The sequence below is a fragment of the Elephas maximus genome, chromosome 1, assembly GCF_024166365.1.
Source record: "Elephas maximus indicus isolate mEleMax1 chromosome 1, mEleMax1 primary haplotype, whole genome shotgun sequence".
Classification (NCBI taxonomy): Eukaryota; Metazoa; Chordata; class Mammalia; order Proboscidea; family Elephantidae; genus Elephas; species Elephas maximus.
The window spans coordinates 101,465,769-101,576,604 of record NC_064819.1 but is presented as its reverse complement, the minus strand read 5'-3'; the positions used below and the strand labels follow the sequence as shown (position 1 = coordinate 101,576,604).

The window sequence follows — 110,836 nt, the reverse complement described above, 5'->3', positions numbered from 1 at the left end:
GCTCTCATTGGACTCATGTTGCCCTTGAGTCTTCCCTTAAACTGACATAAAATTGTCACATTCATTAGAGACTTATAGCACTTAACGAGGTGAGATTCTGTATTGACATCTTAATGGTTTCCTTTTATATATGGAAAAAAAGGAAACCCTAAAACCAAAAGAAATCTTAATATAAAAAGTCACTGTCATTCCTACAACCTGCTTGCCTGCCTGTTTGCCAGTTATATTCATCAAGTATTTGAGTTCCCAGTATGTATAAGACATTTCCTAAACCCTTTCTGGAGGCTAAGGAGATTAATAAAACATAGCATTTAGCAGCTGGTGCAAACTCCCTACATATAAGAAGTTAGATAATCTGGTTCCAATCTTCCTCTCAGACTTCGTTTCCTACTCTTCTGTTCCGTGTACCCTGCACTTCAGCCACTAGTTGCCATTCCTTGCTTTCTTACGTCTCTGTGCCTTCGTCCTCTGCCCCAACTGCCCGTCCTCTCATTAACCCAGCACGCTCCCACTGCCCCTCCAGGAGCATGTGACTTCTTCAATAATGATCCCTCCCAAACTCTGCCAAGGCAAAAATGGTCCGTCCTTCCTCTGCCTGTATCACCTCCATTACGTTGTTGTTGCGTCGTTAGCTGCTGTCGAGACAGCCCGTGACTCATGACAACCCCATGGTCCATATCACCTCCGTTACATTGTTGCTGCATCGTTAGCTGCTGTCAAGACAGCCCGTGACTCATGACAACCCCATGGTCCATATCACCTCCATTACATTGTTGTTGTGTCGTTAGCAGCTGTCAAGACAGCCCGTGACTCATGACAACCCCATGGTCCAGAGGATCATGCCTTATGATTCATGGGGTTTCAGTGGCTGATTTTTCACAAGTAGACTACCAGAACTTTCTCCCTGGTCTACATTAGTGTAAGCTCCACTGGAATCTGTTCATCATGGCAACCCGCAAGCCTCCACTAACAGACGGATGACGGCTCTGCTGCAGTGCATTGGCTAGGAATCAAACCCTAGTCTCCCGCATAGAAGGTGAGAATTTTACCACTGAACCACCAATACACTCAATCTTGTCTCTTCTTTTGAAACCCAGCTCCAAAAGGGCCAGGATTAGAGTAGAGCTAATCTGATAAAAACCTACTATTTTAGTCAGGGCTCTTCTGTCAGCAAGTAACAGAAACCTACTTAAATTTCCTCAAGATTAAAAAAAAAAACAAAAATTTTGAAGGAAATAGAATCCAAGATGCACAGAAAGCAACAAGATCTCATGAAGGACTGGAAATACCTAAAATACCATCAAGAAGCCAAGTGGCTATTCTCTCAATATCTTTTTCGGTCTGGTTACGTGTTCTTCTATTTCTGCTTCTCGTTACAGAGCTGCTTCATCCTTCTCTGCGGACCCGCTTTCACTGGTTCTCTGGGAACACAATAGAACATGACTGTGCAAACTTACTCATCCTCACTTCAGGAAACCAACATAGATTAACTAGCATCTATGAATCCCAGTTGCCAGTAGAAAGAACCTGACGGATCCAGGTTAAGTCAGGTGCCTACTCTTGGTACAGTCGGCTTTGGCCAATAGAACAGTGTGTAGTCAAGGCTCTTTAATACAAACATGGTTACCAGAGGCCCATCCTTGTGGCCTGAGGGTCTCAAGGAAGGCCAGTTATGTTCATGGCAATGATTCCAAAAGCTGTCTACCACAGACCAAAAAGGAATAAATTGCAGCCTGAAACTCAAAAGCATAAAGAACAATAGACATGTTCAAGAATTTGGGTTCATTGTCCAACTGACTAACTTCTATTCAAACTATTTCAGGCTTAAAGTTAAATGGTACTCCCTCAGAGAACACTGATCCCTGGCCCCATTCAAAATTATGTGGCCCCATTTTTATTCTCTTACATGACTCCTTTTTCTTTTATAGCACCTACCACTATTTATAATTAAATATTTGTGTATCTCCAAAGATCATGTCCGTTTTGTTCACTGCTACATACACAATGCCCAGGGCACATTTGGTAGCTGTTCGGTAAATATTTGTTGAATGAGTAAAAAAGTACAATAATTTGTTAATCAATGTGAGACTCATATTAATTGGCATTCCTACAAAGACTACCCTGGGGGAGTGTCTGGGTTAGCAACCCACCTTCCTTAGAAGACACTGAAAGTCCCTGTGAGTTGTGAAATGAGACCCTGTGCACATCTGCTTCCTCTTGTGATGCTCCCAAACCAGCTAGCTCTTTTAGTTCCCAAGGTCTTTTTCTGAAGAGCCCTTGAACCGATTTCTATAACATGCCCACTTAATTGGCTGAAAGCTCAGAAGACATAAACTTTCAGGGCAACATCAAATTAGGGGACCAAAGTATGGGGGTAATTGGAAGAAGTGCTTTGGACATAATTGTCTCGACCATTTTCCGGTGTGGATTACATTCCAGGTGAACCTGTGATGTGACTCTTGGGGGTAGTTTGCAATCATCATTGGCCAAAAAGGAGCCATCTATGTACTCAGTAGGGCCTACTAAAGGATAATATTAATGCTTCAGCAGCAACAGCTCTTAAGGTGGCAACTGAGGTTGAAAGGGAAAGAACCTGGTGTGACTCAAGAGCAGGGGCTTACAAGGAGTGCTTTCTCAGTAAGAGTCCGAAAGGAACCTTAGCACTGGAAAACATGTGAAAAAGAAGCTTGTGGAGGTTTGAGACAGAGGTGATCCTCCAGCTCTGATCCCACAACTCTACCTAACCCCAGTTCAAACCCTTCCATCATTATGATTCATTCTAACCTGATAGTAACCCCAGTGTTCAATCCAAATTCTCAGTGTTAATCCTAATCCTAATATTATCTGTAAAACTTAATCCCAGAGCTCAAACCTAATCCCAGCCCACCTCTGTGCTTAAGAAATGCTCCTTGCCTTGCCACTGAGTTATTTCCCCCAGCTCTTCTTTCTTGTGATCCTTGACCCTGATCCACAAGTGGGGACAAAGAACCCTGGGCCTCTGGGGAGAATGGGAACCAGTTTTAATAATTTAAGTGCCTTGGGTTTACGAAAAAGAGAAAGTAGGGGCACCTCTCACCCGGGCAGTAGGCAGAATCTCTGCCCAGTCACACCACGTCCTATTACCTAATTCAGGAGCTGTTCAGCCTCTGAAAGTCCAGAAAACACCCACCCAAGTGACCTGCGTGGACTCAGGCACGTGTGGAACGGTGGACTAGAACAAAAGACGTGAGTATCATCTTCACCCGTCTCTCCAAGCCTCAATTTCCCCTTGTGTGAAATGATAGCATTAGATTAGATGAGAGTAGTTTTCAAGCCAAAAAGTCTAGTTTCTGTTCTCCTTCCTCACTTGGGTGGTTTGGTTTTCCAGGCAGTGGGGGGTAGTTTGAAAGCTACTGAACCAGGCCCTCTCTAAGGTTCCTTCCGGCCCTTGAGTTTTCTGATGTGCACTTGATTCCTTTAGTCACTTATGGTCCAGTTGGCATAGATAAACTCAAAGCCAAGGGAAAAGAAGGGTAACCAAGCATACCATCTTCAGCCCTTCTCAGGAAACTAAAAATAAATTAAATAAAACGAAGAGTGCAAGGGGGAAGAGAGGGGAGGAGAGGAAAAAATGCTGCCATTTCACGTCCCATGGTCCTCATATTCATGAAGCAATTGCTGATTTCCCTGCTGCTTGTACCCATCTTGGTGTGAAATTTGATTTTACTGACTTTTAAATTTCCTTTCAAGAATGGAAATATTGTTTTTCTTAGAAATACTTGACCTTTGTGGGGAAAAAATTCAAATTACGATAAAGCAAAAAGTTCTCCCTAATTCCCCTTCCCAGAGATACCTTTGTTAACAGTTCGGTGTATAGCCTTCCAGCCGTTTCATTTATTTATGGCTATATTAGTGGGGTCATACAACACTCAGTGGACTCTGGTTTTTTTTGTTTTTTTTTTTTTTCAGTTTGAAATATATCATGAACCTCTTCCATATCTGTGCACACAGTTTTGCAGTATAGTCTTGTAGCTGGAATTATGGACTCTATAAAGTCAGGCTTCCTGAGTTCAAATCTACCACCTAATAGCTCTGAGACTTTGGAGAAGTTACTTAGCCTATCTATGCATCGGTTTCCTCATTTGTAATAGAAGACATTTATAGTGGGCTATGCTTTTTATTGGAGTCCCTGGGTGGTACAGTTAACATGCTTGGCTGCTATCCAAAAGATCGGAGGTTCTCATCCACCCAGAAGTGCCTCAGAAGAAAAGCCTGGAAGTCAGCCATTAAAAAACCCTGTGGAGCACAGTTCTACTCTGACACACATGGGGTCGCCATGAATCGGAATCATGTCCACAGCAACTGATGCTTTAGGGAGAAAGGCCTGGTGATCTACTTCCAAAAACAGCCAATGAATACCCTGTGGATTGTAGTGGTCTGATCCACAACCCATCATGGGAATGGTGCAAACTGGGCAGCATTTCATTTTGTTTTGCATGGGGTCACCATGAGTCAGGAGCCAACTCACCAACAACGAAAAGAAAAAGAGAAGAGGGTGTATTAGGCACCATTTTAGGCTTTGAGGATGCAGTGGGGAAAGAGACAGATAAGGTTTCCTGCCTCAGTGGTGCTAATCCTCAGGGGTGGAGGCAGACAATTAACAAGTTCTAGAAAAGGTCTTGAAGGACACTTAAGGTCTACAATGAACATCTTTGTCCATTTGTCCTATTAATGTCTTAGATAAATTTTTTAGAAAAAGAATTGCAGCACCATGGGTTTTTTTTATTGTTATATGACCAACCTGCCCTCCAGAAAGGTTGTACCAATTTACACTGTCTAAGTGAAGGAGAAGGCAGATTTCCCTACACTACAGCAGACTTGGGGTATCATTATTCTTTTTAATTGTTGCCAATTTAATCAGTAAAAATTGGCATCCCACAGATGTTTTAATTTGCATTTTTGGTTATTAATAAGGTTCAGATTTTTTTTATATCATGTATATGATTCTATGTAATATGCGTAGACCGTTTGAATCTCAATTTGAATTTATTTTTCTGTGCATTATCAGTTTATGTCCTTGGTTTTTCTACAGGGTGTTTTTTTTTATTATTATTTTGTTCAAGATATTAATTAATGTTGCTATTGAGAGTATTAACCCTTTATCAAATTAGTTTTTCTTTGTCATTTATCTTTTAACTTTATTTAGCCTTTTGATTATAAATCTAACTGCAGGGAAAATAGATGAATTAAACTTCTGTAGGGTCGCTATGAGTTGGAATAGACTCGATGGCAGTGGGTTTTTTTTTCTTTTGGTTAATGTTTGAATGAGGAGCCCTGGTGGCACAGTGGTTAAGTGCTCAGGTGCTAACCGAAAGGTTGGCAGTTCAAACACCATAGTGGCTCCAAGGGAGAAAGATGTGGCAGTTTGCTTCCGTAAAGATTTACAGCCTTGGAAATGCTTTAGGGCAGTTCTGCTCTGTACTATAGGGTCACTGTGAGCTGGAATTGACTCCACGACAATGGGTTGATTTTCTGGAATGTTTGGATTGTGCAAATGGACACTTTTTTCTTGAGACTTCTAGTTGCTGCCTAGAAATAAAAAAGAACAGGAGAGAGGAGCATAAAGATAGGAGATTGCAGGGGGTGGGGGTCAGGCAGCTGCGAGGAATACCATCCCCTCAGCCTACCTCATCCCACCCCATCTCTGGCAAGCTCAGCTCTGAGATAAATGGCCTGGCCCCCACAGGCCAGCCCAGCCCTTGTGGCTGGGTGCCAGCCCTCAGTTCCCTGGGGTGAATCCTCCAGGACCTTGTGTCCTAGCCTTCATGATTTCCTGTCTGGAGGTGAAAAAGCAGCTAGAGCAGTGGCCCTAGAGCTCTGCCAGCCCCAGGTATTGGCCTGGAATTTCCCATTAGATCCCGTGCTCAATTTCACAGAGGTAATTTCTAGGGATGAGTTGGACTCATGTGGCCATACTGGGTTCCAAGAACTAACCCAATGAGAAGAGCCAAGGATATCTGAGGAAGGGGGAATGGTTAGGAAATAAAGGGTTAGAATTCATTATTAGGATGAAATTGGGAGCCAGAGTTGGGGAGATTGGGCTAGGGAGTCAGGAGTAGGCATTTAGAATGCCAAGCAGAATTGGTGGCTTAGGGACCAGTTATGATTGCGGAAAAGGCTTAGATGCCTGTGATGGGGTTGAGAGATTAAGGCTGGTGTCTTAGTTTGGGTTTCCCCAAAGGCTGACCCTAAGACAAGAATTGGGAGGTGCAGAGAACATTGCAGGGCGGCAAGGTGGCCAATGAAGGGTGTGTCATCAAACCACATATCACTGGGAGCCATTGGTGCTCAGTCCTGTGGGGAACTCTGAGAAAAGTATAAAATCACACCTTAAAGTTATGTTACCTGAGGGGGTAGGAGCCTGGGCATTGATACACCCAGCTCTGTCAATAGTTGTGGGCAACTATTAACAATAGTTGTGGGCAACTATTAACAATAGTTGTTAATTCTCCAGCACTCTGAGCCTGCCTTCTGCAGGCAGAACAGCCTTTTCTAGCTTCAGAGAAGGCCCTCCCGCAAAGGGACGCAGGTATTGGCAATCCGAAATTGATGGGATCACTCCGAAGTGGTAAAGCCCAAGGGATACAAGATGGATAGAGACAGGATACAGTGTCTTCTAGACAATGTATGTGTGCAGGTTTGGGAGGTGTGGTATTTGCTAAAATTCCCCAAGGGGTTCTTCCTAAGCTGTGATTAATAAAGTAAGGCTAGCTGCCTTCTAATTAGGAGTTGGGAGCAGAGTTAAGGTTACATGCAATTGGAATTATGAAGTTAGGGTTCTAGTAAGGGCACTAAAGAGGGTGACTCAGAGAAGCTATTCATCCCGGCCCAAGTTACACAACTAGTAGGCGGGGAGTCAGGGCAGGATGCGGGCCTGGTCTGTGTTGCTCCAAAGCCCATCAAAAGGACAAAGTGCAGTATGGCCTGGTGTAGGGAGGGAGGAGCCCACCAGATCCTTGCCGCCTGCGGCTTCTTCCCTGGCAGCCAGGGAGCAGGGCTAGGAGGAGGCTGTGCAGCTACCATCTGTTCTCTTGGCTCCACTGCCTGGCAACTGCCCACCCATGTCTGCTCTCTGCTCCAGAGGAGGACACGTTCCTCCTCGGCCCATCAGGCAGGACGAGGAGCCATGCCCTCGCCAGGGCTTCACCACATGATGGATTCAATGATTATGACTTTCTGATGTGGGGGCTGCTCAGTCATGTAGCAGACTTGATTCCATCTGGTGTACATTTCTTGAAAGAGCTACTGGAAGGAAAATCTGCCTACTGCTCAGGTTGGTGGGACCGTGTGCGTATGTGCTTGTGTGGACATGTGTACACCCTTGGTATGGTGTGTACCCAGGTATGAACCTGGGCGTGTATATGCACACATTCAGGTATGGACATGAACGTTGGAAGTTCGAAACCATTGTGGTTCCATTTCCTTCTCAGATAACATTTCCTTCTCAGCGATCATTTTGCAAATACGTCATTAGTGAATAATAATGCTACTGGTTTTTGAGTACATGCCACTTACCAGTAACTGTAGTGGGTGCTTTATGCACATTACCTGGTTATTGTATTTAACATAAATCTTACATTGACCATGCAAGAGAACTTTTATCTTCTCTGTCTTACCAAAGAGGAAACAGGTTCCCAGAAGCTACATTTGTAAATGGCAGATCAGGATTTGAGACCCTTTCTCTATGATTCCGCGTTGCATGATATTTAATTTTCATCCCTCCCCTCCCCCAAATCTTCTCAGAATAAGAATGAACAAACTACTGCTACAGACAACGACATGGATAAATCACACAAAATAATGTTGAGCAAGAAGCCAGACACAAAAGAATATCTGCTGCATTATTCCGTTTATATAAAGTTTAAAAACAGGCAGAATTAATCTATTGTGTTAAGGGTCAGGAGAATGGTTACCCTTGCAGGAGGCAGAAATGCCTGGGGAGGGGCACTAGGGGGGCCTCTGGGAGGCTGTTAATATTTTATTTCTTGATCTGGGTGCTTATTACACAGATGGCTTTCATTTGTGTGAATTCATCAGGCTCTGTATGTATGTATTAGGTGTTCATTTTTCTTTATGAATGTTATACCTCAATAAAAAATTCAAAATGAAAAAAAAAAATCTTGCCAGAGGCTGTAAAAGATTCAGAGAAAGGAAGTACCACAAAGCCTGCTATTGGGGAGATCCTGGTTTAATTAGGGTGACACAGTCTCAGCCTCAAGAAGCTTCCACGCTACAAAGTAGGGGAAGAGTGTTGAGGGTAGTGGACTCCAAGCCAAGTGCTTCAGAGGAGCTGAAGAAGTGGAGTGGAAGAGACCAAAGGGAGTTAAGATGGTACAGAGTCTAAACACCAAGTCACAAGAGAAGCCACCAGAAGTGGTTGACATATAATGGCCAAGAGAAGTTCGCAGCCTTTGGAACCCAGCAGGCCTGGGTTGACAGCCCAGCTCCATCCTCTACTAGCTGTTGGACCTAGAGAGGGCTATATAACCTCTCGGAGCCTTGGTTACCTCCTCTGTGCAATGGGGTCATTAACACCAAAGACTGCTATGAGGATTAAATGAGATGACATAGTTCAAACACCTGGCACATAGCATGGTACAAGGCTGGCATTTAGTTAAAGGTATGTTTTTGAAGGAGGAAAAAAAAAGATGCTCTGGAATCTGAGCCCTCCCTCAAATATCAGAGGGGCTGGCGAAGGGAAGATGCCTCATTTATTTTGAGGAGCTTGTGTCCAGAACAAAGTAATTTATTGCCTATGGGGTAGGGCCTGGTTTATGATAGGCAGGAAGGTGCAAGAATGGTGGTGGCAGCTGGAACTGACTGATCTACTCTGCAATGGAAGTGCCCTGGGAGACATCCAAGGAAAGGGATCCAGGAAAAGGATCCAGGCTGGAGGAGGTGTGGGGAGAGGCTTCCAAGTTGGCACCACAGCCGTAGAGGGACTTTTGAGGAGAATAGTCTAATTAATGGGGGTTTATGAAGCTGTAAACAAAATGTTTACTTGGGAATTTACAGGCGGAGCCCTGGTGGGCCAGTGGTCAAGGACTCAGCTGTTAACCAAAAGGTCAGCAATTCAAACCCACCAGCTATTCCACGGAAGAAAGACGTGGCAGTCTGCTTCCATAAAGATTATAGCCTCGGAAAACCTATGGGGCAGTTCTACTCTGTCCTACAGGGTCATTATGAGTCGGAATTGCCCTGATGGCAATCAGTGGGTTATGGGTGCTATGAGCTAGGAGTTTTTCCCTACAAAATCATTTGGAGTCTACCCCTCAAATTTTTCCCCATAAAATACAGACACTGATAGAATTTGTTTTGAAAACTGGTGAAGGGACCAAGCTTGGCCAGACTGAGAGAGCATCAGCCCTCTAAAGGCACAGCTGACAGATGAGTTCCTAAGGAAGAATTTTATGACTCATCTCCTAACTCAAATGCCAACTACCCCAAGCAGCTTCCTTCCCTAATTCTCCACTTAAAACTCTGCACTTTCTCTTTCATGCTCCCTTAGCAGACTGTACGTGCTGTGGGGCCCATGGGACATTCTGCCAGGGGTAGGAGAGAGCCTTGCACCAGTTACTTTTCTGCTTATATCAGAAAACCCAAACAAACAGTGACAAACACGACAGAAGCTTATTTCAGTTTCATATAAAAGAAATCCATAAAAACTCTGTGCTTCAAAAGATAGCATCAAAAAGAAAGAAAGAAAAGACAGCTGCAAGCTGGGAGAAAAGATCTGCAAATCATACAGCTGATAAAGGAGTTGTATACAAAACATATAAAGAACTCTTGGAACACCATAATAAAAATATAAACAATCCAATTTAAAAATGGACAAAAGACTTGAATAGGCATTTCATCAAAGAAGATATATGAATAGCTAATAAGCACACAAAAAGATGCTCAACATCATTAGTTATTAGTCAAATCAAAACCACAATGAGATACCAGTTCACACCCATAAAATGACTAATTAAAAAGACAGGCAACAACAAGTGTTGGCAAGGACGTGGAAAAACTGGAAAGCTCATATATTGCCAGTAGAAATGTGAAATGGTGCAGCCACTTTGGAAAACAATTTGGCAGCTTCTCAATAGTTTAAACATAAATTTACTGTAACCAAAAAAAGAAAAAATGCCCATTGCCAACAAGTCGATTCCAACTCAAAGGGACCCTTTGAGACAGAGTAGAACTGCCTATAGGGTTTTCTAGGCTGTAAATCTTTACAGAAGCAGACTGCCACATTTTTCTCCCGCAGAGCACCTCGTAGATTCGAACTACCGGCCTTTTGGTTAGCAGCCAAGCGCTTTAACCACTGTGCCACCAACGTAGCAATTCCACTCCTACGTATCTACCCAAGAGAAACAAAAATGTATGTCCACACAAAAACTTGCGTGTAAAAGTTCATAGCAATATTATTCATAATAGCCCAAAAGTGGAAACAACCCAGATATTCATTAACTGGTATACTGGGTTGGCTAGTGTCTCCCAGAAATTCATGTCCTTCCCAGAACCTCAGAATGTGACCTTATTTGGAAATAGGGTTGTTGCAGATGTAAATTAGTGAAGATGAGGTCATACTGGGGTAGGGCGTGTTCTTCATATGGCTGGTGTCCTTATAAGAGGAGGAGAAGGGTCACAGACACAGGGAAGACAGCCATGTGAAGAGGGAGGCAGAGACTGGAGTCAAGCTGCCACAAGTTAGGCAACACCAAAGATTGCTGGCAGCCACCAGAAGCTATGAAGAAGCAAAGAAAATCCTCTCCTAGAGCATTGAGAGAGCACACGGTCCTGCTGACGCATTACTTTCAAACTACTATCCTCTGCACACATAGGGTCGCCATGAGTCAGAACCAAATCGACAGTAGCTAAGAACAGCAACCTTCAGAACTGTGAGAGAATACATTTCTGTGGTCTTAAGCTACCCAGTTTGTGGTACTTTTTTACAGCAGCCCTAGGAAATTAATAGAACTGATGTACTGATCAAATAATAACCAAAAACCAAACCCACTTCTGTCGAGTCAACTCTGACTCATACTTACCCAATAGAACAGAGTAGAAATGCCCCATAGGGTTTCCTAGGCTGTAAATCTTTACAGAAGCAGACTGCCGCATTTGTCTCCCGTGAAGCAGCTGCTGGGTTTGAACCGCCAACCTTTCAGTTAGCGGCCTAGCATTTTAACCACTGTGTCACCAGGGCTCCTTTACATGAGAGTACTTTTTCAGCAAAAAAAGAAAAAAGCAGTGATATATGCTATGACATAGGTGAATCTCAAAAACACTATGTTCAGTGAAAGACGCAAATGACCACATATTGTATGATTCCATTTGTCCAGAAAGGGCAAATCCGTAGAGGCAGAAAGTAGATTAGTAGTTGCCAGGGCTGAAGGGTGGTAGGATGGGAGTGACTGCACGTGGGCATGAGGATGGCGGTGATGGTTGCACAACTCTGTAAATTTACTGATTTACTCCTATTCGTCTGGCTTATTTTTTGTTTTATTGAAGGATAGCGACATACAAAAAAAGTATACAAAGCTTAAGTGTACAGCTTGATTTATACACATACACACACACACACACCCCTCTGTAACCACCACCCAGATAGAGAGAGTGAACATTTCCAACACCTCAGAAGGCCCTTTCCTATCATCATCCCCAGGCACCCCTCAAAGGTAACCACTACTCTGATCTCTATCACCATGGGTGAGTGTTGCCCATTCTTAGGACAGTCCTACCAGATAGCAGACATTCAGTGGGTGTTAATCACTCCTCTCCCATGACTCTTAATGTTTGCCCTAAGCTCCTTGGCTACTGTTTTCTTATTGCAATGCTCTGCCCACACTAGCCGCTACCTCTCTTTCTTCATCCCCTCAAAATGCTACTACCACATGACAGTGTTGATTTTTACTGAAGATTTGGGGTCACTTGAGGGTAATTACAACACAGGGCAGGAAACAACTTAAAATTCCTTGTTAGGCATCACAATTCCTAGAACTCTACTGGCCTCTTTCCCACCATGTGGTTGTCCACCCTGTCCCCAGTGAGGATCACAAACTTTAAATCCTACCCAAACCAAACCTGTTGCCATTGAGCTGGTGCTGACTCCTGGCGGGTGACCCCACGTGTGTCAGAATAGAACTGTGCTCCATAAGGTTTTCAGTGGTTGTAATATTATGGAAGTAGATCACCAGGCCTTTCTTCTGAGGCACCTTCAGGTAGATTTGAACCACCAACCCTCTGATTGGTTAAAAAACAAAACAAATCCATCGCCATTGAGTCGATTCTGACTCATAACAACCCTACAGGACAAGGTAGAGCTGCCCTATAGGGTTTCTAAGGGGTGGCTGGTGGTTAGCAGCCAATCTCTTAAGCTGTGCACCACCAGGGTTAGTAGTCAAGTGCAAACCATTTGCATCGTTCAGGGATCTACCACTCCTACAAGGGACTGGAAAGTAGCATGCATGGGTGAAGTGGACTGAGTATAAGTAGGCACTGTGGTGAACTGCAGGGTAGAGGCCCCATGAAGACAGTGCAGTCATATCCAGCTCCAACCCAATGTTTCTAATGCAGGAAGAGGAACGTGTTTTCGAAGAAGTGGCCGACATTCAGCCAGTTTGCACTATCATCTCCCCTTGCCGGGCTTTCTACTCCTCCTACTTTTTTATGCAAAGCAATTTAGTCCTTCCTTAGCCTGTTGTTGTTGTTGGATTCTGACTTATGGCGATCCCATGTGTTGCAGAGTAGAACTGCTCCACCTTTTGGAAGCGGATCACCAGGCCTGTCTTCTGAGGCGCCTCTGGATGGGTTTGAACTGCCAACCTTTCAGCTAGTAGTTGAGCACTTAATCATTTGTGTCACCCTACTTTATTACACATAGCAATTCAGTTCCTCCTTAGCCTAGGCCTCCCCATCTAACCTGGGTCTACAACATCTCTTTCCCACTAAAAATGCCTATCAAGACTCGTCAAGGTGTTCTTCTAAATGAAAGAACCATCTGCTCAGGAGGTAGAAGGCACTACATCAAACTTTTATAAAATTACCACCTTTGTTTTGCCTGCTATAGTCCCATTTTGGAGATGAAGAAACTGAGACCCAGAGAGGTTAAATAACTTGCCCTGATCACAAAGCTCTTAACTGGTGAAACTGGAAGTTGAACCCTGACACCAGAATCCATGAAGGTGGCTTGTCCATTCCTGTAGCCCCACAACTTCGCAAAGTGCCAGAGCATATATTCAGAGCTCAATTAATTCATGTTGTATTTGAATAGAATTAAAGGATGGTTTTGGGTTTTTTGGGGGGGGCGGTTACAGATGGTGATGTGTTTTGAAAAGTGTTCAGTCAGCTCTGTTGCACATAAGAAAACAACAGACATACAAGACAACATACATACAAAAACCCCTATCTAACAAAATTTTTGAAATTCCCAAAGAGATTGTTATAAATTTCCCAGATTGTTAAACATACAGTGTTACAGATATAACTTTGTGAAGCTCGATGTTCAAAGAAAGGGCTCTTAAAAACACTAATCCTAACCTTAACACTCAAGCTAAACCTAAGGATAAACTTCACTCTAAAACTAACTCTAACAATAAACCTAAATAAACAAACAAAAGGATGGTTTCAGGGAGGAAGGCATCCTAGGCCTGTGAGGAAAACTGAAGAGGAGAAAGGACAAATTGTTTAGGGAGTTGGTGGAAGGCAGTGAAGTGAGAGGGGCTGGGCCGGTACCCCCTGGCTTCCTGGAGTGGGTGGTCCCTCGATGGTTCCTCCCGCCTCCTGTCCAGCCTGTGAGGGAGGCTGGTGCTCTGGGCAGAAGCTGCTGCCATCATTCATTAAAGCCTGGCAGCCTGAGGAAGCTCAAGGCCTATCCTGTAGGACACTTTCAATCAACTTCAGTTCAATTTATTCCCTCTAAATGACTCTGAAATGTAAATAAAATTAAATTAATGCTACTGTATTTGTCTCTGGTTAGGGCTATAATGGGCTGCAGTGATGCTGCCCCTGAGATCAGCTGTGGGGAGAGATATGCCGACAATGGCAGTATGGCCAGCTTTGTGCCCTCCACCCCCCAGATAACTGCCCCCTCTTTCTTCCCTGCTCTGGAAAGACAGGCTACACAGTCCAGGTTCATTAATATGGGATGGGGTGGGGTGTTTTCATGTCACTCCTCCCCTGCTTCTTTCACCCCAGGTAAAGTCAGCCCAGTTAACCCAGCCTAACTCCTCTCCACAGGCACTCCCACCCCCACTGACCCTCATCCTCCTCAGCTCACACATTTTTGGAGCTTTAGAACAAGGCAGAATGGATGTTTCCTTTGCCCCCCAAGTCAAGAGCATATACCTCAGGAGGCCACTCTGTGGATTGGACAGCTCAGAGGCAAATGGCTCCCTCACCAGGGCTTGCTCCCCGGATCCACTGACTCCAAACCTCCGCTCCCCAAAATGAGCTCTGTACAGGGTTTCTCAGCCTCGGCATTCTTGACATTCTGGGCTAGATACTTCTTTGTTGTAAGGAAGGGCTGCCCTATGTACTGTAGGTCATTTAACAACATCCCTGACATCTATCCACTAGATAACAGTAGCACCTCCCCAGCAATTGTGACAACCAAAAATGTCTCTAGACATTGCCAAATCCAAATGTCCCCTGTTGTTGTTGTTAGTTGCTGTTCAGTTGATTCCAACTCATGGCAACCCCATGTGTACAGAGTAGAACTGCCCCATAGGGTTTTCAAGGCTGTGACTTTTCAGAAGCAGATTGCCAGGCTTGTTTTCCCAGGAGCCTGTGGGTGGGTTCAAACAGCTAACCTTTCGGCCAGTAGTTGAGGGCTTAACCATTTGCTCTACCCCCTACCTCCGCCCCCGAAAAAAAAAACAAGAAACACCAAACCCCTTGCCATCGAGTTGATTCCGACTCATAGCGACCCTATAGGACAAAGCAAAACTGTCCTGTAGAGTTTCCAAGGAGCACCTGGTGGATTCAAACTGTCAACCTTTTGGTTAGCAGCCATAGTACTTAACCACTACACCACCAGGGTTTTCTTGCTCTACCCAAGCTACCTAAATGTCCCCTTGGAGGCAAAATCACCTCTTGTTGAGAACCACTGCCCTGGGGGTGGGGGGGCTGGAGTGACCAGAGAAGGAAGTGAGCATGAGGGAGAAGTGGTAGACTACAGAATCCTACAACCCACACGTGTCTTAGCACTCTCTACCAGTCTCATCTATCCAACCACCAATATAATTTCTTAAAATGCATTATCATTGTTCTAACAAAAGTATTAAATGACTATTCAACCTTTGGACTAAATACCAGGAACCCTTAAAGGAGGATTTGATAGACTGAGATTCTCCAAGGAAGAAGAAATGAAGGAAATTCCAAATAGGAACCAATTTCCAATAGAAATAGTCTTCCAACATTGCTTACCGACTGGGCTACTAGATTTCCTCAATATCTTCCTAGTATTCGACTGCCTAGGAGTCCTGGGTGGCGCAAACACTTAAAGCGCTCAGCTGCTCACCTAAGGATTGGTAGTTCGAGTCCACCCAGAGGCATCCCAGAGGAAAGCCTGGCAATCTACTTCCCCCAAATCAGCCATTGAGAACCCCATGGAGCACAGTTTTACTCTGACACACATGGGGTCACCATAAATTAGAGTCAACTGGACCACAGTAGGCTTTGGAATTCAACTGCCGAAGTCCCCCGGCAGGGCAGGTTGGGGCTTAGCAGAAAGCTTTCTCATGGTGCTGCCCGTCATTTCCAGGTCAAGAGAAAGCCAGGAAGGGAGAGGACCATTATCTTCCAGGCTTCAGAAGTCCTGGTAGCATAGACAATCAATAAATAAATTTGCTGGGAGGGGGAACAAGGGGAAGTGGCCAGGAACAAGTCCCCACCCCACCTTTGCCCTCACATCTCTCACTGCAGCCATCTCAATTTACAGAACCAAACAGTGGAAAAACAATCTTGTGATTTTAACTCTATTTATAAATCTCTTAAAGCTTTTATGTGGTCCAGAAAAAGACCTGGCCAGAGCATTCCAGCTTACACAGAGGAAATCAAAGAAAATAGATTATAATCACAAGACAAAGCCCAAGCCCAGAAGTACACTCAGAGCCTGGGAGGTGTCCCCACCTCCTACTGGATTCATTATCACAAAAGAATTAAAATCTCAACTTCCATCCTTGCATTTCATCAGAATCTGATTTGTGTGTACGTGTTTGCTCTTGCCAAAGTCTGCTCCTGACTTTGAATTTCTGATTTTTGAAAGTCAGTAAAAACCGTAGTCCAAAAGTGCATTCAATAACATGGAAAATGCCCATCAACCAGTTAGTAGGGTGTTTATTTGACTCATGGCTGCTGGGTTCATTAACTTATCAAAATGTGCTGAGCTGGACTCATTTGCACTCAGGCTACCTTGGGATAATTTGCAAACTTTTCTGCTAATTTTGCTGTGCTAAGATACCCTAGGAAACCCTGTTGGCATAGTGGTTAAGTGTTACAGCTGCTAACCAAGAGATCAGCAGTTCGAATCATCAGACTCTCCTCGGAAACTCTATGGGGCAGCTCTACTCTGTCCTATAGGGTCTCTATGAGTTGGAATCGACTCGATAGCAGTGGGTTTTGTTTTGTTTTTTTGGTTTAAGATACCCTAATGTACATGATAAAGTTGAGACTCCACTGAAAATAACAGATGGATGACCACCTCACACATCTTCGCATCGCCCCATTAGCATGGCAGTGGCACCTGGAATCCCCTTCCGAGTACAGCCTCCACCCCTGCCAGGTGCACTTTGATCACTCCATCCTGGTAAACACTGTTCATCACCTCCTTGAGGACAGATGGAAAGGACTGGGTTTAAAGTACAGCAGGAATGAGAGAAGTTAGACTCTCTGTGACTCCTGCCCTCTGTGGAATCTCTGTTTGTATCAGATTCAAAGTTTCCCTAGGCCTTTGCTTGCTGCTTCCTCCTGCTGCCTGCCCGCCCCTGGGGTATCCCAGCCTCCTAGCTCTGGATGGAGCCTCGTCCTTAGATGGAGCCTGGAATGCAAAGGGAACATCGTGAACTCTGTCACTCTACCATGCTCCAGGATGCAGCCAGGAATGAGAACTGGAGTGTGATGAGAAGTGGAGTGTAAGGAATCCAGATCATTTGCCAGAACCTTCCTAGAGAGATGAAATTCAAATCCATGTCTATTTTACTCCAAAGCCCATTCAGGACAAACAGAATTAAGCAGACTGTCTCTGCCCACCAGTGCAGCACCCTCCTGCCCTGTCCCCTTACCTCCAGGCTGACGTTGCCCCCAGCCCTTTTCTCCCACAGCCTCCTCCGAGACAGGCGTTAGCACTTTATTGATGGTGCAGTGCTTGGTCACAGTGCCAGTTCTCCCTGTTTGACTTTGATGGATGATGAGTGATTGGATTGGGAAGTGTGTGTGTGTGTGTGTGTGTGTGGTACTAACCAGACAGGGGAGGTGAGGCAGAAAGAAACAGAGAGCTAGGACAGATCAGGAGGCCGAAAGTGAGGCCCGGATACAGACAAAGGGTGACTGAGGAAGAAAGAAACACAGGAGTTGGCAGGAGAGGAAAATCAATACGGGACTCTTGAACAGAGACCTGAATAGACCCAGAGGAGCCAGAGGAGTCGAATTTATCACAGCCCTGTGCCTCAGTCTCCTCATCCATAAAAGGGAACAATAATAATAGCTACTTTACAGGGTTGCTGTGAGGATCAAATGAGCTAATAAATGTAAAGCACTTATAACACAGGACATGGTAGAATGAAAGACAAGCTTCCTTTGGCCCCTGCGTCTCACCCCTCTCACTGCTTGTGTCTTTCTTGGCAATCACACAATGTCAATACTTCTCGGCACCACTATCCCTGGGGACACTTTTTTTCCTGAAAATTCCCAAAGTTCTCTCTCCCCTGCACTTTCCTCACTATACTGGAGAAGAAGTTCTCTTTATCGGAACTGTATGTCTGAACAAATGTGCACGTTGGTTGTTTGAAGTAGGAGATAAGCCTAGCAGATGGTTTAGATCCGGCGCCAGAGGGCCTTAAGGCTAGGCTAGAGTTTGAGTTTTGTTCTGAAATAAACGGAGAATCATGGATGGCGTTATAGAAAGGGGGTGATGTGGCCTGGGCTTAGCAGCCAAGCTCTTAACCACTGTACCACCAGGGCGCCAAGTATCCATAGGATTGGCTTTTAAAGAGTATTAAGTTCAGAGTGAGAGCCCTGGTGGTACAATGGTTAAGCACTCAGCTGCTAACCAAAAGGTCGATGGTTGGACCTACCGATCTCCTCGCCTATGGGGCAGTTCTACTCTGTCATATGGGGTCACTGTGGGTCAGAGTTTTCTGAGGCCACTTTTTTTTTTTTAAGTGCAAAGTAATATTGTAAACTCTTCTCAGTCATCTACATGTTTGTGAGAATGAGTTTCAGGTTTGATAACAGACAAGAGGACAGAAGGCATGAGGATTTGGGATAATTTGGCCTGGAGGGGGCTGGTCCTAATGTGCACGCTGACATAGATCCCAAGCAGCCAGGGCCAAGCATTTCATCCTGGGCACTTTTCTGTGGTTGAGCCTGGGCTGTGAGCCAAATGGAGAATGGTACACATCTGAGCCATGCTGTGTGAGCATGTGTGAGCATGTGTGAGCATGTGCGTGCATGTGTGTGCATGTGGGCTAGAGGCCAAGGCTGAAGCACAACCATTTTGAGCACACAGCAGAGTCCATAGCATTGTGGAGGTGAGGAGGTAGAATGCAGGTTACAAAGGCCTAATTTGACACCATACTGCCTGGGTTCAAATCCTATTTTCAAAATGTACAACTTTGACTAAATTACTTTAACCACTCTGAACTTTAGCATCATTATCTGTGAAATGGGTATGATGGTAGTACCCACCTCATGGGGCTTTTTTGAGACTAAATGAGTTAACACGCTTAAAATGCTTAGAACTGAAGCCAGCGTAGAGTAAGTTCTCAATATGGCACAGTTCCTATTATTACCGTTATTATTACTATTTTTAGGTATAAGATGCTGGATTGAGAATAAGAACACCTTGATCTCATCTTGGTTTCCGAAGTTCCTCCTTCTTATCTCCCACATTTCTGTGGGACTTTTTACCCAATCCCCCATAGTCTTTCCCAAGCTGTCTTATCCACCTTCCTTACACAGGGATGGTATCCCTAGTGCCAAGTTTACTATGGCCCTGTTCACTGTGATCATTCCCTTGAATTCCATGAGACACTGTGCTGTATAATAAAGTCTCCCTTTCTTTCTTATGCTAGTTCCTGATGCTTACAACCACAGTACTAACAAATACAGTCTTATATATATATGTGTATAATTCTCTTTGTTCTGTGTGTGTATATTTTTGTATATAATACACACATGTATATTCTGACCCCCAAACACACACACATACACACACACACAGAGACTTCCCACTTCCTTAATCTAGGTCAGGCAGGTGCTCTGGCCCTGTGGCCGAGAAATAGGCAGCTCACAGCAGGGAAGATTTTCATCTCTTGCAGTTACTTCCTCCCACTCTGGCTCCAGCCCTAAGGCTTCTGAAGTTCCATAAACATGCCTCATGCACACCTACATCCTTTTTACATTTTATGTCTTCTACCAGAATGCCTTCCCTTTGGGCTAACTCATCCTCAAGTTTCAAAATTCAGCTCCAGCATTACCTCCTCCAGGAAGCCTTCCTCCACCCAGCCTAGATGAGCCATCCCTTCTTGGTGCTTTGGTGACAGTCTTGTCTACCAACTGAACACTGGCCATACTGTGTTGTATTGTTTGTTTACCCATCTGACTCTCTGACTTCCCATGGATTGGGGGCCCCCTGAAGGTAGTCACTGCACTTTCTGTTTCTGTACCCCAGTGCCCAGGACAGTGCTAGATACACAGTGGATGCTCAGTGCTGTACTGAATGAGTACAGATGTTGGAGTGATGAGGGGAAGATAGATATTTATTAGTATTTATTACTGGATGTGCTAACCTTGATCCTCCTCAGAGCAGCCTTTGTGGTAGACATTGTTATCTCCATTTTACAGATCAGGACACTGAGGCTTAGAGGATATATTAGTCAGGATTAGATTCTGTTGCAAGTAACAAAGATCCACAAAACGGTGCTTTAACAAGAAAGAAGTTTATCTCTTGCTCATGTAAAGGTTGAAAGCTGAGCTGTCCAGGGTTGGTATGGCAGCCCTCCTGCATAATGTCCTCAGGGCTCACTGTTCCATCATCCCTAGGGAGTGGTCTTTGATATCATGGCCTAAGGTGGTGTCTAGAGCTCCTGCCACCCTGTCTTTGTTCCAGGCAGAAGACAGATGAGGGAGAATAAAAAGGAGGCCAAAGGTTACATGACAGGTGGCTTTTAAGGAAGAGTTCCAATAACTGCCACATGACATTTTCCACTGACTAGAACTTAACCACTTAGGAACAAGGGAGATTGAGGAATATAGTCTTTAATCTGGGTGGCCACATGCCAAGCTAGTTTAGAGATTCTATTACTTAGGAAGAGAGGCAACACTACCAGTCTTTGCTTCAGAAAGTTGAAGTAGCCTACCCAAGATCACACAGCAGAGAAGTTGCCAAAGCTGAGACTCAAATCCCTCTTTGGTGAGATACCAGAGCCAGTGTTCCTTCTGGTAAACCATGCTTCCTCCCGCAACCAGAAGGGCAGGGCAAGGTATTTACAGTTTTTTAAAGAGTGGGTAGGGCATGTTAAGGAGCCCTGGTGGTGCTACAGTTAAGCTCTTGGCTGCTAAGCGAAATGTTGGTAGCTTGAACCCACCTAGCTGCTCTACAGGAGAAAGACCTGGTGATCTGCTTCCGTAAAGATTACAGCCAAGACAATACTATGGAGCAGTTCTACTCTGTCACATGGGGTCACTATGAGTCAGAATCAACTCAACAGCATTCAACAACAACAGGGTATGTTGGGACTTGGAGATAAGGAGAGTTTTGAGGTCAATATCACACAAGTATGCATGTGCATGTTCTGAGTCAGGCCCCGCAGGAATGGACGACCTTCACTTGAGGGACTGGGAAATACCCATGATGATACTGTCTGGAGAATCTCCTCAGGAAAGGAGGTTGAGCCAAGGTTCCCAGAAGGCTTCTGGCAATTGGGATCACTTCCTGGATAGTAGCCTCTCAGGGCAAGACCCCAGGGAGGACCAGAGGGAGCGAGATTCTCTCATAAGGGTTTACAGCACTCCAGGGTAGGCCAGTGCTGGGCTGTGGAGGGAGATTACCAGCTACTAATAGGAAATTTCTGAATTTTGCTCCTAGGATTAAGCCTCAATCAACTCTCAAGTAAAGGCTTGTGGACTTAAGCTTTTTGGAACCGGACACGGTTCTGTTCTCCCAGGGGAAGCCTCCAGTCAAGGTGGGGAACTCTGACACCAGTGGGGGCAAGGAAGAGGGGCCAAGGGAGGGTATACCCTCAACAAAAGAAGGCAAAAGTGTTCCTTGCCAGAAACTGGCTGCTGTGGGGAGGGTGAGAGCCATGGAGCCCAGGGTGGGACAGCACACTGGACAGTCAGCAAATTGTGAGGTTAGGTTCCAGCACATCTGCATCTTCTTTCAAGGTTTCCTACCACCCTCTCCCTCTAGAAGTATAAAGAGTACCATTTCCAGCTGTGTGACTTTGGGCAGGTTGCTTCACGTCTCTGAGCTTCCATATCTTATTCTGAGGTCAGAATTCCAGTTCTAGTTGCTGTCAAGTCGATTCCAACTCATGGTGGTGACTCCATGTGTGTCAGAGTAGAACTGGGCTCCATAAGGTTATCAATGACTGATTTTTCAGAAGTAGATCACCAGGCCTGTCTTCCGAGGCACCTCTGGGTGGACTCGAACTACCAACCTTTTGGTTTAGCAGCCAAGTGCATTAACTCTTTGTACCACCCAGGGACTCTGAGGTCAGAACAGAGGTTACCTGTGGAGTCCTACGAATCTACTTCTGAAAAATCAGCCATTGAAAACCCTATGATCACAGTTCTACTCTGACAGACTTGGGGTGGCCGAAGTCAGAGTTGGCTCAATGGCAACTGGTTTTATGGAGGGTATTGACTGGGATGAAGCACCAGGGAGCCTTCTCGAGCATTGGAAATGCTCTGTATCTTGATCTGAGTGGTGGTTATATGGACGTACGTACGTGTAAAGATTCATTGAGCTGTATGTGCACTTAAGATTAGGGCATTTTACTGCATGTAAAGTTCAATACAAAAGTAAATAAACAGAAAAAAACGCCCCTTGTTCTCAAGTCTATCCTAAATGGTAATTTGGAGGATTAACCGAGCAAAGCATTTCGCACAGGGCCTGGTACGTGCTCTCTCATCTCCTATTTGAGCCCCGGATGGATTTGTAAGACATAATTTTGAGGAAAGTAGTTGTCTTAAGTCCTTCTGGGATACAAAACCGGGAGTATGATTAACTACATATGTCAACCAGGAAGACTTCCCTGATTTATCAGCACTTAGACACAAACCCAAATGATGGATGAGACGTCCTGATTTTAGGCAGGAGAGATATCATCCACCCCTTTTCGGAGTTATCCTTGCCCAGTGTGGCCCAGCAAGGATAGCACCCAGCCCTCCTGACTCCCAGCCCAGTGCTCTTCCCAATGCAGGAATCGCCCAGATGGCCTGAACGCCAGGCCCTGGCTCCCCCTCGCCCTCCTGTGGCCAGCCTGGCAACATTCCTCCTGTTTCTGAGTTTCCAGGGCTGTGCACAGATGGGCGAGGTGACGGCTGCCCCTCCTCTCTGGAACCCTCTGTACTTGATGACAGCTCAGCAATGAGTCATCCCAAAGGATGAATGAGCAGGAGAAGAAACTCCACCTCCTGGAGGTGGGGACAGAAATCCCAGAGTGGCTTCCCTGCCTTGCTGCACATTCTTTGCAAACTTGCTTTACAAACTTGCTTTACTGTGTGTACAGAGGACGGAGATGGCAGTGTTACCTCCAAGGCACCCTGGCTGACCTCCTGACCCAGCCAGATGCATGCTGAGCCCCCAGAATTCCCATATTTGATGTGTCTTGGTGAGAATTCCATTCATTTCCCAAACAACTCTCCCTCCCTTTCTCAGGCACCTGCTTCTGAGACCCCTTTCTCTCCCCTTCAGCCCTGTTCTCCCTGCTCTCTCTGACTCAACCTCATTATCTATCAGGCCGAGAAAACCCTCCCTGGCTGAGGTGAGAGCCTGCCAGTGGATCACATATTACTGACACCATCAACCCAGTTGTCCCACCCAGCTGGTCTCTCCACCCAACACATCCCATTTGGTGAAGTGCATTTGGTAGCTGGTCTAAAACAAGAAATTTTGGTGTGAATCCCCACGTCTCCTTGTTCATTCCTCCACTCAGTCATTCAATAAGCATTTATTCCTTCTCTGTGACTTTCCTTTCCTCCCCCCTCCCCTTCAAGAGCTCTGGTTCCAAGTTTTGCTGCTTCTTAGCTGTGTGACCTTGAGCAGAAAACAAACAAGAAAAGAAACCGGATTATTATAGATGCCAAGTACTATGCTAGGTGATTTACACCTGTTCTTTAATTCTCCTGACAACCCTATGAGGTAGATATTATTATTCCCATTTTTCTAGACAAGGAAATGGAGGCTCAGGGACCTTAAATAAACTTGTCCAAGATCATACAGCTGGTAGCTAGCAGAGCGAGGATTTGAACCCAGCTTGCTCAGCCTCCCCGAACCCCTGTTTTTTCATCTGTGAAATATTGTCTGTGCCATGAAATCCATGCTAGATACATGCAAGCAGATTTTAAGAAACTTTTCTGCTGCTCCCTGTCCCTAGGTTCTGGGGACTGACCTTGGCCAGGGCCCCAGCTGTGCCAGGAGTGGCAAGAAGGCCCAAGAATGTAGTTGGAGGTTTATAGGGTCTGTCTGGGGGTACTGAGGCTGCCCTCTTCTCCCACAGCCACATCCACAGTTCTGAGTTGTAGTAATCTCATCCCAGCATGACACAGCCTAGATGGAGAAGGTAGAAAGTGGTGTGTCGTTTTTGTTTATTTAAAAAGTCAAGTATGTATCTGAAAATGTTAATGGGCTCATCGAAAGACAGGTATAAGAATTTTCATAGCAGCTTCATTGATAATAGCCAACAACTGGAAACAACATAAATATCCACCAACAGAAGATTGTGAGGATGGCACAGGACCGGGCAGCGTTCCGTTCTGTTGTACGTAGGGTTGCTATGAGTTGGAACCGACTTGACGGTACCTAACAACAGAAGACTGGATAAATAAACTGTGATATTTACATTTACACAACAAAATACTACTCAGTCATGAAAAAGAATTACCTATAGCCACACGTGACAACATGGATAAATCCCACAGATATAATACTGGGTCAAAGAAGCCAAGCACAAAAAAATCATATACTGTGTATTCTAGTTACATGCAGTTCAAGAAGAGGCAAAATGAATTTATGGCCGTATAGTTCAGAATAGGGTTACCTTTGGGAGCCCTGATGGCGAAGTGGTTAACAGCTTGGTTGCTAACCAAAAGGTTGGCAATTCGAATCCACCAACTGCTCCCTGGAAACCCTACGAGGCAGTTCTGCTCTGCCCTATAGGGTTACTATAAGTAGGAATGGACTAGACAGCAATGGATTTTGTTTTGGTTTGGTTTGGGGGTATTGATTGGGAGGCAGCATAAAAGAGCTGTTTGAGGTGCTGGAAATGTGGACGTATTCTATATCTCGATTTGGTGGTGGTTACATGAGTGTATACGTATGTAAAAATTAATTGAGCTGTACTCTTAAGACTTGTGCACTTTACTGCATATATGTTATATCTCAATTTTTAAAACTATATTTATGTCTCTCAGGGTGTTAGCCACACCCTGCCACTCCCCCAGATCTCCTAAGAACATCCTCAGGAATGGTTACTTGAAGCAGGACGATGAAAGGATGAAACGGCATCTTTGCCTAAGGGAAGGGAGATGGGAGAATCAGGGGCTATTTCAGGGGAGGGAGGTGAGAGGGCAGGCTGGGCACCCACTATTCCCAGACTCCTGCCCATTGCTCCAGGAGCAAGTGGGTGCCCCCCTAGCCTTAAACTTCCTCTAAATCACTTTGAAGGGGTGTTGGCCTTGGGGTGTGGGGTTGTGCCCTGGGGTTCCCTCCCCACCCTGCCACCCGACACACTGAGCAAATGGCACCGACAATCTCCAGATCCGATAATGATCCGCCATATTTCTTTCAAGGCAAGACAGTGTTTAAAGCCCTTCCAGGTGCGTTACCTCATTTAAACCACCCGGTTTTTATTCAACTTCACTGCTGAGGAAACTGAAGCCTTGACAATTGAGGAGCTTGTCCAAAGTCTCCTGGTGAGTGCTTGGGGAGCTGGGGCTAGCCCCAGCCCTAGCCCTTCTCTCTCCCAACTGAGGGCTCCATCCTCTGGACCACGACTGGAGTAAGATGCTGAGGTTGGAGCTGGGGAGGGGCAGGCTTGCTCTGGAGGGTTTTTCAGGGCAGAAGGGGCTTCTCCATTAACCTGGCAAACAAAGGAACTCTGGCCCTGAGTGTTGGAGCCTGCTTATGGAAGGAGGATGTGTGTAGCAACCGGGCTGGTAATGGGGGTATGTGGGGTCCTTTGAAAGCTCCAACTTTCCCTGCACCCCCACTTCAAGGAAAAGAAAGGGTAGCTGAAAGTTTCCTTCTTTTCTAGGTCCATGACACCCCCAACTCCACCCTACTCCTACTCCCACCTTTGCCTCTGCCTGCCACCCTGGTCTGTGCTAAACCCTTTCAGTACAATTTGGGCTGTGGTTTTTGCTTTAAGGATGTTTCCCAATTTGGGCAGAGGTTTTTGCTTTAAGAGCATTTCCTGTGTTTATTGGCTGGTTGGGAATGCAGAGTGGAAGCTAAGGCAGGAGGGAACTGGGGGCCTGGGGTGAGCGGCAGGCATGAGCAAGGAGGCCGGGAACGCAGAGGGTTGCACTGCTCACATTCAGATGTGGGACCCTCTAGAGCCACTCTCATTGCTTCCAGCTCAGGGAAAAGAACACAAGTAGTTCATCTGCTTGGGAAAGAGATAAACAGACACAACCCCTGCCTTCCTGCCAGCCCTGTGGTACTATGAAGATAGATGACAGAGAAATAGCTCAGCCCTTTCCTTCTGGGAAGTTCTCTCTGCTGTCTAATGTCTATCCCTCCTATTAGAGTTTCTGCCTTGCCCTTTTGTTCTGTGCTCAGTGTAAGTGGAGGGGTGAATCTCACAGATATAATGCTGAGTGAAAGAAGCCAGGCCCAAAAAAACATACTGTATGGTTCCATTTATACGGAGTTCGAGAAGAGGAAAAATGAACTTATACCCATAGAATTCGGAACAGTGGTTACCTTTGGGGGTACTGACCAGGAGGCCACCCATTTAATCATCAAATATGTAAATTCACATGGTCCAAAATCTAAAAACCACAAGCTCCCTCCACTTTTATCCCCCAACCCTCTGGTTCTTCTCCTCAGAGATAACCAACTGTATCAGTTTCTTGAGTTTCCTTCTGAAGATATTACGTGTAGACCCATGAATACATGTATATTCCGTTTTCCTCCATTTTATACTTACACTGTCCTGAACTTTTCACAGCGTATCTTGGAGATAGTTCCACATCAGCACCTATCAAGCTTTTCTTATATTTTACGCAGCTGCATAGTATTTCGTTGTATGGATTATAACAGATATGGACAGATATATACAAAAAAAAAAACTGCACTAGGCTGGTTGAACCAGTTACCGTCCAGTGGATTCCGACTCATGGTGACCCCATGCGTGACATTGTGTTCCATAGGATTTTCAATGGCTGATTTTTTGGAGGTAAAGCACCAGGTCTTTCTTCTGAGGTCCCTCTGACTGGACTTGAACTTCCAACCTTTCAGTTAGCAACCAAGCAAGTTAACAGTTTGCACGACCCAGGGACTCCACTGGATTAGGCATTGGGGTCTTAACAGTGATCAAGTCAGTTAAGGTTCCTGCCCTCATAGGGTTCACACTCAGGAGGAGAGAAAGATAAGAACCTTTGTTGTGTAATAAGTTGTGTAATAGGAGAAGTATGTTTTGAAACAGAAAGCCAGGGGAGTGCCAGGGAGAGGATTCTGGAGGAAGTGACATATCCAGTGAGACCTAGTGGGAGTTAGTCAGTAGGGAGGAGGATAAGGAGCGAAGAGAGTTTTAAGCTAAGGAAACAACTTGTGCAAGGGGAAGGGGCAGTTTGTGATTCAATGAGAGGGACTTTGTGGGGTGGGGGACGAGGCTGGTGAGGTCAGAGGGTCCTCATCAGGCTTGCCTCATCACCCATGGAAGGAGCGGAGAACTTTAGACTTGATCCGTACAGTGGGGAGCATTGAAGGGATTCAAGCGAGACTGACATGATCTGGCTTGTGTTTCAGAAAGATCCCTGTGGCTGCCGTGTGGAAGGAAGATGGATTGGTTGTGGGACCACACTAGCAGCAGGGAGGCCAGCTGTGTACTCCACCCACGGGGCCTGAGGCTCATCGTGCTCAATGGCTCAGCAGCCACCCCCACCCCTGCCACATCCCGAGCTTGGGGAAATCAAATCACAGTCAGTTCTGGTCCATTCCCACACCTCCAGAATGAGGGGGTGGGCTAGGCGAGACCCTAGCTCCTCCCCTAACTCCTGCTTCAGCCTCCTGCTGTAAACGGACTTCTGGCCACCGACCACCCCCCACCCCTTGCTTTTCCTACCTCTACAGACAGAGTGCCCTCCCTGTCACTGAACTCTGCCTCCCTATCTCTTTTTAAGTACGTGAAGACTCGGCACCTGGTAATTACTCAGTTGGCACCTTCTTCCTCTACCTCCTCCAAACTTGCAGGAAACCACTCACTCTTTCCTGGTTGGTTATTCGGCCATTCCCAGGGTCTATCTAGGCTTCTCTGGCTCCCTGATTGGGCCCAAGGACGCCCACCTGGATACCTCCCCATTAGACAGGCATTGAGTTTCAAGACTGAGGGCTGTCCCTTCCCTCTCCCTTCCAATCTCCCTTGTCCACATGGGACCAAGTTGTCCCTTGCTCAGAAAGCCCCTGGGAGAAACTCCCGCCCCATGTTGGTTATTCCCTTCCCCCCATCAGACCCACTTTCTGCCCTTCTTTACCTTGCTTTGTGCCCAGAAGGCTGGCCTCTACAACTGTATCACTGGATTCTCTTGTTCTCTGGCTTCTATTGGGTTCAGCCACTGGGAGGCACTGGCAGGAGAGCAGAGGTCAGGAGGAAAGAAAAGGCCAGGGTGTTTATCCCACCCTTCCCACTCTGCCAGGCTGCAGCTTGGGCAGTGGCTGTATTTCCCTACCAAGGCTGAAGGCTGTAGCTCCTGTAGGGCTGTTGGTCAGTTTCCACAGCTATGGCTCTTGCCAAGCTCTGGTAACAGCTCCCTCCCTTTCCCCTTCAGGCCTGGGATAGTAACTAGACCTGGGTGCTTCACCATCTCTCGTTTTTTAAAAATTTTATAATGGTAAATACATATTATTAAAACAAAAAAAAAATTAAGTTTTTATTTTATAATGGCAAAATACATTTAAAACATGAAAAATGCCATTTTATCCATTTTTTAAGTGTACAGTTCAATAACAACGGTTATTCACAATGTCTGCAACCATCACCACCATCTATTTACAAAGCTTTTTTATTGCCCCAAACCAAAACTCAGTACTCAGTAAGCAATATCTTACCCTTCTACCCTCCAGCTCCTGGTAGCTCTATTATCTCTTACTAGTTGCCTTAATCCTGTCCATACCTCTGTAAATTGTCCCTTCATTTACACCCCTTCAATTAAACCTTGAGAGTGCCCATGTTTCCTGTCAGGATTGACTGGGCACCCTCCTTAACTTCCCCACCCCATCAGTCTCCTTCTCTCCTCTTCCCAGGGTCAGGAAGTTTGCATATCTCCCCCTTGATCACTGGTGATTTTTCCCTTTGACCTTGGACAAGCTGCTTTCACTCTGTGAAGCCCAGTCTTCTAGTGGGTGAGATGGGAGTAATTGTCAGACTATTCCTAGGGTGGTAGAAAAGTTCGGTGATTCCACATACGTTGTGTGCCTTGCACAGTGCTTGGAAGTGCTTCCCCTCCACACCTGCCATCATCTGACCTGGAGGATAGCATTCCCTCAGAGAGGGGGCCTGGGCCCACAAGAGGCAGGGACTTAGGGACTGGAGAGGTACGGATGGTGGCAAATCCTCTCCCACAAACCTAATGTGTGGTTCCATTAACCTACAGAGTGCCTTTCAATGCTTCGTTTGCCTTTTAAGTAAAGAATGGGATGGGATGTGGGGGTGGGGTTCTGCTCATTACAGCAAGACCAGAGGAAGCTGCTCCACCTCCCCATGCCCACGCTGGCCGCCATTAGCGTTTCCTGGCCGGGAGCTACTCTCCATTAGCCTTCAGGAATAAAAAGAGCGATTTCTTAAAAGTCAAGAATAATAATTTCAACCAGCTTTCCTCCTCAGCTCGCTGCTGCGCCGGCTGGGCCGCGGGTGCTGGCTGACAAATTAATTTCTATTATTTATATTGGGCTAGAGCGGAACCATGCACACTCCCGGGTGGGCGAGTGGGGAAGAGGGGAGCTGGGAAAAGAGGTGGAAGATGGAGATGGAGAGATAGGAACAGGGAAGTGGAGAGAGGAAGGGAAGAGGGGCAGAGAAACAGTGAGTATCAGAAATAGAGAAACAGGAGAAATGACAGTTCAGGTGGTCCAATGGAAAGAGGCAGAGGAGGATGAAGGAGCAGAGGGAGGGCAGGCTGGGTGGGGTTAGCTCCAGGCTTGGGAGGGCTGGGCCTGGGGCCTGGCGTGTGGGCAGCTGGTCTGGGCACACAGCTGGAGGGGGTTGGAGGGGGGGAATAGGCCGCCCCACCCGGAAGATCTGGCATTGAGCTGGCCTCCCTCCGGTCTGGGTCTGCCCCATCTGAGACATGGCCTGGCATATCATTGAGCACTCAGCAGGATTCTCTTCATGACCCATCAAAATGCACAGAAATGTCTCCATCTCCGCCTCCTCTCCTGCTCAGGAGGCTTAAAGTCTCATTGAACTTCCCCCCCAACCAAATCAAGACGCTGGAGGCTTGGAGGAAATCTGCCTCTGCACACTCCTTGTCTACCCCGCTCTGCTCGGTGCTCACCCTCCTCCTTTTTCCTCTCTTCCCTCCTCCCATTCTCCCATCCCCTCCTAGGGTGGAGGAGAGCGCTGGCCTGGCAAGCACCTATCCCTGGGGAAGGCGAGAGGAGGCAGAGGATGCAAGCCTATCAGCAAGGTGTGAGGCTGGGGATGGGAAGCAGCCCCACCCCCCATCAAAGGCTAGGACCTCTCCCTCCAAAGGAAGGGGGTGGGGCTCAGGGGCTGCCTCCCCTCCCCCACTTCCTGCCAGGACACAAAGCCAGAGTTTACTTGGCTACTTCAATCTTGGCCCTGCATCTTTAAAAAAGGTGTATATCACACATTTGTTCATTTACTTATTTATTCATTTTCTTTCTTTTTTATTGAGGAAAATCTTAAGGGTTCAGGTCTATAAGATTTTACATATGTTTACTCACACATGTAACCATCACTTAGATCAAGATAGAAAACATTTCTGGCATCCGAGAAGCCCCCTTCATGCCGCATTTCCAGCCTATGCCCACCCCCCACCCCTTGTCACTTAGACATGACTTTGTTTTGACCTCTGCTACCACTAACCAGTTACCATGGAGTTGAGTCTGACTCGTGGCGACCCCATGTGTGTAGAGTAGAACTGTGCTGAACAGGGTTTTCAGTGGTTGTGCTCTTTTGGAAACAGATCACCAGGCCTTTCTTCTGAGGTGCCTCTGGGTGTACTCAAACCACCAACTTTTCGGTTAACTGAGAGATTTAACTGTTTGTACCACCCAAGGACTCTTCTGTTATCACAGATTAGTTTCGTATGAGCTTCGCATGAATAGAATCATACAATACGTGCCCTGTCGAGTCTCACTTTTGCTCAAATAATGTTTGTGAGATTCATTCACGTTGTTATAAAATAATGCAGTGGCTCATTTTTTGTTGCTATAGAGTACTCTGTCATATGAATACACCATGATTTATCCAATTATTGTTCTGTTGATAGACACTTGGATTGTTTTCAGTTTTGGGCGATTATGAATGAAGTTCTATGAGCATTCTTTTAACCGTGTACATTCAGAGCAGTGTGACCTTGGACAACGTATTAAACTTTCTGAGCTCCAGTTTGCTCATCTGTGAAATAGAAGGGAGGGAAGATACTATCATATTAGATAATCATGAGGATTAATTGAGATAACATATGCAAAGTAGCTAACACAGTGCCTGCCGCACAATAGCTGCTTAATAAATGCCATTTGCTCCAGCCATAATAGACTTCTCTTTCTCTTGAGAGCTGGGACAGGAAGTTTCATTATATAATTTCCCACCTAGGACCTGAGGTTAGGAAGCTGATGAAAACCTTATGGATCACAACAGCCTGATTTGCAACCCATCATGGGGATGGTACAGGACCAGGTATCGTTTTGTTCTGTTGTGCTTGGGGTCTCCATGAGTCAGAAGCTTACTCCATGGCGGCTAACGACAACAAGCATGCGGGAGAACCCTAGAGTCCTGGGTCTGATAGGAAGCTCCCAGGGATCGTTCCATTTGACCTCTGGCCTGGGGACAGTTCTAACCATATCAGCAGGCTCCAAGACCTTCCATGCCCTCGTAGAAGGGCTGCGTTTCTTAATGCCAGTGGAGGAAGCAGAGATAACCTCGAACTGGGGAGACAGTGCTGGGAGGCTGGGTCTGACTCCAGTCTATCTCTCCTCACTTCCTGGATGGCCTTAGGTAATGGTGTCACTAGAGGGATATGGGGGATGTGGACCACAGCAGGCGATACTGTCAGAGGGGGTGACTCCAAAATGACTGTCTATAAGATTTTTGTGCAGCGCTTCAGCAGAAAGTATTATTTTTTATAAAAATATCCCTATAGAAAGAGGCCCTGGATAAGTAAAGCATTACTGAAAAAGAAGAACAAAGTGGGAGGCCTCACGCTACCTGATTTTAGAAACTTTTATACTGCCACAGTAGTCAAAACAGCCTGGTACTGGTACAACAACAGATACATAGACCAATGGAACAGAATTGAGAATCCAGACATAAATCCATCCACATATGAGCAGCTGATATTTGACAAAGGCCCAAAGTCAGTTAGTTGGAGAAAAGACAGTCTCTTTAACAAATGGTACTGGCATAATTGGATATCCATCTGTGAAAAAATGAAACAAGACTCATACCTCACACCCTGCACAAAAACTAACTCAAAATGGATCAAAGACCTAAATATAAAATCTAAAACGATAAAGATCATGGAAGAAAAAAATAGGGACAATGCTAGGAGCCCTAATACATGGCATAAACAGTATACAAAACATTACTGACGATGCAGAAGAGAAACTAGATAACTGGGTGCTCCTAAAAATCAGACACTGATGCACATCCAAAGACTTCACCAAAAGAATAAAAAGATTACCTACAGACTGGGAAAAAGTTTTTAGCTATGATATTTTCTATCAGCGCCTGATCTTTAAAATCTACATGATATTGCAAAGACTCAACTACAAAACGACAAATAACCCAGTTAAAAAATGGGCAAAGGATATGAACAGGCACTTCACTAAAGAAGATATTCAGGTCGCTAACAGATACATGAGGAAATGCTCACGATTATTAGCCATTAGAGAAATGCAAATCAAAACTACGATGAGATTCCATCTTACTCCAACAAGGCTAGCATTAATCCAAAAAACACAAAATAAATGTTGGAGAGGTTGTGGAGAGACTGGAACACTTATACACTGCTGGTGGGAATGTAAAATGGTACAACCACTTTGGAAATCGATTTGGCACTTCCTTAAACAACTAGAAATAGAACTACCATACGATCCAGCAATCCGACTCCTTGAAATATATCCTAGAGAAATAAGAGCCTTCATACGAACAAATATATTCACACCCATGTTCACTGCAGCACTGTTTACAATAGCTAAAAGATGGAAGCAACCAAGGTGCCCATCAATGGATGAATAGATAAATAAATTACGGTTTATTCACACAATGGAATACTACGCATCGATAAAGAACAGTGATGAATCTGTGAAACATTTCATAACATGGAGGAATCTGGAGGCATTATGCTGAGTGAAATTAGTCAGTTGGAAAAAGACAAATATTGTATAAAACCACTATTGTAAGAACTCGAGAAATAGTTTAAACAGAGAAGAAAATATTCTTTGATAATTACTCGACAGCAGTGGGGTTTTTTTTTTTTGGGGGGTTAATTACAAGAGTAGGGAGGGAGGGACGGAGAGGGGTTTTCACGAATTAGATAGTAGATAAGAACTATCTTAGGTGAAGGGAAAGACAACACACAATACAGGGGAGGTCAGCACAACTGGACTAAACCAAAAGCAAAGAAGTTTCCTGAATAAACTGAATGCTTTGAAGGCCAGCGTAGCAGGGGCAGGGGTTTGGGTACCATGGTTTCAGGGGTCATCTAAGTCAATTGGCATAATAAAATCTATTAAGAAAACATTCTGCATCCCACCTCGGAGAGAGGCGTCTGAGGTCTTAAATGCTAGCAAGCGGCCACCTAAGATGCGTCAATTGGTCTCAACCCACCTGGACCAAAGGAGAATGAAGAACACAGAGGACACAAGGTAATTATGAGCCCAAGAGACAGAAAGGGCCACATAAACCAGAGACTACATTAGCCTGAGACCAGAAGAACCAGATGGTGCCCGGCTACAACCGATAACTGTCCTGACAGGGGACACAACAGAGAACCCCTGAGGGAGCAGGAGAGCAGTGGGATGCAGACCCCAAATTCTCCTAAAAAGACCAGACTTAATGGTCTGACTGAGACTAGAAGGACCCTGGGGGTCATGGTCCCCAGACCTTCTGTTAGCCCCAGACAGGAACCGTTTCCAAAGCCAACTCCTGAGACAGGGATTGGACTGGACTAAAAAAAACAAAAACAAAACCCAGTGCTGTTGAGTCAATTCCGACGCGATGCTATAGGACACAGTAGAACTGCCGCATAGTTTCCAAGGAGCGCCTGGCAGATTCAAACTGCCGACCCCTTGGTTAGCAGCCGTATCACTTAACCATTATGCCACCAGGGCTTCCTGGACTGGACTATGGGATAGAAAATGATACTGGTGAAGAGTGAACTTCTTGGATCAAATAGACCCATGAGAGACCACGTGAGCAGTTCCTGTCCAGAGAGGAGATGAGGGCAGAAAGGGTCAGAAGCTGGCCCAATGGACATGAAAATAGAGAGCAGAGAGAAGGAGTGTGCTGTCTCATTAGGGGGAGAACAACTAGGAGTATATAGCAAGGCGTATATAAATTTTTCTATGAGAGACTGACTTGATTTGTAAACTTTCAATTAAGACATAATAGAAAAAAAAAATCCCTGTAGTTAGTTGTAACAACAAAATTTTTTTTCCTAAGCCCAGCTTACATGTATCAACGTACCTGCAAGGCTAAAACGCTATGCTAATTTCCTTTTTGAACATTCTAAAGCGCTCAGGTCAGAGCTGTAATTATTACCCAATTACAAAGATGCTTCAGATCACATGATTCCGTCTGCACATGCTGTAAGCACACGCTACAAGAACAGGCTGTTGTTTTTGTTGCTGCCAGTGTTTTCATAGTTGCTGATTTTCTCAAATTTTCTGGTGTTTTAGCTACAATATTGTGGTAATTAGTGTGGGGGGGTGACACCATGAGTTACCGCACTGGGTGACACCAACCCTAGTCACATCCCCTCTGGGTTTTGCTTTCCTTGACTAGGACAGGTCTGGATGAATACAAGTCATTTCCGGTGGAAATGTGTACTTTGGAAGGGAGGCAGGGGCAGTTTCACTCCATATCAGGGAATTTGGGGAATCAGCAGGGGTGGCAGGTGAGTGGAAGCAGCAATAGTTCAGCTCTGGGGGTTGGGCCACAGAGGGCCCCACACAGCTTTCTGTCACCTCAGCTGCCTCCTGAGGAGAGGCTGCTAATTGTGAGGTGGAGGGCCACTAATGAGCCCGCTGAGACAGCTCTGATGGCGCAAAAAGGGCTTTCCTGGGTTTCCTTAAAAGCCCCGGTGGCAGTGAAGCCTCCATTAGCAGAAGGATTAATCACCAGACAGCTCTTTGTCATGCCTTCCAAGGTGCCCCCAGCTGCCCCTGTTGCCCTGCTGGGCCCTCAAGTCAGGGAGGATGGGATTTGAGGTTTAGACACGCTCCCACCCGTGACCTCCCTCTGTGTGATTCCAGATGAGGGAGCTGGGATTCTGTGGGGCTGGACCTGGGGGCATCGGGAGACAGAGGGGGGAGGGATGGAGGCCTGAGAGCTGGGGCAGGGGTCTCTAGAGAGTGATACAGAGGTTTTGATGGACCCCCAGGAGAATGCAAATGATATGCAAAATATGCAAACCATTAGTAATTAGTTGTGGGTCAACAGCTCAGGTCATTTGAGTAGTACATTGGCAGCTTTTACCTTTAAGCCCCTTATTGGGCCCAGGGGAGGGTCAGGCTGTGCAGTGCCTGGGTGGGCCCTAGACCAGGATCTCTGACCTCTCAGGTTTCCAACTCTCCTGGGCGCCCTCCTAGCCCACCCCACAGGGCAGTGAAGGATTTAGGGAGCTGGAGGCTCAGAGAAACACCTGTTCACATTGCAAACTGCCCCACTCTCTCCAGAGCCCCAGCAGCCCTCATGCCCTGAGGTGGCCATGCCTGGCTCACTCTCAGCTTTGCTAAATCAGCATCCGGCCTCCTTCTGGGCTCTAGGGTGCTGGGGACTCATCTTTCATCCTCTCCTTCCCTTTCATGGTATGTGAATTTCCCTTCTTTCCCACCTCTTTTCTCCCCTCTTCCCCCCTGCCCCCCATCTCTCAGTCTCTGTCTCTGCTCCTCTCTGGATCTCTCCGCCCCCTTCTTCCCTCTCTCCACCTGGTAGTTGTTCCCGGTGACCTTTCCTCTGTGTTCTTGATGGATAATTTACCTGGTTCTCATCTGTTAAAACAAAACAAAACAAAACCCTGTGGCACAGTGGTTAAGTGCTCGGCTGCTAACTGAAAGATTGGCAGTTCGAACCCACCAGGCGCTCCTCAGAATAAAGATGTGGTAGGGCAGTCTGCTTCTGTAAAGATTACAGCCTTGGAAGCCCTATGGGGCAGTTCTACTCTGTCTTATGGGGTCTCTATGAGTCGGAATTGACAGGATGGCTATGGGTTTGTTTTTTATTTGGTTTTCTCATCTGATGTGTCCTAAGTGCCCAGCCAGCCTGGGGAAGGATAGGAGACTGGGGCTGGGGCTGTTCCATCATCTCATATCATGGAGAAAACTCACAGCTGCTGACAGGAGCTGCCAGTCATGCCTGCCTCTGAAGGCAGGGAAGAGGGCGGCCTGTGAGGGCATCTTGCCCCGCCCCCCACCCCTGGCCTCTCACTAGGCCATGCTGGATATGGGGAGAGGGCTTTCCATGCTGGCAGGACGCAAGAGTGTCCCTCAGCCTTCTGAACACCACTCAAGGGGGAAAATTATTCCATCTGCCACTGTAAAGTACACAGGATGCCATTCTGTGCTCAAGGGAAAAAAAGTGAATTAGTCAATATTTGTGGAGTCCCTGCTGCATGCACGGCTGTGTTCTAGATACTGTAAAATGAAGTGTGTGCGGGAGGGGAGGGAACGGAGTGGACAAGGTGTTTCAGAAAAGCCACCATCTAACATTCCCTTCTTCAATGCACCCAGTCAGCAGTGAGAGGTCTGTAGGCCTGGTGGGGCTTGAGCAGAGAGCTCCATTTCTGGGTTGTTCTCTGGGAAGAAGGCAAGAGGCCCCTGAAGGAGGGCATTGAGGGAGAGGAGGCACATGGCCCAACCTTTACCCCAGGAAAGGGGTCTTCAGGGGCTTGAGACCAGTGACACAGGACCCTACAGTGTGACCTATAGCGATGGAGATAGATATCAAGGTGGGGGGCTCAGCCAGTTCTCAGCAGGCTTACCCAGGGCCTGGTCATGTAGCCATGCATTTAATAAGCCATGTTAGAGTCACGATTAGTGCCAGGTCCTGGGGGTATGAGTGGAGTACGATACAGCCCTCATTTCCAGGGAGCTACCTGAGCTGTGGAGGAGACAGGCTGGGCAGGCAGAGGAAGCGCTGGTCACTGCTGGTCAGTGCTGAACCCTGAGAGGTGCCAGGAGGCTCCCCAGAAGTGGGTGGGAAGGGGGGACGGGCATTTTGGGTAGAGGCCAGGAGAGGCACATTGGAGGGACAAGCTGCTGGCAAGTCCTTTTCTCTCTTTCTGAGAAAGAAATTGGGAAGGAGGTGACGAGGAAGGAAGCAACTTTAAATATAACCGTCATTTATTGAGGCCTCTCTGAGTGGTGCAAACGGTTAATGCCCTCAGCTGTTAACAGGAAAGTTGGACATTCAAGTCTACCTAGAAATGCCTCAGAAGAAAGGCCTGGTGTTCTACTTTCAAAAAATCAGCCCTTGAAAACCCTATGGAGCGCAGTTATATTCTGACATACGTGGGGTTGCCATGAGTTGGAATCGACTTGACTTGACAGCGACTGGTTATTAAGGCTTTGATATATTCCAAGGACTGTTCTAAATACTTTCTGTGTATTACTCACTAGAGTGTACTGGTTAACAGTGCACTCTGCCTGGGTTTGAATTCCAGCTCTGACACTTATCAGCTGTGTGACTTTGTGCAGGGTACTTAACCTCTCTGTGTTTCAGTTTCCTTGTATGTAAAATTGGAGACAAGAAAGAACCCACCTCAGAGGGCTCTTGAGAGGAAGCAATGAGTTAACCCTTTTTACAGTGCTTAGGACAGCACCTGGCATATGGGAAAATGTTGACTAATATTAGTTCTTTCAATCCTGAGAAATCACCCTGTCACTCCATTTTGCAGACAAGGAAACTGAGGCTCAGAAAGGTTAAGTAAATTCCAGATGAGAATCCATGAACTTGTTACCAGGGGGCTCCCTGTCAGTGACAACTTATTCTCTGATGATTTTTTAGCTACTGCCCTGTGGTTGGAAGAGTTGAGAGCTTGGCGGGGGGTTGGGCATCAGGGGGCCCAGCCTCTCTCTGGGACTATGTCCAAGCCTTAATTTGACCTAAATATTCTTTCCTATAGGGGCCCAGGTAGTCCAGAGCTGGATCTGGGGCTGAAGTGAGCCCTGCAAAGTGAGCTGGAGGCCTCTATGTGCTGGTAATCAGAATATTGGGGTCTAGTCCTGAATGTTTGGCCAGAACCTGCTCTGGGCCTCACCTCTCCTATCTGTATAATGGGGACTGCACTAGCCCAGGCCCTGGGCCTCATAGCAGGCAAAAAAGAGAATCGGAAAAGAAGACCCAAAGCACATTTTCTCCCTAGCTCTCCTGAGATTGTATCAAAACCATTTGTTTTCTATCAAATGGATCCCCAATACTTCCTCAGTAAAAACCAAAAACCAGGTGCCGTGGAGTCAACTCTGACTCACAGTGACCCTGTGAGTGTCAGAGTAGGATTGTGTTCCACAGGATTTTCAATGGCTGTTTTTTTTGGAAGTAGGTTCCAGGTCTTTCTTCTGAGGTGCCTCTGGATGGACTCAAACTGTGGCCGGGGGTCTATCTTCCCCCTACCCTCTCAGACTGGGAGCTCCCTATGGGGCTCCCCCCACAGACTGGGGTGCCCTGCAGGTAGGCCGTGGGTAGATTCCAAAAGACCTAGAGCTCCCTGGAGACAAGGCCCAGCTCCCCACTCCTGTTTCTCCCACACCACCCTGTAAAATCCTCACACGTGGCTTCTCCTCGGGACAATTACACCAACTCCACCAAGTGACTCTAGGAGGATGAGCTGAAGTTGGCATTTTCCTGCAGAGTAACAATTGGAGTCAGATGCGTTGTTGTTGGTAGGGGTGGTGGCGGTGGTGGTGTTTGTTCCTTGTCTGGTCCAGGGGCCCTTACCTGCTCCCCAGTTTTCACCTTCACTCTCCCTTCCCTTCCTGGAAGAGAGGCCAGGAGGTGAAGAGGAGGATAGCTGGGAGATCTGCATGGAGTCCCCACACCTGTAGAACAGGAATTATCATGGCTGCCTCATGGGGTTGTGGTGAGAACCAGATGAGGATGTCTAAGTGCTGTGGGACTTTAACATTCTGTGCAAGCAAAAGGTCTGGAGTGTAGAACCTCCCAAGGGGATTGCTTTGCGGGCTCCTGTGGATGTATAAGCTCTGGTATGTTTGTTAAGCCTACCCTTCTCCTTCTACCCACCTGGTTCCCCGTTCTGAGAACTCTGTTACACACTGCCTCCATTGCAGACTGTTAGCTACTCTCCTTCCCCCAGAACCTCTGGGCTGGGACCCCCTTTCCCAGTCTCTTTATCCCCACCCAGCCCATTCCCACCCTCTGAAGCAGCCTCTTTTGTGACATTGCTGGAATGGCTGGGAATCAGACCTACCCCGCACCAGGCCCTCGGGGCGGGGGCGGGGGGGGGCTCTTCAGTTAGTGAGCAGCATCAGCTTTCAAGCATCCCCCTGCAGTGGCCTAGACACCCACTGGCCGCCTGTGACCTTCAGGCAGTACCAGGATCCTCTTTCATCTGTCCACTCCCCGCATTCCCCAGCCTTAGCCCTCTGCTCTGCTGCAGCCTGTAAGTGGCTATCTCTGCAACCTCAAGGGGGAATCGGGTGTGTAGGGGCTGGGGCCTGGCTCTTCCCAGAGGCCCAGGAGAAATCGAACAACTTCTCTTCCTTTCTCTGACTCTGCAACCTGAGCCTTCGCCTCTTAAACTGGAGTGGAAAAGTGCACGGTTGAGAAAGGGCCTGCAGAACTTGGCTGGATTCTGGGCAGCCAGAGGACTAGATGCTTTGCTGGGCTGGGTCTGAGGCTGGAAGAGATGGGCAAGAAGGAAAAAGAAACAGGGCCTGGATTGGGGTGCTTCACTTGCCTCAGGCACAAAACTTAAAGGGTACCAAAAAACTGGGTAATCAAGATAAATGATATTTTAATGCAATATTTTGAAAAGTCAAAGTTAACACACACACACACAAAAAATCTCTGACTGTGGTAGGCATTATAATGGCCTCCCAAAGATGTCTATGTCCTAATCCCCAAGCCTGTGAATATATTAGGTTAAGTTGCAGGTGCAATTAAGGTTGTTAATTGTTGTTGTTGTTAGTTGCTGTTGAGTTGATTCTGACTCATGGCAACTCCGTGTGTGCAGACTAGAACTGTGCTCCATATGGTTTGCAAGGATGTGAACTTTTCCTGCGAATTGCCAGGCTTGCCTTCTGAGAAACCTCTGGGTGGGTTCGAACTATCAACCTTTTGGTTAGTAGTCAAATAGGGAGAGTATCCTAGATTATCTAGGTGGGCCTAATATAATTACATGGTCCCTTAAAAGAACAGGGAATCGGAAGAAACACATTGAGAACACAGTGTGAGATAGACTCAGCCCAGTGTTGCTGGCTTTGAAGATGAAGTAAGTCTCAAGAGGGCGATGAGCCAAGGAAAGCAGGCCGCCTTTAGAAGCTGGAAAAGGCAAGGAAATGGATTCTTCTTTAGAGCCTCCAAAAAGAAATGTACCCTACTGGTACCTTGATCTTAGCCCGGTGAGATCTGCTGCACTTCTGCACCACAGAACTGTAAAATAATAAATTTGTGCTGCATTAAGGCACTATATTTTTATTTGTTACAAAACTAATACAACCATGAAGCAAATACAAAACATTGAAATAAAGACAGGATCAGGAGATGCAAGGATCCCAGCAGAGGGACTACAGTGCCTAGTTCCCATGCCCACTCAGCCCTGAGCTGCAGGCCAGATCAAGGAGCGATAGTCAAGGTGGAACTAACATAGGGCAAGGCAGGGGACTTATGGAAGCTCCTGGCATTCACCGATTGGCAAGTACATGGTCTTGGGGTGGGAGAGGAGGAGAGACTTGAGGAGAGGAAAGAAGAGGTGAAAGAATGAAATATAAGAGCACTGAGGTGCACCTGGGAACCAGAACAGAAAAGAGAACCAGAGTTAGGACTGGAAACAGAGGTCAAAGATTAGAAGTTTCACCAACTCTCTGTGTTTGGTCAGCATATTAGTATTACATTGTAATTTTTAATTAATTAATGTTTTTTTTTTAATCCAAATAATACATGCACATAGTTTAAAAAAAAAAAGTCAAATACTACTAAAAGGCTTATAAGGGAACAGCCATTTCTGCCCTGGCCTTTCCCACCCTCTAGTCCTGTTCCTCAGTTGCAGCCACTTTTAAGTTTTAGCTGTTTTCATCTTTTCTAGTATTTACTTTTATATTTCTAAGCAAAATATGCTTATTTTTCTATTTTTCAGTTTTAGGTATTAACTATTGTTATGGATTGAATTGTGTCTCCCAAAAATGTGTGTCAACTTGGCCAGGCCATGATTGTGTGATTGTCCACCATTTTGTCACCTGATATGATTTTCCTGCATTGTAAATCCTACCTCTATTATGTTAATGAGGCAAGATTAAAGGCAGTTATGTGAATAAAGCAGGACTCAATCTACAAGATTAGGTTGTATCTTAAATCAATCTCTTTTGAGATACAAAAAAAAAGAATGGAGCAGAGAGACAGGGGGACCTCATAACACCAAGAAAGTAGTGCCAGGAACAGAGTGCATCCTTTGGACCCAGGATTCCTGTGCAGAGAAGCTCCTAGACCAGGGGAAGATGGATGATAAGGACCTTCTTTCAGAGCCAACAGAGAGAGAAAGCCTTCCCCTGGAGCTGACACCCTGAATTTTGGACTTCTAGCCTTCCAGACTGTGAGAGAATAAATTTCTCTTTGTCAAAGCCATCCACTTGTGGTATTTATGTCCTAACAGCACTAGATTACTAAGACAACTATTGACTTTGTACTATGGAAGATGAAAAAAAGTTTACTAAGCCCCACTCTCCCTAGCCCTCCCCCAATATAGTTTTATTACTTTCTAATAAGTTTTTTTAATATTCAATGTTTATCTTATTTTTTTATGCAAATATTATTTATGGTTAAGCCAAATAGTGGACTCTGATTACATTTTCTTTATTGTACTATTCCCCTTCAATAATTACAGAGTTAGAAAGAGCCACATAAACCAGAGACTCCATCAGCCTGAGACCACAAGAACTAGATGGTGCCAGCCTACCACCAATGACCACCCTGACAGGGAATACCAACAGAGGGTCCCTGATGGAGCAGGAGAAGAGTGGGGTGCAGAACTCAAATTCATGTAAAAAGACCAGACTTAATGGTCTGACTGCAACTGTGGGACTCCAGAAGACACTGTTACCCCCAAGCTAAAATCATTCCTGAAGCCAACTGTTCAGACAAAGGTTAGACTGGACTAAACCAAAACCAAAAACCCACTGCCGTCGAGTCAATTTCGACTCATAGCAACCCTATAGGGCAGAGTAGAACTGCCCCACAGAGTTTCCAAGGAGCGCCTGGCCGATTCGAACTGCTGACCTTTTGGTTAGCAGCCATAGCACTTAACCACTACGTTACCAGGGTTTCCTAGACTGGACTATAAGACATAAAATGATACTTGTGAAGAGTGCGCGTCTTAGCTCAAGTAGATACATGAGACTAAACGGGCAGCTCCTGCCTGGAGGTGAGATGAGAAGGCAGAGGGGATCAGGACCAGGTTGAATGGACAGGGGGAATACAGGGTGGAAATGAGTGTGTGTGCTGTCACATTATAGTGAGAGTAACTAGGGTCATCTAACAATGTGTGTATTAACTTTTGTATGAGAAACTAACTTGAACTCTATACTTTCACTTAAAGCACGATAAAAAAATAATTTAAAAAATTTATAGAGCTAATTATTGCCTCTGTCTATTTTTTTATTTGCTAGGTTTTCCCTGTATCTATCACTAATTCAACTCCAAAAAAATTCTTTGATATTTTCAATCAGGCAATATCAGGCTAGATATCAGGTAATCTAGCCATTTCATTTTTTTCTTTGGTAACATCTTTCTTGGAGCCCTCTGTCCGCCACTGTAATCGGCATGCGGGTCTCTCTAGGATTGTTGCCCAGCTCTCATCCTGGATCTTCACTTTACCCTTAACCTACAAATGCCCTCTGCCTTTCTCCTGTGTTGCATCTCTTCTTTCCTGGATCATAAGTTTTTTTCTTTCTTGATTGAATTCCTCCTTTTAGTAAAGCACATCTTCCAAGAGTTGCCTGAGAAACAGTCTATCAGAGGTATATATTTTGGGACCTTGCCTATCTGAAAATGTCTTTATTCTACTTGCCCTTTGATTGATAGTTTTCCTGGGTATAAATTCTAGGCAGAAAACCATGTCTTTCAGAACTAATCTACAGCAATAATTGTCTACATGAACCACAACTTCCCCTACCCTGAAACCAGAAGAGCTAGATGGTGCCCGGCTACCACTACCGTATGTTCTGATCAGGACCACAATAGATAGATCCTGACAGAAAGGGAGAAAAATGTGGGACAGAACTTCAAATTCTCAAAAACTCTAGACTTACTGGACTCATTGAGACAGGAAGAATTCCTGAGACTATTGCTTTGATATAATCTTTAAGTCTTGAGCCGAATCAACTCAAGTTACCTTTTAGCTAAAAAGCAGGTTGTTCATAATGTAATGACTATCACTGTCTTAGTTATCTAGTGCTGCTATAACAGAAATAGCACAAGTGGATGCCTTCAAAAAACAGAAGTTTATTCTCTCATGGTCTAGTAGGCTAGAAGTCCGAATTCAGGGCATCAGCTGCAGGAGAAGTCTTTCTCTCTCTGCCGGCCCTAGAGGAAGGTCTTTGTCAACAACCTTCCTCTGGACTAGAGACTTCTCAGCACAGGGACCCCAGGTCCAAAGGATGCGCTCTTCTGGTACAATTTTCTTGATGGTATGAGGTCCCCTTGTCTCTCTGCTCACTTCTCTCTTTTATATCTCAAAAGATATTGGCTTAAGACACAATCTAATTTTGTAGATTGAGTCCTGCCTCATTAACATAACTGCCACTAATCCCATCTCATTAACATCACAGAGATAGCATTTACAGCAGATAGACAACTCACATCAGATGACAAAACGGTAGACAATCACACAATACTGGGAATCATAAACTAGCCAAACTGCTACGCATATTTTTGGGGGACACAATATTTTTGGGGGACACAATTCAATCCATGACAATCACCCTTGAGTACTGCAGTTTTTAAAAAAATCATCTATATGAGAACAAATGGTCAGCAAGTACTCTAAAGCGTAGATGAGAATGTTGGGGGGCTTGGGGGCTAATGGGAACAGAAGAACTAGAATGGGAACAATAAGAATGTTGATACAATATGAAGAATGTAAACAATGTCACTGAACAATATGTATAGAAATTGTTGAATGGAAACCTGATTTGCCATGTACACTTCTATTGAAAATACAATAAAATGTTATTTAAAAAAAAAGAAAAAGAAAACCTGTCCTTACAGATGAAAAATCTGATTAATTCTGATGCCCCCTTCTTTGCACGTGGCCTATTTTTTCTTTCTGAAAGCTTTCAGGATTTCTTTTTTATCACTAGTGTTTTGAAATTTCACAATGATGTGGCTTTGTAGGGGTCTTTTTGTATTCATTTTTCTGGGCCATCTCAAGCATGTCTTTTAGTGCTGGGAAATTTTCTTGTATTGCTTATTTTTTCCTTTCCATATTCTCTACTTTTCCTTTTCTGAAACTCCTATTAATCATATGTTGGACCTTCTGGATTGATCCTTGGATTTTCTTATTTTTCTCCTCCATTTTCTCCTTCTTTGTCTTTCTGTTTTACTTTATGGGAGATTTCCACAACCTTATTTTTAAACTCTTAGATTGAATTTAAACAATTATCCTTTAAAATTATTTTCAGCTTTGGGAGTATTTGTTTCTGAATACTTACTTTTTATAGCATTTTACTTTTATTTCATGAATACAACATATCTTATCTCTCTGGAAATATTTTTTTACATTTCTCTTTACTTTGAAAAATTTCATCCACTTCCTGTATGGTTTCTGTTTCCTCTGATTTCCTTTTTTCCTGTTTGTTTGGTTTGGTCTATGTCTTTTAGATTGAAGACTTTATGGGCACGTATGGTGATCTCTGCTGTCAATATTTAAAAGTGGATTACCAGGAATTAATTGACAACTCCATGGGAAAGCGGCCAACTGGTGGGTCTCATGGAAGTTTGGTCAAGTGGGGACCTAGCTGCTTCGTTGGGAGATGCCCAGTGTCAGTACCTATGTAGACTTTTCTTTTGAGTCAATCAGTTTCTCTAGGGAGAGATTCTCTAATCTACTACCTGAGAGTATAAACCTGACTGCCAGCATGTTAAGAATTAAGTAGATGAAGAAACCTGGGATCCCACTATTCAGAGTACAGACTTTATCTTTTATTATTTACTTATATTTTTTAGACTTTATATCTTTTATATTAAAGTTCCTGTGTTAGATGAATGGTGGCCCTCCCAAAAATATCTCCATGTCACCATTCCTGGAACTTGTAAATGTGATCTTATTTAGAAAAGGGGTCTTTGCAGATATAATTATGTTAAGGATCTCAGGATGAGATCATCCTAGATTATTCAGGTGGGCCTTAAATCCAATGGCAAGTGTCTTTATAAGAGACACACGGAGGAGAGGAGAAAGCCATGTGAAGACAGAGGCAGAGATTGGAGTGATACAGCCGCAAGCCAAGGAACACCTGGAAGAATCAAGGAACTGAACGTCCCCTAGAGCCTCTGAAGGGAGCATGGCCCTGCCAACACCTTGATTTCAACTTCTGGCCTCCAGAACTGTGAGAGAATAAAGTGTTGTTGTTTTAAGCCATCTGGTTTTGGTAATTTGTTACAGCAGCCCTAGAAATCTAATACAGTACCTTGCTTCCAGCTGGCTTGACATCCCTGAAACCAGAGGGCTTTTGGTTCAACTTCTCTTTGGAATAAACCACCAGTTTTCTGCTGGGGTGAGGGCTAGGTAATTGACTGGCTAAAGCCTGAAAGGAGATCTGAGGGTCTAATTGCTCCTACTAGAGACTTAACCAATCTTCCAGCTGTCAGCCTCACCCCTCACTCCCACCTTAGGAGGTAACCGATCTCTTCAGTGCTCCAGCCTTGCTGAGGTTCTATGGTATGAATGGTCTGGATTCTTGTTGGCAATCCTTCCCCCATTTATAAGTTTAAGAGCCTAATTTTTTATAGTAAAAATCCATTACCTACTACCCATCCATCTGCCTTCCAGCTTTCAAAAAAAAATTTTTTTATTGTGCTTTAGATGAAGGTTTACAGAGCAAATTAGCTTCTCATTAAACAATACACACATTGTTTTGTGACATTGGTTGCCGACCCTGCAACTTGTCAGCTCTCTCCCCTTCTCAACCTCGGGTTCTCCATTTCCATTCGTCAAGATTTCCTGTCCTCTCCTACCTTCTCATCCTTGCCCCTGGGCTGATGTGCCCATTTAGTCTCATATACATGGTTGAGCTACCTGTATTGTTGTTGGTTTTATGGGCCTGTCTAATCTTTGGCTGAAGGATGACCCTCAGGAGAGGCTTTAGTACTGGGTTAAAAGGGTGTCCAGGGGCCATACTCTTGGGGTTTCTCCAGTCTCTGTCAGACCAGTAAGTCTTGTCTTTTCTTGTGAGTTTGAGTTTCATTGTGATTCCTGTCAGAGCAGTCGGTGGTGGTAGCCAGGTACCATCTAGTTGTGCTGGACTCAGTCTGGTGGAGGTTGTGGCCAGCTTTCAAAATTTTGATAATATCTCTCATCTGTTGTCAATTCCTCTTCCATCCTCTTCCTTTTTCTGTGTTTACGCCTTTAAAAACTATCGTTTAGTGGTGTTTCAAGAAGGAGTGGAGATGAATGAGTGTATTCAATTGCTTTGTTTAATCAGAAAATTCATATTCTTAATTTTAATTATTTGAGTTTAATTGGTGTAAACGTAAGTCATGCACTGTCCAGTTTGCCACAGGCCTCACCACCCCCTGCAGTGTTACACTTGATCAAATTTGCGCATTTATGTTTCCCACCTGGCTTCCTCCCATAGGCTGCTATATTTGTGGTCCTTGCTCCAGGTTCCCCACAGAGACCAGAACTCCAGAGAGCCATGGTGAAGTGGGTATTGGGCAAAACAACATCTGTTTAATCCTCCCCACTTAAAAATCCTGGAACTGGACTGGAGAGCTAGAGAAAATCAGTGAGAGAACCGGGGCAGGAGAAGAGGGAATTAACAGTGGCTCACCTTGGCTTGGTTGAATTTCTGATTCCTTGGCTCCTATTTTTTCCTGTCTCAGTTTTTCCATTTGGATAATGGGCACAATCATCTGTGCCCAGTGGAGTGAGGTTGGCGTGGTAAGAGAAGGCATAAGAAGTCGCAATAGAAGGAAAACCGGGGGCTTTGCTATTTTCACTTTAATCTGTAATGTTGGAAATTATCTTGATTGACACTGAATTGTATTGCTCAGGTACATCTGCTCCTTCCCACTGGAACTAACGGATCGAGCCCTGTCTTGATCATCTAGTGCTGCTATAACAGAAATACCACAAGTGCATGGCTTTAACAAAGAGAAATTTATTTTTTCATTGCCTAGTAGGTTAGAAGTCCACATTCAGGGTGTCAGCTCCAGTGGAAGGCTTTCTCTCTCTGTTGGCTCTGGGGGAAGGTCCTTGTCATCAATCTTCCCTTGGTCTAGTAGCTTCTCAGTGCGGGAACTTCAGGTCCAAAGGACGTGATCTGCTCCTGGCACTGTTTTCTTGGTAGTATGAGGTCTCCCCCTCTGCTAGTTTCTCTCTTCTATATTTCAAAAGGGATTGAGTTAAGACACTATCTAATCTTATAGATCTCAATATAGCTGCCACTAATCCATCTCATTACATGATAGTGATAGGATTTACAACACATAGGGAAATCACATCAAATGACAAAATGGTAGGCAATCATACAATATTTGGAATCATGTCCTAGCCAAGCTGACAGATATTTGCGAGGGGACACAATTCAATCCATGACAAGCCCCATTGGCCAGGAATACTGTTTATTGGAGCAGAGACCTCTCCATATTAGGAGACAAGGATTTGGGAGTCCTGATTTTAGAATTGGTGCTCCCTGGCTGGGAGACCTGAACACCACATTCTGGGTTCCTCAGCAGTTCACACAAGTGTATGCCTCCAGTATCGGGGATTGCAAGGATCTTTCAGCTATGGAAGAGACAAAATGCTGTAAGAGGGATTCTGGGAGGAGCTAGAGATGCAGAGAGGACTGAGGCCAAGGTCTTAGCTCATTTCGCCTTGGGCAGGCTTTGAGGGGATGCTGAGCTGTGCTGTGTGTGGGGAAGAGGACAGGGAGGTGGAACTGGTATAGTTCTCTACTGAGGGCCAATTAAACATTTGTCTAAAGATCCAACCCCTCCTCCCCCTCGTCTCCTTTCACTTCTCCCTCAAGCCCCAGGGGCCACAGCCCACCCCTCACACAGTATAGGAGTTCTGGTCAGTGGGGGTTGTTGGTTGGATTGGGTTGAATAGCTGCATCTCAACATCCTCTGCCCTCCTGGGAGGCTGGGACCAAGCAGAACAGGGTCCAGTAATTCAGGAATGTGAAGGTCTGAATTCCAAAAGGTCAGCCAGAAGCCGCCCCACCTCCTCACTGTCTACCAGTGCTAGTGCCTTATGGTGCTGTCCTGGGAAAGGAGACCTGAGGGCCGAGGGCAACAGCAGAATCTGACAGCCCCAAAGCCCTGCCACCTCTTCACTTCACCTTTCCCTCCCCCTCTCTGCTGCCCTTCCTTCAGCTATCCCCCAAGAAGTAGTAGACACAATCAGCATCTTTTTTTTTTTTAATAAGGCACTTTAGGGCTTTTATGGAGGACACAAAAATTAAATCTTGTAGAAACAGCCAGAGTGTGATCCCCTGTGAGAGGAAAGCCCCTCACTGCCACTGCTGCCCCAGCCCAGGCTGCCACCAGCCCTGGGCCCCGCCTTCTTTCCTCCTTTCCCCTCAGATTAAAGTGCATTTTATGGGCTAGATGGAAAATTAATCAGTCTTTGCATCAAGCAGGTTATAGGACAGAGACAGAGTGGGGTAGGAAGAGAGAAAGAAGCAGGTGAGGGAGCAGAGGCATTAAGGGGAGGGGTGGAAATGGGGATGGGGACACTGCCAGGCAGTCCACATATTACTTTTAATATTTTATTGTGTTTTAGGTGAAAGTTTACACAGCAAATTAGATTTCCATTCCACAGTTTATACAGTGACATCACTAAGGGGTACAGGAAGTATGGACTGCATTAGGAGATACCGTTGGGGGGGGACACCAAAACGTCCATAAAATTTTTGTGCAATGTTCCTGCAGAAATTTATTATTTTTAATAAAAATATGTCCATAGCTATAACAAAAACATTTTTCGTAAGCTCATGTCCATAGCTATAACAAAAACATTTTTCGTAAGCTCAGCTTAAATGTATTGATATACTTACGAGCCTAAAACCCTGTGCTAATTTACTTTTTGAACCTTCTAACGCACTCAGATCAGAGCTGTCCTTACTATCCAATTACACCAATGCTTCAAGTCATGTGGTTTCACGTGGTTTTGAAGGCACGCACTACAAACATGTGTTGTTGTTTTCATTGCTGCTGATGTTTTTACAGTCACCGATCCTGTAAATTTTCTGGTGTTTTAGCTATAATATTGTGGTAATTAGTATTTGCTTTTTTTATCAATAACTTTTTTGAGTACGAAGCAGTGATTAAAGAAAAAGGAGAAAAATAAAAAAAGGCTTACCTTCAGTTACTAATAATGTTGTAATTCAATGTAGAAAGGTTTTACAAAACAGTTTTGTTGTTGGTAGTCCTGTAATCTAAGAAATGTTACATTTAAGCAATTTACAACTAGATTTATCATGTATTATTCTATGATTAAAATTAATAAACATTACTAAGGATTCCATATGGTCTGGTACAGAAGGAGGTCTATGAGGGGGGTGACACCGACCCTAGTGATGCCACTGAATTCATACAAATTGTTCCATGACATTGATTGCAATCCCTCCAATATGGCAGCACTCTCACCTTTTCCACCCTACCTGCCATGTTTCCATCCATCCAGTTTCCCTGCCCCTCCTCGCCATCTCATTTTTGCTTTGGGGCAAATGTTGCCCTTTTGGTCTCATTTAGTTGATTGTTCTAGGAAGCACATTCCTCATAGATGTTGTTGTTTATTTTATAGGCCAATCTATTATTTGCGTGAAAGGTGACCTCCAGGAGTGGCTTCAGTTCCAGGTTAAAAGGGTATATTAGGGTGATAGGGGTTCTTCTAGTCTCTATCAGTCTAGTAAGTCTGATCTTTTTTATGATTTTGAGTTTTGTTCTACATTTTTCTCCCTTTCTAACCAGACCTTTTATTGTGTCCCTGGTCAGAATAGTTGGTGGTGGTAGCCAGGCATCACCTAGTTCTTCTGGTCTCAGGCTAAAAGAAGCTGTGGTTTGCATGGACCATTAAACCTGTAGGCTAATTTCTTCCTTGAGTCTTTGGTTTTCTTCACTCTCCTTTGCTCCAGACAGGAAGAGACCAATAGTTGTATCTTAGGTTGCCTCTTGCAATCTTTTTTTTTTTTCAAAGTTATTTACCTCATTTTAATATTCATTCCATATTTTGTATACAGGTTCACACTGAGATGCATGTTTTGTTAATGCATTCTTTTTTTTTTAAAATAACTTTTATTGTGCTTTAAGTGAAAGTTTACAAATTAAGTCAGCCTCTCACATATAAACTTATATACACCTTACTACATACTCCCATTTACTCTCCCCCTAATGAGTCAGCCCGCTCCCTCCTTCCAGTCTCTCCTTTTGTGACCGTTTTGCCAGTTTCTAACCCTCTCTACCCTCCCATCTCCTCTCCAGACAGGAGATGCCAATACAGTCTCAAGTGTCCACCTGATACAAGTAGCTCATTCTTCACTAGCATCTCTCTCCAACCCATTGTCCAGTCCCTTCCATGTCTGATGAGTTGTCTTCGGGAATGGTTCCTGTCCTGGGCCAACAGAATGTTTGGGGACCATGACCACTGGAATTCTTCTAGTCTCAATCAGACCATTAAGTCTGGTCTTTTTATGAGAATTTGGGGTCTGCATCCCACTGTTCTCCTACTCCTTTAGGGGTTCTCTGTTGTGCTCCCTGTCAGAGCAGTCATCAGTTGTGGCCAGGCACCATCTAGTTCTTCTGGCCTCAGGATGATGTAAGTCTCTAGTTCATGTGGCCTTTTCTGTCTCTTGGGCTCATAGTTATCGTGTGACCTTGGTGTTCTTCATTCTCCTTTGATCCAGTTGGGTTGAGAACAATTGATGCATCTTAGATGGCTGCTTGTTAGCATTTAAGACCCCAGACACCACACTTCAAAGTGGGATGCAGAATGTTTTCTTAATAGAATTTATTTTGTCAATTGACTTAGAAGTCCCCTTAAGCCATAGTTCCCAAACCCCCGCCCTTGCTCCGCTCAACTTCGAAGCATTCAGTTTATCCTGGAAACTTCTTTGGCAACCTTTTAAGATCCTAGATGCTACTCACCAAACTAGGATGTTGAACGTTATCTTTATGTACTAAGTTATGCTAATGGACCTAGTTGTCCCATGAAGACTACGGTCCTGAGCCTTCAAATCCACATATTATTTTATTTAACCCTTTTACCAGGCACAGGAGGAATTCCATAATCCATTGCCATCGAGTGGATTCCAACTCATAGCAACCTTAAAGGACAGAGTAGAACTTTCCCATAAGGTTTCCAGGGAGCAGCTGGTCCATTCATACTGCCGACCTTTTGTTTAGCAACCCAGTTCTTAACAACCGCGCCCCCAGGGCTCCACAGGAGGAATTACTATTGCTATTTTACAGGTAGGGAAAACTGGAACTCAGAGAAGTTAAGGGACAAGGCCAAGGTTAAACTGCTAATGTCAGCTGGGATTTGAATTGGAAAGCCTGGTAGTGTAGTGGTTAAGAGCTACGGTTGCTAACCAAAAGGTCGGCAGTTTGAATCCACCAGGCGCTTCTTGAAGCTCTATGGGGCAGTTCTACTCTGTCCTGTAGGGTTGCTATGAGTCCGAATCTACTTGAAAGCAATGGGTTTGCCTGGTTTACAGAGGAGAGGGGTGGAGAAAAGGAAGAGAGAGAGAGAAACACACATTGCTCCCCTTCCCTTCCCTTCATGCCCTTCCTCTGAGTGTCCCCAGAACATTTCTCTGCAGCCCATTCAGGCCAAGAAATCTGTCTAACTGCACTTCCCCAGAGCAGTAACTCCAGAAGATCCCTCAGAGAAGGTGTGCTGGGGCGCAGGGTACACGGTGGGGGGGTGGGGTGGGGGGAAGACCATTAGCCGGTCTATCCAATCTACAAAATTAGCTCAGGGGAGCAGGGTCACCCACAGGAGTGCCAGCCCTTCCTCCCCAGGGGGGAAGAGCTGGGATTTGGACCAAGGGGGAGGGCTGGGGCCTGAAAAGGCCTTGAGCCTGGCAGAATCCACAGTGAGGGAGTGGGGGGGGCGGGCCAGGGGGTGAGGAGATGGGGAAGGGTAGGGAGAGCGAGAGAAGGCTGCCAGAGAGGAGCTGGGCTCGCTTTGCCTTCTTCATACTTGTTTGGGTACTGATCTGCCACTCATTCATTCATTCAGCAAATGTTTATTCAGCACCTGCCGTGCAGCTGGTGGGGGGCTAAGTGCTGCAGTTACCAAGCGATAAGAAGAAGGATAATGCCATATCTCATCTTTCTAAGAAGTGCATTTCCCCTACAATTTTAACATTTCTGAAATCAGGATGCATCTTACAAACAGGGCATTTCACAGTGATTTCTCAGCAATGCTTTATTCTTCCTAGAGGCACAAAAAGTCACAGCCTGTCCAAATTCTAACAGCTTAGACTGGATGAAATTTGGTAATAGCTGCACTTACAGTGCTGTATACTATGTGCCGGGCACTGTTCTAACTGCTTTACATGTATTAGCACATTATGTTCTCATAGCCTCCCCTGAGGTGGATTACCATTCCCATTTTAGAGATGGGGAGACTGAGACACAGAGAGGTGAGTTTGCATCTCTGCCCGTGGGCTGCCTTGCAAACATCAATGCCAGGCTTGTGACTGTAACCACAGTAGAGCTGTGTACAGGGCAAAAAAGTGGATGCCGGAGGCTGGAGGGGCCCACCCTGGGAACCTCCAGCTCAGAGCCAGCTATGGGAGACCCCAGGCCCTCTCGCCCTCTCCTCCGGCTGAAGAGACCTCTTTCCCCACCCCACCCCTGCACTCCTCTCCTTGGTGTGTGGTGTACCGTGATTAATCATGGGAACAGCTGTCACTCCTATTACTCAGCCCGACAGCTGTCAGCTCAGTCCAGGCCACAGGGAAGGGGAGGATGGGATGAAGAACTGGGGAGCATGAAGAAAATTGGAGAGATGGAAGTGGAGCACCTCGAAGTCAGGCAGTCAACAGCACGCTGTTCCAGCTCCTCCCTGGAGGAGACACACGGACATTTCTCAGGATTTGCATCTCTCTCTCTCCTGGTCTGTCTCAGGTGGGAGAGCACCTGCTGATGAGACAGTTTTACAGTGGGGAGGAGAAAAGGGGAGAGAGGTACTCACACACACACACATAAGGCAAAGGAGGCCAAAAGCCAACTTGGGAGGCAGGGGTTCTGGGGTTTCACCCCTCTCCCCACCAAACCTGTGACCCTGGGCAAATCTCTGTGCCTCTCTAGGCCTGTTTCTCAGTCTGGACAATGGGATTAATTCTCTACAAATAGACCCTGCATGGCGGATGCCTAAGAAATTCCACCTTCAGACCTCAGCAAGCCCCTGTGTTCTCTGTGTACCCGTTCTCCCCCATCTGCTGCCTTGTGCTCATTCAGTCCTGCCTCTTCCCAGCCCGACTCTGCCAAGCATTGGGAAATGAAGACCTCACCTGCCAAGAGGAGCTGGGAGGGGCGCTGCAGGCCCTGCCAGCAGTCTGGAGCTGTCAGGCTGACTTTCTTCTCCTTGCCGGCACTGGCAGTAATTAATTAATCAATCCATCCGAGGAGGCCCATGGCAGCCGTCGTCGGCATCTCCTGGACACAGCAGTGGCAGAGACAGAAGTGACTCCAGCTGATTAGACCCAAGAGATCCTGCCAACCATGGTATGTGGACCTGGGGTCTTACAGTCTGAGAAGGGGCTAGGGAGGATTAGAAAAGGAGGGTTCATCTTCTCAAGCCTGGGAGTAGCTCCTACTCATTCATTCACTCAGTAAGCACTATTGAGTACCTGCTGTGTGTTGTAGGTCAGGTTCTCTGGAAGCAGAGCCTGAGGCAGGGATTCAGGCACACACTATTCATTGAGGCAGGGCTTGCTCTTTGGGAACCCCCCATAGAGGATGCAGGGAAGCAGGCAGGGGAGAGGAAGGAGCAGAGCAAGGATGGGGTCTCAGCTGAAGTCTGGCCCTGTCCTGATCTGCAGGAGGCTCTGGAGCACACTGCAAACTTGTCTGCCCTTTTGAGGGGGGCCAGCCCTTTTTACCCTCCTTATCAGTCAGTCATTGGCTGTGGGCTGTAGGGGCAGGAAACCTCAAGGGCAAGGTGCTTGCCATTAGCTGAGGGCGATACTCCAGCAAAGGGGCAACTGGGAGCCATTAGCAGCTGATACCCACACAGCTGAGGGGCAGGTCCACCTGCCGGGTAAAAGGGATCTGGAGGCTCTACTACACCTGCAGGTTCTACTATCCCAGTGGTTCTCAAAGTGTGGCCTCTGGACCAGCAATATCAGCATCATCTGGGAAATTAAAGTTTCTGAATCAAAAACTCTGAGGTTTGGGCCAACAGCTGTTTTAACAAACCCTCTGGGTAATTCTGATGTCTGTTCATGTTTGAGAACATCATACTACAGGAAAAAAGGGTGAGAAATACAACATGGTCCCAGTGTTCATGGGACTTAGAGTCAAGTGTGGTCACACCGGTGGGTACATGTGGTTTGTTCATAGGTCATGGACCCAGGTCTGTGGCTGGTAGCGCCCCCTTTCCTCATCTCCCCACCGTGGCACCATAATAAGGGGAGGGCATTCATAGTCAATTGACTTGCACTGAGTCCCCCCTGGGCTCTCTCTCATAGGCTATTTAATTTAATCCCTCCATATAGCTTCCATTTTACAGGTGAGGGAGCTGTGGCTCAGAGTAACTTGCCTAAAGTGACACTATTAGTAAGGGGAAGAGAACTCAGGTCTTTTGATTTCAAGCTCAGGGAATATTCTGCTGTAAACAACTTTGGTAGAATCAGAATAGTGACTGTCTTGGGGTGGGGGGTAGTGAGTGGATAGGGACAAATGGGAGCCTCCTGGGGCACTGGAAGGTTCTACATGTTGATCTGGGTGGTGGTTACATATGTGTATACATACATGTATACACATATGATGAAAGTCAGTGAGCTTTACACTTAAGATGTATGCATTTTATTGTATGTAAATTGTACCTCAGTTAAACAATGCAAAAACAAAAGCCCTAAAAAATCTAGTTTGAGGATACTGCGTGGAGTCATAAGACACTAGAGGGCGAATGGTTGCCCTTGCATTGTACTGACCAGGGATTGGCCTCCTGAATGATCCGGCTAGAATTTTAGAATCTTGAGGTCAGAGACGGCAAGTCTTCCCATCTGATGCTTGAACCCTTTCCTACAGTATCCCTGCTAGCTGGTTTCCAGCCTGTGCTAAATCCCTGGGTGATGCAAATAGTTAATGTTCTTGGCTACTGACCAAAAGGTTGGAGGTTTGAGTCCACCCAGGGGCACCTCAGAAGAAAGTCCTGGCAATTTACATAGAAAAACCAGTCATTGAAAACTTAATGGAGCACAGTTCTACTCCAACACACATGGGGTTTCCAGGAGTCAGAATCGACTTGACAGTAACTATTTTTTGTTTTGTTTTGTTTTTAGTGACAGGGAGCTTACCCCACACACACTTAAGACAAAAGCAATGCACAATAATGTTGGATATTTAGAAGATACAGATGAGCACAAAGAATATCTGTCCTTTGCAAAGCTCTGTTAGAAAGTCTATGCTTGTATCGAATCCAACCCCCTGGCTTTGGTCCCTGTTCCAGATCTCAGAGCCATGGAGAATGAGTAACACCTTGCAGAGAACAGCCTTGAAGTTTTTTTGTTTTTAGCTCCATACATTTCAAACTTTATTCCACCTGCACTACTCACATACTTTCAGTGCCAGGCATGTAGGACATATTCATGTTGAGATATGACCTCTTACTCTGCACCTTTGTGTCATGCTGCTAAGTGAGGCAGCCAGTGGTTAGTAGGAGTGTTACCGGATGTCATTTCTACACCAAGATGGCTAGCAATAACCTATCACATGGAGGTAACTGTAACCACAGAAACATATCCACTAAACCCAAAGGAAACAGATGCCTTACTCAATTTCCTCTGAGCTGAAACCCATAAATACCCATGTCCACTCCAATACCACCCAACCTAAGGGTGGTGACCCCGTTGCACAATGGAATAAAGTGTAATGAAGGGAAGGTCAGGATGGAAAGAGACAGGAATCTTCATGGATTATGATTTAAATACCTGCATTTTTCAAATTTTACAAAACCACACATGACCTCGAGAACATATTTGCTAGAGTCCCTCCAAGCATCTTAAAAGGAGACTATGCAAGTGAGGGGCCCTGAAGCTGAAGCTTCATCAGCTACATGGTGAATCCGTCACTGTCGATGAACTGGGATCCACAAAGGGCAGGGCAGCCCTGGAGGTTTTGAGGATATTGACCATCCTTACCTCTGCCCCACCCTCAGTCTTCACTTTTGCTGGTTAAACATGGTCACTGTTTTCCACAGTTCTTCAGACAGGTCTCTGCCTCCTCTTAGAACTAGTGGCATTTTGTCTACATCCCTTTAGAAGGACCAAGAACTGAGTGGGATGGCAAAAAAGTTGCGTAACAGATATATTTCTAACAATGAGTATCTGCTGAGACTGTTTATGTACAACCAAAAGCCTTACAGGATTTGGTTCCTTCGTTTGAAGGTTTAGGGTCGTGGCTTCATGGGACATTCCAGTCAATCGGCCTAATAATGTGTTTAGTGCTTCTGTTCTATCTCCTACTTTGTTGAGTAGTGCCTGGGGTCTGAAAGGCTTGCAAGTGGCCATGCAAGGCACAGCATTTCGTCTCTACTTGCCTGGAGCAACAGAGGAAGGAGGAGAATCAGGAATAGGAGGATATGGAATGTGCAGCTCGTGGCCTCTATGAACAACTGCCAAATTTGTCATGAGACCAGAAGAACAGGATGGTGGCCAGCTACCATTACTGAACATTTTCATCAAAGATTCTATAGAAGAATTCTGATCAAAAAGGGGGAAATGCAGAACATAATTTCAAATTCTCCTGGACTCCAGACTTTCTGGAGCCATGGGGACTGGATGAACTCCTAAAATTATTGTCCTGAGATAATCTTTAAAACTTAAACCAAAAATATCCCCTGAAGTCTTCTTAAAACCAAACACTACTTTAACTTACCAAGTAAAAAAAGTCTGCCTTGAGCATTATGCTCTTTTAAGATCTACATGAGATCAAAGTGACAACAGCAACTTGAAAGATTAGATAGGAACCTTTGGGGGCAGTGAGTTTATGTTAATGGGGGAGGAACAAACCAGAAAAGGAGTGTAAGAATAGTCGTACAACCCAAAGAAGGTAATCAATGCCACTGAGTTGTACATGTAGAAATGATTGAATTGTATGTTTTGCCGTGTATATTCTCAACAACAACAAAATTTTAAAAAAAAGTAATGATGGAGAAAAAAAGAGCTGAGTAAGAGTCCTGAGGTGGTACAAATGGTTAATGTACTCAGCTGCTAACCAAAACGTTGGAGGTTCAAATCCACCCAGATGCACCTTGAAATAAAGGACTGGTCTATTTCCCAAAAATCAGCCATCGAAAACCCTATGGAGTACAGTTCTACTCTGACATACATGGGGTTCCCATGAATCAGAGTTGACTAGATGGCAACTTGTTTCTTTTAGAACTGAGTTCCAGATTGCCAATCCCACCCGCCAGAGCAGGGAACCCAGTCGATGCATCCATTCATTTCCTTTCACACTTTGGGGCCAAGGCATCACAACCACGCATTGCCCCGTCCTTCACTCATGAATTAATCTGACAACATTTTCTGCATCGTCCATCCATATCAGGCCCTGGGCCAGCCCTGGGGATCCAGAGGCAAACAGAAGGGTCCTTTCCCTCAGGGAGCTTACACAGCTCTAAGCAGACACCTTCCACCCTACCCTGTTCCCATAAAGTTAGCTTTTTGCCCCACTTGCTAGGCCTTCCACAGATCCTCCACTCAGTTTCATTGTATGAGATCTGCTCAACCTGACCGTTCTGCCAAAATCATTTTGGATCTTGTTTTTGTCATGCCCTGTCTCCCATCACCCTCAGGCTTCATGTCATCTGTGAATGTGATAAGCCTGCTTGTTACATCTTCATTGCAGTCCCAGATAACAGCATTCAACTGCCCAGGCCGAGGACAGAACCTGGAGGTACTAGAAATTTCCCTCTAGGTAGACACAGTTTCCTTAATCAGCACCCTTTGGGGACAGTTGTTCGATCTACCTAATTATATGGTCACCCAGCTGTATTTGCCCATCTTGCTCACAAGGGCATCACAAAAGGCCTTGTCACATCCTGCCATGAAGTCCAGACATAGCACATCTGACACATTTTCCTCTCTGCCAGTCTAGTAGCCCTGTCCAGAGAAGAAGAGGGGATCCTGCTCTCTAGTCACTAGTAAAAAAACTTTTCACTGAAGCATAATATGCATTCAGAAAGGGGCCCCGACTGTAAGTGTATAGCTTGATGACGATTTTTCACAGGGTGACACACCATTTAATTGGCACCCAGATCAAGGAACAGAACAATACCAGCCCCAGAAGCCCTCTTATTTTTCTATCCAGTCACGACCCCCCACTTAAAGTAACTCTCTTATGACTTCTAATACCATAGGATGTTATTGTTGTTAGCTGCCATCGAGTTGGCCCCCTACTCATGGAAACCCCAGGCAGAACAGAACGAAACACTGCCTGATCCTGGGCCATTCCCACCACTGGTTGTGGATCAGGCTGTTTTGATCCATAGGGTTGTCATTGGCTGACTTTCAGAAGTAGACCACCAGTCCTTTCTTCATAATCCACCTTAGTCTAGAAGCTCTACTGAAGCCTGTTCAGCATCATAGCAACACGAAAGCCTTCACCAACAGATGGTGGTAGGTGCACATGAGGTGTGTTGGCTGGGAATCAAACCTAGGTCTCCAGCATGAAAGGCAAGAATTCTACCACTGCCCCACCACTGCCCCAATACCATAGATTAAAAAATAGCTTCACCTAAATTTGAACTTTGTATAAATGGAACCATACAGGATGTATTCTTTTATATCTAGCTTGTTTTGTTCAACATTACATGGGAGATTTGTCCATGTTGTATGTAATTGTAGATGTTCATTCTCATGGCTGTATAATACTCCATTATGTAAATAGAAACCAAAACCCAAAACTAAACCTGTTGCCGTCAAGTCGATTCTGATTCATAGTGACCCTATAGGACAGAGTAGAACTGCTCTATCGGGTTTCCAAGCAGTGGCTGGTAGATTTGAACTGCCAACCTTTTGGTTAGCAGCCAAATGCTTAACCACTGTGCCACCAGGGCCCCATATGAATATAGCACAATTTATTTATCTATTCTACTGTTGATGATTTGAGTTGCTCCCAGCGTGGGGCTATTATGAATAGTGAAGTTACGAACATTCTGTTATTTATAATTTGGTGCACATATGTACTCATTTCAGTTGAGTTTATACCTAGGAGTGGAACTGGCGAAGAATATTGAATATACCATGGACTGCCAAAAGAACGAACAAATCTGTCTTGGAAGAAGTGCAGCCAGAATGCTCCTCAGAGGCAAGGATGGCGAGACTGCATCTTACATACTTTGGACATGTTGTCAGGAGGGATCAGTCCCTGGAGAAGGACATCATGCTTAGCAGAGTACAGGGTCAGTGGAAAAGAGGAAGACCCTCAACGAGGTGGATTGACACAGTGGCTGCAACAATGAGCTCAAGCATAACAACGATTGTAACGATGGCACAGGACCGGGCAGTGTTTCGTTCTGTTGTGCATAGGGTCGCTATGAGTCGGAACTGACTCGACAGCACCTAACAACAACAACAGTGTGTGCATATGCTCAGCTTTAGTGGATTTTGCCAAATAGTTTTGGAAAGTAGTTGTACCGCTTTATACTCCTACCAGCAGTGTACATGAACATCCTCACCAACATTTGGTATTGTCGGTCTTTATAATTTTATCCCTTCTGTGGGTGTAAAGTGGAATCTCATGGAGTTTACGTTTCCCCGATGACTAATGATGTGGTGCACCTTTCCATGTGCTTATTGGCTGTCTGGATAGCCTCCTTTCAGAAGTGTCTGTTTAAATCTTTTGCTCATTTTTCTGTTGGGTCGTCTGCCTCTTTCTTATCGATTTGCAGTAGTTTCTTTTTACATTCTGGATGTGTACTGACTCTGCTCTTAACCTCAGCCAATTATTTTTGCAAATGAGTGTATCTGATCCCAGGAGGCAGCCAGGAGGGGATGAGCGTCCCTTTAATGGAAAAGTGGTGTCACAGAGCAGCTGGTAGTTCCAGTTGTCATTGTTTGTAATCAGGCCATCATGTTGCTCTTAAAAAGGGGTAGGGATATGTGTGCGTGGCTATGAGCCTGTGTGCAAGATGAAGAGATCTAGAAAAGATGCTAATGGGAATGAGGCATAAAGGACAATTCCAATAGCCTTGATGGGGCAGGATGACAGGGGAGGACATCATGGTGTCTCAAAGAACTTCGAGGCTAGTTGTCAGAAACCCTGAGCTCAGTCACTGGCCTCGCCATTTCTGATGTGTAATCTTGCGCAAGTTGCTTAGTCTCTTTAAACATCTACTCCCTCCTCTGGGATATAACACCCATTTCACAGGGTTTTCTGAAGTTAAATATGAAAGCAGTTTATAAAATTTAATATTCTATACAAATGCCATGTGTCTGTGGGTTGGGGGGACCCCATGAGGCTGGCTAAATATAGTAGCTGCTCAATAAATATGCACTGTTGAGTGCCTAATGTACACCAGGAAGCAGTTTAGTGGTGAAGAGACTTTGATGTTGTATTACATAGGTTCAGATTCCAGTTCTACCACTTATTCTCCAACCAGTTGCTGTTGAGTTGACTTTACTAGTTATGTGTTATTAGGCAAGTTAACTAGCATGTTTGTGCTCCAATTTCCTTATCTGTGAAATAGGGATAGGATAGTACCTAACCACACAAGGATGATGTGTGAATTAAATAAGATCATTCACATAAAACCCATACCAGGCTTATAGAAAAATAGAAAAAATAAAACCAAACCTGATGCTCTGGCTTATAGAAAAAAATAAAACCAAACTTATTGCTGTGGAGTCGATTCTGACTCAAAGTAACCTGATAGGACAGGGTAGAACTGCCCCATAGAGTTTACAAGGAGCTCCTGGTGGATTTGAACTGCCGACCTCTTGGTTAACAGCTGTAGCACTTAACCACTATACCACCAGGGTTTCCTGGCTTATAGAAGGCACACAAATATTAACTATTACTAGTCTCATCTCACATTTCACCCTAATGAAGCAGTTTGTGTTATCATCTTCATTTTGCAAGCAGGGAGAAGTTAAGTTATATGAATTTCTAATCACATAACCTGTAAGTACCAGAGCTAGGATTTGAACCCAGGCCTTTCTGGGGATGTTGCTGTCCAATGCATCTGACTGTACTGCCATCAACTCATATCTGTCCATCTTATTTCCGAGGACATCAGGAAAGCCTTTTTCAAACGTCTCTTTGGATTTCTTGGGGGAGAGGGGAACAAGAATGATCTGAGCCCCGGATGAAACTGCAGGTGGGTTGGGCAGCCCTGGCCTGGCATGCAGGGAAGGGCTGAGAGGGCAAGGCTGGCAAGTCCACGAATGCTGAGTGGCGGATCTATCAGTGCTGAGAGCCTAGGACCGGCAGCCCTGGATGGCCCCGGAGCTTTCTGTAATGAGCCTGCCACATGGCTGGACAGAGACTTATGACTTCTGGTGGCTGGGCCGCCTCCTCCCACTTGTCCTCTCTGGTTATTTATCACATTTGTCCCTCTGGAGAGGCAAGACAATCACTTACACTGTCCAGAACAGGGAACACAATAAATAGAGAACACAATAAAGCCAGTTCTACAGGCGGCCTCTTTGCTAAGGGGAGGAGAGGGCAGTGGGCTTCCTGGTGGGGGTGTGGGGCGAGGTACCAGCAGCAATGCCAGCCGTAGTCCAGCTCCCCAGGAAGCTGCATCACCAGCACCACAATAACGGACATCACTCACCCTGCCAAAGCTAACACGGCCCTGACAGGATTCCTAATAGCATCCCTACACACTACCCCTCACACCACCCCAGGCACTACTACCACCAGTAACACGGTCACCGTCACTGACAACATCACCCTCCCTGAGACACAGCAGCCTCACTACCACCAGGATCACCACCTTATCACCAACAGGAAGGTAATTAGCAGCTTGGCTTCATTACCTGCTTTAGCTTGGCTCCGACAAACAAGGTAATCAGAATTTAGACAGTTGTTTCTGCCCCCACTCCCTACTTGCCACCATGTGGAGCTGCCATGGGTCCTGGAGGAAGCAGCGTCTTTTTTGTCTGGCTCCTCTGAATCCATGGAGGCAGACTGGGGTCATGAGAAGAGCTGGGCTCTAAACAGACTTGACCCTGGACCTGTCTGTGGACTGTGGACTGACTAGATGAGTGGCCCAGAGTAAGTCATGTGATTCCCCAGACCTCAGTAATCCTATCTGTAAAGAGGGTATAATAACCTCACTTGGTGACTGTTGTTGTTAATTGCCCTTGAGTTGGCTCCAACTGACATACAATGTAACAAATGTTGCCCAGTCTTGCACTATCTTCACAAACATTGGCCTAAAGTTGCAGTCAATGGATATTTTGAGTGCCTTCCAACCTAGGGGGCTCATCTTCCAGCACTGTATCGGACAATATTCTGTTGTGATCCTTAGGGTTTTCATTGACTAATTTTCAGAAGTAGATCACCAGGCTTTCCTTCTTAGTCTGCTTAGTCTGGAAGCTGCCCTGAAACCTGTCCACCATAGGTGACCCTGCTGATATTTGAAATACTGGCAGCATAGCTTCCAGCGTCATAGCCACCACAATATGACAAACTGAGACCGGGTGGTGGGAGTTCCATTAAGTGTCTGGCACATAGTAGATGCTTGATAAGTGGCAAATACAATTATTTTTATTTGTATTTGTGTCTAGAAGGTGTCTCCTTCTAGACACCTAGGTCCCAGAGTTACAGCCTGCTTGCTGCTGCCCAGAGAATTTCCCGGGCCTCCCCCTCTCACGGTCACCTAGCTCGGGACTGTGGCTCCTCTACCTATCTTCTGCTGCCTGACCCAGTTTCTGTGAAAACCCAAGTTTCTCACCAAGCAGAGGCAGCAGAGTCACATCTTCAGGTCTCATTGTTCTATTAGGACAACATCAGTGTAAACATTAGTTATTCACAAACCCAATTACATTTTGATTGCTCTGACCCAAGTGAGATTGGGGTTACTCTCAATCCACATTTATTTTTTGACACAAGCTTCCCGAGCTGTGGGGAGAGGAAAACAACCTCCCTTTCCCTCCACTGTACCCAGGCAGGAATCTTCTCCTGGGGTCTCTGATTTTTTCTCCTTCCCTACTCCGGAAGGTCACTGTACCTAGGCACTCTGCCACTAAAATGGGGCATCAGACTGCCTTAGTGTAGGAAGCCGTTGCCCCTTCTGGAGTGCTCTCCACTGTCTTTCCTGACATTCCGGAGTCTATCCACCCTGGAAGCTTTCCCTGACCCCTCCAGTTTGGGCAATCTCTTTCCTCCCAACTCCCATAAGAACTTCTTGCCTGTACCTGTCATTTAAAAACAACATCAGATCCATTTATTGTGCACTTATGTATCAGGCACTGTACTAAACCCTTTTCATATATATTCACAGCAGCCTTAAGTAGTTAACAGTTGCCATCAGGTCAACTCTGACTCATGGCGACCCCACGTGTGTCAGAATAGAACTGTACTCCATAGGATTTTCGATGGCTGCTTTTTCAGAAGTAGATTGCCAGGTCTTTCCTCCGAGATGCCTCTGGGTGGACTCAAACCTTTTGGTTAGTGGCCAAGCGCATTAACTTTATACCAGCCAGGGACTCTATGAGGTAGTTACTGCCCCCTTTTTATAGATGAGAAAACTGAGGCTTAGAAACAGAAGTGATTTATCCAAAGTCTTATAACTAGTAAAGCGGTGTGTTAGGATTGGAACCCCGGTCTTGGACTCCAAAAACCATGCTCTTAGTCACTCTGCAGAGTGTCACATGGTATGTTTTCTTGTGTTGCTAGTTGTATTTGGCATGTATGTGTCACGTGTCCTGTGACCCCAGCTGGACTGAGTTCTCTCTCTGGCTATACCATATTTTCATTTGCATCCTTCTCTAAAGCAGAGGCCAGCAAACTGCAGCCCATGGGCCAAATCCAGCCTGCTGTCTGTTTTGATGAATAAAGTTTTATTGGAACACAGCCACACATTCAATTATGTATTGTCTATGGCTGCTTTAGCACTACAATGACGGAGTTGAGCAGTCTTGACAGAGACCGTTAGGCTGGCCAAGCCAAAAATATTTATTTTCTGGCCCTTTACAGAAGTTTTCCAATCCCAGCTCTAGAACAGGGCTGAGGCTGAAAAGACTGAATCTCTACTGAGAGATGCCTCTGAGAAAGAATTGGTGCAGTGTGATGGAGAAATTGTCCAGGGAGAGAGGGAAGTCCAGACACCTTTGGAATTTCAGTTAAAGTGAAAGGAGAACTTCCAACAGGGAAGGGGGTAAGAGAGGATGCAAGGGGAAGCTGGAGTGTCTTTGCCCAGCTCAGCAGACTTGGAGAGGAAAGCTGCCTGCATTTGGGGTAGGGGTGACAATGCACCCACATTCTAGGCTGTGCCCTGATTTAACATGCCCCAACTTGAACTCCAGATCTTCCCTCCCAAACCTGCTTCCCCTGAAGTCTTCCTCATCTCAGTAAATCCTTCCAGTTGCTCAGGCTGACAATCTTGGAGTCAGCTACCACTTCTTTCTTTCACTCTATTAGCAAACCCTCCTGGCTCTACTTCAAAATGCATCTAGAATCTGACTGTTTCTCACTGCCTCTACTGCTACCAGTCTGGTCCAAGTTGCCATCATCTCTTGCCTGGATGACTGCAGTAGTCCCCTAGGTGGTCTCCTTGTTTCATTAGAGTCTATTCTCAACACAACCGCCAAAGTGATTCTTTTAAATGTACATCCGACCAAGTCACTTCACCACTCAAAACTACAAGGGGTTCCCGTTTTGCTCAGTGTTAAAGCCAAAGTCCTTAAAATGGTGCCAGGCCCTATGTGACATGACCTCCTGCCTTCTCTCTGCCTTTGTCTCCATGGCTCTCTCCCTCACTCACTCTGCTGCACCACAAAGATGCCAACTGCAGTCCTGTCTCTGGCTTTTGAAATTGCTGAACCCTGTGCCTAAAAAATGTCCCTCCTGGGGAGGGTGGGAGAGGGTTAAGGACAACACTCAATACAGGGAAGGTCAGCTCAACTGGACTGGACCAAAAGCAAAGAAGTTTCCTGAATAAACTGAATACTTCAAAGGCCAGTAGAGCAAGGGTGGGGGTTTGGGGACTATGGCTTCAGGGGACATCTCAGTCAATTGGCAAAATAAATTCTATTAAGAAAACATTCTGCATCCCACTTTGAAGTGTGGCGTCTGGGGTCTTAAATGCTAACAAGCAGCCATCTAAGATGCATCAATTGGTCTCAACCCACCTGGATCAAAGGAGAATGAAGATCACCAAGGTCACAAGATAATTATGAGCCCAAGAGACAGAAAGGGCCACATGAACTAGAGACTTACATCATCCTGAGACCAGAAGAACTAGATGGTGCCCGGCTACAACCGATGACTGCCCTGACAGGGAACACAACAGAGAACCCCTGAGGGAGCAGGAGAACAGTGGGATGCAGGCCCCAAATTCTCATAAAAAGACCAGATTTAATGGTCTCACTGAGACTAGAAGAATCCCAGCGGTCATGGTCCCCAAACCTTCTGTTGGCCCAGGACAGGAACCATTCCCAAAGACAACTCATCAGACATGGATTGGACTGGACAATGGATTGGAGAGAGATGCTGATGAGGAGTGAGCTACTTGTATAAGGTGGACGCTTGAGACTGCATTGGCATCTCCTGTCTAGAGGGGAGATGGGAGGGTAGAGGAGGTTAGAAACTGGCAAAACAGACACGAAAGGAGAGACTGGAAGGAGGGAGGGGGTGACTCATTAGGGGGAGAGTAAATGGGAGTATGTAGTAAGGTGTATTTTTTTTTTTTTGGTAGTAAGGTGTATATAAGTTTATATGTGAGAGACTGACGATTTGTAAACTTTCACTTAAAGCACAATAAAAATTAATTAAAAAAAAAAAAAGTCCCTCCCAGATATCCATGTGGCTTGTTCCCTCACCTCCTTCAGGCCTCTGCTCAAATGTCACTTTATCGATGAAGTCATCTCTAGTTGTCAGGTCCCAGCAGAAAACAGATGGCACACTTGATTTCAGATCGTCTGAGGATGGCTTGCAATGGTGTGGGCAGGATGCCTGGGAACCACAAGGAATAGTGCAGCACCCCCAGGCTACTAACTGTGGGGGGCTGTTACCAGTCATTGGTGGAGAAGTAGAGGACTGGGAGTGGGGGGAGACATCTGTTACAGAATTCTAGAGACCAAGAGAACTGTGAGGAAAGGGCAACCTGATAGGGGCTGAGCTCTTAGGTCCAGGGATGCAGCCAGCCTAGGGATTTCCCCCTCCCCTCTGATCTCCTCTGGGACTCCCCACTGGCCAAACTTAATAGAGGTCAGAGGGCAGGGAGAGGTCAAACTTAACAGAGGTCACCACCAGGTGATGCAATCCCTGTGGGTCAGCCTCCCAGGGCACAGAACAAGGTGGAGAAAGGTAGAGAGTGGATGTGGAGGGGCAAAAGGATGATGTTCAGGTTGCCATCCTTGACCACATGATTTAATTGTACCCCTAGCACTCTATCCTTCTTCCCCGCTTATTCTTCTGTATACCACTTGTTGTTGGTTGGTTCTGACCTATGACAACCCTGTGTATTAGAGTAGAACTGCTCCATAGGGTTTTCTTGGCTGTAATCTTAATGGAGGCAGATTGCCAGGCCTTTTCTTCCTTGCTGGTGGGTTCGCTGGTGGGTTCAAACCAACAATGTCTGGGTTAGTAGTTGAGAGCAAACTGTTCACTCCACCTGGAGACCTTGTATACGTTCTAGAATACTGCATATTTTTGTTTATTTATCTACATTCACTGGATTGTAAACTCTATGAGGACAGGGATTTGTCTGTTTTGTCCACTGATGTATCCCCAGTGCCTGGAACAGAGCCTGGCATATCATAGGTGCTCAGTAAACATGTGATGAAGGGGTAAACGAATGAATTAAAGGGGAAGCAATGGGGGAAGGGCCAGGTGAGATCATATGTGGCCTGAGGCCTCTTCATGCAGCCCAAGATCCCCGGGTTTCACTCTGAAAATTGCCATCCGTAACGGAAAAAGAATGTATTTGTTGTTCAAGTAATTGGTAGTAACTGATGGTAATTTCAAGTAATTAAACACTAATTAATTCAATGAGTCAGTAATGTATTTATTTATGGTATCTGTGTTTGTTCCCTTATAAATATTGGTATTTACTTTTGTCAGGCAATTAAAATCCATTGAGGGTAGCTGCGGAAGTCCCAGGAGGTTATGGAAGCTTGGCCTAGCTTGGGCCAAGAATAAGTGGGACCAGGGCCGGGTGAGGGCTGGGGTAGAAACTCAGATGGGGTGGGTGAAAGTGGGCACTGGTGAGTAGTTTGTGTTTGGCTGGTGTTGGTTTGGGGCTGGGAATTGAAGGCGTTCAATCACAAAATCCTTTTCAACTTCTTGAATTCCTCTTTCATTTCCCTCCCCAATTCCAAAGTATTCTTTTTATGTTGGAATATATGAGGTCCGTGGAGGACACTGGATATAGGAGGCCTTCCTCTCCCCCTGACTTCCGTTCCTAAGAGAACAGCCATGTCTTGAGCTTCTGGACCTCTGCCTTGAGGCCTGATCTCCTTAGCACAAGAACAACAATTCTGGGCTGGGTAGAAGGTGGAGGAGAGGGAGTGGGAAGGTTATCACAGCCAGTGGACCATGAAGGGCCCAGAGTAGCACCTAAAGGGCTGAGGAGAGTGGCATTGGGAGAGGAGGATGGCAAGGGGGAAGCCTGGGCTCAGAAAAGGTAAGCCCAAGGCTCTGGGGGCCTGTATGACTTTGGGCCAGTGTCACGGGCTGGATTCTCTAGAGAAGCAAAACCAATAAAGCGTGTAAAAATCTATATATATTTATATAAAGGAAATAGCTCACGTGGTTGTAGAGGCTGGAACGTCCCAAATCTGTGGGTCAGGCTGGAGGCTTCTCCCGACTCACATAGCCACAGGGGCTGACGAACCCAATATCGGCAGATCAGACAGCAGGCTCTTGATCACAAGCTTCTAAGATAGATGAATCCCAAGATCAGCAGGGAAGCTGCTAGTTCAAGTCCCAAGAACCAGAGGTCAGATGAACAGAAGCCAGCTGCAGGATCCAGAGAGAGCAAAAGTCTGTGAGCCTTGCTAGAGAGTTCACCTATATTGGATGCAGGCCACATCCCCAAGGAAACTCTCTTTCAACTGTTTGGATACTCACAGCAGATCCCATCATGGAGGTGATCACATTATATTAAATCTCATCATGGAAGTTATCACTTCATTATATGACTGCCAAACTACATCATAACTGCCAAACCACTGAGAATCCTGGTCCAGCCAAGTATATGCACAACCTTAATGATCACAGCCAGGCAGGTGTAGGTACCCTGGTCCCACACATGGGCTGTCCTAGAAGGACAGGAAGCAACGGCTACCATAGACGGCATTGCCCTCATCTTTCTAGATTTCCAACCCATACTCTTCAAACACCCTCAGGCCAAAATGTAAGCCTCCTCTCACCCACTGGACTTTGCTTTTAAGATGCTCCATGGCCAGTTGGCCAATTATACTTACTACAGGTTAGAACAGATGCCAAATGGGCATAGAAAAAGCAGAGAAAGAAGTGAAGTCAGGGCTGAATTTCTCAGAGGCTGTATTTAAGAGACCTCCTCTTTATTCATGAGCCCTACATGACTGCCATCCCCCTTCCCTGTGTGTCCTTTGCCCCTTCAAAGTGGCAGAGGGGAGGTGTTAAGGACACTGGAGTCAGATGACATGGGATCAGATTCTGGCTCTATCACTTCTTTGCATTGTGATGTGTTGGGCAAATTACTTAACATCTTTGAGTCTCAGTTTTCTCATCTGTGAAATGGGGGGTGATAACAATACCTGCTCCATAAGGTTCTTATAACATTTAAATACACTTATGCTCATCAAGCACTTAGCCCACGTAGCCTGGCAAGTAGGAAGTGCTCGATCCACATTAGCTACTAGTATGGATAACTAACAGGTGATCCAACAGAATGCGGAAATTATTGAACAATATCATTAATATCACACACGAAAAATCATTCAAAAGTGGCTGCAGCAGTATATCGACAGGGAATTGCCAGAAATTCCAGCCGGATTCAAGAGGATGTGGGACCAAGGATATCATTGCTGATGTCAGATGGATCTTGGCTGAAAGCAGAGAATACCAGAAAAATGTTTGCCTCTGTTTTATTGACTGTGCAAAGCCATCCGACTGTGTGGATCATAACAAATTATGGATAACATTACGAAGAATGAGAATTCCAGAACACTTAATTGTGCTCCTGAGGAACCTGTACATGGATCAAGAGGCAGTCGTTTGAACAGGACAAGGGGATACTGCGTGGTTTAAATTCAAGAAAGGCGTGTGTCAGGGTTGTATCCTTTCACCATATTTATTCAATCCGTATAAAAAAGAAGAACAGGGCATCAGGATTGGAGGAAGACTTGTTAACAACCTGCATTATGCATATGACACAACCTTCCTTGCTGAAAATGAAGAGGACTTGAAGCACTTGCTGATGAAGATCAAAAACTACAGACTTCAGTATAGATTACACCTCAACATAAAGAAAACAAAAATCCTCACAACTGGACCAATAAGCAACAGTATGATAAACAGAGAAAAGATTGAAGTTGTCAAGGATTTCATTTTTCTTGGATCTACAACTAACACTCATGGAAGCAGCAGTCAGTAAATCAAATGACACATTGCATTGGGCAAATCTACTGCAAAAGACCTCCTTAAAGTGTTAAAAAGCAAAGATGTTGCTTTGGGGACTAAGGTGCACCTGACCCAAGCCATGCTGTTTTCAATCACCTCATGTGTATGTGAAAGCTGGATGATGAATAAGGAAGACCAAAGAAGAATTGAAGCCTTTGAATTGTGGTGTTGGCAAAGAATGTTGGCTATACCACGGACTGCCAAAAGAACGAACAAACCTGTCTTGGAAGAAGTACAACCAGAATGCTCCTTGGAAGCAAGGATGGCGAGACTGCTCCTCACATACTTTGGACATGTTGTCAGAAGGTTTCAGTCCCTGGAGAAGGATATCATGCTTGGTAAAGTAGAGGGTCATCAAAAAAGAGGAAAACCCTCAATGAGATGGATTGACACAGTGGCTGCAACAATGGGCTCAAGCATAACAACGATTATGAGGATGGCACAGGACCAGACAGTGTCTCGTTCTGTTGTACACAGGGTCACTACGGGTCAAAACCAATTCGACGGCATCTAACAACAACAACAAACTAATAGTCATCTATCCCACCTGCAATGCACTTTCTGTGTTCCAGTTTGGCCTCATTTCTAACCTCAAAGAATCTCATATCCCCATTGGTCCTGCCTAGACATAAAAATTCTCTTTCCAAGGGCTCAAAGATTCCCCTACTTCTTTCCTTTCAGGTCTGAAGTGGGTATCTTCTTTGCAACAGAACTTTACACCTGGCCCCCAAGTGCCAGGAAATAATTCTCTTTCCTCTACCCCTATATCGACCCTGCTTCTGGAGTGGCCCCAGCTGTACCATGACCTCCAGCTTCTGGTTTCTTACTGCATCTTTATGATAATCACCACTAGGCAGCCTTGCTCTGTCTCTTTGTCTTTCGTTCTGTCTCTCTGTCTCTGCCCCTGCCTCTGTGTCCCTTCCCTGCCTCTCATTTCCTTCCCACCCCCCGCCCCCTTTGTCCTCTCTGTCTCCCTTTATTAGCCATACTCTGGGACTGAAGTGTGTTTTTATTATGTTTTATTTATTGAATGGCTTTACGTTTTCTGTTCTTAATTTAAAAGGCAGATCAATAAAATGCTTTATATTCCTCACTTAAAACAAAACAAAGCTAAGTTAAGTAATTCTTTGTTCATGCTGCTCTGCCTTGCTTATTTCTTTCTCTGCAGTAAGAAAAGGTTCCTCACCCCCCCCCCCGCTCTCTTAATTGGCAAGGACAGTTAATTCACTCACTGGCTCATTCATTCAGTTAATTATTCAGTAAACAGAGATGAGCTCCAGCTGTGTACCAGGCCCTGTGCTAGACTCAGGAGACACATAGATAATACAAGGCAATGTTGCTGCCCTCAGAGAGGCTCCTATCTAGCTGAGAAACTCATCTGGGCACCCAGATGTGCCACAAAATGTTAGAGATGTCGTGTCAATGTATAGTGGATTGGATATGAACAAGGGAGGAAATAGAAAAGGCTTCCTGGGTGGAGAGCAGCTCAGGCTGAGAATTCAAAGATAAATAGATGTCCTGATTTGGGCTCACCCAGAAGCAGACCCTAAGACAAGGATCTGGGTGGAAGTAGTTAATTTGGGAGGATCCCAGGAAGCACTAGTAGGAAAGTGGGGAGAGAAATAAGGAAGGAAAAAAGTCAATACAGGGTATATCAACGAGCAGGTTAAGACTGTGGGCCAGTGGGACTTAATCCCTTTGGGGACCTCTGGGGGGCTGTGTAGAGCATGTCTCAGAGTTGTCCCCACTGAGGGTGAGGGAGCTGGGGTATTTATACACCAACTCCCATCGATCATTGGTGGGGGCTGCTCCAGGGAAGCATTAATTCTCCAGCCCTTCTAGCCTGCTGCACAGATGACAAAGTGAGATCTGGTGGCCAGAGAGAACCTTCTAGCAAAGAAATGCAGGTTCTGACATTTAGGAGTCAGGCTGATGTGCACTGAACTGATATGGATGAAGGGCTGTGGACAGGGCACCAACATCGTCTGCTAGGGTGGGTGTTGGGGGAAGAGAAAAACATTCCAGACACATGGAAAATTGTGAGCAAGAATGCGGTGACCCCAGGAGCTCACACATACTTCTTTTTTCTCCCCACATACTTTTGGCTGGCTCCAAAATGGAAGTCCAAGAAGTCTGGCTCTGCAATGCCTGGGCTTCAGCTTCCTTGTTTATAGAAAGGTGATAATAAACACCTTCCCTATCCATCCAAGGTGATTTGCACAGACCTCCCCTCCTCCGCCAACTTGTACCTTGCAGAGCAGAGTCCAACTCAGCTCTTTCCTCAAACTTCCCCACCATGCCTCCTGCTAGCCTCAGAGGCCCTGGATATGCAAGGCTATTTATGATGCCCTGTCGATATCTGTCTTAGTGGAGGAGTGTAGTGGGGAGGAAGGATGGAGCCTGGGGTCCTATTCATCAGTCACTTGGCTGCAATTTCTAAAGAGATTTTAATTGTGAGCTCAGATTTACTCCAGCCATCAGCAGGACCTGCCCGCCCCTTTGCCAGCAGAAAGCAGGGCCTGCAGGCCCGCTGTGGTTTGCCAAATGGACGTCTTGTAGCAACGTTGAGGAAATATTTGCTGCAGTGAAACAATGTGCCTGGCGGAAAGCAATCGCCCTAAATCGACCCCTGACAGTCCACCAGAGCTCTACTGGGGGCTCCTTCCACAAGACTCCAACTTTCTTTCCAGAGATGTACCCTTGCTACCTGCCCAGGGGGCAAGGATAACTGCCTCCAACCCATATTGGAGGGAAACTGAGGCAGGGAGCACCAATTCCCCTTTTCTGGGACATGTGGCAGAAGAAACAAAAGAAGACAAGGTGGGGATGGCATGGGGGAGCCCTAGGTTAGGAAGACCTGTGCCAGGTCCACTCTGAGGAGAATGTACAGTGGATTTTAGCCTCATTTACAGCTGAGGACAGAGAGGCTAAGGAAGTGGGGAGAATAGCCTCAGATTGCTTGGTGAGTTAGGGTGGAAATCTCAAGTTCTGGTCTTCTGGGTTTTATATTAGGTTTTGTCTTTGGACTCCTCAGTATCTTTTTGAACTCCTTTCTCTATGCCTCAGGGCTCTCTCTCCCCCTTCAGGGACCAGGCCCCTTCTCTTCTCTGTTAGGATTTGCTTTGGGGAAATGATCTGCTTCTCAGGGCTTATACCTCTGAGTGAGCTTAAATGTCTTCTTCTCCTAGAGGTGACCAAAGTCTTCTTTCCATCTGTGGGGTGAAAATGCTTGTATTCTGACAAAAGAAGACCCTCTAGGGGAGGAGAGAGAGAAGGAGGGCAGAAGGGAGAGGAAAGAAGAGAAGAGGAGCAAGAGAGAGAGGGCTTTTTCCTAGACTGTGAAATAATCCAAATAAGGAGACTACCACTCTGCCTTTGGGAGCCCCTGGGTTAAGCACTTGTCTGGTAACTGAAAGACTGGCTGTTTGAGCCCATCCAGAGCTACCCAGGAAGAAAAGCTTGGTGATCCGCTTCCAAAAGGTCACAGCCTTGAGAATCCTATAGAGTGCAGTCCTGGTCTGCAGATGTGCGATCGCCATGAGTCAGAATTGATTTAACGGTAGCTACTACTCTGCCTTCGTGGTTCAGGATCCAGGAGCAGGTCTGACCTAAGTACACATTCTCTTTGACTCAGCCAACCACTTTGTGGGAAATTTATCCAACAGAAAAAAAGCACTAGCCCTCCAGAATCTATGTACAGTACTCACATACTCAGATATCTATTGTCATGTTGCCAGTGAGAGCAAAAAAACTGGAAATCTGAATGTCCATTAACAGGGGAATGGTTGAATAAATTATAATCCAATTGTGGAATACTATGCAGCTGTTAAAAAGAGGTACATCTAATTGTTTATTTGGAAAATACATGAAAAAATCAAGTTGCAGAGTAATACGTGTGCTTGGATTCCATTTAAAAAAATCTTGTATGTATATTTTTTTTGGAGGGGGGTAGGCAAGGGAAAGTATATGGAGGGGTCATATTAGGGTTAGGTTCAGTACTGAATAACAGGGAAAAAAAAGACTCAAAACAACAGTGTTTTAAACAAGGTAAAGTTTACTTCTCTATCACTTAAAGGGCTGGAGGTTAGTGGTTCAGGGCTTCTATGGGAGTTCTACTCCATGAAGTTCTTCTGGTTCCTTTTATCCATCATGAGTGGCCTCTATTCTCAAGATTACCTCATGACCTAAGATGGCAGCTTCAGCTTCAGCCCTCGCTTCCACATTCCGATCAACAGGAAGGAGGAGGGCACCAATACCTGCATGCCTGCTCCCTTTTAAGGTCACTTACTCAAAGTCTTCTAAATTAATTTGGGTTATATTCCATTCACCAAAATCTAATTCCATAGCCACACCTAGCTTCAATGGAGGTTGGAAAGGTCTTTATTGTAGGTGGCCATGTGCCCAGCTAAAAATGCTTTTACTTAAGAAAAAGAAGGTGGATACTGGGGGACAACTAATCGTCTTTGCCCAGTGGAAGGAAGCGAACTGTATATTGATGACTTTAGGGGACATATTTGGGAGGAGGTATGAGTAGTTGAGCATTACATTTTTTTTTCCTCATCCTACGCCTCTGTATTACTTGACCTGTTTGAATTATAACAGAAAGTATGTATTACTTTTATTGGAAACCCTGATGGTGTAGTGGTTTAGAGCTATGGCTGCTAACCAAAAGATCAGCAACTCAAATCCACCAGATGCTCCTTGGAAACTCTACAGGACGGTTCTACTCTGTCAGCAGGGTCACTATGAGTTGGAATTAACTCGATGGCAATGGGGTTTTTACTTTTATTATTTTTGTAACAAAAAAAACCCCCAATAACATAGTTCTTAAAAACCTTTCTGATGGTTCCTGTTATTCTAGTATAAATTCTAAATCTTGTAGCATGACATTCAAGGCTTATCCAAGACTCCATTTGTGCAGCCTCCTCCTTCTTCCCTATACCCTTGCTGGGGTCACACTGAAACTCCCCCTGAACTTCCTACCTCTGTGACTTTGTATATTCTGAGTCCTCTTTCTAAAATGCCTTTCCCACTCATTTTGCCTTTACAGATGCCACTTAAAAGTCATTTCCTAGAAGGAATCTTCCCTCTGCCCTAGGTGGTCACCACCTCTTCCTGTGCTTCTGCTGTCTTCAGCCCTCTATTAGAGCATCCACCGTGCTGTCTGGTGATTTGTCTCTTCTTTGGTCACTTTTCTCCTTAGAGCAAGCTTCTCAAAGGCAGGGGCTATCACTCATTTGTTCATAGTCTCTGGCAGTTACGGTAACACCTGGGTGGATTATGCAGTAAGCAAGGTAAGCATGGGTTTACCTTGCTTCCTGGGTAATCTGTCTCTATCAGGGATTGTAAATTTGAAAAGAGGCTTTGATTCTGTAAGGAAGGTGCTGCAGGGTTGGGAGAGAGACAGATGCCAGCCACAGAAGCATCATAGAAAAGTCACAGAAGCAGAATCTTTGATGTGGTGAAAAAATTGTTCACTACAGATAATCTGGTAAGCAAGATAAACACTGTGCTTACCTTGCCTATTGGATAATCTGCCCCAATATTAGCACCTGTTACATAAAAAACAAACAAAAAGACAGTTGCTGTGGCGCCCATTCCAATTTCAGAGTAGAACTGTGTTCTTTAACAGGTGTTCAATAAATGTGCCAGGTGCTCCCTACAAGCATTAGTTCATTTCATCACACCAATCAGCCACACTTCACCCTCTTTAGCAACTTGTACCCCCACTTCTGAGACCGTGCCCTAATGGCCAAGTTCTAACTGCTCTCCAGTCTCCCCTCTCGGGGGGGGGGGGGGGGGGCGGTGGTGGGTTACCTGTAGAAACCTCAGCCTCCTCTACCAGAGAGGATCCTACTGAGGCCTCCTGCAGATATGGGACTTGTCAAAGGCTAGGAGAAGACAACTCCTCCTGTTACATCCGGTGTTAGTTCCCAGAGGAAGGCCCTGCCTCCCCCATCAGATTGGGCACCCAGCTCTGGCTTCAGGGGCTACTCAGCCGGGTGAGGTGGTTTGGACAAAAGGCGATAGGAAGAGGCCCCTGTCTCTACCCTCTGCCCCATTCGAAATTGCCTCCTTCACCTTTCCCAGGTTGTGTTTACCTTGGCCTCCTCCCCCTGCACTGTGCTCCCAGCCGAACTGATTGCTGTAATTAGTTAATCAGTAACTGGCATAATTTCCCTCTGATTAATGCAGGAATAATCACCCGCCAGGGCTGCCAGCAATTTGCTTATCAGAGTCACTTTGAAACAGCTTTGAAAACGAACGATTGGCACCTTCCTCAGGGTTAAAATTAGAGCCCGAGAGGCCGTGCTCTGCTGGGGGCGTCTGGGAATGGTGGGAGGGGCCGGCGGGGGCGCCCCCACCCCACTCCCTGTGCCCGAGCTCCTGGCAGCCTGGGTGGGGGACAGAGAGTGGGCACCCCCTTGGGACATGCGATCCCGCAGGTCTGGACCCTGAGCAGTCAAGGGCCTCGGGGCTGCTCTTACGATGGGCCCAGTGCACCCCCGGCAGCCTTCAGACTCCTGACCTGGGGCCACGATCCCCACGGCGCCAGGCTCCGTAAGTGCTTGCTGAGCTGATGGAGAATTGATACTGTGGTCCTGCCCACTGTGTGCCCGCTGCTAGGGGCTCCCAGGCACCTGAGGGAGGCAGGGCATGCGCACTTACACCGTTTATGACCACGCCGTCATTTCAAGGGAGGACAGGAAGCTGGCGTGTGAAACAGGGCTGCTGCTTGCGGGAGAAGGGGTGGTCTGTTGGCAACAGGGCCGGCTGATGAGGGAGGGTTATGGATTGTATCCCGCCGAAATACGTGTTTTAAATTCTAACTCCTATACCTGTGGTTATAATTCCACTTGGGAATGAGTTTTCTTTGTTATGTTAATGAGGCAGTATTAGTGTAAAAAAAAATTATTTTTTTTTGTGTCTTGAAATCAATTTGAGATATAAAAGAGCGGATTGAGCAAGGAAGCCAGCAGAGATGGGGGAAGATTGATGCCCCGCTGAGGAGCAGAAGCTGCAAGGGAACAAGGATCTTCCCCTAGAGCCAACAGATAGAGAAAGCCTTCCCCTAGAGTGGTGCCCTCAATTCGAACTTCTAGCCTCCTGACCGTGAGAAGAGAAATTTCTGTTTGTTAAAGACATCCACTTGTATTTCTGTTATAGCAACACTAGATAACTAAGACTTGCAGAAAGGAGGGGCCTGCTCTAGGTAATAATGCTGTCCTTGGATGCCATCTCACGTGACAGAGTAGAACTGCCTCCTAGGGTTTTCTAGCCTGTAAACCTTTAGAGAAGCAGATCATCAGATCTCTCTCGCTCAAAACCAAAAACCCAAACCCAGTGCCGTCAAGTTGATTCTGACTCATAGCTACCCTGTAGGACAGAGTAGAACTGCCCCGCAGAGTTTCCAAGGAGCACCTGGCAGATTCAAACTGCCAACCCTTTGGTTAGCAGCAGTAGCACTCAACCACTAGGCCACCGGGGTTTCCCTCTCGCCCTCGCTTGAGTTCAAACCGCCAACCTTTTGGTTAGCAGCTGAGCCCTTAGCCTTGCTCCATCGCGGTCCTTTAGGTAATAATACCCACTGCTGTCGAGTCGATTCTTACTCATAGGGACCCTTTAGGACAGAGTAGCACTGCCCCATAGAGTTTCCAAGGAGCATTTGGTGGATTCAAACTGCCGACCTTTTGGTTAGCAGCTGTTGCACTTAACCACTATGCCACCAGGGTTTCCTTAGGTAACAATAGTAGCAGCAAGACAACCACCATTCTTACCTTACATCCAGTAGAGGAATTGTGCTAAGTTCTTCACATACAATATCTCATTTAGTTCTTACGAGATAGAGATAGATTGTTGAGGCTGGCTGCTAGGGAGTTGCCCCCAAATCATGGCAATTCCATGCACAACAGATTAAACACTGCCCAATCCTGTGCCATGCCCACGTTCAGTAGGGAATCTGTTGGGAATTGGACCATTGTGATCCACAGGGTTTTCACTGGCTGATTTTTGGAAGCAGATCCCCAGGTCTTTTTTCCTAGTACATTTTAGCCTGGAATCTCCTGTTGGAACCTGTTTAGCATCACAGCAATATGGGAGCCTTCACGCAGGGATGGTTGGTGGCTGCACATGAGGTGTGTTTGGCTGGGAATTGAAACCTGGTCCCCTGCCTGGAAGGCCGTAATTCTACCACTGAACCACCAGTGCCTCATATAATACACACCTGATGAGCACCTACTGCCTCCATACTGCTTCTTTGTTTTTCTTTTTAGAAAAATTTTATCATGGGCATTTTCGAATATACACAAAGACAGAATAGTAATAACGAATTTCCAGGTACTCATCATCCAATTTCTATAAATTATCAATATTTTTCTAATCCTGTTTGATTTATTCCACCCTCCATTCTTCTGGTTGTTTGAGCATTTTTTTAAAGTATAGTTTTTCTTTTATTGATTCTCCCACCGTACTTCTGTGTCACACACAACCAAAATCACATTTCTCATCAGTTTTACATCACTTTGTTGTTGTTGCTGCTGCCATCGAGTTGCTTCCGACTCATGGTGACTCCATGTATGACACAACGAAAAGTTGCCCAGTCCTGCACCATCTTCACTATCGTTGGTATGCTTGAGTCCATTGTTGTGGCCACTGTATATTTTGAGTGCTTTCCAATGCAAGGGCTCATTTTCCAGCACTACTGTCAGACAGTATTTTGATGCCACCCATAGGGTTTTCATTGGCTAATTTTCAGACGTAGATCACCAGGCCTTGCTTCCTAGTCTTAGTCTGGAAGCTTGTTTGAGCATTTTAAAACAAGTCTCAGACATCATATCCTTTTACTTGTAAAATGAGATGCAGATAATAAGAGTACCTCCCTAAAAGTGTTGTTGGAAGGATTTAGTGAGATCTTGCATGCAAATGTTTGAGGACACGTAACCAAAAAAAGACCAAACCTGTTGCCATCTAGTCAATTCTGACTCATAGCGACCCTATAGGATAGAGTAGAACTGCCCCATAGAGAGTTTCCAAGGAGCGCCTGGTGGATTCAAACTGCTGACCTTTTGGTTAGCAGTGATAGCTCTTAACCACTATGCCACCAGGGTTTCCGAGGACACATAAGCACTTCATAAATGTTGGTTATATTGCTGTGTAAATTGAGGAGAGTTTGAATCTGTAGGGCCCAGAGCCAAGGGTGTGTTAGAGTTTCCAGGTATTGGTGCAGAGGCTGCCCAGGCATGAAGGTCTTGCGGGTATGAAGCAGGCGAGGCTGGCATGAGTGTTATTAACATTTCCTGTGTGTGGGGGTCACCTAGGGAGCTGCAGCTGAGGACCCAGAGAATGATCCCAGAGGATGCTGCAGCCTCTCAGCTGAGCTGTGTCCCCCAGGGTGTTCCATTTGGGCTTATTAGAGTGCACAGCTTTCCCTCCAGCTCTCCTCTAGAGGCTTAAAGAGCTAAGGGATAAGGGGCAGGGGGTAATCAGGGGCGTGGGAGGACTAGTTGTAATTCAGAAAGAGGCATCACAGCGTCATGTCAGGGGATATATGGGAAGTCCCTTGAGTACCTCTATGAGCTAGGGTGCCTGGGGGCTGCTGCGTTGTTGGGTTTGCTGCCAGGTGCACTGCTGGGTAATGAGGGAGATGGGAAAGAGAGGTCATGGAAGGTGATGCCCCTGATCACGGGGAGCCCAAAACATCAGAACACAATGACTTCAGCAATGATCTATAACAAGACAAGCGTATCACATGGTAGTATGTGATTGTCCAAAACAGTTCCCAGGCCTGGCCTGCTGGGGCTCTGGTCCCTGACTCTGAGCGTGCACCCATCCACATGCACACATGTGCATGTGCACACGTGGACTCACACTCCTGACTTGCAAATGAGCTGTCCTGTGTGCACATTGTCAAGGAACACCTGTCACAGAGAAGCTTTTTGTCAGGGTGAGAAATAATAAGAAGTTAATTTAGAAACATTTCTCTGTCAAATAGGTGAGATTATACAATGGGCTGCATTAAAAAAAAATTTTAACCCCACAAAAGAACTTAAAAATGGACTTTATTTTAAAAAAATCAAGTTTTGTTCTTGCTGAGGCAGCTTCCATCAGCAAATTTGCAGAGTGCAGACTTTTGAACAGGCAAGGCAGCAGCGGGGCGGGGGGGGGGGGGGGTCTGTATTTCTGAAAGTGAGGCTGCTGCTCCCTCCCCGACCTTAGTGAGTAGGTCCCACTTTCTGGGTTGACCCCTGGGCAGGAAGCTGGGCTTGTCCATTCTCTCTATACAGCATTGGTGCTTTGTATCCCCCACCTTCCTTCTTAAAATTTGCTCCACCCTCAGCTTCGCTGAACTTGTTCACTTCTCTGACTTCTCTGGTGGCTCCTCTTCACTGGCTCCTCACTGTATCCTCCCCTTAAATGCAGGCAGCCCCTCAAGACCCTATCCTTCCAGCAGAGTTCACTTCTGGCGCCATATGTGCCCGCAACCCCCCACCCTGCGTGATCGCCTTAATCTTCTTGCCTTCAAATCTTTTATTACCACCAAGCAGACAACTCTCAGTTGAATCCCTACCCCTTGTCCTGATCTTTCTCTGAGAACTCCAGCTGGCAGTTCCCCTTGAGTACTGGACACTTCCAACTAGGCTCCTCTGCTGGGACCTCAAATTCAATTTGTCTGTATCAATTTGTCAGAATCTTTCTCTGCAAATTAGATTATCCTTCTGCAATCCCTAAGCCCTCAGCCAGCACCACCACTCTTTCAGTCCCTCAATCCAGAAACTCAGGAATCACACCCCATCCCCAACATGACCACATGGAGATGGAGTTGGGGGGGAGGTTTCTTCCTTCCACCTCTACCCCTTGCCATCTCCATTGACTGCCCTTCCAGATGGAGCCTCAGCCCTTTCACAGGGACCCTTTGCCTCTCGTCTTGTCCTACTCTCATCCTCTCTCCAAACCTTAACCACGCTATAAAGTCCAGACAACTCAAGAAGGCATGTGTGAGCCCTCCAAGGTTGGTCCCAGCCAACTCCTTCTATCTCATCTCCCTGTATTCACTTCCCTCTCCCTGAACCCTCTGCTCAAGCATCACCCAGAACCCACCAGACCCCCAGCCACCAGGGATCAGTCCCCATTAGAGAGCAGAGCAGAGAAGGGTAAGGAATGGATCTGAAAACATACAGTTCAAGAGGGGTTGAGTGAATTGGTTATGGGACAGAGAGACTGGGCTGAGAGAAAAGAGTCACCTCATCCAGACCCTTAGCTTGGCTCAGGACTAAGCAGGCATCATTCTGAGAAGGGACAGCATGTTGAGAGCTGGGCTAAAGAGGACACCTTGTGTTCTCCCCGACACCAAGGAGGCCCCTCCTCCCAAACGTGGTATTTGAGACCAAGCCCAGATTATAGCTTTGGAGATGGACCTGATGCCAACTGTCTGTGAGACCCCCGTCAGATTACTCAACCACTCTGAGTTCTGGTCTACTCACTGTAAAACAAGGGCTTGGACAGACAAGATCACCTCTTGGATTCCTTCTATCTTACTTTCATACATGACTAAGTCAGACTTTGAAGGTAGAAGTACCAGAAGGGCACTTGCAGATGGGGGAATGGGTGGACAAGAGGGTGGGACTAGATTTTATGTATCTGAGCCTCAGGGTTTTATTGGCAAGATTCAGTAGAGTTGTCTTCTTCCAGGAGATCCAGGATATACTGCTCAGGGCTAGGAGCTTTCTCTGGAGGGAAAAGTGTCCCAGGACAGCCTATCCCATGCCCCCACCTCTTGGAGGGATTGAGAGAGCTTGGCATCTGAAAGGAGGGGATCATCGAACCTGGAGGCCCCTGCAGTGATCCCAGGGAGGGGAATAGAAATTGGGAGATAGATTCAAGGGGCCCGGACAGGTTGGAGCAGGGATGGGGAAGAGTGAGTTGTACTAGAAGTTATCGAGTGCTTTATGGACCTGGAGAATGTCAGACATGGAATATATCGAACATACTTGCTAGTCCAGTTCCATCATGTTGCCAGTGAGGAAACTCAGGCCCAGAGAGGGAAAGTGACTTGTCCAAGGTTCCTCATCCCAAGATTCTTGACTCCCAGCGGGCTTCTTTTCAACTGAACTACAGCTATTTCCTACTTCAAACCCAGATCAAAACTGACCTATTCTAAAGGCAAAAATAAGTTAAAAAACAAAACAAAACAAAACTGATTTGTTATCACAATGAAATACCACTTCGTACCGACTAGAGTGGCTATGATTTAAAAAGTCCACAACAACAAAAAAGCAGAAAATAAATGTTGGTGAGGATGTGGAGAAATTAGAACGCTCATGCATTACTGGGGTAAATGTACAATGGTACAACTGCTTTGGAAAATAGTCTGGCAGTTTCTCAAAAAGTTAAACACAAAATTACCATAGGACTCAGCAGTTCCACTCCTAGGTGTATACCCAAACGAATCAAACACATGGACTCAAGCAGGTACTTGTACGTGAATGTTTATAGCAGCACTATTCACAATAGCTAAAAGGTGGAAACAACCCAAATGTCCATCAGTGGATAAATGGATAAACAAAATGTGGTATATACACAAGATGAAATATTATTGAGCCATATAAAAGATGAACCTGCTACGTGCTACAATGTGGATGAAGCTTGACAACATAATGCTAAGTGAAAGAAGACACAAAAGGCTACATATTGTACGACACCATTTATATGGATATCTAGAATAGGTAAGTTCATAGAGACAGAAAGAAATTGCTGCTTGCTGGGCAGTGTGGGGACAGGAACGGGCTGCTAACCAGTGCAAGGTTTCCTTTTGGGGTGATGAAAAAGTTTTGGACCTAGGTAGATGTGGTGGTTGCACAGCATTGTGAATGTGCTAAAGGCCACTGACCTGTTCACTAAAAAATGGTTAATTTTATGTTATGTGCATTTCATCTTTTTTAGTTTTATTGTGCTTTAAGTGAAAGTTTACAAATCAAGTCCGTGTATCTTCTTATATACTCCTAGTTGCTCTCCCCCTAATGAAAAAGCACATTCCTTCTCTCCACCAAGTATTTCCGTGTCCGTTCAGCCAGCTTCTGTCCCCCTCGACCTTCACATCTCCCCTCCAGACAGGAGCTGCCCACATAGTCCCATGTGTCTACTTGAACCCAGAAGCTCACTCCTCATCAGTATCATTTTCTATCTTATAGTCTAGTCCAACCCCTGTCTGATGAGTTGGCTTTGGGAATGGTTCCTGTCTGGGGCTAACAGAAGGTCTGGGGACCATGACCTCCAGGGTCCTTCTAGTCTCAATCAGACCATTAAGTCTGGTCTTTTTAGGAGAATTTGAGGTCTGCATTCCAATGGTCTCCTGCTTCTTCAGGGATTCTCTGTTGTGTTCCCCATCAGGGCAGTCATCAGTTGTAGCCAGGCACCATCTAGTTCTTCTGGTCTCAGGCTGATGTAGTCTCTGATTTATGTGGCCCATTCTGACTCTTGGGCTCATACTTACCTTGTGTCTTTGGTGTTCTTCATTCTCCTTTGCTCCAGGTGGGTTGAGACCAATTGATGCATCTTAGATGGCCGCTTGCTAGTGTTTAAGACCCCAGACGCCACTCTCCAAAATGGGATGCAGAATCAATAGATTTTGTTATGCCAACTAACTTAGATGTCCCCTGAAACCATGGTCCCCAAGCCCCCGCTCCTGCTATGCTGGCCTTCAAAGCGTTCAGTTTATTCAGGAAACTGCTTTTGGTTTAGTCCAGGTGTGCTGACTTCGCCTGTATTGTGTGTTGTCCTTCCCTTCACCTAAATTAGTTCTTGTCTCCTATCTAATCACTGAAACTTCCTCTCCCTTCCTCCCTCCCTCCCCCCTCAGAACCATCAAAGAATATTTTCTTCTCTGTTTAAACTATTTCTTGAGTTCTTATAATAGTGGTCTCACATAATATTTGTCCTTTTGAACTGAATAAATTCTCCCAGCATAATGTCTTCCACATTCCTCCATGTTATGAAATGTTTCACAGATTCATTGTTGTTCTTTATCAATGCATACTATTCCATTGTGTGAATATACCATAATTTATTTATCCATTCATCCGTTGATGGGCACCTTGGTTGCTTCCATCTTTTTGCTATTGTAAACAGTGCTTCAGTGAACATGGGTGTGCATATATCTGTTTGTACGATGGCTCTTACTTCTCTAGGATATGTTCCAAGGAGTGGGATTGCTGGATCGTATGGTAGTTCTATTTCTAGCTTTTTAAGGAAGCGCCAAATTGATTTCCAAAGTGGTTATACCATTTTACATTCCCACCAGCCGTGTATAAGTGTTCCAGTCTCTCCACAACCTCTCCAACATTTATTATTTCATGTTTTTTGGATTAATGCCAGCCTCGTTGGAGTGAGATGGAAGCTCATTGTAGTTTTGATTTGCATTTCTCTAATGCCTAAAGATCGTGAGCATTTCCTCATGTATCTGTTAGCTGCCTGAATGTCTTCTTTAGTGAACTGCCTGTTCATATTCTTTGTCCATTTTTTAATTGGGTTATTTGTCTCTTTGTAGGTGAGTTTTTGCAGTGTCATGTAGATTTTAGAGATCAGTTGTTGATTGGAAATATAGCTAAAAACTTTTTCCCAGTCTGTAGGTAATCTTTTTACTCTTATGGTAAAGTCTTTGGGTGAGCATAGGTGTTTGACTTTTAGGAGCTCCCAGTTATCTAATTTCTCTTTTGCTGTTTGTAAAGTTCCAGTAATGTTTTGTATACTGTTTATGCCATGTATTAGGACTCCTGACGTTGTCCCTATTTTTTTCTTCCATGACCTTTATCGCAGTTCTACTCTGTCCTATAGAGTCGCTATGAGTTGGAATCGACTCGATGGCACTGGTTTGGGACCTTTATCATTTTAGATTTTATATTTAGGTCTTTGATCCATTTTGAGTTGGTTTTTGTGCATGGTGTGAAGTATGGGTCTTGTTTCATTTTTTTTTGCAAATGGATATCCAGTTATGTGCATTTCATTTTGATTAAAAAAAAAAAAAGGTGGGGGCAAGACCAGAGACCAAAAAAACCACCAGAACAAAAACCTGACCTGTTCTGTGTCCCATCCTCTAAGGGCTCTGCTCTGGATTGTTTGTTGCTCTAGAAAGTAATGTGAGAAGTGAATTTCCATTAAAACAGAGTGTCTTAGACTTGATGACAACCACTATCACCGCACCATCTTAGTTTCATAATGTTACTGTAACAGAAATTCCACAAGCTGGTGGCTTTAAAGAACAGAAACTTGTTTTCTCATAATCCTAGAGGCTAAAAGGCCAAATCAAGGTCTAGGACGTGTTGATTCCTTCCTTGTCAGTAGCCCCAGGCATTCCTTTGTTCCTTGAAGTTACTTGGCTTGTAAAGGATCCTCAGATAGTATCTGTTTTCCCTTGTGTATGTCTGTGTGTCTGTGTTCATTCACTCTTTTTATAGCTCGGAAGTGATTAAATTTAGGACTCATCCTACTAGGGTAAAAAAAAAAAAAGGGTATGATCTAATTAATATAACAAAGAAAACCCTATTTCCAAACAGGGTTCATCCACAGGTATAGGAGTTAGGATTCCAATTGTGGTGCAGTGATTTACTTAATATGGCACCACAGCACCTAGAACAGGCCTGGCATGTTATAGGAGTTCTGTAAATGATCCCAAGGAGCCCCAATGGTGCAATTGTTAAGTGCTTGGCTGATAACTGAAAGGCTGGTGGTTTGAACCCACCAGGCCACCTCAGGAGAAAAGATGTGGCGATCTGCTCCTGTAAAGATTTCAGCCTAACAAACCATATGGGGCAGTTTTACTCTGTCCTATAGGGTCACTATGAGTCAGAATCGACTCAAAGGCACAGAACAACGTAAGTGATCCTAGGAGTCCCTGGGTAGTAGAAACGGTTAAGCGCTCAACTACTAGCAAAAGAGTTGGTGGTTTGAACCCACCCAGAGATGCCTCAGAAGACAAGCCTGGTGATCTGCTTCTAAAAGGTCACAGCCTTGAAAATCCTATGGAGCAGTTCTATTCTGCACACATGGGGTTGCCATGAGTCGGATTCAGCTCGATGCCAACTAACAACACAATAAATGATCCCATTCCAAATCAGAGGTCTGTTGAGGATGATGCATTAGACACAAAGTGCATCAGATGGTGGACGTTTCAGGTGTTGGGTGAGGGAGCTGTCTGATGTTTTCCCCTAAGTCGGGAGGGCTATCTACTCCCACGCTCATTCTGATCACCCACCCAGTGACTCCTGGGGAGATTGTTTTATCCCCTCTCTGTCCCCTTCCCTCAATATTCTTATCTTAGAATTTCTCTAGCTGTATCTACTACAGGTAGTCTCCAACTTACGACAGGGTTCCATTCCAATAACTGTCGTAAGTCGATTCTGACGTAAGTCGAATACCTCATTTTTTTTAAGTTTTCATTATTACTGCCTTTTGTTATCATTATCTTTATAAATATGGCAGTGTGTTTTGAAGAGTAAATCATAAAATTGAACATCTGCAATTGAACATCTGAGAATGAGAACATCAGCAAATTAGGTGCTTGAACATTGTATGTAGTACGTATTACTAATGATGAGGACTTTTATAAGTGTGGTTCGTCATAACTTGAATACATTGCAAGTTGGGGACTACCCATACATCTCGAGTCTATCCCCTCTCTTTTGACCCCTGTTATGGATTGAATTGTGTCCCCCAAGTATATCTGTCAACTTAGCTAGGCCATGAGTCCCAGTATTATGTGATTGAATATCTATCATTTTGTCATCTGATGTGATTTTCCTATGTGTTGTAAATCCTACCTCTATGATGTTAATGAGGCAGGATTAGAGGCAGTTATGTTAATTAGGTAGGACTCATCTACAAGATTAGGTTGTATCTTGAGTCAATCTCTTTTGAGATATAAAAGAGAGAAACTAGCAGCAGAGACACAGGGGAACCTCACACCACCAAGAAAGTAGTGCCAAGAGCAGAGCATAGCCTTTGGGCCTAGGGTCCTTGTGCTGAGAAGCTCCTAGACCAGCAGAAGATTGATGACAAGGACCTTCCTCCATAGCCGACAGAGACAGAAAAACTTCCCCTGGAGCTGGTGCCCTGAATTCAGACTTCTAGCCTCCCAAAACTGGAATGTATGAAGTATGAATCTAGAAAAATTGGAAATCATGAAAAATGAAATGGAATGCATGAAAATCAATATCCTAGGCATTAGTGAGCTGAAATAGAATGGCATTGGCCATTTTGAATTGGAGACTCATATGGTCTACTATGCCGGGAACTACAACTTGAAAAGGAATGGCATTGCATTCATCATCAAAAAGAACATTTCAAGACCTGTCCTGAAGTACAACACTGTCAGTGATAGAATAATATCCATATGCCTACAAGGAAGACTATTATTCAAATTTATACATCAACCACTAAGGCCAGAGATGAAGAAATTGAAGATTTTTAACAGCTTCCACGGTCTGAAATTGATCAAACATGCAGTCAGGATGCACTGATGATTACTGGTGATTGGAATTTGAAAGTTGGAAACAAATAAGAAGGACTGTTAGTTGGAAAATACGACCTTGGTGATAGAAACTATGCTGGAGATCACATGATTGAATTTTGCAAGACCAATGACTTCTTCATTGCAAATACCTTTTTTCAGCAACATAAATGCTGACTATACACATGGACCTCACCAGACTGAATACACAGGTATCAAATCAATAACATCTGTGAAAAGAGATGGTGGAAAAGCTTAATATTATCAGTCAGAACAAGGCCAGGGGCCAACTACATATCAGACCATCAATTACTCATATGCAAGTTCAAGATGAAACTGAAGAAAATTAGAACGAGTTGACAAGAGCCAAAGTATGATCTTGAGTATATCCCACCTGAATTTAGAGACTGTCTCAAGAATAGATTTGACATGTTGAACACTAATGACCAAAGACCAAAAGAGTTGTGGAATGACATCAAGTACATCATACATGAAGAAAGCAAGAGGTCATTAAAAAGACAGGCGAGAAAGGAAAGATCTAAATGGATGTCAGAAGAGACTCTGAAGATTGCTCTTGAACATTGAGCAGCTAAAGCAAAAGGAAAAAATGATGAAGTAAAAGAGCTGAACAGAAGGTTTCAAAGGGTGACTCAAGAAGACAAAGTATTATGATAACACATGCAAAGACCTGGAGCTAGAAAACCAAAAGGGAAGAACATGCTCAATATTTCTCAAGCTGAAAGAACTGAAGAAAAAATTCAAGCCTCTAGTTGCAATACTGAAGGATTCTATGGGGAAAATATTAAATGACGCAGGAAGCATCAAAAGAAGGTGGAAGGAATACACAGTCACTATACCAGAAAGAATTGACCGACGTTCAACCATTTCAGGAGGCAACATATAATCAGGAACTGATGGTACTGAAGGAAGAAGTCCAAGCTGCACTGAAGGCATTGGAGAAAAACAAAGCTCAAGAATGACAGAATACCAATTGAGATGTTTCAACAAACAGATGCAGCACTGGAAGTACTCACTCATCTCTGCCAAGAAATTTGGAAGACAGCTATGTGGCCAGCCAACTGAAGTCCTAACCTGTGGTACCTGTGAATGTGACTTTATTTGAAGATAGGGTCATTGCAGACATACTCAAGAGATCCAGATTTATGCCTATTCCCAAGAAAGGTGAGCCAACCAAACATGGAAATTATCATACAATATCATTAATATCACGGGCAAGAAAAATTTTGCTGAAAGTCCTTCAAAAGCGGCTGCAGCAGTATGTTGACAAGGAACTGCCAGAAGTTCAAGCTGGATTTAGACGTGGAACCAGGGATATCATTGCTGATGTCAGATGGATCATGCCTGAAAGCAGAGAATACCAGAAAGATGTTTACCTGTGTTTTTTTGACTATGCTAAGGCATTCAACTGTGTCGATCGTAGCAAATTATGGATAACATTGCAAAGAATGGGAACTCCAGAACACTTAATTGTGCTCATGAGGAACCTGTACATGGATCAAAAGGCAGCCATTCAAACAGAACAAGGGGATACTGCGTGTTTTAAAGTCAGGGAAGGTGTGCATCAGGGTTGTGTTCTTTCACCATATCTATTCAATCTGTATGCTGAACAAATAATCTGAGAAGCTGGACTATATGAAGAAGAACGAGGCATCAGGATTGGAGGAAGGCTCATTAACAACCTGCAATATGCAGATGACACAACCTTGCTTGCTGAAAGTGAAGAGGACTTGAAGCACTGACTGATGAAAATCAGTATGGATTGCACCTCAACATAAAGAAAACAAAAATCCTCACAACTGGGCCAATAAGCAACACCATGATAAACAGAGAAAATATTGAGGTTGTCAAGGATTTCATTTTACTTGGATCCACAATCAACCCCATGGAAGCAGCAGTCAAAAATCAAAAGACGCGTTGCATTGGGCAAATCGACAGTAAGAGATTTCTTTAAAGTGTTAAAAAGCAAAGATGTCACCTAGAGGACTAAGGTGCACCTGACCCAAGCCATGGTGTTTTCAATCACCTCATATGCATGCGAAAGCTGGATGATGAATAACAAAGAACAAAGAAGAACTGATGCCTTTGAATTGTGGTGTTGGCGAAGAATATTGAATATACCATGGACTGCCAAAAGAATGAACAAATCTGCCTTGGAAGAAATACGACCAGAATGCTCCTTGGAAGCAAGGATGGCAAGACTGCATTTCAAATACTTTGGACATGTTGTCAGGAGGGATCAGTCCCTGCAGAAGAATATCTTGCTTGGTAAAGGAGAGGGCCAGCAAAAAAGAGGAAGACCCTTAATGAGATAGATTGACACAGTGGCTGCAACAATGGACTCAAGCATAGCAACAATTGCAGGGATGGGGCAGGACCAGCAGTGTTTTGTTCTATTGTGCATGGGGTCACTGTTAGTCAACAACGACAAACTGCGAGAGAATAAACTTCTGTTTGTTAAAGCCATCTGCTTGTGGTATTTCTGTTATAGCAGCACTAGGTAACTAAGACGCCCCCTTTTAAAAGCCCTGTGGGACCTCATGCAAGAGATTAGGAGGACAGGACGTACACCCCTCCTTCACTCTTGGTTCCAACCTGACACCACCCTCTGAGCTGATTTTCCAAAGGTGTTATTTCCAAGCTCCGAGCCCATATTCTCAAACGCCCATTAAGCATCTCCTCCTGGATGGTTGTGGTAGGTTGAATTCCATCCCCCCCAAAGATATGCTGAAGTCCTAACCTGTGGTACCTGTGAATGTGACTTTATTTGAAGATAGGGTCATTGCAGACATACTCAAGTTAAGATGAGGTCATAGGAGGTTAGAATGGGCCTTGTAAGAGAGGGAAATTTGGATAAAGACACAGGCAGAATGCCATGTGACAACACAGGCAGAGACTGGAGTGATGCATCTTACAAGCCAAGCATTGCTGGCACCACCAGAAGCTAAGAAGAGGCAGGGCAAGATCCTCCCCCAGAACCTTGAGAGAGAGCATGGCCCTGCTGACATCTTGATTTCAGACTTCTGTCTTGCAGAACTATGAGAGAATAAATTTCTGTAGTTTTAACCCATCCAAGCTTGTGCTAATTTGTTATGGCAGACCTAGGAAATGGTCTAACGGTACTGTAAACTGACCGAGTCCCAGAGGTAATCACCTTCCCTCCCAAGCCCATGCTTCTTGCAAGTGCCCTAATTCTGTTCATGGCATCCCCACCTGGCCTTCTCCCCAGGCTGAAAAGCCTGAACTCCATCCTCATTCACTCCTTGGCAAATCATTGCCAAGTCTTCTTTTGCTCTAGTCCTCTGTATCTGTTCTCCCTCTTTCTGCCACTTTCTTAGCTTAGGTCCTCACTCTGGACTCTTATAATCTCTGCTTCTATCATGGCACGTAAGATGGAATAATTAATTTTCTGTAATATTGCTTTCATGTAATAACCCGTGGCCTCTGGCTAAAAACAGAAAACAAAACAAACAAGCAAATGACCTTGGTAGTAGATTTGGCTGATGCTTCATTCTGACCACATTTACGTGGCAGGTGCAGTTACCTACTAGTTGTGGTGAGTGTTGACTGATAATACTTCCTAACTGCTCCTTCTTTGGGAGCCCTGATGGCCAGTGGTTAAGAGCTTGGCTGCTAACCAAAAGGTCAGCAGTTCAAATCCACCAGTTGCTCCTTTGAAACCCGATAGGGTAGTTCTACTCTTTCTTGTAGGGTCGCTGTGAGTCAGAATCGACTCAACGGCAATGGGCTTGGTTTTTTTGTTAATACCCCATGACCGCTGGCTAAAAACAGAACACAAAACAAACAAGCAAATGACCTTGGTTGTGGACCTGGCTGATGCCCCATCCTGACCCCATTTACCTGGCAGATGCACTTAACCCCAGCTGTGGTGAATGTTGACTGATAATACCTCTTAACTGCTCCTTCTTTGGAGAATTGCCCTGAGCCAAAAGGAACTACCTTGTCTAGGAGGTTATGCCCTCCTCCCAGGGGCAGCCTGCAGCCCACGACTGATCTACACACATACACAAAAGGCCCTGTCCTTGTGCTCTAGAGCATCCAGTAGGGTCAGACTGAATTCAGACTCTATCGGAGACCACATCCTTGCTTAGCTCTGTTCCTACCCTGCCCTTCTTCCCTCCCTCCCTTTCTTCTGACAGCTGTCCCTTAATAATCACATAAACTTGAATACCTGCCTCAGGCTGTGCCATTAGAGAGCTCACCTGAGACAGCCTCATTAGAGCAATACAGTCCCCTGAATTAAGTCCACACTCTTTTAACTGGCATTCAAGACCCTTTATGGCCAGACGTAGAGCACCCACTTTCCCAATCTTGTCGCCCATATCTCCTTTCCTTTGAAGATGAAATGACAGCTGGAAAGTGCTATACGCATATCAGGGAATGACAGGAGAGAAAGCCCAGCAATGGGTGGGTGGTCTTCAGAGAACCTCTGAAGGTCCCCCATGAGAGGAAGTGGCAACTTTACACACTTGGCCAGCCCAGAGAGCCCATCACCAGAGTACATGACAGCACCTGGCCAGGAAGACTTTTCCTCCTCCATACCTCCCTCACCTTGGAGGAGTAGAAGCAGCCTGGTGAGTGGGGGAGGGGAGAAGAGGCTCTCTTGGGGAAGGAGAAGTGAAGCAAGAGAAACATGTCCCTTGTTTGTTATGGATTGAATTGTGTCCCTCCAAATTTTGTATTGTAAATCCTAACCTCTATGCCTGTGGTTATAATCACATTTGGGAATGGGTTGTCTTTGTTGTGTTAATGAGACGTGATTAGTAGTCAATCTCTTTTGAGATATAAAAGAGATTAAAGAAGCAAGCTAGCAAGCAGAGACGGGGGAATAGACATGCCAAGGCACATGAAGATCAACCAGGAGCAGAAGCTCAAAAAGAGACAAGGACCTTCCTCCAGAGTTGATAGAGAGAAAAAGCCCTCCCCTAGAGATGACACCCTGAATCTGGACCCTAACCTCCTAAACTGTGAGAAAATAAATTTCTGTTTGTTAAAGCCACCCATCTGTGGTATTTCTGTCATAGCAGCACTGCATAACTAAGACACCCCCTTCCCAAAGCAGGGGGCTGGCCAGAGTCAGGCCTGAGGTGGGCAGCCAGAGAGAATCTTCATATTTATATGAAGATGCCATTCCAGCAACATGTTGACTGGACTTAAAAAAACAATAAAAATTGTATTACAGAAAATTTCAAACTTACAGAAAAGTCGAGAGAATACTAGAATGGACTCCCAAGTACCATCACTCAGCTTCAATAATTATCAGTATACGTAGTTGTTGTTGTTGCTGTTGTCAGGTGCCGTGGAGTCAGTTCTCACTCACAGCACCCCATGTACAACAGAAGGAAACACTGCCTGGTCCTGCGCCATGCCCACAATCGTTGTTATGCTTGAGCCCATTGTTGCAGCCACCATGTCAATCCATCTCGTTTAGGGTCTTCCTCTTTTTCGTTGACCCTATACATCAGTGTATGATGAGTCTTATTTCATCTGTACCCCACACTTTCCCCTTCCCCTAGTGGACTGGACATTTTAATTACTAGAATGAAAGTGATTAAAAAAAAAAAAAAATCAAGTAAACGGGACTTTTTACTGCCTAGGAGTCGTTTCGACTCTGTGTGGCGTTGGGATAGTGGTTTCCCCTCTCTATGCTATAGTTACTACAGGATCGTGACCCCTGTCTTTCCTTCTGATTTCATGCAAGATGCTGACCATGGTGATCCTCTGGGAATGGTTTTGTGCTGGGTGAATGGGTAAGATGATGGTGATGGTGATGATGATGATGATAACGATTACCAGGATCAGAGAGTAAATGGTTTGTGGTTGGCATATGGATGATGTGCAGTTGGCATGTAGATGGTATGCAGTTGGTGTGGAGGGCATGTGGCTGGTATGTGGGTGGAGTGTGGGTGACGTACAGTTGTGTGTCGGTGTGTGGTTGGTATATGGGTGGTATGTAGGTGGGACATGGGTGGCATGTGGTTGGCATGTAGGTTGTGGCCAAGCAATGAGGTGCCCAGGTGTTGGTCTGTCTGCCCTGGGCTCAGTGGTATGTAATGATTTATCTGATTTGCCCTCCTCTGTGCCTCCCTCCCAGTGGCAGCCGATTGCATCTCATACATACCAAGGTTCTTATCACATCAAGAATTCATAATCATGCCAAAATATTAGATGGGGATATGAAATATTTACACACAAGGCACCAGACTATGAAATGAAACGAGCCCATCCCCAGACCCTGACAGAAACCTCTCTCCTGCAGGGACAAGAAGGGGGCTCAGCAGGGCTGGAGGCATCCTCATGTGTCCCCAACTCTCCTCCCAGATCTACGGGACCCTGTAGCATATACTGAGTATCCTTGTTTGGTGGGGAGAAGCAGATCTCTAGACTCCTCCCTGCTCCCTGGGTGGGCCTCCCCTTCTTGGCTCTCCCAATTGGGGAAAGGATGCTTCTGCTTGGCAAGGGATGGCTCAGGGGGCAACAGGAAGACTGAGGAGGAGCATGTCCTGTATTATAGGATCCCACAATCTTCAAAATGGAAGCGATCTCAGAATTCATCTACCCTCTTTCCCCCAAAGTCACAGGAATCATCATTTGTCTGCTCGTTTAACTCCAACAACAGAGAGCTCACTACCCTAATTTAATAGCCAGCGACTGTTGGTTAGAAAGTTTTCTCTTATTGAAAGCAAACTCCTGCAAACTCCACCCGTGAGCCCTCTTCAGCCTGACACCCTTCAGATCCTTCTGAGGGTCACCTTGTCCATTCCCCTACCAGTCTGGGTCCTCAGTGTCTTGAGGCCCCCAGCCCTGCCAGGAGTCCTGGGATGCACCAGAGCACAGATGGGCCCCTGAACAGCCCTAATGGCCTCATCTGTCTAATTAGCATGCAATTAGCCTAATGCATATTTTAACATCACACCAGAGCTGCTCATCAATCATCCAAGCTGGGGACAGACAGACGACAGTCAGCCCACAAAACCAGGAGGAAGGGTCTTCTCAGTAACTTTTCAGGGGCACGGCACCCTCTCGAGGGTTACAGCAGCCTGAAGGGCTGCACCCCGTTAAAAGGCCCACAGCACCCCCCCTCCCCCACAACGTTGTCTCATTCTATCCCCACAGCCAGTCTCAGGGGCTCAATTATGGATGGCTCCAGAGACAGAGACAAGCAATTCTCCTACTGCCTGGAGTGTCTCTCATGTGCTCAACACTGAATGGGGGCTTCAGGACATAGACAAGGGACAAAGTCTGCCCAGGCTAGGGGCAGAGCTCAGACCATGGGGAGGACCTCTGGGATATTGGGCCCTGGGGGATGCCTCCTATTCAGTCTCCCTAGATTCTCCTGCTTCCAGGACAGGACCGTTATTCTCAGGCCTCAGTTTCCCCAATTGCAGCTTCACCCCCACTCGGCCAGCAGAGTTCACTATGGTTTCCTGCTAGTAATGTCAATTCACCAAGAAGACTGTCTCCCCGATCAGGCTGAGAACCCCTTCAAGGCAAGAACCCTGTCTTTTCTCTCCTCTCCTGTCTTCTCCCCACTCCACCCAGGATTTCAGGTTAAGAACTGTGATCAATAACAAAAAGAGCACTAAGCTTGGAATCACTGCACGTGTGCATTACATTGACCAAGCCATGTCTTTTGGCAGGTCTGTTTCCACCGTGGTAGACTGGAAGACAACAGAGACTTGCAACCTTGATCAGTGTTCCATCCCAGCTCCACAACAGGCTAGCCGGACGACATTTGGAAAGTGTCTTAACCTCTCTGAACCTCCATTTCTTCAAGTGCAAATGGGTTATAATAATACCTACCTATGGGGTTTTTATGGGGTTGGTGAGGAGCCCTGATGGTGCCGTGGTTGAGAGATATAGCTATTAACCAAAAGGTGGGCAGTTCGAATCCACCAACTGCTCCTTGGAAACCCTATGGGGCAGTTCTACTCTGTCCTATAGGGTTGCTATGAGCTGGAATTGACTGGATGGCAATGGGTTTTTTTTTTTTTTTGGTTTATGGGGTTGGTGGGAGAATTATATGAGTTAGCAGGTGCTAGCATTTATTTTTTTTTTAAGACACAATATTTTTCTCCTTTCTCCGTCTTTCCCTTCCTCCCTCTCTCTTCTTCCTTTCCATCTTTGACTGTCTAGAATTCAGTCCCTTCACGGGCTCTGGCCACTTTGCTGGTGGGGAGGTGAGACACTGTGAGAAAAAAGACCCTTGTTGTCAGTGCTGGGTGGGGACTGAATGGATGGGCCTGGGGTTTTGCTGGGGGTGGGATGTAGCCTTGAGTGGGTGGGGCAGAGCATTCCTGATTGACACATCTTGCATGAATTGAAACTGGAATGTGACGCTGTTACTGTCAGACCCTGAGCGGCAGAACATGGAGGAGCCTAAATATTTCATGGTCAAATTCATCAATAATAGAAACCGAGACTAAATTACATAACTGTCACCTTTCTGTTAAATAATATTTTCTGCAGGGGGCTGAGAGGGAGCCATGGAGGCCTTTATTGCAAGTCATGAATGATTTAGGCCAGCAAACAAAGGGATCAGGAAGAGGAGAAGGAGAAGGGGTTTTCTAGAATCATCTAACAAATTATCCGGGGATGACTGGAGGAAATCTGCAAGGTGTGAGGGTCTTGGGGGAGAAGGTGCTGGGCATACCTACAGCTTTGGGGGTTGTGGACACACCTTCCAGACCAGGGTAGAGGGGGTGATTAACATGCCAACCCAAGTTTCACCGTCAAGTTGTTCATTTTACTGGAGATGGAAGGACAGATGCTCAGAGACAGCCAGAAATCTGGGGTTCTGTCTTCTCATCAAACAGAAAATATATTCTGAGTGCCGGGGCTTGTCTTTCCCATCAGACTAGGATCTCGCTGATGGCAGAGCTGGGTCTCTCCTTCAGCCTGGGGCCCCTGAGGCAGGATTGTGTCTCTTCTCAGACTGGGGCTCCCTGAGGGCAGGGCTGTGTCTCCCCCTCAGACTGGGGCTCCCTGAGTGCAGGGCTGTGTCTCCCCTCAAACTGGGCCTCCCCGAGGGCAGGGCTGTGTCTTCCCTCAGACTGGGGCTTCCTGAGGGCAGGGTTGTGTCTCCTTCCTCAGGCTAGGGCTCCCTGAGGACAGGGCTGTGTCTCCCTCATCAGATCTCTTTCAGGAGACTAAGGGCTTCCCAAGGGCAGAGGCTCCCCCAAGGGCAGGGGCTGTGTCTCCTACAACAGAATTAGAGCCCCTTTAGACCAGAGCTGTGTACCCCCCTGTTAAACTGGAGGCTTCCAAGGCTAGGGCCTATGCCTCTGTCATCAAAGAGCTCCCTAAAGCAAGGGCATTCCCTCTCCACCAGACTAGGGAGCCCCTCAGGGCAGGGACTATGCCTCCCCTAACATACTTGGGGTTCCCCAAAGGCATCAGCCAGGTTTGCCCCATTAGATCAGGGGTTTGGGAGGTCAGGCACTCAGTCCTCTCAATCAGAGTGGGGGCCTCTGTACACAGGAGCCCTTTGTTGCCTTCATTACACTCAAGTCTCCCTGAGATCTTGACCTATCAGATTGGGAGCCCCTGAGGGTGGTACCTAAATTCTTCCTCCTCACTTTGCCCTTTTTGATCATTGGAGGATGGGAGGGACAAGGCAGGCGAACTGTCCTGGTGCCTTGCAGCCTCAGCAGTGGGCAGACCATCTACCCCCCAGAGAGGGAGCCAGAGTGAGTATGTGTGTAAACTTGCCCTGTACTGTCAGCCCTCTGTGGGAAGGGTGAGGGTTGGGAGTGCCGTGCCCGCTAAGTGTATAATTACACAGTACTTGGGGTAATTTTCCTCTTCCTCAAGAAGCGCACGTTGGCCCTGATTTTCCTATCTGCAGATTGTAAGCTCGTAATTAGCAGCAAATTACCCACACAAGTGACAAATTTTTGTGCTTTCAAGTAAACAGACAAAATACCCACGGTTCATAAATTGCCTCTTGGTGCAGCAGGCACCTGGCTCCGGGAATGCCCAGCCTGGCCACACGTGGCAGGGAAGGGGGGTAAGAGCTGGCGTGATGGCCGAGGCTGCAGCCAGAGGGTTGAAGGATAGGCTGGCTTACCTTTGGAGTCAGCCCTGTCTGCTCGCCACCCAGCACCAGCAGGTCAGAATCCTTGGTCTGGGTCAGCTTCGTGGTCCCCCACATGGGAGTGGAGCACTAGGGTGGCAGCTCCAGCCCCAAGGGTAAAAAAGATCCCCAGGGCCCCATCTGCCACCCAGGAGCTCAATGAAGCTGGTTCTGTGACTTCTCTCAGCCAACATCGCCTCCCTGAGTACCACGTGCCAGCTGAGCACTGCCTGGTATTTCTCCTCAAACTGGGATTCTTCACATTTTTTCATGCTGTACACCCTTTAACACTCTGATGAAGCCTATTATCCTTTTCAGTAGAATGTTTCAAATGCATAAAATAAAACACACTTGATTACAGAGGCAACCCATTATATCGAAATGCAGTTCTGTCCTTGGAGCCAGGGTTAGAACTCTGCCCTCGAACAGCTTCTTGCCCTAGTTTTAGGGGATCCCTGAGCTTCAGCATCAGGTGGATTTCGATCATATCCTGGCTCTGCCTCTGTCTGGCTGTGTGACCTGGGGTGATCCAGGTAACCTCCCTGAGTATGTTTCCTCATGAATAAAACAGCCATAACAGTAGAGGCTCCCACACAGGGCTGTAAGGATTAGACAAGATAATATATATAAAATTCTTAACAGAGTCCCTAGGACATAGTAGGTGCTCAATTAACATTAAGTGTTATTGTTACTATCAATATCTCAGGATTTTGGTGAGTCAGTTCTTGGTTTTTTGTGCTCATTCATGTCATTCCCCACCCTGCTCCCAGATTTGACAGTCATTTAATAAGAATTGATTTCCTGTGACCCCAATATCCTTAAACTCCCTTGTTGTTGTTGTTGGGTGCTATAGAGTCTAGTTTTGGCTTATAAGGACCCCATGTGACAGAGTAGAACTGCTCCATAGGATTTTCTAGGATGCGATTTTTATGAGAACAGTATATCAGGTCTTTCTCCTACAGAGCTGCTGAGTGGGTTTGAACTGCCAACCTTTGGGTTAGCAAGCCAAGTGCTTAACCACTGCAACACGAGAGCTCCTTTTAAGCTCTCTAATTTCATACCTAGTGGCGAAGTGGTAGAAATGCTGGTGGCATGGTGGTTAAGAGCTACGGCTGCTAAACAAAAGGTCAGCAGTTTGAATCCACCAGCCACTCTTGGAAAATCTATAGGGCAGTTCTACTCTGTCCTATAGGGCCACTATGAGTTGGAATCAACTCAACGGCAATGGGGTTTTTTTTTTGGGGGGGGGGGATAGTGGTTAAGTGCTTGGGTGCTAAATGAAAGGTTGGTGGTTCAAATTCACCAGCCACTCCACAGAAGAAAGATGTGGCAGTCTGTTTTCATAAAGATTACAGCCTTGGAAACCCTATGGGCAGTTCTATTCTGTCCTGTAGGGTTGGTATAAGTTGAATTTTTAATTTTATCCAATAATCACCACGCTCCTGCCCTCCCAGAGAGGAGATACCACACTACCGGAGTTGAGTAGGATATGAGGCTTACGCACTGTGCCACCCTCCCTTAGTCTTTGCATTCTTATCTTTAAATTGGGGCTAATTACACCTACCCCATTAAGTGGTTGGTGGTTGAGCTGAATAGGGTTAATATTTGCAAAGTGCCTGGCACAGAGTCTGGTACCTGCTGTTGTTTGTTGTTAGGTGTTATCAAGTCCGTTCTAACTCATAACGACCCTATGCATGGATTTACTCTGACTGATGATATTGAGCTTTTCCATCGTCTCTTTCTACAGATATAGTCTATTTGATTCCTGTGCATTCCATCTGACAAGGTCCACGTGTTTAGTCACCATTTATGTTTTTGAAAAAAAGTATTTGCAATGAATAAATTGTTGGTCTTGCAAAATTCTATCATGTGATCTCTGGCGTGTTTCTGTCACCAAGACCATATTTTCCAACTACTGATCCTTCTTTGTTTCCAACTTTCGCATTCCAGTCACTAGTAATTATCATTGCATCTTGATTGCATGTTTGATCCATTTCAGACTGCAGAAGTTGGTGGAAATCTTCAATTTCCTCATCTTTGGCATTCGTGGTTGGTGCATAAATTTGAATCATAGTCGTATTTTTCAAACCTGAGGTGCTCATCTTCCAGCACTATACCAGTGTTCTGCTGCTACTCATAAGGTTTTTACTTACTGGCCAATTTTTTCAGAAGTAGACCACCAGCTCTGCTGAAACCTATCCACCATGGGTGACCCTGCTGGTATTTGAAATACCAGTGGCAAAGCTTCCAGCATCACAGCAACATGCAAGCCACCACAGTACGACAAACTGACAAACAAGTGGGGGTACCTGGTAGACACAGTGTAACAGCAGCTGTGATTCATGTTATTGTTGGTGGTAATCTGTTACTTTGGGACCCCCCAATGAAGCATACCTCCTATGTTCAGGCCCTTGTGTACTTACCTCTCACAGTGACCCTGGGCTGACTGAGGCCAGTCTTAACCAGAAGTGATGTTGTGCCAATTCCTGGCCTAACCCTGAAGAGGGCCTGGCAACACGTGTCCTAGAACCAGCTTGTACCAGTTTGCAAGAGCTGATGTTTGAAATTTCTGGAATTTTGTGAGCCATCCCAAGTTGGTAGTTATATCATGGAAACTGGCAAATACTACAAATCGGGAATCCACCCTTCCCTTCCCATCCTTCCTCGCTCCCTTTCTTTCCTTCTTTTCCCCTATATAGCCAGTTACCAGCCCACCACTGCCGGGCAGATTCCACTCATGAACTTTTGTGAAACTGGAGTCACCACATAAGAAGTTCTGCTACCATTTGGGAAAGACTACCACATGGAAAAGCCACACTGGGAGAGAGAAACCCTGAGACTACAGGGGGAGAACCAGGGAACCCAGTCCATATTTGGAATCGAGACCCTGAACCCATGTCCCCAGTCGAGCCATTCCACCAGCCCCCAGCCTTTTGAGCCCTCCTAGCTGAGACACCCAATCTGTGAGTGAAGGAGCGAAGGACATTGCAGCTCTAGGAGACAGCACATGGGTTACAGATGAGCCGTCCCTGCTGTAACCTGTCCAAATTCTTGGCCCACAGAATTGTGATCAAATAAAACACTTGTTGTTTTAAACCATTAAATCTTGGGGTATTTTGTTATGCAGCAAGAGATAACTAAATGGCCATCTATCCCAGAGGCAAATGGCCAGGTGGCCCCATGCTACCTGCCACAGTCTCGTCATTAGGTGACTTCTCATCTTTTTCTGCACTGAGTTCTGGGAAGCCCAAAGAAGAGGTGCCCAGCTCTCCTCACCCCAAAAGGGGCAGCCTTGCTTGCCCCGAGTCTCCCCAGTCTTTCAGAGGATGGCCCCCACCTCCAGTCTCCCCACCTCCGCTCCACATAAGCAGATAGGGAGACACGAAGTGAGGAATTCTGCTGAGGAGGCTGGTGTGGAGCTGAGGGAGGAATGGAGCCCCCTCCCTTCCCTGTTGACATTTGAAAAGGACAGAATTAGGAGGAAGGTAAATGTTACTCTTCTCTTCTCCCAGGGACCAGGGAAGAGGGAGGCAGACACCCAAGGTTGTGATTGCTTCAAGTTTGGGGAGGGTGCTGGGGTGTTGGGCATGAGGTCATTGCAGGGTGAGCTGGTGATTGCAGGTGGGCTTGGCACCCTGCAGTGGAGGTTACTTGGGGCAGGTGTGGGGCAAAACCACCCCCTGCAGCCTATTCCAGTGCCCCTGGTTTGTGTAATGGAGTGGTACCCCTGGTCTGCGTAGAGGAGTGAGTGGTGCCCCTGGTCTGCATAGTAGAGTGGGACCCCTGGTCTGCGTAGTGGAGTGGTGCCACTGGTCTGCGTAGTGTTTCCAAATTCCTGACAGATGTTCATTTTCAGGATTTGGGAATGAGTAGTTGAAATTCCTGAGAATTCTTGGAAATTCCTGAAATCATAAATTATTCTGTATTTTCCATAAGACTTTCTTTACATGTTCCAAATCGCGATGAGTGACTGTCAGTAATAAACAGTGACTCGTTCCCCGTGATAGGGTTATACTAAAAGTTTCAGTGGTCTTTGTTTAAAACATGATATGATGTTAGATGCTGGTTTATTGTTATTAAGACCCTACTGGACAGAGTAGAACTGCCCCATAGAGTTTCCAAGGAGCGCCTGGTGGATTCAAACTGCTGACCCTTTGGTTAGCAGCCGTAGCACTTAACCACTATGCCACCAGGGTTTTCATTATGAACCAATATATTCTGACAAGATTCTATACTTCAATGACATGCTAAAAATGTTCAATACCTGATACAGAATTTTGATTATAGAAAACACTAAAATAAGAGCATTAACACAAAATTAATGCCAAATAAAATTCATTAAAATTTGAAAGTACTGAATATCTAAAAATTATTAATTCTTGAAACGAAATTTTTTATACACACAGAGGATTAATTGACCTATCTGACAATCTTGATGTTTGTTTTTCAACAAACATCTCAGATACAAAGAAAGAGCTTTCGTGTTGACATTGGCTGGAATGTTAAGAATGTGTTCAAAAGCATCTTCAGTTTGGGTGTTAGGGTGTGTGTTACTTCCTATAAGCTCGTGTTTTTTTTTTTTTTTTGACAATGACAATACTTTCTCTGGTTGCCCTCGTTTTCTTTTTGCTACTGAAATTGATCTTGCTTTTGCTCATTCAGATTTTAGATCAGTTTTTTGACATTGTGTCTGAGAATTTCACGACAGTCCCATGTTCTCCCCTTTGCATTTCTTCTACGGCGAATGTTCCAACCCTGGGAAATGCCAGTGCCCATGATTGGATAGTATTTGAAGAAGAATGTAACATTTGGATTTACAGCACTGCACGTGCTAAAATTGCCAGTTTAAGAACCAATTTTGCTTCCAAAACTTATTTCTTGGAATATCATTCATATGATTTGTATAAGGTATACAATGCATATAAACTTATTAATATTTATTTTATTTGCAAGAATGACTCACCATTAGCAACAGATAGGTCCGCAAACATACATTTATACAATGGCAACAGCTATAAACAAGACTGCCTGATTAAATTGTGGCGTTCTTTCCTATGAGCTTCTGTCACAGTTCCCAGAAAAGTTGACGTTAACTTTCAATTCCACGTGTCAGTGTTTTCTGCTCTTGCTTTCAATTTGACATCAGTTAATTCCTTCAAACCAATAGAATCTTTATGTTGATTATGAAGCTTTAATTCTTGTAGGAGAATTATAATACTTTTTCTCATTTTTCAGACTTCTTGATTGACTTTTCTTGGGATTTTTGGATTTGGGAAAAGATCATTTCTGAGAAATGTTGGGAATCCACTTCTGGCTTCAGAAACATGAGCTCCACTGAAGGAGAGTGAACTCCCCATGTACCTTCTCCTGGACAGGATGAGATGCTATGTCCAGGGTTTTTTGTTTTTTTTTTTTTTTAATCATGAACCAATAATAATGAACCTTTTTCCTGGAAAGGTCATTAAGGAGAAAGCTGGACTCTGGCAGAAAGACTTCCCTGGCTACCCCAGGTCTCTTCTGCTAGACTCTTACAAGACAGCATTTCCCAGGGACCTGTCCTTGGGTCTCTTCTTGTCTCTGTCTTCATGCTCTCTGGGGCACTCCAACCGTGATCTTGGTTTCCACGCACTGATCACATCCAAATTCATATCTCCAGCCCAGGCCTCTCCCACTCTCTTTTTTTAAATAAATATTTTACTGTTTTTGATGAAAATTCACACACCAAGTTAGATGCCTATTCAACAATTTCCACACAAATTGTTGAGTGACATTAGTTACATTTTTCACAGTGTATCAACATTGTCTTCAATTGTGTTCAATTTGTTCCCTTTCCAGCACTCTAGTTTCCTTGTCCCCTTATCTTCTCATTTTTGCTTTAGATTAGTTGGAATCTTAAAGGATGTAGCCTTTTTAGACTGGCTTCTTTCACTCAGCAATATGCTTTTAAGGTCCCTCCATATATTTTTGTGGCTTCATAATTCACTTCTTTTTATTTCTGAATAATACTCCATTCTATGGATGTACCATAGGTTTTTTTTTTTTTTTAATCCATTAGCCTGTTGAAAGACATCTTGGCTGCTTCCAAGTTTTGGCAGTTATGAATAAAGCTGCTACAAACATTCATGTGCAGTTTTTTGTGTGGACGTAGTTTTCAACTTCTTTGAGTAAATACCTCGGATTTTTTTTTTCCAGTAATATTTTATTGTATTTTTGGTGAAAGTTCACACAGCAAGTTAGGTTCCCATTTGCAATTTCTACACAAATTGTTCAGTGACATTAGTTACATTTTTTACAATGTTTCAACATTCTCTTCAGTTGTGTTTTCGTTGTTCCATTTCCAGCATTCTAGTTTCCCTGCCCCCTTATCTTCTCATGTTTGCTTTAAAGTAAATGTTAACACACAGGTGGTTTTTTTAGTACAGCACTGATCTTATAGGTAATGTCCTTTATTTCGTGTGTCACTTCACTATTTCACTAACAGGTGATCTCGGGATAGTTTCAGTTCAAGGTTTAAAGAGTGTCTCAGGGCCATAGCCTCAGGGAGTCCTCTGGTTTCAACTGGTCCAGTTAGTCATGCTTCTTTCTTTTTTTTTTTAAATAAAGAATTTGAGTTTTCTTCTACCTTTTCCCCCTATTCTATCCAGGACCATCTATTGTGATCCCAATCAGAACAGTCAGTGGTGGTAGCTGGCCAGCATCTAATTCTTCCGGTCTCACTGTAGGTGAGGTCATAGCTTGTGTAGGCTATCAGCCTTGTAGGCTTGTTTCTTCTCTGAGATTTTAGTTACATTCTTACTGTTTTGCTCTTGATGAGTAGAGACCAATGGTTGTATCTCAGATGGCTGCTCACAACCTTTTAAGACCCCAGACATTACTCGCTTCACTAGGATGCAGAACTTGGACTTTGTGAACTATATTATGCCAACTGACTGAGTTGTACCCATAGACTATGGTCCTGAGCATTCAAACCCAGAAAACCAATCTCAGGAGGTTTTTGGTTATGTCTGATGGGTATCTGTAGTTATATCTTCAATGAATATATGTACCTACACACCAAAAATCCCCAAACCCACTGCCGTTGAGTTGATTCCGACTCATAGCGACCCTATAGGACAGAGTAGAACTGCCCCATAGAATTTCCAAGGAGTGCCTGGTGGATTCGAACTGCCAACCTCTTGGTTAGTAGCTGTAGTACTTAACCACTACACCACCAGGGTTTCCTACGTACACATCTCTGATTATTTGCTCAGCATACAGATTGGTAAGTATGGTGAAAGGATACAACCCTGATGCACATCTTTCCTGACTTTACACGGTATCCCCTTATACTGTTTGAATGACTGCCTCTTGGTCTATGTACAGGTTCCTCATGACCACAATTAAATGTTCTGGAATTCCCATTCTTTGCAATGTTATCCATAATGGAAGTATCTATATGTATGTGTGAATACAAGTACCTACACACACGTATTTATTAAGAATATTAAATATACCACAGACTGCCAAAAGAATGAACAAATCCATCGTGGAAGAAGTAACAACCAGAATGTTCCTTAGAAGCAAGGATGGTGAAACTATGTCTCACATACTTTGGACATGTTATCAGGAGGGACCAGTCCCTGGAGAAGGACATCATGCTTGGTAAAGTAGAGGGTCAGTGAAAAAGAGGAAGACCCCCAGCAAGACAGATTGACACAGTGGCTGCAACAATGGGCTCAAGCAGAGCAACAATTGTGAGGATGCCACAGGCCCGGGCAGTGTTTCCTTCTGTTGTGCATAGGGTCACTATGAGTTGGACCCTACTCGGTGGCAGCTAACAACAACATGGATACTTCTATCTGTTCTCACGTATGTATACATCTATACCTACCTATATACCTATATGCCTATACTCATTCATGTGAGATCATAAACTTGTTTTCTGGTCTTTGTTGGAGTTGTTGCCATCTTATACATGTCAAATTCTTTAGTACAGCCATCTTTTTCTCTTGAGCACTTCTCAGCGACATCATTTACTTTGGTCATGTTGTGCTCACTACACCCACATTCCTTTCCACTTTCCCCGCTACCAAATATAAGAAGTACCTATGATCTAAAGCGTGCTTCTGCCTCATCCCCTCCTCTCCCTGGTAACTATCAATGAACATTGATCTGTTTATATATACCTATTCTTGTCTTCTTGTAATATAGGTGTCATGGATTGAATCACATCCCCTCAAAAATGTGTGTATCAGTTTGGCTGGGCCATGATTCCGGGTATTATGTGATTTTCCTATGTGTTGTAAATCCTGCCTCTGTGATGTCAATGAGGGAGGATGGGCAGCAGTTGTGTTAGTGAGGCAGGACTCAACCTACAAGATTGAATTGTATCTTGAGGCAATATCTTGAGATATAAAAGAGAGAAGTGAGCAGAGAGACAGAGGGACCTCGTACCATCAAGAAAGCAGCACCAGGAGCAGAGCGCGTCCTTTGGACCTGGAGTCCCTGTGCCTGAGAAGCTCCTTGACCAGGGGAAGATTGAGGAGAAGGAATCTTCCTTCAGAGCCAATAGAGAAAGCCTTTCCCTGGAGCTGACACAGTGAATTTGGACTTTTAGCTTACTTTACTGTGAAGAAATAAACTTCTCTTTGTTAAAGCCTTCCACTTGTGGTATTTCTGTTATAGCAACACTAGATAACTAAGACAATAGGGATCATGCTTGACTTATTTCACTTAGCATTATGACCTCCATGTCCATCCATGATATAGTATGTTTCGCAGACTCATCATTGTTCTTTATGGTTGTGTAGAATTCCATTATATGTATAAACTCATTTTGCTTATCTATTCATCCATCGATGGGCTGCTTTGGTTGTTCCCATTTTTTTGCTATTGTGAATAAAGCTGCAATGAGCATAGGTGTGTATCTGTCTGTTTGTGTCACTGCTTTTAGGCTTCTAGGGCATATACCTAGCAGTGGGATTGCTGGATAGTAGGTTAGTTCTAGTTTTTTGAGGAAGCATCGTACTGTCTTCCATGGTGGTTGTACCATTTTACAGTCCCACCAGCAATGGATAAAATTTCCCATCTCCCCACATTCTCTCAGGCATTTGTTGTTACCTTTTTTTTTTTCTTTTAATCACTGTCATTTTAGCTAGGGTGAGATGGTATCTCATTGTCATTTTGATTTGCAGCTCTCTAAAATCTAATGATCATGAACATCTTTTCACGTGTTTGTTGGCTGCTTGGATGTCCTCTTTGGTGAAGGTTCTGTTCATGTCCTTTGGCCATTTTATAATTGGGTTGTCTGTCTTTTTGTTGTTGAGTTGCTGGAGGGTTTTATAAGGAAATAGTATTGAATTTTATCAAATGCCTTTTCTGCATCAATTGATGTGATCATATGGGATGTTATTGGTGGATGTTGTTTATAGTACAGATTATAGACTATCAAGATGGGATCATAATAGAATTAGAGAAAAATGGGCATTACCAGTCATCCTGGTGCAATTACTGATATGAATTTGGGTCATCCCTGTCTTAGGCTGGGTTCTCTAGAGAAGCAAAGCCAGTAAAGTACATAAATGTATATATATCTATATATAGAGAGAGAGAGATTTATATCAAAGAATGGCTCACACAGTTGTAAAGACTGGAATGTCCCAAGTCCATGGGTCAGGATAGAGGCTCCTCTTGATTCATGTAGCCACAGGGGCTGACAAACTCAAGATTGGCAGGTTAGAGAGCAAGGCTCTTGCTCATAGGCTGCAAAGATTGATGAATCCCAAGACCGGCAGGTAAGACTGCAGGTAAGCTGCTAGCTCAAGTCACAAGAACTGGAGGTCAGATGAACAGGGGCCTGCTGCAGGATCCAGCACGAGCAAAAAAGCCCCCAAGCCTTGCCAGAATGTCTGCTTATATTTGATATAGGCCACACGCCCAAGGAAACTCCCTTTTGACGGATTGGCTACTCACAGCAGATCCCATCATGGACGTGATCACATATCTGATCTCAACAGGGAAGCGATCACAGCATTATACGACTGCCAATACACTTGCCCTTGGAACCTATCCACCATGCTGTGAGGAAGCCCAAACTAAGCTACATGGAGAGGCCCATGTGGACAGGAGCTGAGGCACCCAGCCCACAGCCAGCATCAATTGCCAGACTTGTGAGTGAATAAGCCTACGTACAGATGACTCCAGGCTTCAGCCTTTTGAGCCTTCCAACTGAGGCTTCAGATATAATGGGGCAGAGACAAGAGGTTTGGGATCTGAATTCCTGATCCACAGAATCCATGAGTATAATGAATGTTTGTTTTATACCAATAAGTTTTGAAGTAACTTGTTATGCAACCATAGTAACTAGAACAGATTTGAATATATTTCATAGATTGTTAGCTTTATAACTTTAAAATATTTTTCTACATACTGTAGTGTACGGGCCTTCATTGGTACTTTTGCCCCGGGTCCTGCAAATGTCAGGGACTCTTCCTGGTGCTCGGTGCCCAGGGTCAGCAGTGCAACTGCAGGATCTGGGCCCAGTGGTGGGGGCCGTATTCACTGCAGCAGGCCTAGGGTGTCATTTAGACACTGTTCCTGGCTGTGTGGCCTCCAGGATTTGTCCTCTGGCCCTCCTGGAAATTCTGTGAGCCACCTAATATTCTCGGTAAATTCTTTTTCTGCATAAAGCAGCTGGAGTGGTGTCTTATTTGCCTAGTGCTGCTATAACAGAAATACCACAAGTGGATGGTTTTAACAAAGAGAAGTTTATTCTCTCACAGTCCAGCAAGCTAGAAGTCCGAATTCAGGCTCCAGGGAAAGGCTTTCTCTTTCTGCTGGCTCTGGAGGAAAGTCCCCATCGTCAGCCTTCTCTTGGTCTGGGAGAATCTCTGTACAGGAACCTCAGGTTCAAAGGACCCTCTCTGCTTCCAGCATTGCTTTCTTGGTGGTATTAGGTCCCCTTGTCTCTCTGCTCGCTTCTCTCTTTTATATCTCAAGAAATTGCCTCAAAACACAATCCAATCTTGTAGATTGAGTCCTGCCTTACTATGTTGCCCATCCTCCCTCATTAACATCATAGGGGCAGGATTTACAACATATAGGAAAATCACACAATACTGGAATCATGGCCCGGCCAAACTGACACATACATTTTTGGGGAGACATAATTGAATCCAGGAAACTCTGGTGGCATAGTGGTTAAGTGCTACAGCTGCTGATCAAAAGGTCGGCAGTTCGAATCCACCAGGTGCTCCTTGGAAACTCTATGGGGCAGTTCCACTCTGCCATATAGGGTCACTATGAGTCGGAATTGACTCAGTGGCAATGGGTTAATTCAATCCATGACAAGTGGTTTCTGTTACTTGCAACTAGAAACCCTGATTGAAACTAAAATTGGTTCCAGGTTAGTTCACTTTGATTCAGTTCAACAGACATTTTCTGAGCATCTGCCACATGGTTAGTTCCATTTTAGGCAATAGCGATATAAAGACAAATAAGATGGTCTTATTAGATAATAATAGCTGACATGTATCGAGCCCTTGGATTGTGCCAGACACTGTGCTAAGCATTTTTCCTGCTGTATCTCAATTCTCACAATTACCTTATGTGGTAGGTATTTCATGAACTTCATATTGGACACAAGAGAACTGAGACTCAAAGAAGTTAAAAAACTTTTACAAGGTCACACAGCTAGTAATTGATAGAGCCGGAAGTGGAACCTGGGGCTGTCTGACCCAATGTCTGTGCTCTTAACCATCTGTCTCCAGGTGACACCTGTATTTGGTGGAGGAGACAGCCATACACACAGATAATGTCATTATAATTTCAATGTGTTAAGGGTATTATTCTGGGAGCACGGAGGAGCCCCTCACGCAGCCTGGGTGGAGATACAGAGTCCCTGATGGTTGCAAACAGTTAACATGCTCAGCTGCTAACCTAAAGTTGGCAGTTCGAGTTCACCTAGAGGAGCCTGGGAAGAAAGGCCTGACAATCTGCTTCCAAAAAATCAATCACTGAAAACCCTATGGAGCACAGTTCTACTCTGACACACATGGGTCAGAATCGACTTGATGGCAACTGGTTTTCTGGGTGACAATCCATGAAGACTTCCTGGAAGAGATGTTGTCTGAGCTGAGTCATGAGGGATGTGGGAGACTGGTTAGATGAGGAAGGACAGGCAGGGCACTCCAGCCTCTGGGAATTGTATGTGCAAAGGGCTAAAGGAATGAAATGGCATGACTGGGGTGGCCATATTGCAGTGCGTGGGAGCGATGGGGAGGAAGGCTGAGGCCAGATCACAAAGAGAGCCATGGACTAAGCTGAGGAGCCCAAACTTGATCCTGGAGTCCATGGAGAGCCATGGAGGGATTTTCAGTTGGTTTCTGATTGGGAAACCTCTGGCAGAGCAGCAGGACAATATTCAGAGTATGTGGCCTGGGAGCTGTTGGGAGGCCTTTGCATAAGCCAGATGAGAAATGAGCAGGGCCTACACTGAAGCAGCAGAGAGAGGAAGTGGAAAAGGACGGAGGGGATGATGTGAGAGACATTGAGGGGACAGAATCTGCAGGGCCCAAATATGGATTTTAAGGGGAAAGGAAGTGCCTCCCTGGGTGACAGAGGAATGGAAAGCCATTCACTGAGATAAACGCAGGAGGAAGCACAGGGTTGTAAGTCTTAAGCAGAGAAGTGGGCAGCCTCAGGGATCTCGGAGCTGAAGATACAGTTAATAATGGC

General features: G+C 45.4%; 1 long non-coding RNA gene across 1 annotated transcript; it reads left to right on the top strand.

Annotated features, from left to right (window-relative positions):
• Positions 1 to 3,116: 3,116 nt before the first annotated feature.
• LOC126079861 (uncharacterized) lies at positions 3,117 to 95,780 on the top strand. Its single transcript, XR_007518256.1, has 3 exons — positions 3,117 to 3,225; positions 53,980 to 54,230; positions 95,688 to 95,780. It is a non-coding gene; the product is annotated as an uncharacterized LOC126079861 (long non-coding RNA).
• Positions 95,781 to 110,836: the final 15,056 nt, after the last annotated feature.